We start from the raw sequence: 135,436 nt of genomic DNA on the forward strand, positions 1-135,436 counted from the left end.
TTTGTAATCTGAATATAAATAAATTAAATAATATAAATAAATTATATACATATATATATATATAAAAAAATATAAAAAGCAGTCATACCGTGGTAAGAAACCTGAAATTAATGATAATTATTTAGTGAATAACCATGACAGTCTTAAAATCTATATTAAAATATTTAGGTGCACCATCGTCCATCGTCGACCTCGTCTTCATTTTCCATCAGGTGAGATAGAGTTCAAGCGTGCACTATAAATGTGAAAGCGTAACGCTACCACCTTGGGTATATCTGTAAAAGTTCAAACTACGGTAAATCCTAGGATTTTCCAGTGAAACCTAAAAGTTATCAACTGTCAATGTAATGGATGGCATGGACGGGGTGAAAACGGCTGCGCACATCCTACTTCAGTGCTCCGACGTGGCCAACTACAGGGCAACCCAAGGTACGGGTGCCAAGGTCGCTCCCCGAAGTCTTCAGCAAACCAAGGAGGCTGCTGAGATTCCTGAAGGAGCGTGGGTGGCACGAATAGGACCCTGCACCCACCACACGCAAAATAGGCGCTTTGTCGTCGAGTTGCGGATACCAGCCCGTTGCACCAAGTACCAAGTACCAAGAAGTACCAACTGTCAATAGTAAAAGTCCGAAAATTTCTGTGATCATCGTTCATTTCGAACTTTTATAAATCCTTACATTTACCAACTCGAGTCGGAAAATTCTAAAATTTACTGGTAAAACCTAAGATTAACCAATATACGGGTTTTTATAGTAACATATCCATTACATAAAGGTGGAACCCCAGTCTACATCTAGTCCCCCGATGATTGAAAGGGGATGGTGGAATGATTTGATGAATGATCCTTATCATTCCATTATAACAGAAGTGAAAAATCGAAACAATAGAAACTGGAACAAATTTAGTAAAATGTTTTTTCATGCAATTTGTTACCTTAACAGAACTACTTAATGCTTCAATAAACGTTATATATGACCTCCATTTTGCTGTATCGGTACGGGTGCGTAACATGTGTTACGGTTAGAACAATGTTGATTCTAAATTTGAAATTTTGTTTTTAAATTTAATTCAAAAACTGTGTAAAAACTTTTGAGTTGCCATAAAAGCTTTCCATGGTACAGCTTTGTATAGTATTTATTGACAGTAAAATCCGTAATGGACACTTTTAAGTAATTATGCACGAGTAAATTGCATTCTCCTGTTGTATGGAAAAAAAACATTTCATTAAATTTGACCAACATTTATGAGCACGACTATTTTCTTCAGATACAATGAAGATGATCCTTACAAGAAACTGAGTCGATCAGCACAAAAAAATATGTACAATATTATTCATTTTTATAGACAACTCACGCTTGACCAAAGAATTTACTAATTAGTTTTCACAAAAAAAAGATCCAGTGGTTCCTAAGACAGTTTCACTATGGTTTCGGATTTTCTCATACTGTCCCTATAAAAAAAACTCGTACTGTACATCAACGACTACTTCATATTCATTGCGTATAATTTGAGAGTTGGCAACATTTTCGCTTATAACATAAGCGCCACTCAACATTTAAGCAACGACTCAAGTTCTTAAATGAGTACTAATCAATCAAGTGCAGGGTCGTGGTTACTGGAGACGGTATTATGGCACCCACTTAATACCGGACGTAAGAGCTATTTATTAATAAGGGTCGGAGACATTACAGGCCCTCTACTACGTCTCCATAGTAACCAGAATTAAGCAAATTTTGCACGACAGCATGGCGATACTTCAGCGAAGAAAGGGCGTAAATACGATTCTAACGGTAATGAATTATGGATCAAATTTTCATGTTCTTTTGATCGGTCTATGCAAAGATTTTTTGTAATACCATGTGACGGGACGAACAAGTCATGGGCCTAGTGGTAAGCGACACGCCTGTCTATAACAGTTGCAGTGCCACTCAAAGCTTAAAATCACGAAGATCTAAGGGGCACTGCCACTGCGCCCGACACCCTGAGACATAACAGGACAAGTCTCATGTGCCTGTAATTTCACCAGCACCTACCCTTCAAAACCGAAACGCAGTAGTGCTCACATTAGTGCTTGGCGGCAGACTTAAATAAGGTAGCAGTACTGCCCTGGACGAACTTTTTCACAAGGAATTTATACGTAAAGTACTTTCTGAACACCATGATTTTTCATATATTACAACATTCATTTCATTTAGTAAACACATAAAAAAATTCGTAAAATCTGCTGAATCTATCTGTAGCATTTTTATAACACCAAGTGACGGGATGAACAAGTCATGCGCCTGAAGGTAAGCGACACTGTAGATCAATGTCACTGACCACCGGGCGTGGCGATGTGCTGTATTCCAGGTATTGTTATATTCTTCTAGTAGTGAACTGTTGTAGGTCTGGTATTGATATAAACACAATTTTACTCAGATAAACTTTAATAAATCCACAATGATTGCCCACGTGGCCGAACGATTATCATACTGGACTGCTACTGCTACGCAGAGCTCCCGGGTTCGATTCCCGGGCCGGGAGAAATATTTGTACGGCCTACATTTATTTATCTCGTGAGTTTGGGTGTAATTTGTGGTTGTCTATACAAATATTTCTCCCGACCCGGGCAGTCCTGTATGATAACCGTTCGGTCACGGAGGCAGTAAGTAGTGCCCCTCAGATCCTTGCGATTTAAAGCTCTGAGTGGCGCTGTAACTGTTATAGGCGTGTAGCTTACCACTTGATGTTATAAAAAATAAACACAGGTCAGAGATGTGAAATTAAAAAAGAAAAAAAATTAGACTTGTCAACTTTTTGTCTAAGGGTGACACGAGCACTGTGGCGGCGCTTAATCAATTCTTTTTAACCGACTTCAAAAAAGGAGGAGGTTCTCAATTCGACTGTATGTACTTTTTTTTGTTTTTTTGTTTTTTTTTATGTATGTTACGCGATAACTCCGGTATTTGTGAACCGATTTTCATGATTCTTTTTTTGTTGGAAAGGGAGTATTTTCCCATTTCATTGTGAAGAAAATCATCCACCTCAAAGGGTGGCTGTTCACGCATGAAGATTCATTTTTATAAATAGCGCCTAACTTTAATTTAGGAGCAATTACTTTTAGCAATTATTTAGTTGATTTTGCTATTTCTCCTATTCAAGACGTTTTTCTCTCGATATACTTTGAGTAGTGTCGTAGTGAGAACCTATTTTTATTATCTCCAGTATCAAGTCCTGTATATGTGTGGCGAACTAGGGGATATTTCAATGAAACTTAGCAAATAGACGTAATTCCACATACTTTTGAGGTCGGTTTTTTTAGTACTCTGTACTGAGATTATCAATTTAAAACTCTGTGTGACACTGCAACTGATATAGACCGATTTGTCGCTTACCACCAGGCGGATAACTTAGTCGTCCCGTCACTTGGTAATGTAAAAAAAAGCTACAGACCGAGTCAGCAATTATTTGTTGAATAAATGAAATCTGTTAAGAAAGTTGTAAAATATGAAAATCGTAGTAATAAAACGCCATGGTATTCAGTAAATTTTTTTCATACCTTTTTAATTTGATATTTATATTTAAAAGCCATTTAATCCAATAACACATTTATTAATAATATATACTTAATAAACGTCACTTTTACAGTATTTATCAGTATAATCAATCAACAATAGACGGGTAACAGATGTATTACAACACAATTCAACTTAGCTAATATGGCTGTTCACTTTGGTTCGCCCGAGCTAACCTCTCACAAAACCGTCCTAAGACAATATCTGTCCGATCGCTTTAAAACTTCCCATCAACGAGAGTTTTCAGCGTAACTCAACCAAAAACCGTAGTTGCTAAAGTTGCCAATTTTTCGTTTAACATTCTCTATTTATTTATTTTTACAAATTAATCAACCTTACATATATATTTATTAAAAAAATGTATTTATTTATTTATTTACGTGTCAAAATTAATTAATAAACGTTGCACTTCTTCACTTGCGTTTAACTGCCTCTGTGGCCGAACGATTGCCAAGCCGGACTGCCACGCAGAGGTCCCAGGTTCGATTCCCGGGCCGGGAGAAGTATTTGTATGGCCTGCATTTATTTCTCTCGTGAGTTTGGGTGTAATTTGTGGTTGTCTATGTGTGTGTCCATGGCACCCGCGACACAGGGTTTCCCTAGTTCGGGGCTATGTTGAGTGTGTGCGTTATGTAATTATGTAATTATGTAATTACTTCATTGCTGTATGGGAACTCTTGAGTTTGAACACTGTAGGTGAGTATAGCAAAAATGTATCAGAAGTTTTCACCTTAATGTCAACTAGGAGCATTCATAATCTCTTTAAATAAAAGTAAACATCTCTAGCTGGTAGCTGTAAACTGGGTGATTAAATACTTTCACAGATTTCTTATAGATGGCGCTACGGCTAAAAACGTAGTTGAAAACCAACTACAAAGATCCAAGAACAGGCACATAGAAAAATTCGTGAGGTCCGCTGGTTCGTCCCGTTGTTTAGTTGGCAAATTGTCTAGCACGACTTGCCAGAAGACTTCGGTTCGAATCCGGCCGGATCGACGGAGTTTTTTCTAAGTATTCAATCTTAGTATTAATAATTATAAAAAATGTAAACATATTTTGACATAGGAAATGAAACTATTTTTCCGGATTTAAATCGCGTATGTCTGTTTTTTCAAACAAACCGACGTTTCGGGCCCTTTTCAAGTCCCATGGTCACTGTTGACTGATTTAAATCCGGAAAAATAGTTTCATTTCCTATGTGTAACAATCGCGAAAACCTAAGAAATCGATATTTTGACATCTTAAAAAGCACGTTGTATAAAACCCTAGTACCTGCTAGTCATGAAAATTTCATCCGTACAGGAACCGAATGCCACTATAAATTATTTACTTTCAACTCTGAAACATAATATATTAAGACCTCGTGGCGCATCTGTTAACAACCGCTTGGTATTGCGTAAGAAGTATCAGGTTTCATTACCACATAAACAAACTTTGTGACGCCATTTTGAGTGGGATGACCTATAGAATTCATGAATAAAAACCTTTTTAAACTGTTAATTCTGTTCGAGTTCCAAAATGGATCGAACATTTTCATTCAAGTAAGTCTACAGAACATGATTACACCCATAACACACAAAACATAAACACACATGTCACAAAGGCAAAATTACATCCACATCCTCGAAAAGGAAAAACCTGAGGGTCTGAAAGGAAGACCCTTTCGCCTAATAGCGTAATTACCCTTAGAAGGGCTTTTCCGTAAAAACCCCTAATTTCTACTCATGAAAAATACTCTGAAAAGGAGTACCATCCATTTGTTGGTCCTAAGTCAACATTTTTCAATCAAATCATTATATTTTTTCAGAACGTACACTTGCCCGCAAAACTTGGGAAGCACAAGAAATTTTCAAAAGAATTCATGTCCGATTAGTAACTAAAAATAACATTATAAAAGTTTGGGGAATTACATCTATGTGCCAAGGTGGGTAAAAACCAACTTTCGGTTAACAGATTTCAATGCCCTCATTTGCTACTCTTAGAGCTGGAATATTTTCTTAAAATTTTAATGGAACCACTGCTAAAGTATTCCCTTTACAAAAAAAAAATCATCGAAATTGGTTCACAACTATCAGAACAAACACAAAAAATATAGTCGAAATGAAAACTTTCTCTTGAAGACAGAGCATAATTATAACAAAATAAAAGAACAGAAACAGTTAGACGCAATAAATGCCAACGGCGTAGAAAATGACCTGAAAAAGACAAAATAAAAAGAAATTGACTTTCCCAAACTTGGTTTAGTAAAAGAGCCGTTTCGAAATATTTTCTCTTTACAGAAAACCTGAATGATGAATAATATATGTTTATTTACAGAAATTATACAGATCTTATCCGCTCACGCGATGCGCTCCTCCTACCGCAAAATGGCGGCTATTTGGTTTCGCAAAATAGAAAAGGATTCAGTTTAAATACAAGTTTTTATAAATAAAAATTATTATTCTGCATTGCTAAATAAATACCCTCCGTACTACCAACAAAAACATATCAAATAAAATGCAGTAATACACCGCAAATCCTGCACTTAAAAAGCACTAATGAAATTTTTGGTGTACTTGGATAAATATGATAATATTCCGTTTGAGTGGTTCTAACGTTTACCATGAAATTACTCCTTAAAGTATAGTTTAGAAACATTTATATTCAGGGTAAACTTAAAAAACGCTACTTACGGTATGTTTTCAATAAATAAACACCGAAATCACCAGCCCAAACAATAACACACACGATTGTCGTGACGTATTTTTGAAGTTGGTTATTTGTTTTAAATGACAGACCCAGGCATTAAAAATGTTATGGTTAATAGCAATTAATATTAGTTCTTTTACCTGTTATAACTTCGATATCCGGATAAATCGGTATAAAATCATCACCGGCACCTCTAGGTGTGGTATGCGTCTACGGGTGCATGTATCGCATGAGCGGTTAAGTAAAATCAATAATTGCATTCCACCTTCAAGCAGATAATTGCATTTCAAATTAATAATTACTTTTTGTGAGTTCTAAATATTATTACTATATAGTAAAACAATATCTCAAAAGCTTTTTTCATCATCATCATCATCATCAACAGCCTATCGTAGTCTACTGCTGGACATAGGCCTCTCCCAATGCGCGCCATTTCGCCCGGTCCTCAGCTCGTTGCATCCATCTGCTGCCAGCAGCCCTTCGCAAATCGTCACTCCATCTGGCCATAGGGCATCCTCGCAAGAACTCGCTTCCCCCATCGGTTATTGGTTCTACGACAGATATGGCCAGCCCACTGCCACTTCAGCTTACTTATTGTACCAGTTACGACCTTAGTTCTCGGTCGGATAATCTCGCTCCGTACCTTGTCCTTCAAAGAAACTCCAAGCATAGCTCGTTCCATAGTTCGTTAGATAAAAAAAAACTGTTTTGTCAATTTAAAAATTTGGACAAAACGTGGGGTACTCTAAGAGAGCCTCCTCACAATGGCGTATTATTCATGATGTCTATTACGTTTGCCGTACTTTGAGCAACAATCGTCGAGTACGTTACGCCGATTGACAAATCCTTTCATCACGATGGCAAATATGTCCCACACTTCAGCATGGCGACTACTACTAGCAACGCGGGTAAAGGCAATAACTTCTGGGTTACAATAATACGCCATCGATACGATAAGAAAACGATTTAGGAAGTACTGCCACCTCACCTGTCTCTGCCTCCAAGCAGTAATGTGAGCATTACTATGTTTCGGTTTTCATGGGTAAGGGTGCTGGTGAAATTACAGGGACTTGTCAACTTATGTCTCAGGATGACGGGCGCAGTGGCAGTACCCACAAGATCTTTGCGATTTAGAACTCTGAATGGCACTGGAACTGTTATGGATAGGTATGTCGTTTACCACCGAGCGCACTTGTTCGTCCCGCTACTTGGTATCCCAAAAAAAACTTTAACTTTTATAATACAATGGATAACTGACTGAATGTCTTCAAAATGGAGTACTAATGTATTAGCTATTAATATAAAGATCAAACATAGAGAAAAAGTCATGCGATCCGGCTGGATTTAAACCAGTGTCTTCAGCAGAGCAGGCCGACGCTCTCCCAACTAAGATACGGAACGAACCAGACCCAACGAATTTCAATGTGCTTGTTGCAGATCTTATTGCTTTTCTTTTTTTTTGACGATTTTTTTGCTAAGAATGTCGAATCCATTCGGAACGAATGAATTTTTCTTGTATTCGATTTTTGTATTAATAATGTGACACACTAGCGGAGTAATGTCACAAAAAAAATTAATATCACGAGAAAACATCGTGATAGTCTGGAAATATCATATTAAACCGGAGTTTTCAACTTGTGTCTCTGTGTGACAGGCGCAGTGGCAGTGTCCCTCAGATCTTTGCGTCTGGCACAGCAACTGCTATAGACAGGTGTGTTGCTTAACATCAGCTGCACGACTTTTCGATTCTGTCACTCGGTATCATAAAAAAAATAAAAAAGAAGAATTTAAAAGTAAGTTTTTATACGAATTTCATTTCACTTGGTAAGTTATTTATACGCAAATGGGCTGAAAGCGACAAAAAGTAATATAAAATCATCGTCAAAAAACTTAATATCACATATCTAAAGCGTTTTAACCATAATCCGAACAAGTTGACTAATTAAAATCATCAGTTTTAATACCTTCGTTTGTTCAACATGACGCTGTAATTATGTGATAACGTGGCGTGTGAAACGATGAGACTTCACAGTGTAATTCTCTATTTAACAAATTGTTTCCCATAATTCTTTCAGTAAGTGTATTCGGTACTCATTCGGAATGCCACTTGAGTGCGACGTGTAGAGCGCCGACGAGTTTGAGAGCTCTAATTGAGTTGTGTTTACCTTCTTTTCTTAGAATTTACTTTGTTCTCTCACGTTTATTTTCAAATGAAATCTAGATTTTTTTTTATGTGCTCTATAAACATTATAGTATCGGAACTTATTTATTTAACATGGCTTTTAATTAAAGAAATTATATACTAAATTAATATTGAACCATTTTAATGTACTTAGCATTTTGGTTCATGTATAGTCGGTGCTCTAAGATACCTGACCCACTGACCGACCTTTTGGTTATGAGAATCTTCTTACGCATTCATCAGAAAAGTATAAAGTAAATCCAGTTTTTTGGTTGAAATTTGTATTTATGAAATGTTATTAAAGATCAAATTGTCTAAACAATTTTCTTAAAACGTCGTTCACTAGGAAGTCATAACGAAATGAATTTTACGGCTCTCAGTTCAAAGTTTAAGTTTATTAAATACCTTTACCCACAGTGATCTTCTCAAAATCTAATAGATAGTTAGGCGATTATCACACTGCACCGCGTCTCGCGACGGAGCGCGAGACGCGGAATCACGCGCGGTCTAGCGGCCCCGCGTCACTTAAAGTACTCGCTTCGCAGTTGATCGCCGTAGTAATTGTAATTGCTTCTTTGGCAAAAATAGTTAATAATACAAAAATCATTCAGGACAGCATATTTCGTTTTTGTTTACTCAAATAAAAAGCGCCGAAGATATTGGATACATCTCTTTTTACGAACCAGATCGAAAAATGGATCGTTTCAACTTCATTACAAAGATTTAAGAAAATATGTAGATAAATTTGGTCGATTTTCAATAGCAAATATGAATTTGTGGACGTCGAGATCTGTTGTAGAAAACTAAATATGTCCTTAAGCTTAAATCTGCGCGGTAATGCAGGGTGCAGTGTGCCATACCTTGCGGTTCGCCGCGCTCCTCCGCGCGAAGAGGTAATGTCAGTGTGTTCGACGGGGCGTGTTTTCCATACAAACTGAGGTACTTCAGTACAACGTTAAAAAGCGCAGCTCCGTGCTCCGTCGTGGGGCGCGGTGCAGTGTGATAATCGCCTTAGAGGGTCAAATATCTTAAGGCATCGCCTGTACAAATGACTTAGCTGTGGAGAAAATAAAAAGAAAATTGATATATAAAATACCAAATACAAACAACAATTACAAGATCTGACAGAAACTGTGCTTTTGCAAGATGTTATATAAAATAAGGAAAATAGTTTTTTTTACACGTTAATTACAAAACACTCCCAACAACAAACCATTAACTTTAAGCAGACGTAGTCGTCAAAAAAATACATATTTTACTTTGTAATCGACTCGATATTTTATTTATAAGCACTGGTAAAGTACATCATTATTAATGCATTAGTCAAATACAACACTAATAAGTAATTTACATTTCACTTAAACTGATACATAAACGAAGTATATTAAGAATTCACCCACGCACTGGCAATTTTCTTATTATCTATTAAGGCGAAGACACTATTATCATATGTTCTTTTTATTCTGTGTCACTGACACTATTTATTTTAATCGTACACTAACACTACACTAGTTCGAATGGTTTTGTCCGCTTTAAACGTTTTATAACATCTGTGTGGTCAAGGAGCTGAATGGCCTCGGCGTTCACGTGATGGTGAAGCCTGCGTTGGTGGGCTTCGGCGTACTTCTGAGCTATCTTGTCTACGAATTCCATTTCTGAGGTCTTCTTTTCGTACGTACCAAGGTGCATATACAATGTTTCTAAGTACTTTATTCTGAAAACGTTGGATAATATTTATATTAATCTTTGCGGTGCAGACCTAGAGCTGTATGCCATAAGTCTGGTATTAGGACCTGCCTACACATAGTAGTTTATTGCTTAAGGATAGCGTAAAATGTCTGCAAACAACGAACGTCTAGTTCTTCTCGTCTTTTCTTGACATGGGATTTCCAGGGAAGCTTGACGTCAAGTGTCATGCTAAGATATTTAGCAGTATTCTCTTATGGTATTTGTTTGTTGTTGACAAATATTCTGTTGCTTCGTCATAGGTGTTTCCAACTGCCATTGTTGCTGTGTCGTCAACAAAGGTAGCTGTAGTGCTGTTTTCTAGATGTGAAATAGGCGCAGTGTATAGCAGGGAAAGGATGGGGCCTAGTACACTTCCTTGAGGTACTCCAGCTTCAATTTCCTTCAGTTCAGAGAACGCTCTCTCTTGTCGTACCCTAAAGAACCTGTTAGCAATATAGGATTCTAATATTTCCGCGAACTGTTTCGGCAATCTAAACTTAAGCTTGTGAATAAGTCCTTTATGCCAAACTTTATCAAAAGCTTGGGCAACATCCAAGAATACAGTGGTCAGTGGTGATGGTCAGATACCAGATTGTTTGCTTCGAGGATGGGCTTCAGCCTTCTTAATAAGAGCTTTTCAAATAACTTAGAGCATACCGTGCCAGACGCTCTCCCAACGAATTTTTGCGTACGTACTTGTTGCAGACCTTTGTTTTTGGTTATTAACAACTTTTTTGCCATCTGTGGGAAATCTATTTTGCTCAAACTGGTGGAGTAATTTCATGAAAAATTATTGAATATTATGGTACTAAAAATATATTCAATAAAATAAATATTCTATTTAGTTATTCTAATCGAGCGTTTTAAAAGGGTCTTAAGCTACGAGCCCTCTTGGAAATAGCCTCCTGGCTAACAACACAATTTGATAATAAAGCTTATTCCTTTCTTATTTTAAATTTTCATTGAATTGATATTCAATTTTTTTTTTGGGGAAATTACTCAACTAGTTTGTTATTATTATTAATACAAAGATTAGAAAAAAATCCTTAAAAACTCAGAAATTTTCTAAGTGTATAATATATAATTGGAAGCACCAGTATTGTCTTCACAGGAGACCTCAAAGGAGTATTTATGGGAAGTTAGATACTGACAAATTGCTCGATAGTTCGTCAAAGATTTTATTAACCGACTCCACAAAAGCAGGAAGTACTCAATTCGACTGTATCTTTTTTTGTGTACGTCACACATTTACTCCGACATTTGTGAATTCATTTTTTGTTGGAGAGGAGGTATCTTAATAGTACTCCCATTCAAATTTGATAAAAATATTCCACTTATAAGGGTGGCAAATTGGTAGATAAACCTGGAAATATTGGATTTCACCCACTTTCCGTTAACGGATTTCAATAAAACTTGGCAAATAAACGTAATTCCACAAAATTTTCAGGTCAATTATAAATTGTGATAGCAATGACATTCAAACAAAAGTCAAGATTAATTTCAAAATTGTACAAATCAATAGCAAACAATACAATTATTACCATTCTTTTTTAACTGCCTCCGTGGCCGAACGGTTACCATGCCGGACTGCCACGCAGAGGTCCCAGGTTCGATTCCCGGGCCGGGAGAAATATTTGTATGGCCTACACTTATTTCTCTCATGAGTTTGGGTGTAATTTGTGTGTGTCCATGGCACCCGCGACACAGGGTTTCCCTAGTGCGGGGCTATGTTGATTGTGAGCGTTATTATTATTATTATTATTCGTTTAAATATTTTATTTCTGCCGCCAAGCAAGTAGTGCTCCTTACGAAAGAGTTCGTCTAGTGTAGTACTGTCACCTTACCTAGTTCTGCCGCCAGTAATGTCAGCATTACTATGCGTGAACGGTACGGGTGCTGGTGAAATTACAGGCACATGGGACTTGTCAACTTATATCTCAGGGTAACGCGGGTATCTCAAGGCGCAGTGGTGGTGCCCCTCAGATCAATTGCAATTATTAATTAATAATTAATAATTGTGCCATTTAAAGCTCTGAGTGGCACTGTAACTGTTATGAACAGACGTGTAGCTTACCATCAGGCGCAGAACATATTCGTCTCGTTACATGATGTTGTAAAGAAAAATCATTGCTTATCATAAATATTTCTAAGAGCCTCTTCACACTTATTACTTAAATGTAAAGAGGCTCTATTCTAATCTATGCGACAAAGTTCTATCCTCCTTCTGTGTTGAGAACTCTGTTCCGTTACCTTGTGAACTTCGTAAAGTCTTCACAAAGTTGCTATCGATCTACAAAGCTCTTTGAAGATTAAAAATAATAATAATTGACGTCTATAGTTCCTCGCTTCGGTACGTATAGTTCGCCTGTTCCTGAACCTGAATCCCTCACGCTAGCTGACATTATCTTTTAGATATTTTTTTTACGCGCATACTCTATCGCCAAAAACCAAAGGTAAATATTAAATACAATACAATACAAACATTAGACAACGTCACATACGTTGGTCTAATCCCAAAGTACGTAACTAAAGTACTCGTGTTATGGACATCGGAAACAACAACCGAGGTTCCACAAACATAAATATATATAGGCCTTACAAATATTTATCCCGGCCCGGGAGTTGATCCCATCGATTAGTATGTACATTAAAATGGCGAGAGGTTACTTTTTGAATTTTTACTTTTTTTTTCAATAAATCTGTGTATATAATGATTTATATTAAGAAAAATAAAAGAATGTTTCTTTTAAGTAAAATTAGCTATAGGAAATAAAAGTATTTTTCCGGATTTAAATCGCGCATATTTGTTTTTTCAAACAAAACCAATGCTTCGGGTCCTTTATGGATCCCATAGTCGCGTTTGATTGTATGTTGACGTGTGTGTTACCAGTAGACCCGGAAAATTAGTTTAATTTCCTTTATGTAACAATCGCGAAAACCTAAGAACTCGATAAAATAAAAAAAAAACATTTAAAAAAATAAATAACGAACACACTCATATGGGCCATGGACACAAACATAAACAACCACAAATAACACCCAAACTCACGAGAGAAACAAATGTAGGCCTTATAAATATTTTTCCCGGCCCGAGTATCGAACCCGGAACCTCTGCGTGGCAAACCAGCATGGTAAACCTATCGCCCAAATTTCGGAGGCAATTAAGTGTAAGATACAGGTGTCACACGCTTGGGATATTTTGATTCATGGAGACATTATTTTTAACCGACTTTAAAAACGGAGGAAGTTCTTAATTCGACTGTATTTTTGTGTGTATGTTACGCGATTACTCCATTTGTGAACCGATTTTGATGACTCCTTTTTGTTGGAAAGAGGGCGCCTCGGTTATGGTTCAATTTAAATTTGAAGAAAATATTCCACCTATAAAGGTAACAAATGAATTTGGTAATACGTACTTTCCTGTAACCGATTGTTAACTTTTTAGTTTCAGTCTGCGTATAAGCAAAGTTTAAAGTCAGTTCCTTTTTTATATTTTTAAAAGTAACTAGAGCAGCATTCAAAGATATTTAAAAACCCTTAAGAAACATTTTATATAAGTATATAAGTATATTAAATAAAAATAATAATACAATAATATATTATTATTTTTATTTAGTAATCATTAAAAGATATAATCCTTACAATTGATCCTTTCGATCGACATAAAAATACATGATGGTCTTTTTCACATTCGCGTGTCAGATCAGCACGGAACCGTTCGACCACGGAGGCCATCATGAGAGACGAGAATGAAATAGATACCCAAAATAAAAATAATAATAAAACAACGGCACGAATTACCCTATCTCAAACTGCGAAATTCCCTGTACGATGAATAGCAGAAAAACCAAATTAACTTCGGGGTACAAAGCAGATCGGGACCAATTTAGAAAAGATTTCCCCAAATTGGCCTTACTAGCTATTCATTAAGCGTCTAAAGTACTAACCACCGAGCTACTAAGGTCAGATTTATTTATAAATCCAGTCATTAGTAGATTTTAGATGCTATTAACATCCGGCGCTGTTATTGTTTGGTTATAATAAAATTGGTTTGAAATTATTTATTTATTGTACAGAAAAAACAAAAACACATTTGGTAACAAGGAAAACATAAACAAAAGGTACTGCTTATTTCCCACAGAAATTTCTTCGTGCAGATCTAAATACAGGAGTCAACAATTACAATTAATTATTTTGAAATGATTTTGAAAGGAATTTGAAATGATTTTAAACCAGTGGGGAACAAACTTGGATAATGTAGTGCTTTAATAGCAACTGATTGTTGACCAGTCAGACAACATCCAGACCCCACAAAAGGATTCAACCTGTGCTAGCAGATAGTACTGTTGTCGCCAGGACAGACCAGCATCAATCGTATTTGAGACAATATGGCTTACAAGTATACAGAAAGGTACCCTGACGTCCCAAAACCAGTACAGTACAACTGTTCATTTGGACCCAGAAAAGAAAGGGTAGAGTTCGAAAAACAATTAGTGCCTTTAAAAGGTACTTATCACTATGTTAGTTTAGTAATGTAAATTGAGAAGCATTGTGTGATAATGAAATTGGGTAGTGGATTGTGTATATGAGAGTGGTTCGAATAAATGAGGTTCGATATGAGGTTATCCGACAGTGAACCAACGTTGTCGATATAACTGGTCGAATTAGCAAGATGCAATGGTGACTGGTCATATATGTCGTAGAACCGATGGAGGAAACGAGCTCTTGAGTGGAGACCATGGCTCGGCAAAAGTGTACACCCTCTGATCAGATGGAATGATAATCTACAAGAGGCGGCTGATGGATAGGACAAACTGAGGATCGGGCGAAATAGCGCACATTGGGAGAGGCCTATGTCTAGCAATAGACTGCTGGTGATGATGACAAGTGACTCATTTACTACTTAGTATTTAGTGAACATCTCCATCAACTAGGAAGCCTAAGCGCCCAGTTACACGAGGAAAAAGTTTTCGCACGGCCGCCACGCGGCGACCACTCAGTTACCACGCCTTCATGTATGTCATTAATAGCGAATCTGAATTCTATTTACTAGGCAACAACATTGAAATTCCTCTGAATAATACAACCGTGCGGCCGCCGCTCGTGTCGCCGTGTAAACCGCGTGCCCGGGAGTTAAAATGATGTGATGACGTGGCGAGGCGGTGTGCGAGGAAAAAACCACCAATAGGATTACTTTATTTTTTAGCCTCGCTTAGCGCAACTCCGGTGGAAAAGGATTAGCGGAGTTAAGTATTTGTACACATACAAAATAGCGAGAGATGTGTGCGAGGAATGTTTGCGAGGGATGAGGGCGAGGAATGTGTACAAAACGGTGTAGGAAACTAGAGCTACTGAAAGTATGACACTAACTGACACTGACACATCACCACCGCTCACCCCACCACACCGTACCCCGCCCGCGCGTAGCTGAAAAGAGTCCATAAGACATCCTGGCACCGCGCCGCTGCACATCCTCTAACCGCCTAGCTACCTCGCACAGCTTTGGTGGAAAACATCACACCGTTTCACAGCGCTGCTACACATCCTCGCACCGCCTCGCCAACTCGCACATCTCTGGTGGGAAGGCAGCCTTACGTTCTTGTACATCTAGCGCACCCTAGGTAACAATCGGCGAATAATCAGCGATTATACTTTATTTTTTACTTTTACTCATTGACGTCGAATTGTATGTTGCCACCTTGACCGCGCCATTCGTGGCCTCGTAGAGATCTGCTGCTATAGGGCACAAGGGACACAAGAGCAAGTGCTGCATGGACTATGTTGGGACACCACAGTTACATCGGGTTTGACTTATTAATAGCATTCCTTGTAAAAGAGTTCGTTAAGGGCAGGCTGTCACCTTACCTTACTGTGCTCCGGTTTTGAAGGGTAAGGGTGCTGGCGAAATTACAGGCACATAGGACTTGTCAACTTATGTCTCAGGGTGACGGACGCAGTGGCAGTGCCACTCAGAACTTGACGATTTAAAACACTGAGTGGCAATGCAACTAAAAAAAATGGTTATTGCAGACGTAAAGTCATTTTTATTACTAAAAAAGTAATTAAGAGTTCTTAAAGAAAATACATATATCAGAAAACAAGACGACAACAACAAAATTATTACACACTTATTGGTTATGTTCATTCAAGTCAATTTAGTGTTGTAATTACAACGTAGTTCCGTTCCACGCAACCGTGAGCTAATTAATCACCTAGTTCATTGCTTTAATGGATGAAATGCATTATTTCTTTTATTTGTTACACATATACCGGTAACAATCGAGCTGTCCGACCAATGAGACATTTACTCATTGCTATACTCAGGTAGTAACCCTAGTAAGTAGTAAGTCTTCTGAGTTTTTTATTACATCGACCCTCCCTACCATTTCAATTCATGACGCACGCAACACGTTTGACTACTTAAAAATGAATGAAGAAAATAGTAAACTTTACAAATGTACGAAATCCCACCTAAACACGACAAAGAGAAATTAAAATATTTATTTGACCAAAACCAAAAAAACACAATTCTACTCACAACTTAAATTTTTTTAACTTACCACCACATGTTTCCTACGAAAACTGCACACGTCCGAAATATCCCGATATATTTTAAGATGTCACTCTAAAATCACATATATATACTATTTACGAATTCACTCACGAAACCTTAATTGTCAGTCCCATAAGTTCAAAATGCGTTAAATTATTTCAATTGTACGTGCTCTTGTGTATATTTAAAATACCGGTATGGTCACATTGTTTCACGCTCGCAAAAAACAAGCGTAGAGCCTGCGCAGACCCGTAGCATCGCTACGACTGCTCGTAGCCAACTGACAGCTACGCTATGAGAATAGCCCATCGAAACTAGAATAATATTCTACAAATTATACAATCATTATGATGCGTGAGATTTCATGAAAGCATTTAGTTTTGAATTATATATAATGTGATAGACTGTTAATTTAATCGAAAGAATGTAGTGATTTAGTACCTGGAACGCCATCTATTGACGTTTGTAGTAAGTAAAAGTCGTAGCAGAGTGTCATTTCCAGTTGTGCGATAAATTAAACTGATTACATACATAAACAAAATCTTGAAAAGTTTTTCTTAACAAAAATTATTATTGAAGTGATAACTTCAATATGTTATCATGAAGTGAACAGTAATTCCATTTCAATAAACAAATTTGTTATCTATCGATAACCACACCATTTACCTACACTAATCAGAACGCCTAGAGAAGAATAAAATTCGGAGTAGAAATTAAAAAGGAAAGTTTTTCCCAAAATTGGTAATTTAGGAAATGAACGCGGGTTCTCAGTATCTTCCTAATGGACATATCAATGTACGTATGTTAGTAGAATAACGACTGAAATTTATAGAACAAGCGTCAAGGAAAACGTAGGAAAAGGTCGATCTTCAAGGATATAGCACAACCAGATTGAAGATGTTCTTAAAAAGGATAGGTCAAAAACACTAAGAAAAGTCATTGATGCGAATAGGCATCGAGTATATAACCAGAAATAGAGACGAAATGTCATTTATTTGTTTGAAAACCGTTCTACCATATCATTACTATGACAACTGCGCTCCGGTTTTTTTTTTTTTTTTTTTTTAAATAACGCACACACTCAACATAGCCCCCCACTAGGGAAAACCCTGTGTCGCGGGTGCCATGGACACACACATGGACAACCACAAATTACACCCAAACTCACGAGAGAAATAAATGTAGGCCATACAAATATTTCTCCCGGCCCGGGAATCGAACCTGGGGCCTCTGCGTGGCAGTCCGGCATGGTAACCGTTCGGCCACGGATGCAGTTAAAAAGGTTTGCCAGCCCTATGTCGAAACAATTGACGGGTGTCGTTAATTGTTTTACTCCAAATCATCAGTTAAGTTGAGCTTTGCTATAATGGACGAAAATTGCAAAATTACATATTTAGTATTTAATTACCCATGAATTTGAGTCCGTTTGTTTTCTAATTAAATGTTTTGCTGTTTTTCCCCACACCACTGAATGGAACAGCATGCCATTGTTAGAGATTATTATCTTTAATACAATAAACATAGAATACTTTTGGAATATACGGAGACGTACACACAGGTCAGTTGTTGGCGCTGTCTATGTTTCAGTACAAACGAGAGTTGATATTTATAAGCGATTAACCAGGAATGTGTAGCCCTTATTTCTTTCTCTATTTTCGGTTATATACTCGATGCAAATGGATAACTATTGTTTACTCCAATCCCGTTTTAGGAGATGGCGTGATAATTTGTAATGTATGTAAACTAACCTTTAAATTAGATTTCTGAGGAACTGCTCAGAATGGATACTGATACAATATATCAGTGTTATTATATCTTCTTCGTCAACCCATTATCATCCCACTGATGGGCATCGATACCGGCATAGCCCAAACATTTTTTTTATAATATAAAGTGACAGGGCGAACAAATCGTGTGTCTGGTGGTAAGCGACATGCCTATCCATAACAGTTGCAGTGCCACTCCACCCAGAGCTATAAATCGCAAAGATCTGAGGTGCACTGCCACTGCACCCGTCACCATGAGACATAAGTTGACAAGCCCCATGTGCCTATAATTTTACCAGTATCCTTAATCTGCAGAACTGGTACGCAAGAATGCTCACATTACTGCCTGGCGGCAGAAATAGTTAAAGTGGCAGTACTACCCTGGACGAACTCTTTTACAAGAAGCGCCACTGCAACTAAGAATTGCAAGACTTAAGTGGCAGTAGACGGAGCACATTAGTAGTTAGTCGCGGAAAAGATAACCTTAAAAATACCTTAAAAAGTACCGAAAATATTGTAGACAAGATATTTTCCGTCATGAAGACATTATGTGATTTTAAACATAATAAAAAATGCTTACCTCAGCCGGGAATCGAACAGACCAAATGCAAATAATCCTCTATTTTTATAATGCCTATCTAAAGGATTTATTACTTTTGAGTATATTTACATAGTTATATAAACTGCTTTTTTCACCAGTATTTTTTTTCAAAATCTTTGTATGCAGCATTACTTACTTTTAAAAATAAAATAATAATACATTAATAAGTAAAAATAAATATTTTTAAAGCTCTACACAGTGTTTAGTAACAATAGTGGTGTGAGATAAAAAGGTCAGTAGCTCAGCACAACGGCGGAGTGTTTCACAGCGCCGCCGATATTCTGCTACAGACTACCATGTTCATAAAAATAAGAAGAACTAACACACATTATCATTCTAGTTCTAAGATTTCAAGCCTATTATTTAATACTTACCACACACATGAATCTTTATATAAATATTGTAATTACACACAGAGCACTATCCACACACAACTACACTACAATACCTCCTTCAAGGTTTCTATAAATCTAACAACGTTTCTATAAGTCAAAACATCATATCCACAATATTCAAAATCATTTCACAAACACCTGTATCTTAAATGCTTAAGATAGCTAATTTTACTTAAAAAGTAACATTCTTTTATTTTTCTTAACATAAATAACAGTAATCACAGATGTTTTACTTGAACCGGGAATAGAACCAACTAAAAATGCAAAAAAATACGACTCTCTATTTTAATGTACTAATCGATAGGATCGATTGGACCGAGGACAAGAATAATATCTCTCCAATAAACATTGAGCCTTACAGTTAAGGACGTCCATGAAATCATAAACAATCATGTATAATAAAATCATATATGTATATACTACCTGGTGCCCGCGATTTCGTCTGCGTAGAATAAGTTAGTAGAGTTGCCTACTATACACTTACTTAAGAAATTATTGGTTCTCCATACAAACTTTCATCCCCTATTTTACGCCCTTAACGTTTATTTTTATGACAAAAAATAGCCGATGTCCTATTCCTGACTCCCATTTATCTCTATACCAAATTCATCAAATCTCGTACAGCGGTTCAGGCGTGAAAACTTAGGAAACAGTTACTTTCGTATTTTTACTATTAGTTTGGATGTAAGTGACATATTTATGTACAAATGTCCGTGATAAATCTAGAAAATACCATTTACCCACAAAGCTCACCACCATTCTATTTTATTATGATTTAACACATTTCATGACGTAATCAAGTTACGTTACATTAAATTAGTTGTAAACCTATGTAATTTCACTTACCATAAAGTTTCTCGAAACTTGTAAACAAGATTCCATTCAAGCGAACCCAAAACACCCAAAAATAGATTCAAATCTTTTCGCGAGTAGGGTAAACATGGGAATACTTACCCTTTGGAGGTTTTATCAAAGTTTAAAGTTGCAGATCGCAGGGGTGATAGCCGTAATACCCTAAGTTCGGGGTAAGGTGAGCCTCGAGGGTATTACTTGATTGTTCAACTGATATCGGTGTTTTAGTTCATATAGCCTTTAATAGTCTCTGTTCGAATACGGCTATACAAAGTCCTTTGAATTTCCTTCACTAATAAACAACTCTGCAGAATGAAAGTAAGATCATTAGCCATGTCGGTGTTGGTTAGATTGTGTTGTTGTTTAAAAGTTATTATTAATGCAGACTTTAACTGCGACGTGAAAAACATGAGTACACGTAAAATGTAACGTCAATATTATTATGTACTATGATATATTGAGTAAGATAGTAGATAGCAAGATGTACATCTACAAGTAATAATAATTAATTATACAGTGCTCAACAAAGACTATGACACGAGCCACATATATTAACTAATTCAGTTTTTTTTTAAGGACTGGCCACTGAAATTTATAAATGTAAATTAAAACTATATTAAATTCTGCTTCAAAATTTAAAAAATAAAACAAAAGCAAAAGCATTCATTCGAGCATGCATGAGATTTGCTCGAAAGAAAAGCGTTCAATGATCTTCCTGAAAACTTACATACAGAAAATGTGTCTTATTCCACAGGCGACAATTGACAAGCTCATGCTTAGTATGCCACGCCGTTATAGAGCCGTCCCCAATGCCTTGGGAGGTCCTGCTGCCTTTAAAATAACTTATTTAATAACTTTTTTAAATAATTGTCACTGTTAAAATAGATTTTTTCAATTTTATAGTAAATGAATTTTTTATTTTGTCACAGTATTGTTATTTTGTAATAAATTTAGATTTATTTTTTTCCTTAAGAACCCTTTAATTATTTTAGAATATCAAATAACGCTTCTTTTGAGCAACATGTAAGGAAACATTTTCTTAAATTTGAAAAAAATATTATAATAGCCTCGTTCTAGACTTTGTTGAGCAGTGCATTATGAAAGGAGATAAAGTGCGTCACATACTACAGTATACAATGTTGGAATTGCACAATTTATTTAATATGAAAATTGGTCATTTCCTTAGTGAGTCCACGGCTTCCGAGAGCTTTATTTTTCATAAACATTGTCAAGTATTCACATTGATGTTACCTGCTGCTATACTGGGGTAGTTCTTAACATGGTGTGTTTAGTTAAGCATCTAGGACACTTAATTAAGCCTGATCTCAAAGACGATAACGAAATGGAGAAGGAGAGGAAAGTTTTGTCAATAAGGGCTAATATGTTGGTTGACAGGTATTGCTCGAGACTCGGCTGCACCCAAGTTAACCCTTTTCAAGACTTATGATTCTTCGTTTTACGCAGGTAGCCTGTGGAACCAACTTACACAAAAGTCGTACAGATGCACTCCAATATGACACAAATACACTTAGAACATAATATACTAACAATCTTCTTCTAACATTTTTGATGCTAATTTGTAATTGTTTAAGTACACGTATCTTTTTGTCTTATGCCTATCTTTCTTACGTCTGCTCTATGGGTGGAAGGGTGAGAGCCTGGTGCTGTATAACACAAGTTAATCCTAGTATGGACACCATATCTGGGACCTCTGCGTGGCAGTCCGGCATGGTAACCGTTCGGCCATGGAGGCAGTTAACCATTTCATGATGAAAAAGGACCGTAGATATAAATTTCTTTTGTGAAAGATAACAAAGACATTTTCATCCGTAACGCCATCTATGAGAAATCTTTGAAAGTATTTCGCATGCAGATTTGTAACTTAACAGCTACCAATCCTGGCTATAAATGTCGCTATTGTCTATAACTAAATTTGTATTGACATTTTCATTTTCATTTTTCATTGCTCTCTGCACCCAATACAACAATGCTTTTAAGATGCTGTTGAAGCAGCCGAGGTTATGTAGCGCGCCTGCGATTTTTGCAGAAGCGCGAATAAACTCCTCTTCTTCCATACTGTGGAACAAAAAAATCGCTTCTCTTTTAAATAGACTACGTAACAGTAGTAACAGCATCCTGATAGTGATTGCTGAGAAAATGGAAGGACCTCTCATAAGTCACCTGATACATTTTACTAGATCTAAATTCAAAATAATGTAATAACACAGTTTACAAGTCTGTAACTAATTGAATGTGGTTTCATGTTGTCCGTGTTAATAAGTCATATTTCGTTGTTTTGTAACGACGACCGTAATAACTTTCGCAATAATGAGTGGTGTTCTGGGGTGGAGGCTGCACGTCTCAAGATATTGGGTTTGTTTAGTTATGTCACCAGTCTCCCGCTTTGTATTTACTTAAATAATTATAAACTTTGAACTTGAACATTGATACTGATATAACTGCCTCCGAGGCTGAACAGTTTCCATGCTGTTTCGATTCCCGGGCAGGGAGAAATATTTATATGCCCTACATTTTTTTTTCTCTTGAATTTGTGGTTGTCTATCTATGTGTGTGTCCATAGCAACTACGATACAGGGTTTTCCTAGTGCGGGGCTATGAGTGTAATTATTATTAAATGGAGAAAACGAATACAAATTATTGTTTAGAGCATTATTGTAGCACATTTGGTTTAATTCCAAACCGTACACAACCATACATGTTCTACCCCAACTCGCATCAGCATCGCGTCCATACTAATCGTCTTTAATTGTATATAAGCTATCGCTAGCATATTTGATGCTACACCTGATAATAATACTCCTTATATAATACACGTTTAGTATGGAGGCAGTGGTGTAGTGTAGTCATGTAGTACAGGCAACTTAGGTTTTGTATTTAGAATTGTATTAATAATAGAGTGTTGATGTCAAACAGACATCTTAGAAGTTCTGGACAAAACTTTGAAATTGAATATACGTATAAAGTTATAATTATGGTATAATCGTCGTTTATATTTATAAAGTACCTCTCGCTACGCTACCCAAGCTACGTTCCCATGCTATAAGTGGTGGAGGTCGCCTTACAAGTGGTGTACGATCACAGACATATATCTAGATAGACGCCGCAAGTACAGCAATTTGTATGAAAACCGAGCGTGCCACATTTTATGTATCCACCATGATGTCACAAGAACTATTTAGTGATGGGAAACCTCCTTCCGCGCTAAATCGATTGATAAAACAGAATACACGTATTTATTCCATTCAATTAATCGATTCAAGTATTCGTTGATTACAGGTAGTCGTGAAACATTAATATAGTAGAAAAATACCAAAACAAGATAGTATAACTGTTCTTTATTACAAGTTGTTTTAAAAAAAATTGATTTAAAAAAAAATTTAAATTTCAAATATTAAAATTATTTTCCTTGAAATAAAATAAGCTTATTACATAACCGTCTTTTTGTAATAGAAGATCTTATCGATTGGCTTAAATAATGAAAACGCACGTCAATATATGAACTTGCAACTGCCTTAATTAAATTTACTAGATGGTTTTCCATCGGTGATTGATCAAATTGGTGAATGGCAAGACAAGAAAATGTTACTGCTGACAAAATATCGTAAAATCTTACTAATCAGAAAAGGTTTACTTAATGTCAGCCTCGAGTAAAGTTTTTGTGATTGGATCATGAATTCTCGGATTTCTAACTCTGCTACTTTGCATATTTGGATAGCATCTTTGGTGGAATAAACTAGCCCACCTTCGTTCTTGAAAGCAACGAACTCATACGTATGACCAACTCCAGGTTTTTGTAAAAATAGCGCACTGTTACATTCTTCGCATTTTATATTTTTTTGTATTACTCGTACTACTTATCTGGCGTTATATTTTTTTATTTGCTCACTATATTCGGACATTCGAGGCAACGTGCTGCAAAACCTATCGAAATTACAGATACTACTGATAACAGATACTATAAAACTGAAGAAAAACGAAACGGTACTAAACGTTATAGCAAAAGATTTATAGAATATTTTTATAATATTGCTACGGTCATAATAATTTTCGTCCCTTTGTTTTCAAAATCGATCCCGAACCGTACCACGAAACTGAATGCATTATACAAAAGTGCGTTCGTTCGATATTCATGGCGTATTAACAAAGGATCACAAGTATATATCGTACCAAGTATAAGCCGCAATGCATCACAAATCACGATGCATACAATGGGTTGCATATTTATTTTCTCGAAATTCATACAAAACCAAAATAATCGTTTTTAAAATATATTATGCATCTTGTGATTACAAAATCACTTGCCTGTGGAAGGAAACGTCCCTGTTTAGACGTTTACCCACAGTTATAGCAGAATTATGCATTTTTCGCGTTTTCGACTGGTGTTTATCTACGATGACGGTCGAGCGCGTTCTGAAGTGTAGCAGCGGCAAGTAAGTGAATTTCACTTACTTTGGACACGCGAAGTACGTACACTTGCGGCGTCTATCTAGATAAATGTCTGTGTGTACGATCGCCTTAAGCGAAAATTCCAATGGAAAATTGCTCACCATAAAAATTAATAATTAACCGCCGAGGAAGAGGAAAACATGTATAAGGTCGTAATTTTGATTTATATTACTTATTTTATTGTTTTATTTCTTGTGCAAGTGAAAAATGCAAGAAAGAATATGCATTGTATTGCGGCGCAAAAGTTTACGGGGTTGAATGACGTTGACGAATTTATAAATCAGTTTGAGGCGATCAGCGTATTAAATAATTGGTCAGATGGGCAAAAGAGATACGTGTTAGCATTGTATTTGGAGGGGCCGGCTCTACAATGGTACTAAACGTATTTTGCGTCATACGCAACGTATGGTATAATTACACAAAAGCTTAAGAGGGAATTTCCCTCGCAGATAGATTACGCCCGAGAGTTTTGTTATAGGCGACTTATGCCTAACGAATCGTTGACAAGTTATTTTTATATTTTAGATAAGTTAGCGACCTGTGATGTCGTCGTAACAGCGTGCACGATGAGGATTGTCATTTCTGATGATTTTGGAATTATATAAAGATACTGGTAGGATTTAGGTTAGGTAGGAAGCTTGAATAAAGAATTAAGGTTTTATAGCTAGGATACCTAAATAGCTAGGATAGCTAATAAATATATTTAGATTGTTTGATTAGGATGTGGTCATCTGTCCTTTTATATAGGTTTTTGACAGATTAAAGCCACAGCCTTCTCGGTGGTTTTGTTTGTTAGTAAGTGATAGCTTCCGAACAACGTGTGGCTAGCCTATAGTAAAGGCTGCTCACATATGTATGTTGCCTATCATAGGTAGGGTACTAACTAGGGATGTTCACCTCTTCAGTTGTGAGGAAGAGGGATGTAGTACAGGCAGCTTAGGTTTTTGTATTTAGAGTTGTAAGAATAATAGAGTGTTGATGTTAAACAGACATATTAGGAGTTCTGGACAAAGCTTTGAAATTGAATACACGTATAAAGTTATAATCATGGTATAATCGTCGTTTATATTTATAAAGTATCTCTCGCTACGCTGCCCAAGCTACGTTCCCATGCTATAGTAGCGTGCTGACAAGGTCCAACACTAATTTTCTTCGTTTAATATAAACCTAAAAATATATCATATATGCGAGAGAACGCTGTCCGCGTGCAAAACGTCCACAAAGACCCAAATGGCACGGAATATTTGTATGCTTTGTGGAAAGCGGACAGAAATAATTCGTTAGACGGAGAATAACCAATGCCGAGGTACTAATACGAGTGAAGGAAATCAGAAAGATTTTTTTGATTTGGACCTGGTCGTAAGTGACACGCCATAATAATTGCAGCGCCAGTCAGAGCTTCAAATCTCGAACACTTAAGTCCCAAGTCCCATGTGCCTAAGGCCAAGAGTACCTAAGGATACTGGTGAAATAACACCAGCGCCCTTACCTTTCAAAACCGGAACTTAGTAATGCTCACATTACTGCTTGGCGGCAGAAATAGATAAGACAATATTTCCCTGGACGAACTCTTTCACAAGGAGCGCTACTGCTGCCTAATTATTTACTTTTACCTAAAACCTTTTGTTTCTTGTTTCTTACAGTTCTTATTATTTTTATGGCGCATGTGATAAGAGGGTATTATTATTATTATTATAAAAACCTGATTAACTGAATAGTGGAAGACAAGCCTGACAAGTATGGCTGACTGTAAGTTACGTTGATAAAATTATGAAAAAAATGGAGTTAAGGTACTCAAAGAATAAGCAGAGGAATCAGAGAACAAAATGGCTTTTAATATTACCACAAGTGCTTCTTCAATCCTGAAGGTTGGCCGTCAGGTTCTTGTGTTTGTCTATATCAACAGTCAACAGGAACAGCTGTTCGACGGAGAAAATCACTCATACATAATTTGTTGCATGTAGTTCTGATTATTTTTATAAATTCAAGCGATTAAAACACTTTTGACGTATGACAAAATGTGGCTGTATTGTACCAAACCCGGTATTCCGTATGCGGGTAAAAAAATGTTATTACTTACTTGTATTACATAAACTGACACAGTTCAATCCTTGAACATATTAGGACAGCAAAAGAAACAAACTCACTAGCTTGTCATATTGTGAGTACGATCAAAAGACAACGTCCCTTTGTCTTGACTTGTTTCTAACAAAATACGCAACAGAAATGTTTGAAAAGAACATTCAGATCAATGGGTCAGAAAACAGGAATCAAGGTTTGTGTTCCTTAAAAGGGATCGAGAATTAGAACCGACATTTTCGGAGTAACACATATTGTATTACATGGGGTGTTGCGAATTGCGGATTACTTTCAATCGATTAACGCAATCGAGTAAGTGTCAGTTATAAAAATTATTATGGCGTTCAAAGATTTTATAAAGAAAAGCGTTGCACTTTAAAGTTGTCGTGAGAGAATCAGAGATAATCTATCAAAATTCAAAAGATGTCGTGTGTTGAGATTTTGTAGAAACTACTTGCACTCATTGAGTACTTATTAATGACTATACTCGGCCCAACCATTTATTTATCTTTTGAAATATGCGTGCCTCCGAAGTTCCGAAATTATTGACACAACAATAGACAAAAAAATGCAATACTTCCTGGAGACTTTTATTTTTTAATGTAAGTGAAGCGACGTGCTCTTTAGCTCCGATATTTAACGAGCCAACAGATTACGTATCGAAGATTATTCAAGGTAATAAATTTTGGTACCAGTCTAATAAATTATAATGAAATGAAATAAATTATAAATAATTACAAGAAATTTTTATTGTTTATTGTAATGAATCGTCGAATTCTTGTCCATACGAACAGGAATCATCACCTGAATCCTAATTAACATTAATTTTATGAATTCTTAAGTACACAAATTGTTAAACGAAACATCACGATCCCAATCAGACAAAATTTCTTTTTTGAACCCACTCACATTCATGATTTAAACTTACTACTACTACTAAGTTACCCGTCTGTCGGTTTTTTACAGAATATGCATAGAACAACACGTGACGTTTGCACAAAACTTAATATTCTATAATTGTAACTTTTTCATAGGAAAAAAAACTCACCACAAAAGTTTGCTTGTCGGCTTTTTTCGATTTCCATGGGATCCTTTAGATTCTGAGTTCATGGTGACAATCGGACTGTTACGACTCTTTTGTACGTTTAATACTTTTCTGGTTGTCATGGTGACGGTGATTGATTGATTACATGTATTGTGTCAAGTGAAAACTCGCCATTTATTTGCGGAAAATATATTTTATTAATTTGTGATATCCGAAAACCCGGGACAGCATCGTCGGCAACAGTGACTACCTCGCAAGTACACCCTTTCAAATAAAAATAAAATAAAAATCGGTCCATAATTGACTGAGAAATTGGTGAGTACACGACATGCCTATGAAATTTGAACATTTTCCTCGATTTCCATGGGATTCCTTCATCAAATTCTGACTTGGTGACAATGGAACCACCACGACAGTACACCCTTTCAAGCAAAACAAGGATTTTCAATATCGGTCAGGATAAATCGGAAAACATACTTGAAACATGCATAGACACGAACGTATAACAGATTCAGATTCAGATTCATTTATTTCTCAAATATAACATTACAGTATAAATTGCACTACATGTCAAAGTATAAGAAATTATATTGAGATCGTCAGACAAAAAGGAAAATTATAAGAAAAGCACACAATAATTAGAAAATTAATAATTCATTACATAATATTGTTGCCATTAAATTATATATCAAATATCATTCTCCATCATAACCTCCTCCTTTTTTTAATTCGGTTAAAATAATTAACTGAATTACTTCAATCATTCCATTCAAAGAACAGGTATTGGCTCTTCATTATAAATTGAGTTTAAATATACGTATAGGTAAAAACTTTAAAACTACTTCAATAATAATCTTTGTTAAATATTTTATTCTCTCGCAATAAAAAAATACCAAATTTTTTCAGATATTTCAGTGGACTTTTAGTGAACATAATACGTATAACGAACTGGAGTAGAAAGTGTCATTATTCATGTGGCAATGTTTAATCGTAAGCGATTTTAAATTCAGTCAGTTTGACAGTCGCCATTGTTTTCTTGTTGTCATGTAAGGTAAATGTGCCAGTGGTTGACACTGTCCCAATGTATGACACTTTTGCACTTTTTTCTCAAAAAATAAGAAAACAAATATTGATATTACTCCAAAACCGTTTTAAATGTACTAGTAACGACATCTATGAATTTAATTTAAAGCTTTCATCGATTCATTCAATAATTTTAGAATATGGCGGAAGCCTTTGCGAGCAGGTGATCGGAGTGTAACGTGAGTCGCTCTTGTTATAGAAATCGTTAAAACTTTGAGTAGTTTAAATGAATTTATCAGGCGGAATATTATTAATTACCGGTAAGTGTTTATTGAAACCATTAGATAACTGTAACGACAATTAATTTTGTGTGTATTTATTGATGGATGTCGTTTATATTATATTTTAGAGGCAAGTCAAACACTGGTGCAAAATTTTAATGTTTACTAGTAGTTGACACCCATGTCAAGCACTGTCAGGTGTCAAACACTATAAAATTTTACTAACTTAAAATTTCAACATAAAAATCAACATTTTAGTGACTCATTTTTATTTCAACATTTTGCAGAATGAGACTCTAGAGAAGTACGCATTATTTTGGCTCCATTATTATAACTACACCTTCCTGTGACATCCGTATATTTTCTATTTCTACTTTCTATTTTGTATGTTGTTTGCACGCACTTACTTACCTTGACTGCAAAGGTAAGTAAATATTTATTAATTTTAATAAAAGCATCTCGATTGATTATGGATTTTCTTATTTTTTACATTTATTGTTATCAAGTGATTAATGCGTTTAAATAACTATGAAATTTAATCTTAACATAACGTCCTGTCAAATACTGGTACTCCGATCTCACTGTGCCATAGTCAACTATTGGAACATTAGAAATTTTGCCTGTCATACACTGGTACAATTTTAGAGGTAACGGAAAAATTGAATATATTAATAATGCCTATGATTACTTTAAATTTTATAGTTCCTAGAAGATAAATGATAAACCGTTTAATATGTTAACATACCTAGGTAGTCAGTATGACTGATAATTAATTACTTTTTTGGGACCGGTGGGATCACAGGCTTGAGCAAGAACAAGACTGAGTCTTTTCGTTTTTCTTATAATATCAAGTGACGGGACGAACAAGACGTGCGCCGGATGGTGGCTACACGCCTATCCATGACAGTTGCAGTGCCACACAGAGCTTTAAATCCCAAAGATCAGAGGGGCACTGTCACTGCGCTCGACATTCTGAGACAAATTCACAAGTCCCATGTGCCTGTAATTTCACCAACACCATTCAAAGCCGATATACAGTAATGCTAACATACTATTTGGCGGTGGAAATTAATAAGGTGGCAGTACTTCCCTGGACGAACTCTTTCACAAGGAGCTCTACTGCTACTAAAGTCTGTTTGCAAGATTCTTACGGTCTCGCATTTACCTTGAATTCTTTTACGCATTTTATGCCTAAAATTATAACCTACCAAGATTGCCATATTACTACTAATTCAAACACAGCCTTATTTAAAACAATTGTATTCGAGTATAGTAAAGAGTGTTCGCCACATTTTATGAATTTTAATACTGTGTTGCAGTCAATATGCTCGGTCTCTTTTTTTTGCGATCGAATGCTTATGTAATATTTTTAGACTTAACACAGCGACTGCCACATTTCAGAACAATTTGAAAAACCCAACCAGAACTGTTTCAAATATTAATAGCATTTAAAACCTATTAACGGCAGGATTTATATATAAATTCAACGACTTTTGTGTCCAACGGTTAGTATTTTGGTCGCTAGATGACCAGTAGGACAAAATTGAGAAAATCTTTTCTAAATTTGTCCCGGTCTGGGTAGTGCCCCGGAATCAATTTCAATGCACTGAAAATAAACAGGTAATGGGTTGTCTGGCACATAAAAAATAAGTATCGGCGTTTGATAAATAGATGTTCATCTGACATACCTAGCTAAGAAACATATCCATTAAATTAGACTTCAAATAAAAAACCACTATGACATTGGTCAATCCATTTAGGAACTACGATGACTAAGGGGGACGAAGACTTCAAAATCCCTTCTTTTTGCGTCGGGGTTCAATGGATAGTATTTTTTGTCCTCTCTGTTGTTTGTGTACACATAGTATCGAACATATAACCAGAAATAGATACGAAATAAGGGCCATCCATCTCTGGCAACTCAATAGTCAAATGTTACTGATATCGCTTTTAAATATCAACGCACCTTTGCACTGAAATCACAAATTAGAAAGCTGAAATAATACAGCGCCAACGACTCACCTGTGTGTACGTCTCCGTATATTTCAAAAGTATTCTGTATGTAATGTAATAAAGATAATATCTCTAATGGGTGGTTGTTCCATTCAGTGGTGTGGGAAAAACAGCAAAACAAACGGAATCACATATCATCGGTAATTAAATATTAAATATGTAATTTTTCAATTTTCGTACATTATAACAAAGCTCAAGTTAAACTGGTCGATTTGAAGTGAAATAATTGAAGACACGCGTCAATTGTTTCGAATTTGAGCTGGCCAATCGGAGCGCAGTTATCACCGTAATGATTTGGCAGAATAGTTTTCAAACAAATTAAATTATATTTCGTCTCCATTTCTGGTTATATGCTCGATGGTACCAACATATTAATAATTAAGTGTTACTAACACTAAAAAGGATCCGTGTTAACTTTCTTTTTAAATTAACCTGCAATAGTGTCCCACTACTGGGCACAGGCCCAACAATCTATGCACAACAATCTTTGGCCATTCACTCAAGAACGCTTGCTTTACGTCTGACAGCCATCTTGTGGTACCCATTGAATGAACCCACCTTTCTGATTGCGTACAGCAGATATTTGTAATATAAATAAATTTAATTTTATTATTATTATAGTCGTGGAAAGCAAGATACCTTAAAACCTTCTTTTAGGCGGTTGTAAACTAATAGGCCAACGTTCAATATTCGCCAGGCGCTCAGAAACTTGCGGTACGCCTATTGTGCACATCCGCTACACTATATCAAATTCACAAATTGAAATTGTAACCAAACCCCATGAAAGTGCAGACTTTAAAGGAAACATGCATAAATAATCGACCGCAAACGGTTTGGAAGCGCAAACACTAAATTCTGACCCTCTAAAACGGCAACAGTCGCAATGGCCTTTTTATAAATCTCACTAGCGGGAAACTGGGAACTGTCTATCCGAAATGGATACTAGTTTTTTTATTTAGACTAAAGCGTGGCAGACACTACTACAAAGGAATTACTTTGAAACCCGAAATAGTCACTGAAAGTTAAATTGGGATGACGAATATTTTGAACGAATTTAAAATAAATAGACTTTTAGTAACGTAAATGTTCAGTAGCAGTTGAGATCCTTGTAATTGAATTCGTGCAGATAAGTACTGCCACCTTACCTACCATCAAGTAATATTTGCTTTACTGCGTTTTGAGGGGTAAGATTTTGATTGTGAAAATACAGGCACAAGGAACTTTTCAAATTATGTCTCAGAGTGACGAGGGCAGTGGCAGTAACCCTCAGATCTTTACAATTTAAAACTCTGAGAGGCGTGTCGCTTACCACCATCCCATCACTTGATATCCTAAAACGTTATAAATGTTTATTGATACAAAATACACACACCGCTTGTCCCAGTGGTATAGCCAGCACAAAATTTAAAAACTGTTCTTTGTATGTGTTTTTCACCGCAGATATTAGACACTCTTCTAGATATATTTTTCAATTTCCAGTAATTTGTCACCTCGGAACTGACATGTGCCGCTGACGATTTTTCCACGCCGCCGCCGCCGATCAACCTGACCGGCATAAAATCGGCGCGACGTGGCGAAAACTTCTTTTATTTTACGAAGCATCAGCTTCTTTCTTAATTATTTACTATTTAACTACAATATTTCTGTACAGTCAAAATGTGCCACGTTTTTGATTATGTAGGTCCCAATTAGAGCATGTAAACCGGTTACTCGGTCAACCGAAAAAAAAAACGAGTAAACGTCCATTTTGGAACCTGGTTTTCAACTAAGGAAAACCCGGGTTTTTCGAGATTTTCCTTTTTTGTCTTAAAATTATTAAAATCTAAACTCGTATCTCATAATGTTATCGTACCGTATTGATAAATAAATGCTAACTAAATGCTAGGAACTCGGGAACTTGACTACAGTGCAGCGACAGAGTCCGTGAGATGGATGAAAGTATCCTTTGGGTAGCGATTGGCGAGTGAGGTGCGCCTGAGCGAGCGGTATAGCAACAACAACTTTTAAAAAAATTTTATGAATGGAATATTTCCTTCCTAGGCAATGATGCCCTTTAAGCGACTTAGTCGCTAGTTTCAGTTAATTTTTCGAATGTTTAGCGAGATATAAATTTAGAGACAAATTGACCCGCAAACTCAGACAGAAATAAAAACGTGACCTGTTAATGACATCAAGCAATAGTAACATTCGTATATCCGATACATAGAATCAGATGGAAAAAGATGTTTAATTGCTTTTCTCTAAATACGCACATTTATTTTGTGTTCCTGACTTGATGATATACAGTAAGGTTAATCCTTTATTCAAAAGCGGTAGGAAAGTTGATTCTAGTAAGTATAGGCCCATTTCAATTCTATCAGCTTTAAGTAAAATATTCGAAAAGGTTATGTTGACTCAACTACTGTCGTATTGCGGTAGGAATCATATTTTTCATAGTGAACAATATGGGTTTACTAGCGGTAGATCGACTAGCGATGCGGGGTAGCACTACTAAAACATATCTTTGATGCTTGGGAAAGGTCCCAGAATGCTATTGGGGTTTTCTGAGACCTCTCAAAGGCATTAGAGTGCGTGGACCATACTACTCTTATTAGGAAGCTTGAATATTACGGAGTAAGTGGCAAGGCATTGGAACTTGTCCCGTCATATCTTAACGGTAGAATTCAGAAAGTAGATATAAATGGAGTGACTTCTTTGGGTTCTCCGGTAAAAATGGGTATTCCGCAGGGCTCAATACTTGGACCTTTCTTATTTCTCATTTCTATTAATGATGTACCATTCTTTGTTAAGGACCTTTGCGAAATAGTATTGTTTGTTTTTAAAACAGACAGACATGACGTTAACTATGACAAAATTAATGATACCCTTTCAAAGGTAGTTTATTGGCTTAATATTAACAATTTATTGCTCAATGCCAAGAAGACAAAGTGTGTTAAATTTGAATTACCTAATGTAAAATCGACTAGCCCAATTATAGAAATAAATTGAGAAAAGTTAGACCTTGTTCATAAAGCTGTCTTTTTGGGAGTGATCTTAGACAGTAAACTCCAATGGTTTCCACATATATCTCCCTTGGCCAGAAGATTAAGCTCTGCTGCAAAAGCAGTCCGTAGAATACGTGAACTTACTGATGTAGTATAATGTCCTACGGGATTCTCATGTGGGGTAAAGCGGCAGATATACAAACCATATTTGTGTTGTATTTGTGTTCTGTGTACCGTTCAGGTGCTCGGATTTCTCTCAGAGAAAAGTTTAGGGAGACTGGTATTATGACTGTGGCGTCACAGTACATTTACTCAAATATTTTGTATGCCCGTAAAAATATGCATAACTGCGTTAAGAAAGAAGATATCCATAATATTAACCTTAGAACTAAGTTCAAACTCATGGTACCACGTTTTCGTTTAACTAAGGTAAACGATTCTTTTACGGGGAACTGTATACGTTTTTACAATAAGATTCCAGAGCATTTCCTAAGTTTAAAACTTACATTAAGAGTATTTTAATTGAAAAGTCATATTACAAAATTGTAGATTACGTGTTAGATAAAGATGTATGGAAAGACAACGTGAGTCTAGATTCCACACAAATATGATTCAAAATGTATTCTATAGCATTTAAGTTTATTTAAACAGCAATCCCTAGAGTTTCTTGCTTGTTCTTCTCAGGGAGGTCACCGTAGTGAACGAGCAGTAGCTTAAAAAATGACGTTTCAAGTGTAAAAATTTTACCTGTGGAATAAATGATTCTTTGACTTTGACTGTGAATTCCATAAATAATAAAAATAATGTAGAAAACAATGCTTTGATTTATTTTTTAATTTTCTGACACTTAAATAATTTTTATGTATCCGAAAGAAACTCGTAACCGAATAACTAGTAACCTTTCAAAATTACTCGGTTTTTGCATGCCCGAAGCTTAACCATACAAGATTTGAATAATTACTTTCTCTTTACAAACTCTCTTTAACTTTGTTTATTTTTAGTAAACAGTACCTATATATCTTGTAAAGTACAAGTTAAAGGGTAAAAAAACTTTAAAAAGGAAAAATAGAAAGTTTGATTGAAACAATGTTTCAGTGTTTTTTAACACCTTAAAAATATATGCTACGCCGATCACGAAACCACCCGATGCCATCACTGGTGATGTCATGATCGACGCACATCTACACTCAAAACTATGATCTCGTATCTGGGAGTCTACTCCCGTTCTAGATTCGAAACAATTACTGTCAACTTATAATTAATTAATAATACTTATTAATACTCGAACAAATCAAAATACAATGACAAGTACTAAAATACATTAGCATCTTGCGTCTTTTATTATGGACAGTCGTTTCTCGGATTCGGAACAAAAACAAATCGGATGCAGTACGCAAAGGTCATCATTTAATAAAGAAGGTACAAAAAAAATTCACAAATGTAGGCTTTTATAACCTGCTGCTAAATTTACATATTACTTTAGGTCCTTTACCTCTCGTAAAGGAACTTAAATTCATATTTTGGAATTTAGGTGTTTTACAAACATTGCTTTAGAATGTAAAAATTACGCAATGTTAAAAGACGTTAAGTTGTTTGTCGTTTGTTTTTTTACTTAACATAATTTATTTGACTGTAATTAAGAGACTTATTCTCTTTAAAACGCTTTGTGGTAAAAAATACTTTTTGGCACTTAAAGTTTTTTACCCTCTCACTTACAAATTTTGCTCCGCAGTTCCCAAGCATTAATTGTCTATCAAAGCATTGTGTTCAAATCCAGGAAAAAATTTCGAGACAATTGCTTGCTTGCTTACTTAATGTTTGAATTAACACTTTCATCTTACTTATTAGAGTTATAAGCAATTTTATTCTACAATTGAAAATACTGTTACCTCCAGCATGTTTTTCGCTCTATTTTCCCGGTAACGAGAGCGAACGGTCAGCAAAGCCTAAAATAATGGTCGTATCCAGACTTTAGCTCGCAGGTGTAACAAAGAGGTTCGTTAGGGGACGCTGACGTTGGCGCCATTTTGAAAGCTGGAATGAAGTCGGTATTTTTGAGTATTTTGATTTTTTTACAGGTATTGAATACCGGATTTGAAATTTTAAATTAATTTGCGGACTGACGCTTAATTATCGAATGATCCAATGCAAGTACATTATTGATTTCATACTTTGTTCTTGCACAACCCATACAATGGGACAATGTTAGCACAATATAGAGATGTCATCATCATGAACCCATTTAAACGTCCCACTGGTGGGCACGGGTCTCCTCACAGGCAAGGGTCAAGGGTTTATGACATAGTCGCAGGTTATGGACTTCACACATTCTCCAAGGGTTGTGAACCGTCTACGACGTGCAAGTTTCATTACGATGTTTTTCTTCACCGAAAAGCTCATGGTAAATTTTAAATTAAATTTCTCAAGTAAATACCGAGATACTCAGAGATGCGAGTCCGGATTCGATCCCACTGCTTCAGCTTGAGAGGTGGTAGATCAAACTACTGGGCTACCACGGCTTTCAAAATAGACGTGACAAAGTATAATGTTACGAATGCCACGTTTCGCTAGAATGTGAATTATTACTTTATACAAATTTATTATTATTTTGACTTCTAGTTAAATTGAATAATTATTATCATCAAATTTAACCCGCATTGGTGATGACTGGTTTTAACCACGCTAGCGGTCGGAAACCAAGCAAATGCGGCGTTTCTCTATGTGGAGGGTGTGTAATAAGAGCCCACCTCGTCCACTTCCATCTGCATTAATTGTCGGACAATTCGGCATGTTTTTAAAATTACAGATTTTTGCAATGTAATAATAATAATAATAACGCGCACACTCACAGCCCCAGAGTAGGAAAACCCTAGGTCGCGGGTGCCATGGACACACACACAGACAACCAAAAATTACAACCGAACTCACGAGAGAAATAATTCATTAAAAACCCTAATTTCCAGTAATTAGACACATTTGATGGTGTATTTAGGCGGGCTATAATCTTTTGTAGTTGCAGTAAAAATCATTAAGGGTCGTATTCCAGAACTCTACTCAATACATACTCAAGTCAGGACTTGAGTATTGCAGCAACCATTGAAAATCATACTCAAGTCCTTGCAATTAGGATCGTATTGCCAGTGCTTGAAATCATACTCAAGTCTGCTCAAATTCTGACTTGAGCATTGAGTACAGTTCTGGAATACGACTCTTAGTCAGGCATGGTTGGCAGGTAAAAGGCTTTCTTTAAAACCTAGTAATGGCTATGGAAAAGATGATTGGGGATAACGCCTGTTGTGTAACGCGTTATTATTATTATTATTATTAAAAATCCGATGGAGTGAAAACTTTAAGACAAGCCTGACAAGTACAACTGAGAGAAAGTTACGTTGATAAAATTATGAAAAAACTGGGATTATGTCGTGTAAGGTCAAAGAAAAGCGTTCAGATGACAAAATTACTATTACTGCAACTACAAAAGATTATAGCCTACCTAAATATACACTTCAAAAGTGTCTAGGGATCAAGCAAGTTTTTGCTAGTTATTGAAAATTAGGTTTTTTAATTAGTTTTTTAACACCAATGGATATTTTTTGGTTTTCAAATTCAAATTATAAAACTGACCCTTAAATTAATATAATTAATTGTTAAAAAAAAATTATAATAAATTCGATAATTGGCAAAACCGTGCTTCATCCCTAGACACTTATGTGTGAATATTGGAATGGACATTTACTAACTTCTACTTACTACAAATAAACATATGTATATAGAGTGTTTTTATTTTAATTAGGCTGACAGGCGCAGTGTCCCTCAGTTGCGATATAAAACTCTGTGCGGCACTGCAACTGTTATGAGCAAGCGTGTTGCTTACTACTAGGCGCACGACTTATTCGTCCCTTCACTTGGTATTAAAAGAAAATACTAAATAGGTGAATAATTTTCCAAACAACGAATAATTTTACAGACACAAATTTGCTCTCTTTGTTTAACTGACACATTTGCATTTCGGTAACTTTCGAGATATTGGCACGTAACGTTTTTTTTTGTCTAACAAAAAAGTGGGACTTTTTTGTGGTTTACTATATACAGTGATTTTGCTTAACAATAAAACTGAAACTAAATAACATATAAAAAAATCAATTAGAGGGGGTTGTAGATCCAGTTACGGTGATCCCAGATATTTTAATAACTGAATTTCGATAAAATAAAGATTACGTCAGTTATGATAAGGAGGGGACAAAAGCTTGCCACAGAAATACTCGTAAGTGTGGGTTAATCCAGTGGCAACGAGTGGTAACACCTAATCGATGGCTTAAAGTTTTAAATGCGTCACGTATACCCCGAGGGAGAATCGCGACCGACGAACGACTCTAAACTTCTTGACGTTACCCTTACTATTTGTAAAACGAGAAATATAGCAATCCTTCGGAATTGAAACTCTAGATACCTCAGTGAGGTCCCAGTAGCTTTTCTGTGTAAAATGATATCTTAAAAAAATATGGATTGACTTGATATCCCTTGGGCTGGCAGCTACTTTACCGTAAGCATTAGCATTGCCTTACAAAGGGTAATGCTACCAGCATTTTTTGTATTCCATTATACCTTCCACGTACACCCCTTTGTGGTCTTATTTTCTTATTTATATGTGTAGGTAATTATTGTGTATATCGAAACCGATAATTATATCACACATTTATACATGAAACCAGATATGCTGCAGACGTATGTCAAGAGCTTTTTTCTAATATCAAGTGACGGGACCAACGTTTCGTTCCCCTGATGGTAAGCTACGCGCCTGCCCATAACAGTTGCAGCATTACTCAGAGCTTTACATCGCAAAGATCTCAGGGGCACTGCCACTGCGCCCGTGACTCTGACACATAAGTTCACAAGTCCCGTGTGCCTGTAATTTCACCAGCACCCTTACCCTTCAAAACAGGAACGCAGTAATGCTCCCATTACTGCTTAAATAAATGAGGAATTTTTCTGCTACTAGAACAGTCTCATTAGTGTATATACAATATATTTTCAATAAATTTCGATAATGACGTAGATACACTTGGTATGGTAATAATAATGCGACATGCGATCATACGTCAAAAATGCTTTTAACACATGAAAATTACAAGAATAAAAATACAAACTATACAAATTACGTATATTTGACATTTTATAACTCACCAATCGAAGTATAAAAAATTACCAACTAATTTCGTTCGATAACATTTTGCAGATGTGGCCTTATTACATCAGGCATGCGATAAGAAACGAAAAGGCTCTAATCATTGTATACATACAATGTGTATACATAAATTTAAATATATATATATAGTACATATATAAATTTTAACTGCCTCCGTGGCCGAACGGTTACCATGCCGGACTGCCACGCAGAGGTCCCAGGTTCGATTCCCGGGCCGGGAGAAATAGTTGTATGGCCTACAATTATTTCTCTCGTGAGTTTGGGTGTAATTTGTGGTTGTCTATGTGTGTGTCCATGGCACCCGCGACACAGGGTTTCCCTAGTGCGGGGCTATATTGAGTGTGTGCATTATTTATTATTATTTATTATATAAATAAACAAAGAAAGAAAAAATCACATTTCAAGTTGTTAGACTTTCGCTATTGCTAAATTGGTACATTGGATATGTCAGTCAGCGGCGACTATGGGACCTTGAAGAGCCCAAAGCGTTCGTGGGCATTTTCAAGTTATTCTTCTCTGCCTAATTTCGGTGGCAATTTTTATTATTTAAATATTCTACAATATTATCATGAAATACGACTTAATATTTCGACTCATCCAAAGAACAGATTCCGATGTGATTATATAGCGAAAAGAGAATAAGTACGTAATGAGAATAATTTCATTATTCAAACTAAGGCCTATGTAAAGGTGTTTTGAGAATTTATATATCTTGTTTCGTTTCGGAAATTATGAAATCGAACAACAGTCGATCTAACATCCATAGCGAAGAAGAACGAACGAAATGTAATATGTCCTGAGAACAAGTAGTCTTGCACATAGATCTTTGTTCTACGGATGAGTCGATTTGAGTGTAGTATGCTGAAATATTATTTAATACTTCACGATAATATAGTTGACTATATAAATAAGTAATAAAAATTACTACCAAAATTAGGTACAGAAAACTAACCTTAAAATGACCCTAGTATATTTAAAAAATTAAAACAATTTCATTTCCATCAAACCACATTATTTTTTTTTAAATCTATGAACTTTATTAAACAATACGTTAAAATATGTAGGTAAGTAAAAATAAAAGCTTAAATACTAGAAACTAAAACCAGGATTGATAATATGAATTGAATTGGGTCCCCATAGCAAGGTGCCCAAGTTGCTGGCAGCGTTCCACCTGTGAATAGCTATGCTAATGCGTTGTGCAAGGCAGCTGCTAACCCTTGGCTTTCCCAGACAGTCTATTAATTTTTTGGATAAAATTTCTACAGGTGAAGGACACTGGTACCCCACGGGCCAAGGGTTTCGAATCCAGAGGGTGCAAATTGGTAATCGGAGCCGACAAAAAACGAGGACACTTTAAAAACATTCTCATGTACATGGACTAATAAACTAATAGTAAATAAAATTAGTCATAACCCAAAATCATGGACAAATATTTGTAAGCAAGTTACACACATTAAATAATTTTCAAAAAATAATGGATTGATTTGCTCGATAATGATAAAAATTAAATACCTTTCCTAAGATTACAAGACACGTGGTAAGGGCGACAGAAACTCCTTCCAAAACTAACTTTTCCGAATAAATGTACCAGAAACCTTTGAAGGTTTAATCGAAACTTGCCTCAAGCTCTGCGAGATAAGCACAAATTTTAAACAACGAACCGAATGTAATTATTTTCGGGACAAAAAAGTACGAAACGTGTTTACAAGTTCAATTTAAAAAATTGGTCGTACACAAAGGCCTTTTTGAGTCTAATTTGGGAACGATTGAAAGAGGGTATTAAATTGATTAAATTCGTAAAGCGATTTTTTGACTAAAAAGAAGTTAATCTTTTAAATGGTAAGGGTCCGGGGTAAAATCCCAGCGAGCAAACCAACGTCACATTGGCACATTTGGTATTATCGTTGGTGATTACTATAATGCTTCAATAAAGAATCACAACAGCCCGTCTACTTGATTTGTTTTGAATTCTCATTATCTACCATTGCGCAGCGGTGGACAGCTCTCTGTGTTTTTTGCCTCAAACTTAAACTGAAATATTCTTTATGCCATAGGTAAAGGAATGGCACTTAACCTATTCATATTGATTAACTTTTCTTTCACTAGTTATCCGGAGTTGGGCGTTAATAACGGTGACCCAGTCTATTATGTATTGACTATATGATTATCGACCTTATTCTATCATGTAATCTTGTTATCGTTCCAAATAAACATTTTTATTTTATTCATAATTTATTATTAAGCTCTACTTATGGGGCTACTCTTGAGGTTGTGCATAATTACGTCTACCTTGGCCAAAATATCCAGCTTGTTAAGCACAACTTCGACGTCTTCGGGTCGTCAATACCACGAAGCCTAAAAACTAAGGCATTTAACCTGTGCGTTCTACCAGTTATGTCCTACGCAGCCGAGACGTGGACATTAACAATAGGCCTCGTCCACAAATTCAAGGTCACTCAGTGTGAGATGAAGCGAGTTATGCTTGGAGTTCCTCTGATAGACGGAATACCTAACGAGGTCATACGTCAGAGAATTAAAGTGACCGACGTAGCTCGCAAATCAGTAAGCTTAAATGGCAGTGGGCCGGGCATGTCTGCTGGAGGGTTGATCGCCGATGGAGCAGACTTGTTCTGGAATGGCGACCACGTCAAGGAAAACGTAGTGTGGGACGCCCTGCGGCAAGATGGACGGACGACCTGAGCAAGGTGGCCGGTAGTGGCTGGATGCGGGCGGAGTAGGATCGGGAAAGTTGGCGTGTTCTAGAGGAGGCTTATGTCCAACAGAGGATGCGTGTAAGGTGATGATGAAACTCTACTTGCCATTCGTAAGGCAGATTGTACTGAAAATTTTGAGTAAGAAACTCTGGGGGTCGCTGGTCAAATAGACATTTGTATCATTTACAATATTTATTTCCAATATCACTGACCGCGACAACCTGCAACAGTTAAACGGGTCACCAGCATGAATATTTGTCGATCAAGTACGCAGAAGCTATATAATAACTCAACCTCATAAAGTAAAACACGTATAATATATCTAGTGGTATTGATGAATTTAAACTGATGCGAGGAAGGAAAAGTAAAAAAGAATAATTTTTAAAGGTCATCGGGTCACTAATGTAAGAAATATATATCTATTGGGATAGGTACGTCAGTCATTGAATCCAAGGTAAATTATACAGTACTTCTATTACTATTGTATACGTGTTAACTAAGTGCCGGCTGTGTATAGACTAACTTAGGTTACTTAATTATGAAATGCACCATGCACTTACAACATAAATAGATGTACGTAATTCGATATAGCATGCCGCTACAAAGGGTAAATTTTGAGTATATTAATCGGAATCTTCATAGAAGTGTACACATTGCCTCTTAAATGAGTTTGTGACTTTGTGAAGACGAAAGTTACGAAGAGCCAGTTTATTTTTATTCCTCGTATAAATATATCACTGTCTTTTCATAAAAAATACTTTTCATTTTAATACAAATTAAATTTTCATATATACTGTGACGCTAGTGTGAAGAATGTTAATTTCTTTAAACTGTGTGAAGATGGCCAAATAATTAAAGACTTTTTAGTAGCAGTAGAGCTCCTTGTGAAAGAGTTCGCCCAAGGAAGTACTGCCACCTTACCTAGATAGGTAATCATTACTGTTTGGCGGGAGAGATCTCCCGCCAAGCAGTAATGAGCATTACTGTATTTCGGCTTTGCAACATAAGGGTGCTGGTGAAGTTACAGGCACATGGGACTTGTGAACTTGTCTCAGAGTGTCGGGCGCAGTGGCAGCGCCCCTTAGATATTTGGGATTTAAAGCTCTGTGTGGCTTTACACTGAAAAAAAATGTAATAACTAGTATTTTGCACAAAAATTTTGCAAAGCTTACACACGCCAATCGTTCTAATGGTCCTGGCCACAAAGTTCCTTTACCCACAACCATGAACCAATAGCCCAAGAGAACTGCTAATTGCGATACAAGACAACGTAGTCGGGTATTTAGTACCTATTGGTACATCAGATGACGCCACAAAGTCGTCGCCAAATAGCTATTTTTGTAACTAATTTGTTTTACATTGACAAGCTGCATTTCATCAAAGCTTCTCTAATTTCTAGTGGTAATAAACAAATCAACTAGATGGCGCATATTGCACATTTTTTATGGATAGTACCGGCTATTCTTTTATTTTGTTTAGGATTAGCGCCATCTGCCCGTATTAAGCGTTTATTTATAAATAGTTTGTAAAACACAATGCCAACTATTGACACGCATATTTAGTCAAAGTTCAGAAAATAATATTACCTCAAGATCAATGTTTAAATAATATTACAAAGAAAAACCTGATTTCTTATGTTTTATATTAAAGAGGAATTATTGATATCCACGGCCATTTACATATAAATTACTTCCAGGCTGTTTATCAGCGCCATCTAGATATAAGACGGAATTTTGACCTTTTCAGAGTTACGGTCTGTAGTATGGGAGTATCGAGTAGGTATATAACCAGAAATAGATACAAAATGTCATTTAATTTGTTTGAAAACTATTCTGACAAATCATTACGGTGACAACTGCGCTCCGATTGGCCAGCCCTAATTCGAAACAATTAACGGGTGTCGTGTCGTTTCATTTCAAAATGACCAGTTTAACGTTAAAAAAAATTACGTATTTAATATTTAATTACCGAATAAATGTGATTTTGTTTGTTTTGCAATTAGATGCTTTGCTGTTTTTCGCACATTACCGAATGGAACAGCCCCCAATTGTTAGATATATTTACTTTATGACAATAAATACAGAATATTTTTGGAATATACGGAGACGTACGCACAGATCAGTTGTTGGCGCTGTACTATTCCGGCTTTCTAATTTCTGATTTCAGCGCAAACGAGAGTTGATATTTAAAAGTGACATAAGGTCCATTTGCCTAATGAGGTGCAAGGGGTGGATGGCCCTTATTTCATCTTTATTTATGGTTATATATTCGATGAATCAGGTATATTAGAGTATCGACTGTACCTATACAAGCAGTTATTTTTACTTGTACTACGTTATTTAATTATCCAACCTCTTTACTAAACGAAAGGCTTTTCTTTCATTCTCAGCAACCTTCCCGGGTCTTCATACATCTTCGGAACTGCTAGCTTAATTTCACGCACAATTTACTTTATTGGTTCATCCGAATTCTTCTACATTGATTTACGGATATCTATTACATAAATAACTTTTGTGCGACCGGTTAATAACAAAAGTTCAAGACTTACAGCCCAATGGGAGTTGGGACATTTGGCGAAGTTTAAAAGGAACTTAAGCACTGTTGTTTTGTTTATTTTTTAAATGGCGCCGGCGAGATATTTGTCGGTTATAAAGTGTTTTAGCCATGTTTGTCCCAAAGCGGGTTTTAATAAAAAGTGTTTTTAACAGACTTCATAAAAGTACTTCACTTCAGACGTAAAATTCAAGCTGTTGTTCAATACGCACTTCTCCTGAGGGGTAAAGTAGACAACCCTGGAACACTGAACAACGTCGGCCTATTTGTGCCAGACAAGTATTTGCGCACGGGCCGGCGACGTCATCATCTGTTTGCACTGCCCGTACACCGCACTTGCCGCGCCGATAATGCACCCACGCGACGAGCTCTCTCATTGATCAATTGTTTGCTCTCCGAGGTCCAAGATGCTGACATTTTTTGTGACAGCATTAGTCAACTTACAAATAAATTAAGCAAAATATGTAATTAGTATAGTTCATTGCAAATGTTACCTATAAAATATTAACTTTGTATAAGAATTTAGCATGTAAGCGTTTTGGTTTTTTTACTGTAAGTTTACATTGTAAGTTATAATTAAATAAATAAATAAATAAATAAATAAAAAGCAGGAATTCGACTGTATATTTTTGTATGTGTATATTTCGCGATTACTTCGACATTTGTCTTCGATGATATTTTTGTTATTGGAAAGGGGCTACCTCAGTAGTGGTCGTGGTAGTGGATTCTTATAAAATTTGGCAAATACCACAAACTTCCATTATTTGTATTATAATTATTTCATGTACATGTCATACAACACAATAAACTTTTTACATATCTAAGAAACCAATGTAAGCCGTCGTTTTTAAACAATATCATTATAATCATTCTCATTATCAGTATTCACTATTCTTCTAATAATCATGCTTTTGAGCAATGATTTTTATTATACTTACGCTCACTGAGAGTCGATGCTACCTCAGTTCGAATTCAATTTTATCCCTTACAAATAAGGTTCATTTTGTTTGGGTCTACTTGGGTATACTATAAGTGTTCTATTTAGTGCAGTTGATATATAAAAAAAAAACAATCATTAATTCCATGTAAAGTACCTATTTAATACAGTGGGTTTCTTGTGAAATTCGTAGGTAAGTCTTTGTTTATTTTCTATCGTGAAATTTTTTTTAATCAGTTTTTATCAGTTAGATCCTCAATTTTATATATTTTTTCCAAAGTGATTGGTTCGACAATTACACTTTTATGCGGAAACAAAGCCATTCAAGGTTGTATCGAGTCTTAACCAATAATATCTAAATACAATAGCATGCATATCGAGAGCTTAGTGCACGTCCGTACGTCAGATATCAAAGCAACAATAGGTATTAAATTCAATTATCAGCCCAGCTCAGACTGAACTATTGACTATACTTGGAGCGTAAATTCGCTCGACAATGGTTTATAATTATTTATTGTCTCACCCTAAATAGACGGTAGGTACTCATTTTAAGGTGGCACATGAGAATCGATTGAGAAAAAAGGCATTACCTTCACAAGATACAATTGCTCGAAGATCCCAATGAAGAAGAGATTCGCATCTTCACTGACGGGTCCAAAACAAATTCATTAAGCTCAAAAGGAAAACGCTGCGGATTCTAAAAGCAGCTCTAACGGGTCATACATAGTCCATATAATAAACACCTTTTCTATGTAGGTAACACGGATAGCCGTCTATACAGAGCGTGCATGTAGGAGAAGGAAACGGCCGCGCACATCCTTCTACAATGCTCCAGGGTAGCCAACTACAGGGCGAAGTACCTTGGAGTGCCAAGGTCGTTCCCCGAAGTCTTCAACAAACCCAAAATGACGCATTTTTTGAAAAGCTTGGGTTGCACAAATAGGACCACACGCAAAATAGGCGCCAGGACGTCGAGTTGCAAACAACAGCCCGTTACACCATACCATATCACGTGCGATACACGCCCGCTCACGCCACTGTATCGTGTCGTCATGGCGGAAACGGCGGGCCGCAATGTGACTTATATTGTCTATAGTACATTATGTCCATACGCTATAGGGACCAACAAGTCATGCAGCTTGTGGTTAACAAGACGCCTAAATCAAAAAGATCTAAGAAGCAATGCCATTGCACTGTCACTCTGAGAAATAAAGTTGAAAGTTTCACCAACACCCTTACCCTTCAAAACCAGAACACAATAATGTCGACATTACTGCTTGGCGGCAGAAATAGATAAGGTGGCAGCACTTCCCTGAAAGACCTCTTTCACAAGGAACTGTACTGCTAGTAAATACATAGTTGAATAAAGTTTGATATTTATTTTTTTAAATGTTTTCCATTTTATACTTTGATACTGCACGAATTTTTTGGCCAACCCAATACTTCGATGGTCGTCGCATGTTTGAATATCAGTTACACACTACAGTTAAACACTGCAGTTATGCGCCTAATCGATATATCATATCAAAGTTTACATAGTCAGACCTTGCTGATAATTAGAAACCCTTTGACGCAGATACGCCTGTATTGTACACAATGTATGTGTTCCAATGAGTGTTAATTAATTATATAGAGATAAGAATAAGAAGCAATACTGAGTATAGAATTCAGAGGATATACTATTCCTGCTTTAAAAATTGATAGCTTTTTAGTAGCAATAGAGCTCCTTGTGAAAGATTTCGTCCAGGGAAGTACTGCCACCTTACCTATTTCTGCCACCAAGCAGTAATGTAAGGATTACTGCGTTCTGCTTTTGAAAAGTGAGGGTGCTGGTGAAATTACAGGCCCATGGCACAACTTATGTCTCAGGGTAGCGGGCGCAGTGGCAGTGCCCCTCATACCTATGCGATTTAAAGCCACAGAGTGGCACTGCAGCTGTTATGGACAGGCGTATAGCTTACCATCACGCGCACGACTTGTTCCTTAATTTGTTTAATGTACTTTGTATTATTTTTATGACTTTCATATAATAAGAGTGGTTTAACGTTGGATCATACGTGACCACATTTTTTTTATGATACCAAATTATGAAACGAACAAATCATGCACCTGGTGGCAAGCGACACGCCTGTCCATAACAGTTGCAGTGCCATTCAGAGCTTTAAATCACAAAGATCCGATGGGCAATGCCACTGCGCCCGTCTCCCTGAGACATAAGTTGACAAGTCCCATATGCCTGTAATTTCACTACCTTACCCTTCACCGGAACGCAGCTATGCTCACTTTACCGCTTGGCGGCAGAAATAGGTAAGGTGGCAGTACTTCCCAGGACGAACTCTTTCACATGGAGCTCTACTGCTACTAAAAATTAATAAAAATATGAGAAATTGATTCTTTTGCTCATGTCCGAAAGGAAGACATGTGAATCCAGATAATTTTAGTTTTATTCGTACGTCCGTCCCACTACTAAGCCAAATTATTTGCGAATTCGATTAACATTTCTTACATTATATTGATTTATCTAGGTGTACATATAAAACCAATGCAATATCTAGATACGTGACGTACAATAATACCCAATGCGTATAATCAAAGAGACGAGGGTGTTAGCTCCAGATAACAGGGTCTGTAATTTACGGCTTCGTGACGTCATTATACACTATTCATAACATACGTGAGCATTGATTAGCTATTAAATGTAATTGCTTATTGAATTTTAAACACTTTACTGTAGCACTGTATTTCTTGTCATTTATGTATAATTGTAAGTCAATGCATTTATGTCATAAAAATGACTCGAATTATATGAATAAAAAATAGCGCATTAGGAGAAAGGTGAACCCGTGATAGCCTAGTAGTTTGACCAACCTTGAACCCACGGCCTCTGTTTGAGAGGAACTGAATCGGAACCGGACTCGGAGTTTTTCGGAATTTATTGTGCGAAATTTAATTTTAAATTTACTTTGAGCTTTAAACTGAAGGAAAACGTTGTGATGAATCCTGCACGTCGAAGAAGGTTCACAACCCTCGGAAAACGTGTGTGTCTCGCCTGAGAGGAGACCCGTGCCTAGCAGTGGGACGAATAAATGGGTTGACGATGAATTTTAATTCAGTCACTGGTCACAGTGACAGTCTCCGATCTAGAATATTGTAACAAAGCGAAGTAGTCTTTCATAAAACGTATAAAAAAAGAAAAACAAAAAATATATTTATTACAAAAAAAGTATTCAATATTTAGTATTAAATAGTAGTAAGTCATTTCAGTAAATACTCCTCTCACACACTCGCATTTAATTCACCAACACTATACATACTGTCAAATACAAAATGTAGGCCAATAGCATCGCGTCTTTGATACATTACAAATATTGAATATATAATAAAAAATTAAAAAGATAACTACAGTTTGTAACCTGAGGGGCACTGCCATTAACCCCGTCACCCTGAGACATAAGTTGACATGTCCCATGTGCCTGTAATTTCACCAACACCCGTACTCTTCAAAAGCGAAACGCAGTAATGTGATCATTATTGCTTGGCGGCAGAAATAATGCCAGTAAGGTGGCAATGCTTCCCTAGATGTTCCCTTTCACAAGATCTCTACTATTACAAACTATACAACTCCTCAATTACTTACACCAGAACTGTCGTTTTTGGGCTCATTAAATTGATCTCGACGAGACGAGCGTACACATATTTATTGACTTTTTGGAGTTACACTATTTAGTAAGGAAATGGACCAATAACTCAATTGGATTGAAAATCTCTATACTACAGATCGTAACTCCGAAAAAGGTTCAAATTCCGTCTTATGTCCAAATGGCGCTGATCAATAAATAGCCTGGAAGTAGTTTATATTATGTAAATGGTCGTGGATTTCAATGAATTCCTCTTTAATATAAAATATAAGAAATCAGTTTTTTTTTTTTATATTATTCAAACATTGATCATGAGGTAATATTATTTTCTGAACTTTGACAAATATGCATGTCAATAGATGGCATTGTGACACGCTTCATATTATGAGTAGATGGCGCTATTCTTAAACAACATCAAAGAATAGCCGGCACTATCCATAAAAAAATCTGTACAGTTAGCGCCATCTAGTTGATTTGTTTGGTATCACTAGAAATTAGAGAAGCTTTGATACTTGGTACTCGTCGCGACATCTGGTATACCAGTGGGTACTAAAATCCTAACTAATTAGCAATCCTCTTTGGTTGTTGGTCCAAGGTCACATTGACCAATTCGTGGCCCTGGTATAACATGTACAGCCACACGTGATCGTACATCAAAAGTGCTTTTATCACATATATGTTATAAAAATAATACGAACTACTTTAAACGAACTGTGTATATTTTATAACACTCCTTTATTATTTATTTGTCCTATGATTTAGCTAAAAGATACAGGCGTTGTTATTATTTTAAAACAATTGGGAACATTTTGAAAATATTTTTTTTTATCATTGTGTTATCCGCCCTTGTATCGCCCTTTGGTGCAACCGATAAATTAACGAGACGTCCGTTTTATTATTGGTTTTTAAGGAAATAAATTGTGATTCAGTCTTATTCAAAAGTTTAAACAATAAAAAATTTAAACGTTTTTTTTAATCGACAGTATCATCAAGTCGCTCGTTTCAGACGTTTTTCGTTTCGAGTTTTTTTTTTTACATAAAATAAGTTTTACAAACTGCAGGTGGTAACGGGTCCGAAATTCCAACGCACATTTATAATCCATGCGTCGGAGCGCCACGTTCTAAATGAATGAAAATAATGCCACCTAGAAGGGACATCGAAATGAGTTAATATATGAGTATAGTGTTTTCTTTTGATGCAATAACATCAAAACGGGTTTTGGGTGCCGAACGCCCTTGTTGTTCCCAATGCTTCAATTGAGAGCAGATTTTATAAGTTGCAATATTTTACGATTAACAGTTCTCTTGTATTATTGGTCCATGGTAGAGTAGAGTAAATTATAATTTAGGTGTTATTTATTATGTAACTAGTATATAAATACAAGACTACAGAAAAACAAAATGTTATTATATTAAAACTGCAGAAATATGCCTTTATTATGTCGCTAACAAGACGAGCGGCTGTAACAAGCTGCAAGAGCGATATTCAATACTCGACCGCTCGCTGATTACTCGTGAAATAATACCAATTTATTTGTCTACAGCCCCGTGCAGTGCGGTGTGTGTAGGGTTTGAAGAGGGTTCGTTATTTTTTATGATGCTTATCACATTGTTGGCTATGACTTGTTTATATTTGTTTTAAAATATTAAATCAGTTGCCACCATCGTCAACAATATTTGAGACATTATAGAAAATTATTAATACAAAGATCGAATACTCAGAAAAATTCCTTCGATCCGGCCGGATTCGAACCGACGTCTTCTAGCCGAAATACTTAAGATTTCTCATAGATGGCGCTACGGCTAAAAAGTCGTTGAAACTAAATACAAAGATACGACAACAAACACATAGAAAAATTCGTGAGGTCCGCTGGTTAGTTCCGTGGCTTAGTTGGTATAGCGTCTGGTACGGTAAGCTAGATCGATCAAGATCGATCTTTGTATTAATAATTATAACAAACTAGTGAAGTAATTTCAAATAAAAATAATTGAATATCAATTCAATACAAATTTAAATACAACATAGAAAAGTTAGTTTTTCAACATTAACTCGGCCGGGGGTCAAACCCGGGACATCAGAGATCGGAGAAAATTGATGTGCACACCACTCAATCACGGAGGTTCAATAATGTTTAATATGAAATATAGTCAGTTTGATTTCCTTGGAATATTATTCAAATTTTGACTCTAAAATAAAATTATTTTCAAAATTTGTTAAATATGCATATATGCGGTATTGCTTGTTACAAACTAATTTGCTAATGAACCCTTGCTGATATGGATAGATGGCGCTAATCCTAAACAAAATAAAAGAATAGCCAGCATTATTCATAAAAATTTGAGCATTAAGCGCCATCTATTTGATTTGCTTGTTATCAGTAGAAATTAGAGTAGCTTTGTTAAACTGCAGCTCGTCAATGTAAAATAAATTAGCTACAAAAATGGCCATTTGATACCAATAGGTACTAAACACCCGACTACGCTGTCTTGTATCGCAATTGGCAGTCCTCTTGTGTTTGAGTCCATGGCAAAATAAATAAACATCAAGTAAAAAGATAAACAAATACAAAAAAGTTCTATATAAAAAATACCTATCAATAGTATCAATCAATATAATAATAATAAAGTAATATCAATCTTACATTCGAAGGAAAACATCGCGATGTAGAATTTAGATAAAGTTGGTCAATGCCATCTATATGAATTTTAGGGAATTAGATATTTTAAATAAAATCGATTTATCACACAAATGTATTTAAATTGTCAATTGTATTAACATTTGCCGACAGACATGCCTTAGCATCTTGCACCTTGACCTCTTGACTTAAATGACGCGACACCGGCCTTTTCCCTTATTTGGTTTATGTAGCTATGCCTAGGTCCAACTTTTTCCGTCTTCCCTTCGATTTTTCACTGTAAAATGGTTTTAAAGAAATTGTCGTGTCGTATCAAATATCCAATCGTTTTCCCGCATCTTTTCTCTACAGTATTCAGGATCGTTATTTTCTTGTTTACCATCCTCAATATTTCCTCATTGGTTTTCTTTTCCATCCGATTTATGCCCTTCATAATTGTCTAACAAATGAAAATATACTATTCTGCTCCATAATTTACAAAAGTTGTGGATCTCCATCTAATACAATAATACAACTTACTAAGTCGACAACTTCAAAGTTAATTTTGGGACAATCTTACAGAGAAGTTAAACGAATCAGAGGCTTTGCAGGTACGATCAGATATCTATTGTTGCTATTATCTCTCACTGGCAGCCTTTGTCGGCAGATTCTACGTGCGCCAACTTAGTTTGCTACTGTTCACTCGAGTCAAGATATTTAAGATTCACTTGTGTACCTACTTAAGTACTTCTCTCAAAGATTATAATGTTTGTACTTATATATTTTATTACCTTTTTTTATTATGTTTATAAAGAACCTTTTCTCTTTATGCTTATGATTTTTTATCGTAATCTAATATTATGAAAGTAAAAGTCTTTCACTTATGGTAAACGCCTGATGAAATTAAAATAGCAATAATTTACTATGAAAAGTTTTTGAACAACACGATTAGGCGCTTACTTATTTCGTTCAGACTTCAGCAATGTAGAACATATTTCGAAATTTATTTCAGCATAATCCACAGTGTTACTTCATCCACTGCTGGTTGCTGGTATTATATTAATTACCATGATTTATAGCAAGACAAAAAAATGGTTATTTCTTTTCTTACGTTTTATAAACAGTACTCACGAAGATTGAAGCCTCATATTCATAAAGAAATACCTATAGGAGATGACTTCGCGACTACATTGAAACATTTTTTATTTTTTTTATAAGTATACACATGTCTGTCGCATCCATTTGAATAAATTACAAAACCTGATGTTCACAGTAACCTACTTAGTTTAATGGTAACTGCATTTAACGGATGTGTTATCCTGTTGTTCTTGTTAGTAAATTGAATGATTTCTTCCTCTTGTAGGCATAACTTTTATGTAAATTGTTTACTCACTTGTATACACGTGTTTTAAAAGCGCACTTCTCATACAAGGTTGCAGTAATTGGGTTGTCATTATTGATTTTATTGACATTCTATTATAAGAACAAGTTTTAATACTCAATCTAAGGCCCCAAATATACATTAAAATACACATTATATGTGAAGCTAATTGAGTGAATCAGACCTATATAAGATTGTACCTATGATCACATAAACGTCCAGTGTACATTAAAATGAATATGTCACATTAAAATTTAGCGCTTGACATGACAGTCTGTACCTATTGGGAATGAGCTAGGCAGGCAATATTGAGTGTTTACCAATGATATTTATCTATAGTTGGGGAATTAACATAAAGCCCTTGGCAAAGTCGCTGTTAATTGCAAAATTATATTTCTTTCTTTAGCTTTCTGCTTACTATTTATAATTATTATATTACTAAAAAGAAAAATAAATTAAGTAAAAGAAAAAAAATACAATTCAATAAAATTTAAATACAATGAATAGAGACATCTCTAGCCAGGGCTGTTAGCTGTAAAGGTATCTAACTGGACGACGAAATACTTAAGATTTCTCATAGATGGCGCTACGGCTAAAAAGTCGTTGAAAACACAACAAAGACATAGAAAAATTCATGAGGTCCCCTGGTTCGTTCCGTGGCTTAGTTGGTATAGCGTCTGTCACGATATGCTAGAAGACGTCAGTTCGAATCCGGCCGGATCGAAGGAATATTTTCTGAGTGTTCGATCTTCGTATTAATAATATTGTAACAAACTAGTGGAGTAATTTCACGTAGAAACAATTAAATATCAATTCAATAAAATTTAAAAATAAATACAATCGAATTATAGAAATTATTGATATTATTTTATATACGTTTCCTTGCGGAAAGGTAACTTTAGACCGTGTGGCCATGATGGCCGTTTTGACGTTTGGCGATATGAAGCGGCACGGTATCATAAAATCATTGATCTAGTCTAAGGGTCGTATTCCAGAACTCTACTCAATGCTCAAGTCAGGATTTGAGTATGGTTTAAAGCACTCGAAATCATACTCAAGTCTCTGCCATTAGGGTCGTATTTCCAGTGCTTGTGTTTCCAGTGCAATCCTGACTTGAGCATAGAGTAGAGTTCTAGAATACGACTCTTAGTCTTGTAAGAACTCTCTGATAATAAACATCAGTTTTTATATCGCGATAACTCCGGTATTTGTGAACCAATTTTCATAATTCTTTTTTTGTTGGAAAGGGGGTACTTCCATAGTGGTCCCATTTCATTTTGAAGAAAATCATCCACCACTAAGAATGGCTGTTCACGCACGAAGATTCATTTTTATAAATAACGCCTAACTTTAATTTAGGAGCAATTATTTTAATGGTTGAGTTTGCTATTTCTCCAATTCAAGGCGTTTTTCTCTCAATTTGAGGTCGGTTTTTTTAGTACTCTGTACTAAGATTATTTTCGATAATGAATTGAGATTTGACCTCACTAATGTAATCTGTCAAAACGGCCATCATATCGTGCCGATACTGTAATCTCTTTTTATATTTTTTAAATTTACATGTGGTATCCATAGCAACTATTTTATTCATATTATCTTTACACTGTTGTTGTGTGGTTACTGTTGGTTATTAATCCATGATATGGAAGTGTTGTGTCACACCACACATCAGTGAAACACAGCGTGTGTATGGAACGCCGCATCTAGTACCCTAGTACATACATATAATTGGAATTTGTAAATAGTATCTTTAGTATCATAAATTCACAAAGGTTTCACTACGGCAAAAGAGCCGTTTAAAACTAATACCAAGATCCATTACAAGCACGTAGAGAAATTAGTAAAATCTGCTGGTATAATATAGATTTGCACAGCTGAGTGGTAGCCATGTAGAGGCGATAGACGCTGATTCGAGTTCAGTGGGATCGATCTATCTTTGTTCCAATAATAACAAACTAGTGGAGTATTTTCACAATATCATGGTACGCAAAAAATAAAAAAAATAAATGTTCGGTGAATATCATTACCTTTTAAACCACCATGATTCAATAATGATAATCTTAATTTTTTTACGAAAAGAAAACCGACCTCAGAAGTATAATTACGTCTATTTGCCAAGTTTTATTGAAATCGGTTAGCGGAAAGTGGGTGGAATTGAATAAACCTGATCCATCCCTTCATTTGCCGCCCATAAAGGTGGAATATTTTCTTCTAAAATTTGAGTGGGACCAGGAACAAAAAAGAATCATCGAAATCTATTACAAATATTGGAGTAATCACGTAACATATACAAAAAATACAGTCAAATTGAGAAGCCCTCCTTTTTTGAAGTCGATTAAAAACAATATCATAAGCAGCATTTTTTTTTTTTCATTTAATAAATGTAATTAATTACAGTCAAAAGAAGTAATTAATCCAAGTGTGCTCTCTCTAACGTTGCAGTGCCCCAAAAGGGTATTACTTACATGTATAAAGCTCAAAATTATGTATCTAGATTTAAGACAACCTTGTGGCAATTCAATAAATATATATACATATTTCTAGACTCTTAATTGGCATGTAATGAAAATTGTAAATAAATAAATTCCGATTTAACATAATGACACAGTTACAATTGATGCAAACTCTACATAGACTGTCCAACGGCTACTGCCTTCCTTTTGTAGTTAATAGGTTAATTCGTGCAACTGTTGCAAAGTGAATAGTAGAGATGCCACATATATTCAACTGCTATTCGGTATTCAGTTTTTAGGCAACCTTTTTGATATTTGAAATTTGGCTGAATAATACAAAATGTGATGAAAAAAACCATGCAAATCTATTTTATTATAACATGTTTTTTTTTGTAAAATATAAGTGCGCATGTGACCTCCATCTCACCTAATGGAAAGTGGCAATCAGGTCAACGATGTAGCATGCACACCTAAATAATGTCTATTCACTCTCGCCTTGAAAAGGCACAAGTTATATTCCCAAAAAGTAGATTTTTTATCAAATGGTGCCGTTTCCTGAAGCTTTGCTTTAACTTTGTTTTAACTGCCTCTGTGGCCGAACGGTTACCATGCCGGACAGGACTGCAAAGGTTCCAGGTTCGATTCCCGGGCCGGGAGAAATATTTGTATGGCCTGCATTTATTTCTCTCGCCTGGTATAAGCGACACGCCTATCCATAGCAGTTGCAATGCTATTCAGAGCTTCAAATCGCAAAGATCTGTGATGCACCTTGAAATATAAGTTGACAATCCCAACGTTAGAGAGACGGTTACAAACATTGTAGTTAGAAACGAAAAATTGACCTTGTGGATACAGTTGTACTTCTAGGTATAACGTTAGATGCTAAATTGCAATGCGGTCCACATATAAGTAAGTTATTAAAACGACTCAGCTGTGCAGTGTACGCGATTAAAAAAATACGGAAACTTTCAGACGTCGAAACCGCTAGATTTGTGTACTTCAGCTACTTTCGCAGTCTAATGACATACGGCATTTGCTTCGGGGCAATACGGCCGATATCAACAAAATCTTTGTCATGCAGAAACATGCAGTTAGGCCAATTTACATCCTGGGCCCCAGAGTATCTTTGAGATATAAGTTGAAGGAAATTAACATTTTTACACTAGCGTCACAGTTAAGAAGAATAGTAATTTCTTTATGAAAAATAGTGACAAACATAACGTTAATACGAGGAATAAAAATAAACCAGCTGTTCTTTATAGTCGTCTTCACAAAGTCACAATTTCATTTAACGAGTAACGTATACGCTTCTATAACAAGACTCCGGTTGATATACAAAATTTACCATTCACGAGGATTAAAACTATACTGAAAAAAAAACTTTATACAAAGGTAACCCGTTTAGGTCATGAAGGTAGTGATGTTTGAAAACAAAATACTCTCAGACACATAATTCGAACCACCTTGCATTGTCAATATTAAATGCTTAGCTTAAACAATGCTTGTTTGCTCAAAAATGCTATTTTGCAACTTTGAAACTGGTATACTAAACTGCATTTCCTGAAGTCCTTATTGAAAATTTGAATTTAAAAACTGGAGAAAACTTTTTCTTCGATGATAACTAAACTCGGGAGTATACATATATACATATATTGTAAACGTTGAATATGTACTTACAAATGTTATTTACCAAGAGCAACCCCCAGAGATTCTTGCTCATTCTTTCCAGAGCAATCTGCCTTACGAATGAGCGGTAGAGTTTAACCAATATGATGATTTCAAGTATCATTATTATACATGAAATATCATTATTATACTTACCTATGAAATAAAGATTATTTTGATTTCATATGCTTGTAATTACACCAGCACCCTTACATTTCTAAACCGGATCGCAATAATGTTCACATTGCAGCTTGGCGGCTGATATGGGTAAGGTGCCAATACTTCCCTGGCCGAACTTTTTCACAAGGAGTTATTTCTGTAACAATAATTCATTTATTTTTTAGGTTGGACCCAAAGTGTTAGTTGCAATTTGACTTAATAATATACACTATAGGTCGATAATTACAGGGGTTGGCACCACTGCCTTTTTACACGACATTTGGACACGCATTGCGCTTGCACATTTGCAATGCACTGTTTTCATCTTGCATGCTGTGGCATACCATCAGGCCCACAAGCTTTGCCCACATCTAGATTCCGCAGAGCTCTACAAACCTCTTTTGTGTGGATTATTACCTCCGTCATTGAAGGGTCACATTGGGCTAAAATTGTTTCAAGCCTGCATCCAGATGTGTGTGTTGCTCGCAAACATTGAAGCAAACACATTTTTACTGCGGAGTGAGCCAGTGTTCCAAGAACGATCGTCAAGAACCGAACAGATCTATAGACACGTATTGGTCGTCAATCTATATGGAGCAACAATAACGGACGACAAAATTCAAACACATTTGTAGACACCTTTGACGACCGATCGATCGACGAGGCCCCTGCGACCATCTCCACATACGTGACCCCTTTTTGACGCATTTAATAACGCCCTATCTCTTTGCTAAAATCCGCCAGGGGCCAATTAAAGCAGCCCTCCAGGGAAAACAAGGGCAAGAATATGTAAAGATCATACTACTCCATCTACTCACTAACTGCCGTACCTGATGTTTTTGTCGTACTGAGTAAAACGCGCGGTCTTACTTAAGCAAACATTTTCCTTTAATAGTCGTATATATGTATACCTTTTATACTGCTCGTAAGATGTGAAAATTCGAATAAAAATATGAAAGCAAAAAATATAAAAATATATAAATGTATATTGCCATGAAAACACTTCCTTAGATATAGTTAAGATAATAGATATCTATTAGAGACGCTTTTACACACACTATACATGTTTTTCACAGTTTAACATTCATGAAATCAAAGTTTAATGTATAAAAAAAAACCTTCGCAAGTATTTCGCACCACTCGAAACAGTATTACTAGGACATTAAAACAAATGAACGAAAAAAATGAGAGCCGACAAACGTTTTGTTTTCACTAATTTGAAAATAAAAAATTTAACGTAAACTAAAATAACCGGCCAGTCTTTTGAAAGAAACACTGCATTATTTTGAGTATATGCCTGGTGCTCGCGATTAATTTCGATTAATCGCTGTATATTTGTTTAGACCTACCAGTAGTCCGAAGTGACATAATCCAGAAATAACGTTTGCTCGAATTTTCATAACCTCGAAAGTAATTTTAAGAGGAAAATGTTTTTTTTAAACCTAACTTAACCTAACCTAACTTAACCTAATCGTGTCTTTGCGATAAACATCCAACATATCCTGAAAGAACAACAGTTTCATTATAATTCGGTTTTCGGTGTAATGAAAATTCGAACATACGTTATTTCAGAATAAAAATTCGAGTTTGTATATATCATAGGTTACCCAAATGGTTTGTAATAGGTTACCCAAACCAACGTTTCTCTTTACACTGCCTATGAAAAAACAAATATAGGCGATTTATGATCAGAAAAAATAGTTTCATTTCCTATATAACAATCGCAAAAACTTAAGAACTGGATAAATTTTGTATTTTTTTAAAGTCACATCATTAGTTTGATCCTGCAATATACCTAAATATGAGTTCCGAATAGTAACAGTTTTTTGACGGAGTAGAACAAAATAAGTAATATTTCTTCTTTAACGGTTGCCAAGCGCTATATTCAAACTAAACAAAACAGTTTACGACCCCTTGAACTTGAACTCTACGTGGATTACGAACTCATATTACGTTGTCGCTGTTGTACGAGAATACAAATACGTTAAAATGAACAACAATCCAATGGAATATCAGTTTTTTTTAAACCAAATTATGAAACATAATTATGACCCCTTTTAACTAGTAGAGCGTTCTCAACAACATATGAAATTTATTTTAGACTAATATTTTATATCAATGTAACTAATAAAATATTTTTTGAAAGTCAAACTGACAGAAATGTATTCGACCCTTTTACACTCAAGGGATTGTATCTGACTCTGTCGCGCATTGGTGCAGCGATAATGATATCTGTGTGTTTATTTTTAAAAGGTTGCGGCGAACATATGTTCGCGCGCTTTCGTTGCAATCGCACGTTTCTGCAACTTTCAAAAATAGATCGTTATGAAATTGAATTTCGGATAATTTAAGCGCGAAACGAAAACTCTGTGAAATCTTTTCAATACGCATGCGCTGTTTCTTTAAGAAATGTCAAAGTCAACATTCGCTTTGGAGATAGTGAATTTTGAATAAAATAATTATATTTTTGTAATAAAGTAGTGTTTTTAACGACATTTTTTAATAGAATATTTGTAAATATGTCGAAGGACTCTCCTATAGGCTTGGACACAATTTTGAAGCAGCTTGGATCCTTTGGGCGATATAATATTGTGAACTATGCGTTGTTGTTGTTTCCCATTTATTTGGCGGGCATGTACGGATCAGTTTTTGTCTTCGAAGCCTCGGATATAAATTACAGGTAAGTACAACACATATTCAATAAACATATTGACGAGAAATACAAAATTTCATTCAAGAATTCTTAATAAAACATCACGATATTTACGGGTGTACAAAAATGTATTTATCTTCGTCTGTAGATATTATAAGTTAAAACTATATTCACTTACATAAGTAACAATATAAAAAATGTACTTTAAAACTATATTGACATATTTTAAATTAAAATAAAGGTTATATTCAGATTCCGCCACGTTAGTACGTTCGTAATGCGCATGCGTGAATTAGAAGCCAAGGGTTCGCAAATGCAGGGGAGTTCAACAGACAAAAGACCCTTTAAAGGGATTAACCTAAATATTGAAGAGGGTGAGTTTTACCTAAATATTAAAATGAAATTGAATGAAAAACCAAACTAGCGTTTATTATAAAAAAAAAAATAAAGACAGGCCTGTCGCTTAACACAAGACGAACGATTTGTTCGTCCCGTAACTTGGTAACATAAAGTAGGCAATCTGCCTTACGAATCTTGATCGCTTTTCTTGTCAATTTCATTCAAACTAACTGGAACTGTGTAGTAGAGTCGAATCGAATGCAATAAAATGTAATTTTTCCGTCACTTTCTATCAACTTTGAAATATATATACTACTAATGGTATTTTACGCACCCGCCACGATCCCGACCCGACGCACACCCGACCCGCACCCGACCTGCACCCGCTCTCTGTTTCACGCTTTAATGATCATTCATAAGCATCAGAAACAACAGGGACACTCATAATGACTTTAACAAATTGTTTTATGTAACTGTTAAACGTACAAAATTATTGTCTAGATTAGAAAAGTGAATAAGAATTTTAAGAAAAAAGTGACTCTATCATGTCATAGACGGTCGGCCGTGATCATGGGATCAGTGGATCTACTCTTCGTCTTTTGGTCCGAAACAATGACTGTGAAATAAGTAACAGAGATGAAACGGTTGTCCGGTAACAATCCGGTATCTGGCCCATTTTTACTAAACCGGATAGTAGACCAATATCCGGCCGGATACCGGATATTTAAAACTGAGAAAATTCTTAATCATTACGCCAAATAAATTGATTTATTGATTAAAGATGACTGTAATAGAACCTACAGCAACTACAGGATCATTGACGATCTGTTTATTACTTATAACTGAAAGAACTACGAAGTTAAAGATAACGATATCTGTAAATGTTGTATACTCAAATTTCAATAAAGGCAAATGAAGACAGTTTTTCTGCATTAAGTGGTAAAAATTGGTCATATTTATTTTCAAAAATAGGTCCAACTTTGGCATTGTTTTTACTGTTAATATTTTCCTGTTATACATTTGTTTGTATTATCAAATAAATTAATCTTTTTTATAAAAACTAAGTGACCACAACAAATTAAATCATCAATTTTGAAAGTGCAATCATTCACTAATCAACCAATCACGGTGATGCGCGATGTAAACCGGTCGCGACATGCTTACGGCAGTGGGTCAGATATCCATCGACCGGATATCCGGCTATCCAGCCTAGGTGCTTGCCGGATATCCGGTATCCGGCCAAATCACTATTCGTTTCATCTCTAATACTCTACCAAATCAAAACAAAATGTCAAGTATGAAGATTCATTTGCATCATGCGTCTTTCAATTTGGTCGAGTATTACTTATTTGACAATAATTGCTTCGGACGGATGTCGGACGGAGAATGTGAGTAGACCTCCTGTAATGAGCCCGAGACGTAGGTTTGTTTGAAAAAATTAACACACGCGATTTAGATGAACAAAAAATTATTTCATTAGCGAAAACTTACGAATTCGAATAGTAATTTACTATTTTCCACCGCTAATTGCAATTTTTCCAACACATTGCATTTTATTACATTCCACCCCTATGTTGTGGTTATTCCCAGGAATCGCACAAAGCGTTTCGCTTCCACATTTATATGGCGAGCGGCTAGAGAGTGGAATTCCCTGCCTGCGGACGTATTCCCCGAACGTTAAAACTTGGACCTTTTCAAGGCGAGAGTGAATAGGCATTATTTAGGTGTGCATGCTACATCGTCACTTTCCATCAGGCGAGATGGAGGTCAAGGATGCGCACTTATTTTTAATAAAAAAAAATGAAGAAGAATCAATGTGACATTTTCAAGGTGTAATGTGCTGTTTTGACTTACGAATTTGATGAGGTACTATCAAGAGTGAAGGCCAACGGAAACGTCTTGAAAATAATTGAAACCAAAACGATGGGCTGTCTTAAGCGATGACGACTTCATTAAAAACCTGATTGAAGAAAAGTGAAAGGCAACCGTGGAAAAAGACGACCGATAGTACATAGGTTATGTTGATCGAACCAAAAGAAAAAGTGAAGCTACGTCATATTCAACGAATTAATAATATGAAGCGCAAATTTAAAAATGTAATCACTATTTATTAAAACAAAGATCAAACACTTTAAGAAATTGTCCCGGCTGGATTCGAACGGCGCCTTTGGGAGCTTTGGAACGAAACAACAGACTCGAATTTTTCGATGTGCTTGTTGCTGATCTTTGTTTTTGGTTTTTAGACTTTTTTCCTTTTGTATGAGAAATCCATAAAAGTTTTTCTTCACTCTGCCAAGATACGTTTACAGCTACCAGCGCCTGACTAGAGTAGAGATGTCGATAACTTAATATTACTATGCATACTCGTATATCAGTAAATGTAGAGTATCAAACATTTTATTGGTTTGAATTGTACAAGATATACTTTTTTTTATAAATAATTATTATTCTTTATTTTATTTTTTTATTGAATTGATATTCAATTATTTTTTGTGAAATTACTCCACTTTTTTGTTACAATTATTAATACAAAGATCGAACACTCAGAAAAAAATCCTTATTATTAATGAAACTATTTTTCCGGATTTAAATCGCGTATATTTGTTTCATGGTCAGTCAACCGTGACCATGGGACCTGTAAAGGGCCCGAAACGTCGGTTTGTTTGAAAAAACAAATATACGCGATTACAATCCGGAAAAATAGTTTCATTTCCTATGTGTAGCAATCGCGAAAACCTAAGAATTCCTTATTATTCTGTAGTTATTTATTATTAAAAGACATCACCACTTCTAATTTTTTATTGTAGTTATTAGTGGTTAACGGTGTTGGTGACACAATCATTATATATCTACTGTAAAAAAAATAGTTGTAACACTGTGTCTACTTTTTCTTGATCCAAATAAATGAAAAAAAAACTCAATACTTTAATTTTTTTTAACCACGATACAGTTATTCCCGTGATAAAATCAAGTTCCAACAATCCTTCTCGGGCACGAGCTGCAGTGGTCAATATGAGAGTCCCTGAACTGCCTCAGAATACACGTTGACCGATGTAGAGACAACATGGTGGAATAGGGATAGATCCACCTGACTCAAAACCATTGTACGTGCGGGTCCCCCACACAAAATATGTTTCACGTACTCTAGTGCCCACTGTGTCCGACCAGATAAAGACAGAGGTGGCTGCATACTGGACTAAGAAAATTTAACACCAGTTTGATGTTTTATTGGTTTATTTGAAAAACAAATGTTTTAGAAGCAAAAAACTTGTTTCATTCCATTCCAATTCCAGTTGTTTGAATATACGCCTGAATGACGTATTTTATGATATCTTGCAACTTACTGCATACTTTTTTTTTTTTTCAGAAAATCGCAAAACCTTGCTTTTATTATTTCATGTGTAGAATACGTCTGCAAAATTTTAAAAAGTCAAAATCATTCATTACATTTTTTTGCCAAAAATTTCTCGGATTCAAATATTCGCACACCGAGTCTTATAGAATTAATAGATTAATAGAATATTAGATAAAAGATAATAGAATTAATACAAAAATATTATTTTATTCTTATTGCTACTATTTTTATTTCGCAGATCTTTTTCGAAATGGCTGAGACATTTTGAAAAAGACATTAATTAAATTTTATCTTAGAATGTAATACCCAAAAAAGGTCTTGCTTAGTATGAACTCTCTTTGAACGCTTCACTATTATCACAACAGTATAGTATGAATACAAAGAGCCTTTATTATTAAAACTATACACGAACACATGTGCAAATATGCAAAGAAATGACGTTTGTCAATTGTTTAAATATTAATTAAAATACCTACTAAGAAATATAATATACCTACAAAACACACACCTGTAGTTACTTTGTGAGTGAACGGTGGCTTCTCAATTGAAGAAAGACGATTCGAATCACTATGGTGGCATGTAACTATGACATAATTGTCCATAAAAGTTGCAGTGCTACTCAGAGCCTTAAATTGCAAAGATCTGTGGGGCACTGCCACTGCGCCCGGCACCTTGAGATATAAATTGACAAGTCCCATGTGCCTGTCATTTCACCAGCACCCTTACCCTTCAAAACTGGAACACGGTAATGCTAACATTACTGCATGGCGGCAGAAATAGGTAAGGTGGCAGTACTTCACTACTAATTTAAAAATTATTCTATTAACATTACATTTTATTGTTATTGTTCCCATCTAATCAAAAAGTTTTACCTTCCACTACCAATATCTGCCTAGTGGGTCGCAACAACTTTGTCCTGATGACAACGAATATTCAGGCTGTTGTAGTTGGAAAGCATCCTGGATACCGTGGAATAGCTTATTAAATTTGTGCTGGAAAGGGGCACGTGCAAATGTTTGTAAATTGCCTCCTTTAGTTAGGACGTGAAACAGTATGTGTTATTCTCAATAATACAATCCAAGCAACTCGTAGAGGAAATCCTGTAGCGTTAGCACGACAGGGCGCCACTTGCGCGAGTGCGTCATAAAGCACGAGATAGTGCTATTCTCGCATAGAGATCTCGCACTTCATGTAGCTCTCGCGCTAGTCGCGCCCTGTCATGCTAGCCCTACTGGTCATTGATGCCTGTCCTATTTGACAGTGACAGTCAATTATAAGCTCGAAATATTTCAATCGTCGTTGGCATTGAAGGTCAATGGTCGTTGGTATTAATTTTTGTTAACTAAATGTAATCAATGTGCACCTGATAAGTTAATAATAATAGGACTTAAGAACGTAAATCCCCAACGCCTGGGGTCGATCGAAAAATCGTACTTTTTTATATCACAAAGCATATAGATACCGACATAAAATTATCGTTATTTCTATAGACGTTGCTCATTCATCTTCTAGATTGCTATGTAATACAATTAATAACAGATAACATTTTCCGTTTCATGTAACACTTACGTACAACACATACCTTCACACATACTGCACCACTACTACTGTCATACTGCGCACACACTATAATATGAAATTTCCTGCTCCATGACATTCCCATCCTTTTTAACCGCTTCTTTTCTACTCCACCAAAACAACTTGGCAAATTAAGGCCCAACTCACACTGGTGCGTGAAGCGTGGTGGTGTGCCGAAGCGTCGCGGCGGCGACGCGTCAAGTTTTTCGCTTATGAATGAATATGCTATTCATTTCTATTTTCACATTATTAAGGTACTAATTTGTGTTATGCAAATATGGAATTACGCATCGACGCTTGGTTAAAGTCGAGCGATTTCGCGCGTCGTCGTGGGTTCCTTGCGCGCAGTGAGGCGTCAGACTCCGACCACACTGTGTTCCTGCCACGCTAATGCGAGCGTCATTTGAAAAACTGGACGCGTCGCGACGCTTCGACTCTGCGCCAGTGTGGCCTGAGCATAAATAATGAATCCGGTTTCGCGCATTTTCCGGTAACCGATTTCAATGAAACTTGTCAAATGGAGGTAATTCCACGAAATTTCAAGGTAAGGATAGGCGTGTCACTTACCACTAAGCACACGATTTGTTCGTCCTGTCACTTGGTGTGTACACAAATAATAAATAAAACCAAATCGTCTAAAAATATTTAAAAAATATATTGTTCAATATTCTGGCTAATTATACCTAGTAAAGTTCTTCAAAATTATCTGGAAGTCATATGCACCACGCAAGGGCAGTGACCCCGCCACCCACTTCACCGAGCGACACGTAATCTTTCTCGATCGCTTATTCACCTATTTTTTAAATTATAATTATGTACTAGTATTGTTATAATTTACTATTCATTTACATTAATTAGAAAAGTTGACAGAAAAAAGGTTTTTGTAACATTAGATTTGGTACATACCAACATTAGGTTACATGAAAGTATTGCTAGAAGTACCTAGCTCCACAGCTGCAGAGATTCACACGTGAGTTTCCTTTCAACATTAGACTCCACAGCTTTGAAAGCAGAAATTTCGACACACGTATCCTTCACGTAAACTAAACGTTTCACATCGTGCCATAAGAATAGACACGCACTTGTACTACTAACTCTTTTTTTGCACTACTAACTCTTGTCTACTTACTAAACCACATGGCATTTCGTGACAGACTAGGATAGAATGTACCTATGCGGGATGTCAGCGTGACGTAGACGCAGTCAGTACGGGAAGCAAGGTCAACTGATCTACCAATCACGCGCTCGATACGACACTACCCTGCCCGTCGCTACCCGCCCCCACCGCGAAATAAATCTAAAATGCGTTTCTTTCTATGCATTTAAGGTCATTGTTCAACATTTTTGCAAGTGCCAATGCCGTGCAAGTCGATGACCTTTGGATCAAATTTGTTTACCGCAATTAATTTTAAAATACGTCGATTTATTTTTTTAGTGATTTGGGATCAGTTTCGGATATAGAATGACTATAATAAAATTTATATTGACTTAAATAGAATAAATATAGCGAGAATGCAAATCAATACATTGTATAGACGACACAAAGAAGAGTTGACCCATATCCAACCATCTGTTAGTGATACATATGACGCTAAAACAATGCCGCAAATTTTCTCCGCTCATTTTGTGGCTGTCTTTAAAATTGTTGTCGTTTCATCATTTCGTTGGAGTAAACGTCCATTGTATATATTCCAGTGAAGATACAGTCGACTAAACTATTTTAAACATATATAGACTACCAATTCAAATCTTTGCCACGTGGCCACGGTGAGGCAGCAGACGCTGGCTCGAGTACAGTCAGATTGAAGGAATTTTCCTCCATTTGTTCGATCTATGTATCGATAACAAACTGGTGGAGTATTTTCACAAAAAATATATTAATATCATGGTAGTTAAAACGTCATGTGGCATGTGAAGTCTGAGTGGCACTGTAACTGTTGTGGGTGGATCTATTGCTTATCACCAACCGCAATATTTGTTCATCTCATCACTTGATAAAATAAAAAAGTCTATAAAGAAAGGACATAAAGAATCTATAAAGAAAGAATCTATAAAGAAAGGAAATAACAGAAGATATTCAGACAGCCTATTAGTTACGCTACGTGGCGTCAGAGGATAGACTGGCATTACTATTCTAGCTGACGTATTCCGCCTTTCAAGAGACAAGAAATTTTGTGTGGCTATCTGATTACCTTCACTAGATGGAGAAGTACTCTATCAATCTTTATCCATCTATTCGTTTATCTAGAAGCATATTTTACATTTAATATAATTCCCAACGAACCATAGCGCGACACTAATCGACGCAACTAATAAAATAGTCATGGCCAAATAAGGAACAGGACAACGTATCTTGCTAACAACTAATTTGTATTCTCTCTGAGAGATGGCTAGGGCATTATTGGAATAGGGCTCTTTACCCTTTTTTGGAATTACCCTAGTAAATTATTACCCAATTTATTTTCACAGCTTTAGTTTCTAATTTACACATTGGAACAAAAAATTGAACTAGGCAGACGAATTTTTTTGATAAGCTAACGTTTATCTACAATGGCGATTACAGGTGAAGATGTGGACAATGATGATAATACACATAGGTAAATAAGGCTATTCAACGCTAACTACGAGCTAAAGTTATATGATGTCTATCTTCTTCTTCTCTTGTAGTGCCTGCAACTAGTGAAGCTTGGCCACCAATTCTAAATAGTGCCCGTGATCTCGCACGAGGTGTACTAAGTTGCCTGAGCTCGCAACTTCTGATCATTCTTTAACATTATCAAGCCATGCCTTTTTTCTGCGATCTACTTTCATCCTTCCAGCAACCTTTCCCATCAAAAGTAAATGTAGCAAGCTGTATCTGTGACCTCTAATGACATGACCTAGATAAGCAGTTTTTCTTCATCTGATGGTCAGTAGGAGTTCTCTGATTTTAGTTGTGCGTAGCAAGACTTCCTCATTCGTGACCCTGTCAATCCGGCTCGTCCTCAACACACGTCTGTATGGATGTCAATACAATTCTGAAACCCGTCCTTCAGAATGAGTTTCTAATATGTTAAGAATTTCTAATTTCTATTTGGCTTTCGTTGTCATTCTGCTGACGTTGCTGATGAGTTTTTAACTTAGTTTTTGGCCCAGTATTGTGCACTAAGCTTAGAAGAGACTGAATATAATATTGGACTTCCACATACCCGGAAGATCCTAACAAGTATCTTGGTTACACGAGCTAAATCTTTTAAGAAACTAGCTATATTTACTTTAGTCTCTTTCCTGCGCACACTATCTTCACTTCCTACAATTTCTTTCATCTAGAGTATTATAAATTAACTTAAACATTAGTTACCTAACTTACAAGATCTGGTCCGCTAATAGTTAATTTGTATTCTCTTTGAACATACGCCGCAGGATGCACGGTAACCACCGTTTTCCTCATATAGTCCAACCATCCAGTTTCGGCCGACATTCGTATGTAATTTACGACACTGTCACAGTGATCCTGTAATCTCATTATAAGCAAAACAAAAATACCATTGTCTTCAAGCTATTTGTTTTTTATTATTAATTTTCTTTCTTCAATTGATAATCGTTACGAAAATTGATGACAACAGCAGCGATAGACCAAGACCTGCTCACTCGGCCAACGGAATTAAACACCGGTTTGTTGTTTTATTGGTTTTTGTCATTGACTCGACAAGAAGAAGTGAGAGGTGAAAGGTCAATTAAAAGTAGTCCCATGGGAAAAAAGATTTCTTATTCTTTCAACTACATATAAACCCTTGAACAGATACTACAATTTATAACGGCGTTGAAAAAAAAACACTTCCGATCGCGTAATAACGATTTTTACCGAACATCGAATTTAATCAAACCTATCAATATACTGAATGGAATCAAGCACAAGGCGATTAAATTATTACTTGAAGTTGCTACTAATGAACCAATTTTGAAAACATTTATGCCACTGCTCCGTGACAATCTCTGAAACATAGTATTCATACTCTTCGACAGCCTCGTCAGGTGATGAAAATCGTTGACCGCGTAACTGGTTCTTAATTTTTGGAAATAAATATTAAAAAAAAGTTATATATAAAAGTTGCCAGTTGTTACAAGGTGCCAAGTCGGGACTGTACGCGAGATGGCTCATAAGGTCAACGTTGTTCACCTTCAAAAATTCATTTGTCTGTCTGGCCGTGTAAGAACTGGCATTATCCTGGTGCAAGATAATACGGCGTTTACGGTATGGCAGTACTACCCTGGACGAACTCTACTACTACTTAATTTTCACACTTAGCTATTATCCAGATGTTTTGAACTGTTAGCCTGTAACCACGGCCAGTGAAACCTGGCTGAAAATACCTATAAAATTGTTTATTCGCGTTTTATTCCCGTGTTCTAATGTCAGTTCTAGGTATTGTTACAGAGTTGACTTCATCGTTCTGGTACTTTTAGTATATGAAAAAGTCATTAGTCGATTCACTATTTCATACTGAAAAACGTTAAATTTAGTCAAGTTAGCCGATTAAGACACTTAATGGAATTAATCACAACATGATTAAGTTCATTAATGAAATTGTGCTCGTTATGCTCAGAACATGTTACAAGGAAAGAAGTGATATGATCACTTCAAACAACAATCTTGTTTATTTTAGTCACATTGTTTTTTAATGCTGAGGCTCATAAAGTTTTACGTGCATTAATAACTTACAAGAAAATTATAACTCTACTGTCCATAAAATATAATTATTTCCACAAAAGCCGCATTCAACATCGTCCTTTGTGTTTTTATCTTATCTGTTTACAATCTAGGCAATAATTTATCTTTGAAAACAAATTATGTAAAATGAAGTGTCATATTCATAGATAATCAATCACACGAGCTATCCTTTGTTTAAACTTATCTTTTTCTCAGCGTCCATAACGTTTTCTTATACTTATTCATAAATTTGTGTAAATTTATATGAATAAAATAAGAATAGACGGAGAAAATATGATACAGATTCAATGTCGACAAGCGCCCGATGGTGACTTAGGAGACAGCGGCCTGCGCGGCATCCGGTCAAACCGCTAGGCAGTTTGAACATTTTGGGATAAACGTGACTTTAATAACTAATAGGGCTTCAGTTGAAAACCAAAAATTAGCAGGTTCTAAATGTTCTCATGTAGTGCTTATAGACAAATATCTATGTGAAAATTATGCACAAAGTTAGATAATTTATTCTTAAACAATTCGTTTCAAACTTTTATTTTAGTCAGGTTTCAGGATTTTCGGATAAAGTACATCCTATCGTGTAACACGTTAGCACATTCTTTAAACCATATCCTTAGGTGTATCGTATATTTTTTGTAAGACAGTTAGTTAATTATTAGTAAATACCTAAACCGTTTGATCAAACAAAACAGTTTTTCGTGCTTTCATCCGGTGACTCATCTTAAGCTACTTTCCTTTGTGTCGTAATGCTTATATTAATTCAATATAATAATGACGCTTTACCACTGACGACTGATCCCGTTAACATGTCCTGTATAAAATAATTATAACTTGTGATATAAAAAAAGCCAACCCCAAAAGTTCGTGAAATTACATCTAATTGCCAAGTTTTATTGAAAGTGCGCGAAACCAGAGTCATAGGTGTATACCAGAGTCATACCAGAGGTGGAATATTTTTTTCAAATGTAAATTGATGTTTAAAATATTCTCAGCAGATATTCTTGATCTTACCCTACATACATACATTCGAATTCCACGGCAACAAAATTGAGTTCCATTGTCTTTATCAATCAAGGAATTCTCGCCTGGATTCCTAGCGCTATTTCGAGAATTCGAAGCTCCTAATGCGGCGAGCTCGTAGATTGAAAGGCGCGTGTCAGACATCGCATTTGCCGCTTACACCCGGCGCGGCGCAATGCACACCGCACAGAATGCATCCATTTACATACGATTTGCATGCGAATAGTCGAGTAGCTTGCCTTGATTGTGCATTTGTAAGACGAGATAATGCAAAACCATTTACTTTCAAACCAAAATTTTGATTTATTTACAAAACTACAGTGATTCATTGAAAGACGACATCAAACATAAACTCAAGTAATCTTTATTTTCATAGATAAGCAAATCATACTGTTATTGGTTCAGAATATACTCATAAAAAACTTTTGCTCTTGTATCACAAAAGTCGTTAAATTCAAATTTAAATGAAGGTTCAAATCAAGTTGACGAGGAAAGCGAAAAATCCATCAAACAAATATATTAATAAAACTCAGGGGGAAAGTGCTGAAAAACACACAGTAGTACTTGGAATCCATTTTATTCCTTTTACACCAAACCGCTCGACAAGACATTTTTTAATTCCCCGGCCAAAATCTTACAACTTTTCTAACCGTGACCTCTAGCGGCCTAATTGGTAATCACAAAATTAAAATATCAATAATAATAAAAACTTAATAACGCACACACTCAACATAGCCCCGCACTAGGGAAACCCTGTGTCGCGGATGCCATGGACGCACACATAGTCAACCACAAATTACACCCAAACTCACGAGAGAAATAAATGTAGGCCATACAAATATTTCTCCGGGCCCGGGAATCGAACCTGGGGCCTCTGCGTGGCAGTCTGGCATTAATATAATTACTTTCAAAATAAATACTCCTAATTGCATCCTACGACTTCAGTATTTATATAATTTGAGTGTTTAATTAAATTATTTTTCCGGATTTAAATCGCGTATATTTGTTTTTTCAAACAAACCAACGTTTCGGGCCGTTTACAGGTCCCATGGTCACGAGACGAACAAGTAACGCGCCTCGTGTTAAACGATTCAGTGCCACCAGGAGCTTTAAATCGCAAAGACCTGAGGGATATTACCACTACGCCTGTCACTTGGAGATATAAGTTAACAAGTCTCATGTGCTTGTAATTTCACCAGCACGGAAATACTGCCACTTTACCTATTTCTTGTTATTTGTGATTAAAAGTTCTGAGTAGCACTACTGCTGTTATAGACAGACGTGTCGCTTACCATCAGGCGTACGCACTTGTTCGTCGCATCGATGGGTATCACAAAAAAGAAATCTTTACCGTAAGAGAGAGATATTGCTACGTTAACAAATGTACATAACTTAGGCTGGTTTCAAAGCAGTGCGAATTTATTTGCGAACCGTCCGCGCGGAGCAACGGTGCGGAGTAACACGTGTGGCGTTAGAACATTGGTTTTACAGTGACGCGGATTGCTCCGTACGGATTGCTCCGCGTGAACTCCGCACAGCTCCCGTGCTTTTATTGTAGACGACTACCTTCCGTGAATATGCGCACTAAATTAAGTACTCGATTTAGAGCACTGCGGATTCTACGCATGAGGAAAGTCCGCAGGCGGACAGTCCGTACGGACCGTACGCATAGCTGTGAAACTACCCTTAGAAATTAAACCCAAGCCGTCTTTACAGTTTTTGCCACTAGCTTTCTTCAAAAAGGAAAGAACACTTTTCTTTTAAAATTTAATATTGAACTGACTATATAATTATATAGATTTTAAGACTTTCGTGGTTATTCACTAAATGATTATCACTAGTATTAGGTTTCTTACCACGGTATGACTTCTTATTATTTTCCCGATATTTCGGAACGGTTGCACGCTCCATGGTCACGGGTTGACTGGACGCCGGCAGATGACAGCTTTATGATCAGACATATCTGTCTACCCTCTTGCGCTGTCGACGACTACCTTCATCGCGATTTGTTGTGGCGTTACCATTGTCACTCACTTTTTTCACACAAACCACACTCACTGTATCCACATGCGAAACTGAACTCGAGGTGTTTTTGTTTTTATTACTGCACGCACTAAGGACCGGATTCCATGCACTGGACAGTTTAAAACCATCATCACGGTTAAATGTTTTGTACTTCGTGATCTCGATGGCTTCTCGTACCAACCGTGGTATGTAGTGACGTTCTGTCGAGAGTACCTGGGGGCTATGCAACTCGATCCAGTGGTTAGTGTCAGTCTGTGTGAGATGTTGTGCTATAGCCGACTTCTGTGCATCATTGTTTTTTACTGCTCGGATGTGTTCCTTCATACGATCGACAATTGTTCGTTTAGTCTGACCGATATACGAGCTCCCACAACTGCACTTCACTTTATAGACACCCGGTGTTTGTAAAGGAAGGTGGTCTTTTGGTGAACGTAACATTTTTCCTATTTTGGTTAAGGGGGTGAAAATAGTTTTTATGGAAAACTTCCTTAGCGACCTGGCTATTTTATCTGTCACCCCTTGTACATAGGGCAGAAAAACTGGTAGTCTCTGTACGTCAATTTGCTTCTTCCTTTTGTGTATTGGTTTAAATGTTTTTATTTTGTATCCATTCTGTCGCAAAACCGTCTTAACGTGCTCCTGTTCCTGTGGTAGGTGGTGTGAATCACAAAGATCATAAGCTCTATTGGTTAATGACCTGACGACCGAATGTAGGTGTTTTGGGTGATGATGTGAAGTGGCATGTAAATATTTGTCCGTGTGAGTTGGTTTTCTGTACACAGAATGACCGAGTGAACCGTCTTGTCGGACTTTGACCAATACATCCAAAAATGCAAGTGCGCGATTTTTCTCAATTTCACAAGTGAACTTCATTTTGTTATGGGTGTTATTAAGACGTGCTAAATAATTTTGTATATGTTGCTCCTTTCCTTCCATTATGCAAAATACATCATCAACATACCTCTTCCATAATTTTATTGTTGATGGTGCTGACAGAATGGTGGTGTGTTCATAGTGTTCCATCCAAATGTTGGCAACAACGGGAGCAACGGGACTGCCCATCGCTACACCATCAATCTGAAGGTAGTATTGGCCATTATACAGGAAGTAGCTCGTGTTTAAGCAATGTTCAAGTAATTGAGCAATCTTCATTGGGATGTTATTTTCTTGAAGTTTCACTTTGATAACGTCGATGCACTCCTTTATTGGTACGTTTGTGAAAAGAGACTCAACGTCATAACTAACCATTGTCTCATTCTCGTTAACTGTGGTACTGTTTAGGATCTCAATGAAATGCCTGGAGTCCTTCACAAAAGAGTTCGTTTTGCCTACTAGAGGTGTTAGTGTACGAGACACATATTTTGCCAATTCAAACGTGGGTGAGTCTATCTGACTCACTATTGGTCGTAATGGTACGTCAGTTTTGTGGATCTTTGGCAAACCATAAAACCTCGGCGGTTGGACGATACGTGGACGTAATAGTTGTTTTTCAATATCAACTGAGATAGCGCTCCTACATTCAGTAATAATGGCATCAGTCTGTCGTTTCACTCCGGCAGTCGAGTTGTATGTTACATGTTTGTATGTCATGCCATCCTCCAGTAAAGCTTTTATTTTACGGTCGTATTCTTCAACGTCCATAATCACAGTGGCGTTTCCTTTGTCTGCCTTCAGTACTATAATTGTTGTATCAGCCCTAAGTTCTTTTACAGCCATCAGTTCCTGAGTACTCATGTTTTTTGGTGGTAGACGAGCGTGTCGCAAGGCTACAGCCACGTCTTGACGTAAGGTTTCAGCATCACTAGCTGGCACCCTATTACACACAATGGCTTCTTCAACACCACATATGACTTTTTCAGTTGGAATGCGCGTTGGGGTAGGCGCAAAATTTAATCCTTTTTCCAGGGCATTAATTGCTGGTTCAGTCAGTACCTTGTTAGACAGGTTTATTACCGTTCGAGTTCCTTTCGAGTTATCATGGTACTTACTTACCGGTTGTTGTTTACGAATCAAAGTTGAAAACTTATTTTCGTTACATTAATAAATAATAAATATATATATTTTATTATATTTTATTATACATATATATATATATATATATTATATTTATTATATATATATATAAATATATAATAATAAATAATATATAATTTATTAATATGATAATTCGCCACGTTCGTGAATTTCGTTTTTCTTAAAGGTTGAATGGTAGAAAATGCTTTTAGCATTAAGTCCGCCTTTTGTCCCATCATGTCTTGTGGTCAATAAAGTTTTAATAATAAAGTTTTTAATAATAATATCTTAACCGAATCTTTCGATTGGATATCGTTCTCGAATCGAAGGGCGCTCTCCGAGCTGTTCAGAATATTCCGCGTTAAACGTTCGATCCGGATTCGGATACGATATCGTTATCCAATTACGTTTACGGAGTTAGTCCGCAAATATAGATTCTAAGAAAAATGAAATTCTTTTGTATACATTTTTAAGATTATAAAGGCCTAATATTTGAGAATGCATTAGCCTCGCATTAAAAGAAATTGATAAAATTGAACAAAATCCAGATTTTATTTAAAACAATAAAAGATTTCCATCTTACATTCTTACTTTGTAAATAATAGGACGTTCGGTAATTTTCATTCGATAACTGCGTTCTGAATAAGGTTTGTAGCCTTTGCCGGTCGAGAAGTTCGAGTAATCGAACGGCAGTGACGTCATTTCGATCCGGTTACGGATACGACAGTTTGACGCTCGATTCGGGTGTTGTGAATAAAAATGAAAAGAAATCGTACGATATCAAATCGAATCTGTCGACAACAGAGTTATCGTAAGGTTCTGAATCGACCTGCTGGTTCGGATGCAATTAAGTTCGAATTCTTAAATTTTGACGCGACTCAAACAGCATACACAGACGTCATAATCGTAACGGCAGGTAGTCGTGTAGTTTAGTGTCATACTTGAATATTTAAATGAAGTTGTTCACATATAGTACAACACGATTAACTGTCGTTCACGTTACGACGACAGATTGTCGAGACAATGGGAAGAGTTAGAATGACAGTCGTTCAACGAAAAGAATGTGACGTCAGATAATCGCAGCTATTATTATTGTTACTGTTTATTTATCATTGTCTCATATCTGCAAACGACAAGGCGGCTGCCGTAAAACGTTAATTTGTCGTCACAATCAAGTGGGAAAGGCTAGACGCGACAGTAAACCAACGATAAATATAACGTTACGACGTAATGGAAACGCGCCCTTATTGTAACTAGTTATAAATAATAGACTCAGTGCTAGAAACATGCACCGATCGTAAAATCGTTGGCGATGACGTCTGATGGCTTTTCGACCGGCAGCCGCGCCGACGTGATCGGCATATTGGTAAAAAACAATCACAAAATAATGTAATAATGTTACAGACCACCACACCAATTGACTGTACTGTGAGTACCAAAGCCATATCCAATTCACTCTGCGGCACTTTTTACATCCAAACCAGAATGAATTTAGAAAATTTAATTTCTCTATTGGTCATACTCGAGACCTTCTCGTCCAGCGCCCACTATGGACCAAACAATGATCGGCAAAATATAAATACTCTTAATTTTAATCTAGTATGAACATAATGTACGTAAACAGGAACATAATTCATTTTAATTCTATTACGATGATATTTTATTGCATTATAGTAAACAATTACTAAAAAAAAACAACTTTTGCAACATTAGTTTTGATTATAGTGACCATCTCTATCGACCCTTATGGTATATGAGAAGGGCACTATAACCTATAGCCTGTACGCGCACCTGGCAACCTGAACTTGTAAGGTTCCTGTGATCAGCTAGTGTAAAAGGTTGTCACAGACCTTTGTCAGTTGACTTCCTCCGGTTCTCGAGAGACTAGCGCCTCGGGTGTGTCGGCTCGGGTGCACGTACAATACCCTCCCTATTCCAGATATGTACTGGAGCTGTAGGCACGCTCACTTCCCGTTGCGCATTGCACAACTAGCGGTTGCCACTGCTAATCCATCGACTCTAAAGTCCACCACCAAATCTCCTCATTGGTGAAGGAGTTGTAAGACACGCTTACTTCCCGACGCCGAAAAACGACGTCTCTCCAGTTCCCAATTACCTAAACGGCTGAAGGGACCGAAGGATATCTAACTTATCCTATACTAGCTCTCCGGGTTAGTACCGGCGATGCCAGTTGCAGTGTCCTACGACAATGTCCGGACATAGCTTCCAAATGTTCCAAGTTTACACACGGTATAATATTATAAGTATGGTAACTCCACGCAAACATACCAGTGCGGTTTGCATGTGTGCACGCCCGCCACGCGGCGTATACGGACGCACGCACACATTCTCATAATCTCGCGGAGCACTCGCGTTGCATAGCGCGGGTGATCGCACGCCCCATTCATTGTAGAATTGAAACAGTCCCTCGCTGTTTAAAAAGTGTTTAAAAAAATTCCAAAATCTACTCAAAATCACAGTTGAAATTATTTTATCTATATGATATATTAAACAAAATTAGCACTACCATCTTAATTGAAATAACATTTGCTTTCTACGGGAGTTTTTTCGAATCATAGCATATTACTTTACAAAATTGTCACTTACTTTAAGGCCAATGTAACATCGTGATAAAACCTGCATGGTGTAGATTTACGTAATTCTTTGAAAGAGTGTGAAGTGCACCATAAGTAATAAGTCCTCTTATTACATGAGACCCATGCCATAGATTACTTAATAGTTACTACGTAACAGATACATCACTGATTTGATTTGATGATGTAAATATTCAAAAGTCGACATTTGCAGCCACCCAAGCAGAAGATACAGAGTATCTCGACAAGCTCGTTGATTCACAGATTTAAAATAACTGTAATAATATTGGCAATAGGTTTACATGAATAGTGTCGGTGATCGTTAAAAGCAATAGTTTCCTTTTAAAGAACAAATGGACGTAGTTAAACAAAAAGGATTCAATGCACATCCAGCCACTTTCGAAATATGGCAGTTTGTCTTATAATGTCATGTAACTCCAAAGATATTTATTTATGTTTATATGTTGGATTTTTTTTTTACTGATCTAAGAGGTTAGACTTTAGAAACCGTTTGGTACATATAACTCATTTTTTGATAATTTTGTGGATTGGATTCTTTTTTGCTTAACTACGTCGAAACGAAAAGTAAACGGTCTCTTTGACCTTAAGTTTGTACAAAAAATTCATTAAGTACCTACTTAGGTAGGGACAACATTTGTGGTAGTTGATTAATGCAAAGTAGTATACCCGTCGGCGTACATTGTGTGCCCTTGTCGATCGTTTTATTACTGCGTCGAGCAATAGTTAAATTATATAGTAGCACTAGAATTCCTTGTGAATGACTTCGTCCTGCTAATCATTGAACTTGTTTCCTAGTAACATGTTCTGAACCTATCGAGCACAAATTAATGAATGTAATCATGTCATGATTTATTCCATTAAGCAAGTCTTGATCGGCTAATTTGATTAAACTCAATGTTTGTCAGTGTGAATAGGGAATCGATTAGTGACTTTTCCATATACGAAAACTACCAGAATGATGCAATTAACTCCGGGACAATACCTAGAAGTAACATTTGAAAACGGGAATAAACGCGATTAAATAGTTTAATAGGTATTATTAGCCAGGTTGGCTGACTGTCCAAAAGTCGGGATAATAGGTACGTGTGAAAAGTAGAAGCTAGAGCTCCTTGTGAATGAGTTCGTTCAATGAAGTACTGCCATCTTACCCATTTTTGCCTCCAAGCAGTATTTGCCATTGCTTTAATAGGAACCGTGCAGGTGGAATTACAGGCATATGAGACTTGTCAACTTATGTCTCAAAGTGTCCGACGCAATTTCAGTGCCACTCAGATCTTTGTGTATCATAAAAAGCAATTTCTTTTATTTTGACTGTTACTTATATCACTAAATATTACTTAATTCTTAAATCTTATCGCTTTATTATATTTTTTGTTCTACACGTATTATGCCAATGCAATACGAAAGTATCTTCAGATTCACTTCCATCCATTCATTCAATTTCGGAACCGTGGAATTTCCAACCAATCAGTAAGGACTTTATGTCTGATTAAACAGGAAATTTTCAAATGGGTGACGTACAACACTAAAGTCCTGTACCGTTTACGAGAAAACAAAACGTATACCGTTTAACTGTTTCCCATTAAACGTAAACATTTAAATCTCTAATTAAAGCCCCATAAGATGCTCTTTTAAATCAATTAAACACTGAGCTATGAATTAAACAGTTTTATTACTCCCGTCATTTACAATCGTAATACCAAGTCACGTGTCTTATTATCGAATTATTTCAAGTTCCATACACATTAAAAACGCGGCGTGACAATCTGGTTACAATTTTCTTATGGTCAGTCTACATGGTTGAGCATCACAGCTATTAAACTGGCCGGAAACCGGTGCAACCGCACCTTATAAAATGTTAATTTTATAAGGAAGCCGCTTAGCAATCAGCACGTGAAGTACATTACAATGAGAATTGCTAGTGGACGCCGTATCTCTAGAGGAAATCCGTACCTAACACCTATTTTTCTGGACACGTGGATCGACCTTGAAGAGTCAGTGATATAATATATTAAAAATAATAATGGGCTTAACAATATTTATGCCTTTGGGCACTCCATAAGTAACACTTATGATATTTGAGTAATACGTAGTTTCGGTCTTGGTGTTAAAACGGAATCTTGTTATTGTAGTTGATTGAGTTCTTCCGCTTAACAATGACGGTAAAAGATTATGAACATCACCCCCAGTACCGTAAGCGTTCAGTATATCTAAAACTATTTTGCGGATAACATGATCGAATGCTCTAGTCAGATCAATATGCAAATTTTCTCCATTAGTTTGTAATTTTGGTGCGAAAAGTTACACACACATGTTTATCGATTTTTTTAAATGTTACTGTTTTCAAAGTAATTATTTAAAGGATAATATAAATTAAATAGTGCTATAATTATGTAGGAAAAGAGATAAGCTTTGTCCCCTTTTTGAAAAAGTTTTTTTTATGAATAGTTTAAACTTGTTAGGAAATATACCTTCTTCTATATGTTTATTAGTAATATGACTCAGCACTATCGATATTATAATATCAGTTACAAACTTTAGTTATATTAACCTTTGTATCGATGTCGGCATACCTAGTACTATTTGTATTATTGAAATCACTTATTACTTTCATTACATCATCAGGGTCTACAATTTTTTAATAGTTTGATCTACTTTCTTATTTCTAGTTTTTATATCGACAATTTCACTATTGATTTGATTCCCCTTGTAAAATTATATCAGCACACAATCATATCAATAATATTTAAAAAAATCAAAACAGGGTCAAAAAGTTCAATAAAATTACCAATTTATAAAGTCCAAATACTATTCTACACTAGTCGTTGAGGAGTTGGGTAACGTGAAAAAAGACAGTTCTTATTACGGCATCAAGTCATGGTTACCATATTGTTGTAATGTCATCGAATTTTCATTTACTATTCAAGTTGATTAGTATAAAAATATATATTTTATGACTGGGACCCCTACAGCATGTGAGAAAAGAACGTAATAATCTTTAAACAACTGAATAGAGAATAGCAAAAAGTCGGTTAAATCCAAAACGAAAAAGGTTCATTCCGTGGCTTAGTTTGCAAGTGTTTAGTAGTCCATACGTTTACGAGTTATGATGTCACTGAGAGACATACAGACAAAAGCTTCAAACTCTTAACTCCCCTCTTTTTGCGTCGGGGTTTGTAACCTCAACAAGGTAATGTAAATTTATAAATGTAAATTTTCCGTAAGAGATTGTTATGATCTTATGCAAAAATATTTTTCAAAGTCACCTTTTCTATCTCTTGGTTTCTAGCTGAGTATTATAATTGCTAATCGTCTCTTCATTGTAGTAGATACCATGACAAGCTCCAGTCTAAAGCATTGTTAGAGTCTTAGTCTGGATCTACACTGAAATCCCCTAGTTCATGCAAATTAAGCCTCCTGTGTATAGATTACGTGTTTAGTAAGTATCGGATATTAAATGTTTCATATTACTACCATTAAAAAGAGATAAATGATGTGCAAATATGATAACAGAATTACAATTCCTTAAAATAATAACTGACTCAATATTCTCAAATACGGTATTTAACAAGTATGTATTAAATAGGTTTCAACGTAATTAATAATTATAACTTTTTTTTAAAAACCGACCTTGTGGGATTACGGTTAACGGAAAATGGGTGAAATGTAATAAACCGCATCATCATTAGTGCACCCTTGTTTCTTCTTCTGAATATTTTCTTCAAATTTGAATGGAACAAAAAGAATCATCGAAATCGGTTCACAAAATACCGGAGTAATCGAGTAACATACACACGAAAAAAATCCTCCTTCTTCTTCTTCAATCCTTTTTAAATAGACATACATATTGATTGGTCACATGCAAAACAGAATGACCTTATTAAGGACAATATACAGTTAGATATATTTAGTTCTAAGTGTCACGTGTCTAAAAAGTGCGTCTCAAATGTCCTCAAGTAATACAGTTAAACTATAAAAATTAAAAATTTCATTTTAACACTTTTTCTTTCTTTTTTATATTTTCTTTTATATATTTGTACCAACATAAATTTTCAAAATTTATAATTAATTGACTGTAACTTACCTAAACATGCCGTACGTACACGCTCCTGGTTGGTATTCAGGTTCAAATCTAGTTTTAAACAAATATTAATTTGTTAATCTATTTTGGATGTCGACTGTTGTGTTCGTCTAATAAATTAAAAACAAAAAAGACTGACAATTGGAATGAGTATTTTTAATATATAAACTAACTAAGAATCTGAGTCCTCCACAAATTTCGGTTACAATTATTCGATACACAACATTCTTATTCACTAAAGTGATATAATCTGTCTGGAATCTAAATTAGATCAAAAGATCTGTCTGTTAGGCTTCCAAGCTCCTCAACTCGAACTTATTGCTATTAAATGTGCACCAAATGAGATGACAATGTTAATGTAAATATTTGAAACTGTATTGTACAGGAGTAGCAAAGAACGAAGAACGGATATGAAGTGGAATTCCCTGCCTGCAGACTTGTTCCCTGAACGTCATGACTTGGTCCTTTTCAAGGCGAGAGTAAATAGGCATTATTTAGGTGCGCATGTTCCATCGTCGACTTTATCGTCACTTTTCATCAGGTGTGATAGAAGTCAAATGCGCTCTTATTTTTTAATAAAAAAAGCACAATATTATTATACAAGTATATTAACGACTATGTTACTCAGGCGATTATTCCGTAAATATAGGAGATGTCAAAAACCTTTAAACTGATATCGATAGTACATTACCTTATGAGTAGAATGACATTAATCACCTTTTAAAAATGAAAATAGAAATATCCAAAGTTTTAACGTTAAACATACATATCGAGGTCTTAGGTTTTCGCGATTGTTACACATAGGAAATGAAACTATTTTTCCGGATTTAAATCGCGTATATTTGTTTTTTCAAACAAACCGACGTTTCGGGCCCTTTACAGGTCCCATGGTCACGGTTGACTGAGGTGGTGCAGTCTTCAACCAGTTATATCTAATATTGATGCAAACCACCCTATTTATTTTCACTATAGTTACAATAGTTATTAATTAAATACCTTATTTTTAATTTTACAAAGAAAATATTCCAATTTACGCTACATTAAGTTTTACAAATTATTGGCTCCCCGATGCGATGGGCTCCCCGGTATCTCCCGTTGTTGCCGATATTTTCATGGAAGACTTCGAGGAGCGAGTTTTACCCATGGCCCCAGCAATACAAGCTTGTAAACTCCTGCATCCTGTAATAGGATGTTACATTTCACGGGTCTCAGGAACTGAGAAATCTTCCTCAGGGGCTTGATATAGGTATAGATGCACGCGTGAGGACTTCCGATCTTGTCTGTAACACCTCTCACGTAAGGCAAGATGGCAGGTCTTCGCTCAACTGTTGGTAGTTTCACACGTGGCCTGCGGCATTGGCGTGGAATCTTCAACTTATTCGCATGTAGGACTTGCTTTATATGCTGAAGTTCCCCTGGCAGATGATTACTGTCGCAGACACCATGTGCTCTCTGAAACAAAGATTTGACCACGGTAGCTAACTGGCTAGGATGGTGATGGGAATTACCATTGGGATACCTATCTGTATGGGTTTTCTTTCGAAATACAGTATGGCCTAAGGTGTTATTAGGATTTCTTTTAATTAAAACATCTAAGAAAGCTAAAGTACCACAATTCTCTTGTTCCATAGTAAATTGGATCTTAGTACTAAAAGAATTAAGATGGTCCAAGAAAGAAGGTATGGTATCTGTAGGTAATATTGTGAAAGTATTATCAACGTACCGTTTGAAAATCTTCGGCCTTGCTGGGGCCATGGATAAAACTCGCTCCTCGAAGTCTTCCATGAAAATATCGGCAACAACGGGAGATACCGGGGAGGTCATCGCATGGGGGGCCAATAATTTGTAAAACTTAATGTAGCGTAAATTGGAATATTTACTTTGTAAAATTAAAAATAAGGTATTTAATTAATAACTATTGTAACTATAGTGAAAAAAAATAGGGTGGTTTGTATCAATATTAGACATAACTGGTTGAAGACTGTACCACCTCAGTCAACCGTGACCATGGGACCTGTAAAGGGCCCGAAACGTCGGTTTGTTTGAAAAAACAAATATACGCGATTTAAATCCGGAAAAATAGTTTCATTTCCTAAGTTAAACATACATTTAATATTACATTGGTATTACGTATTGTGTATGTGTGTGTGTGAGAGAGAGAGAGAGACGTCACAATATTGGTTTACTAAAAGGAGGCGATGAAATACACGAAATCATCATCATCAACCCATTTATATTTATTTTTTATGCCATCAAATGACGGGACAAACAAGTCGTGCACCTTTTTTTATAACATCAAGTGACGGGACGGACAAGTCGTGCGCCTGATGGTAAGCAACACGCCTGTCCATAACAGTTGCGGGGCCACTCAGAGCTTTCACCGCCTCTGTGGTCGAGTGGCTTGCACACCGACTTTCGTGATGGCTATCCATCTCAGAGTTCCTGGATTCAATCCCCGGCCAAGTATCGACTTTTACATCGGTAAAACACAAAATTTTCTATATTGTCTCTTTTTTTACTTACTAAGTTATTACTTTCTTACTATGGGATCAGAGTAAAGTATGTAATGTTGTTTAATTCCTTTTTTTTTACGTTGTAAGGATCTGAGAGACACTGCGCCTGTGCCCGTCTCCCTGAGACATAAATTGACAAGTTCCATGTGCCTGTAATTTCACCATCACCCCTTGCCCTTCAAAACTGGAACGCAGTAATGTGAGCATTTCTGCTCGACGGCAGAAATACATAAGGTAGCAGTACTTTCCTAGACGAATTCTTTCATAACTAACTCGATCTCTATCGACTTGGCCTGTCATACTAGTGGCTCAGTTCTATTACTTCACATTCTAAGTCTGTTACTGTATGAAATGTCTCATATCTGGTACAAGCTGTCTCGTAGATTACTGTGTAATTTTGAATGTATAGTTTAGCAGTAAACTAACTCACCAGGATGCTAGATATAAGGTTCTAGATCATATCTACTAAATGTTTATTGAGTTTAAATAGTTAATATTACGTTGTTGTAGAGGTGACGAGTTAATATTGAAATTTTTAATGCTGAAATTTAATAATATATAAGGAAAATAATAGAGGTAAACAATAATTGAATAGAATAAACGGGAAAATATATTTACAAGCGATTTGTTTCACCATGTCCAATGATAAGCGTGATTGCACGGTAGGAAGTTAGGTTCGACAAATTGATTTTGAACAGTGACTGTTCAAACGTATTACTTTGTAATTACGTAATTATACTATTATTTTAATAATCTTATATAATGTAATAGTAAATAAAATGTTATTGTAACATTAGAAAAAAACGCCTATTAATTAATTAGAGTCCTACTTGCAGTATGTCTTTTTGTAAAAAGAGAAAGAAAGAGAGAAAGAAAGATTTCTATAATCTATAAATGCATTGAAAGGGGGGTTTACATATTTCGGGGTGAATTACACAAGAAAAAAGCGCCCGTGTTCTACAGCGTCTCATTTACGCTAATTTTTATCCATGGAAGTACTGCCATCTTACCTATTTCTGCCGCCAAGCAGTAAGTAGTGTGAGCACTTCTGCGTTCCGGCTTTGAAGGGTGAGGCTTAGTGTCGAAACACAAAACTGCGAATTCGCACGGCAGAAAAATACGACGCGAATTGCTGCGATGCGATTTCGAATTGTCGACGATCGTCAACCGTACTGTATTTTTTAAACTAGGTAGCGACATGGATTATAAAAAGAGCTCGTAGATTTTTGCGATGTTGTGTGTCGACCCTTCATTTATATTTGCGGCGGAACGGAATGGAAGCGAATTTTTGTAACGATTGTACATGGCATGGTGCATTGTATAACGTACAAACTAGATACGAGCATTGAATCGAAAATGAATTGAAAATCTTCACGCAAAGTGCGCGAGCATGTTCAACAATAAAAATTGGGTACTAGTGAAATTACAGGGTTACCGACTTCTCAACTTATGCCTCAGAGTGACGGGCACAGTGGTAGTGTCTGTCAGGTCTTTGCGACTTAAAACTCTGAGTGGCACTGCATAGGCGTATTGATTATTACCAGGCGCACGACTTGTTCCTTCCATTGCTTAATATCATAAAAAATACCGATTGAGAGAGTTAGAGTAATTAGAAATAGACAAGTGCAGTCTTCAGTCGCAGTCTTGGTGGTAAAGATACAGCAATTATGGCGTCAAATATTGGGTTGAAAATTATAACGGCGGGAGAATTGTTTTTATTAACTATAGTCTTCACGGGAAATGAATATTTTAAAAAATGTTTACGATTGGCGTTTTCGTTGATTATTTTCGTAGTGTAATTCATATAGACTGTTGCACAACTTTCTGTTGAAACTTCGCCGACTTGGGTTCGTATGTACTCTTCGGCACTGATGGATGGAACCGCCACCGACTCCAGGCAAATGTCGGTATTCAATGTGTTAATTTGTTTACCTAACAAAAGAATTTTAATACAAAGTAAATATTTACAAAGTGTTACAAACAAGCAATCTTTCGCATTACAATGATGACATAATATAAATCCGTCCTATACGAGTAGGGTCGTAATTGACATCCAGCGATGCTTTTAGGGCAACTTATCATTTTACAACTAGAGCTGTGCCTCGTGTCAAACTATATTACAGAGACTACCACATGAGCTAAACGGGTTACCACGGATTTTTGTTATTCAAGTACGCAGAAGTTGTATAATAACCTTTAGTATAAAGTGATTGGCAAATTTTGTATATCAACCGGAATCTTGTTATAGAAGCGTAAACATTACCCCTTAAATGAATTTGTGACTTTATGAAGACGACTATCAAGAACAGCTAGTTTATTTTTATTCCTCGTATTAATGTCTGTCACTATTTTTCATAAACAAAATTACTATTCCTCTTAAAATAAATTACATTTCCATAAATGTAATGTGACGCTAGTGTAAGAATGTTAATTTCCTTCTCTCATTTCTCAAAGATACTCTGGGGCCCAGATTGTAAATTGCCCTAACCGCACGTTTCTGCAGGACAAAGTTCATCAGTTCAAAAATTCTATTGAAATCGGCGGCATTACCCCAAAGCAAAAGGCCGTATGTCAGTATTGGTCACAATTAAATTTGAAGAAAATATTCCACTTCTAAGGGTGGCAAACTAGGGGATGAAAAAAGGAACTGTTTCGCGAATTACCGGCAACCGATTTTAATAAAACTAGGCAAATAGATGTAATTCCATAAACTTTTGAGGTCGGTTTTCTTCTTATAAAAATATTACATTAACCGATTTCAAAAAAGGATGAGGTTCTCAATGTCTGTATTTTTTGTATGTTACGCGATTACTCCGACGTTAAAATTTGTCAACGAATTTCGATTATTCTTTTTTAATTGTAAATGGGGTAACTTAGTACAGGTCCCATTCAAATTGAAGAAAATATTCCACCTCTAAGGGTGGCAAACTAGTGAATGAATCCGGTTCATTGAATTTCACCAGTTGATCGATTTCAATGAATCTTGGCATATTAATGTAATTACAATGAAAATGAAATATTATGGTGACCTGAAGCTGTCTTTCTTGAAGATGGAATAAAATGACATTTGCATGGTTACCCCAGTTTTTGTAAAATTTTAAATAGTCATGTAGTTGTTGTCGACAATTTTATCGATAGATTATCAAAGTAGGTTAAATTTAGCCAAAAATATTTGACTTGTGAATAGCGTTTTAATGACTATTAATTGCTTTATTGTATTCTTGTTTTGACAGTTGGTCTTATAGTAAGAAAGAAGAAAGAAATAAAGAAATATTTATTCCATAAAGAAACGACACAGCACAAATACATTTAACAATTTCGAAACATAATTATAACATGTAAGAAATAAATTGAAATAAAAAAGAAAAAAAAGCAATAATTATATAATACACACAACATAACACACTAACAGGAAGCAAATGACTACAACAATAAATATTCAAATAATACGCCATAACGTGTGCATGCTGTGCTGTTACGGAATCCATCATCCACTCAGCTTGGTGTCGTCTCACTGCATGTGTGGCGACGCTGATTTTCAGTAGATTCGGCAACAGGGAACACATGGAAATTTGATATAATTATGGATAATAGTATAATTGTAAAATAAAAATGTAACTGTAAACAATAGTGCAATTGTAATAGCTCAATTGTTACATTGTAATAATTAGCATTCAGATATTAGTTCATATTAGTTCTTGTTAGTATTAGTTTATATTAGTTCTAGCCAAAGTTAACAATAAAACGCCCACATCTCCGATACATCGGCAGCTATGCTGAATATTAAACAAATACGCCTTAAGTAATTTTTTAAAAGTAAAACGTTATGAAGCATTTCTGATTGTAGGTTATTCCAGCATTTCAAGGCAGCATAGCGAAAGCTACCTCGAAAACTCGCTGTTCATCTTTAATAGATTCGCATTATTCAGAAAAGGGGTGACGTGCGCCCGACGGGGAATTGGGAAGCAATACCTAGCGCATGCATTATTAGTATTGAGTTAAATTTTTAGTCATAAACATTTTAATAAATACAGTCGGAATTTATTATGTATATTAAATTCAAATGAACTTTTTTTATTATTTGTATTTTTATAAACATATTGCTAATTTTGTTATATTTATGTATGTACGAATTTTCGAAAGTTATAATTCAAATAAACCTGTGCCCATTAGTGAGGAGTAATGGGTCGATGATGATTTAGATGAAACAAGTTCGGCTATTTGTTCATCAGCGTATCCAACATTCACTCTGTAATCGATATTATATTTATCGATGCAATCACTAGCTGCCCGCAAGCGGGCAACCCTTTTAGCAATGAACTGTAATTTTACTACATCATCAAAAAAGACAGACGATAGAGAGAAGTCCTAATCAGTGTATTGCAGCAATTTGTATTTGGGCTCATATTCGTTTTGACGAGGACTTTCATATGCGTTTAGGTTATCGTTCGAACTCGGCGAAAACTATACGATTTTAAGTCGGTTTTTTTGTTAAAATGTTATTCACATATTTTATAAATTATTGTACCACCAGTCACGTACGTACCTTCGTATAGCGGAAATAAAAATTTCATTTATTTATGAATTGTGATTTTATTCAAACATCGTCATCCACTTAATTAAGACCCAGAGTCTTGTCGGCGTAGCCTCCTCCACTCCACACGGTTCATAGCCAGTTAGTTCCCTGACCTCTTTATAGCTGTTCACTTTGATATACTTATACGCTATTATTGGTCTTCCTCTCTTTCTTTTCCCTTCTATCCTTAATTCGTCATTACGCAATGAAAAAAAAATGTTTGGACATTTCATTTTCCCCCTTCTCCTCTCTATTGCATTCAAAAGACTTCTCTTCTCCCCAACTCTTTCCAAAACCGTTGTAGTCCGTGTCTCGCATCCATACAGTACGATATTCCAGACGTAAGTTTTGGTGAATATGTTTTTTTCAATTGTATAGGTATTTTAGAGATGAAAATGTGTTTTTTTTTTATTATGGAAAGCCTGTTTTGCTATTACTGGGTGTACTTTTGGAAGAGTATTTTGCAGTTACTATTAATGAGTAGGGCTTCCAACTGGTCTCTTTCCAGTTGGTCTTTTCTCAAACAACCATCGTATAATTGTCACTTAGGTGCTTTGTCGTACGTCTGTGATGACTTTATTTATTCGAAAATGTAGAGCAAAAGTGTATTTAACGTGAAACAGGGAAACTCAATTAGCTATAGAATTCTACGTAGTTGCATTACCACTCTGTAGGATTGCAACGAGGTTTTAGATGCACTATTGTTTCTTCTACTTAATTTACATTCATGATAATTTATATTTATGATAATGTTATTAGTACAGTACACTATTTGTAAGCCGTACGGCTTAACTATCTTGTTTTCATAGTCAGAATGAAATATATTTAATTATACATGACATTTGTACAACCAATCTTATATATCCCTACGCACATACAATGTTTTTTATTGTATGAACTATACAGGATGTAATGAAAAAGTTTTTTTATGGACTAAGATGACGGGACAAACTAGCCGTGCGCCTGGTGGCAAGCGACTAGCCTGTCCTTAGCAGTTGCAGTGCCACTCAGAGTTTTAAATCGCAACGATCTGAGGGGCACTGCCACTGCACTCGTCACCCTGAGACATAAGTTGACAAGTCTCCTAGCCTAGCTAGTTGAAACTACATCAACAATATTTTAGATGGTTGATCTATATCTATATGATGATGGCTCTCATGATAAAAACAACCTGAACAAATAGTTTAGATAATGTGCGGAGTAACAATATTGTTATTTCGTGAATTTAAAATGTATTTTTATTTTATTTATTTTTTATTTTTAAGTTACAAAAGACCCATAAACACATACCTTATAACTACTAACGTACTACATAATAATATAATAAAAAGTATTTATTTATTGCCGTTCTCGGAAACGCGGCAACATAACACCTTTTAAACAGGATTTTTACCCAAATCGTCGGGTTTTAACCCATTTTTGCCCAACATCGTGGGCAGAAACGGCGAACATGGAATAAGGTAATTCCGTTCCATACTTATGTGGATTCTCTAAGTATGCACATACGATACGACTTTTACGAAAATCTATTCAAGTGCATACAACCTGACGATTTTTTGTATCGATTTAAATTTATTTAATTTATTTTTTCAATGCAACTTTCAAGCGATCCGATTCAATAGAAAAGCAAATGTTGCTCTTCTAGATCAGAAAGCAATAAACATTTTGTTACAGTATCATTAAGTTTGAACAAAACTCGATTTCCAACAAATAATTAGTTTAAATAGTTTTTGCCCACGATTTTGACAATGAATGGGTTAAAACTTGACCATCTCACTGGTTGTAAGTTCAAATGTGCAAGCGCCCTCCCCGACGACTCCCACATCCGCTCCTGTTTTGCATCGTACCGCAGACTTATAGCCGTGTAGAGCGATCTATTTAAATATTTATTTATTATATCAGACGCTGTACAAATATAATATTTGTACTATGTATAATAATGTTATTCATTATTTTAATAATATTGTAACAACGATAAGTCCTTATGTATAAACTTTCTCTACTAATAACCACGACACAAATGTAGCCTAGTGTGGTTATCTATGTATGAACAATGTTTTTGTTTTGAACAGACAAATAAATGTTTTTATGTTTCTTTTTGTGTATATATAGTATAATCTGAATCATGGAACAAAAGTTGTTGTTCACGATGGTTGTAGATCTCGTATTGCCGATTCCAGATATGTTAATAACTCAATTTCGCTTGAAATATCGATTGCGTTAGTCATGATAATGCCCCAGAATGGCACAATGCCCCAGCAGACGTAACTTGAAGCAATCATAATCAATAATTGTGCCCTAAGATTTGTGGCTATCTTGCAATACACTTGCTATGCACAATGGAACATAATCGTATCACACGACTACATGTAACGTCATGCACGTGACACGTCCTCGCAAGCCGACGGCAATGACGCGCCTAGCGCTTTATTACGGAAGTGCATTGCATCGGAAATCTGCATTTAGAGATGAGACACAATGCGTTCTGTCAGCGTTGCGACGACGTTACGTTGTGACGCTGCGTTGTACTTTGTATAAACCAGAAAGACATGCCACACTGTGCGTTGAAACAGTGTGCCACCGCAAACAACTTAGGCTGCTAACAGATTGACTGCATGTTTGCAGTTAGTGCGTGAAGTCGTAATCAACTTCATGCAGTTTTTTTTTTTTTTTTTTTTTATACATGACAGGCAAATGACTGAATGAGACCTCGACTGCATGAAATTGATAAGGACTTCACGCATTAACTTCGTGCAGTCGAGGTCTCGGATAACGACTACATGCATTAAGTTGTGGTCTCAGCAGTCAATCTGTTAGCAGCCTTAGTACGCTGAAGTCATAGCGTTACGACGACACAAAGCCCATGTGGCATCGCTCTTAGAGCCGAGCCATACCAGTGCCACTGCAGTGTTTTTTTTTAATACATAATATCAAGCGTCAGGACGAACAAGTCGTGCGCCTGATGGTATGCTATATGCCATAACAGTTGCAGTATCACTCAGAGCTTTAAATCGCAAAGATCTAAAAGGGCACTGCCACTACGCCCGTCGCCCTGAGACATAAGTTGACAAGTCCCATGTACCTGTAATTTCAACAGCACCCTTACCCTTCAAAATCGGAACACAGTAATACTGACGTTACTGCTTGGTGGCAGAAATAGGTAAAGTTAGTACGGGCAGTACTTCCCTGGACAAACTCTTTCACAAGAAGCTCTACTGCCACTAAATATAATTATAACCACGGTGCCACACGGTAGAATCCGGCGCTGCGCCTTATTTGCAACTAGCGAGACAAAGCTGAAAAGGGTGTAAGCGTTGCGATGCCAAAGTGGCAACGCTCTGACTCTCCATCGCTATTGTAAAATACAATAAATTAACTGGTCTAGTATTGTCGTGCGTAACTACATCGCTTTTGACGATAGCGTAGTAATAAGAACAACAACACACGTGTCTTCCGATCCATTTTTGTTAACAGACTGTACTACTCAAGTACTACTGTTCGTCCAACACTCGTTTGTCGGCACCGTAGCAACGTTGCGGCTCACAACGCATCGTGTGGACAGTCTCTTAAATACTCTGTTGTGTCAATCGTACCTACCAATTCATCTAATACTCAGCTGTTCAAATTTCACTAAAAAAATAGTAGCCAATATATCTGTCTAGTAAAGAAAAATACATCGGGTAGGGCTTGAGTCGGGGCGCATGGCCGTTGATTTATGGTGATCGATCTTTTTCGTTACGTTACTGTCGAAATTTGTATCACGGCATATCTGATTATAACGACTATTCACCTTAACAAAAAAGAAACAAGAAAAATATATATATGCAATAATATAGGTAAAGTAATTCAGACCTAGACAAATTATTTCTTCGATCACATAAACGCCCAGTGTAATGAAAATTTAGCGCTATATATACAGGGTTATTTTTAAGATACTAACAACCTCCTAGGACTATATTTTTAACATCATAAATAACAACTATAGTTTCAATAACAACTATAACAGTGGGAACCTCTACTCTCGAAGTTGTTGACGAGTATGTCTACCTCGGACAATCCGTCCAATTAGGCAGGGCCAGCTTCGAGGAAGTGGTCAATCGTCGAATCCAACTCGGTTGGGCAGCTTTCGGGTAGCTCCGAGACGTCTTCTCGTCTGCAATATCGCAGTCCTTGAAGACAAAAGTTTTCGAGCAGTGCGTGTTGCCAGCGATGACCTACGGCTCTGTGACGTGGTCAGTTACTATGGGCCTCATAAAAAAGCTCAGAGCCACTTAACGAGCTGTGGAGCGAGCAATCCTCGGCATTTCTTTACGTGATCAAATCAGAAATGAGGAGATCCATAGAAGAATGAACGTCACCGACATAGCTCGAAGGATTAGCAAATTGAAGTGCCAATGGGCAGGGCACATAACTCGTAAAACTGACGGCCGTTGGAGCAGAAAGGTTCTCGAATGGAGACCACGAACAGGAAGGCGTTCAGTGAGACGGCCCCCTACTAGGTAGACGGATGCCCTGGTAAGGGCGGCGGGTAACCGATGATAGTCCCATGAAACGTAATGTATTTACCAAAACTAAACTTTTTAAATTTTTTATTGTACTATCTCCACTATCTCTGATACATTTTACAACTATATTTGGTAGTAAAGTAGTATGTTCATATGTGCACGTCTACCCCAACTCCAGCTACTGCTTTTTCCATTGGACTGGATGATTTCTTTATTACCACAGAGTTAATAGAAGAGAATGATGATGAAGATGTGTTACTAACAGTCGTAAAACAAAAGTTGTAGTTTATGATGTAAGTAATAATAGTCCTGTGATTATTAATATTTTAAAAATTACCCTGTATATTCTATGTAAAAATATATACTTTAAAAAATCCCGGTCGTGTTTTACATACAAATCTGAGGGCATACTTACTTGGGCCTAAAACACGTCATTGTAATTAAATAAACTACATTTTAATGTACAGTCAAGAGCACATCGAGCTACACGCTTATATTCGAATATCGCTTCCAATGCAACGGAAAAAGAACCGTCAATGTTCAGCTTGAGTTTAGACGGCAGTAACGTCTGTACTATGCGTCACCGTAAAGCGAAAAGTCTCTAAGTCGCAAATTACTAATTTATGTTGGCCTCTGACAACTTATTCTGGATTGCCGATGGACTAAGTTGCTATTGGCCAATTTATATTGGCTAATTTGGGACTTAGTGACCTTTCGCATTACGCCGACGGCGTTTAGCGCTTTTCAATTTTCTAGTTTGCAGGGTCGTAGGCGGCTTGAAGCGATCATGCAATTTAAAAATACTTCCCTTACGTATTCAATTTAAATATTAATGATGTGAATGTCTACCGCTTCTTTCCCGTGGACCACCTGACTGGTTCACCTGGGTGGACCGTCCTACCCTGATGTGAAATGGGCTTGAAATATATACGTATGTAACAAGTGAAGATTTAGACAAGAATGACAATATAGATAAGTAAAGCTATTCAACGTTAACCACGAGCTGAAGGCATAGGATGTATAATACAATTCCGAAACCTGTTCTTAGGAATAAGTTTCCAAAATGTTAAAGATTTCAAATTCTTTTTTCTTTCATGCTTTCAATATCATTCTGCTGATATTGATGATGACTTTTTAACTTAGTTTCTAACTCAGCATTGTGTAGAAAGCTTAGAGGAACCCCAATAGAATATTGAACCTCCACACACCTATAATATCCCATCAACCATTTTGGTTATACAGGCTGAATAGTTTGAGATACTTGCCGCACTTGCTCAAGTCTCTTTCCTACGCACACTTTCTTGACTTCCTAAAATTTCTTTCGTCTAATAAAAATACAGTAGTCTAAATTAATTACTTGTCATATCTAACGCATTTGCATTTATTTATTTATTTAAAAATATACATTGTGAGTTTACAGTGTCACCCAAAGCACTCACAATACTTGTCATAAGTACAAGTCAATACATAAACAATAAGACAGAAAGAAAATAAAACAATGAAATAATAATAACCAATAATGTTAGGTACACTCTACGATCATGTCAAGTAGTAATTTAAAAAATTGTCAAAATTATATATTAGTTTCGGTAACTTGTCGGTGATCACAGCGGCATCACGGACCTCGTCCAGGAGAGTATTGAGCAAGGCAAGAGCTCGAGGCGTGGGGGAGTTACGGTCGTGTTTCGTGCGAAGATCGTCTGAGGACTCGAACAGTTGAAGTCGGCGTCGAATACCTAATCGCGTAAAATTTTGAGGCACAATCAAACTAATAGATAGAAGTACTCTGGACTATCTATATCCCTTCTAAGAATCTTATTGTAATGAATTAATAGATTTCGTTTTCGCCTAAACTCTAATGTCTCACACCCTACGATATCTAAAACGTATTTGGATTAGTGTTGTAAAACACTCGAGTCCGGAAGTTTACATTTTAAGACTCGACTCCAATTCACAAGACTCGACTCATCTGAGACTCCACTGCTCAACGTATTACGAACCTATCGAGTTACCGAATACACGCGAGTTCGACATTAAGTAGTGCTCGAGTCTATTTATGTAACGAGTCGAGCTTGAGTCTGGTAAGTATATACTAAGCGGTGTAGAGGCGTGGTTTGTTAAAATGTAGTATTATTAAGTTTTAATATAATTTTTTTAAATCACCATATTGGGTTTTTGTTTTTTATTTAATTCGTGGGCAATAGTAGTTGTTTAGTAAAACTGAATCCTACTTGTCGTACTCGAGACTTTGTAGAGTAGAAGTGGCTACAAGTCGAGTCTTGGAAGTCGAATCGTTTGTTAAAAACTCGAATTAGGTTTACAACTAGAGTTCTTTTTAGACTCGAGTCCGTGCTCCGTTGACTCGCGCTCGACTTGATTCGGACTCGTGAGCGTTTTAGGCCACCGAGCCGTGCAAGAGCGAGTCGAGTTTATAAATGCAAACTTCCGGACTTGACATATTACACACTAATTTGTAATTAAATAATTATAAAAAACTGATTAGAGTCGTTGATTACGTTTTGCTGATTCCAAATATGTTAAAAACTTAGTTTTGCTAAAATGGTCGATCATAAAAATGGACAGCTTAAACAAATAACACCCAGTCATAGCCCGGCACTAGGAAGACCCTGTATCGCAGGTGCCATAGAATACACTACATAGGTAACAAAAACTTACACCCAAACTCACGAGGTAAATAAATGTAGGGCATACAAATATTTATCCCGGTAATCCAACCCGGGACCTTTGCATGACAACCCAGCATGGTAACCGTTTGGCCATGGAGACAGTCCATTACATAATTACGATAAAAAAAAGAATAATGTACCAAGACTTGGCTGTATGGTGTAAAACCTTTGCCTTTTCCTTTATGGAAAGAAGAAAAAAAATTAAGTCTTTTAATATTCATAATTTTAGAGTAATAACAGTTTTATCGAACAGTGTTGTCGTCAATGAATATTAATATAATAATAATTCAGATAATAAAATATAAAAGCTAATGTCAACTTCTTATCTTAATCTTATATCTATCTATCCTTAGAATAATAACGCATAGAAACCTAGTCCGCACGCGCTAAGTGAGGCAAATTGAAGCGCGCCAAAAGGGCCTACACGAGCGGGCGGGCCGTCAGCGCTCAAGGTCAACTTGCACCGCGAACAGCTCCAGAATTTTAGCTGAAAATGACGAAATGTGCGGTAAATGAGAGTAAAAATACGTCAGACAAGCATAAAATAGATACTAACATCACATTCCACAAGGAAGTAACGCGTTTCAACTTTAATTTTTGTATAAATAAAACCGAAAATTAACCTACTACTAAAACTAGCCTACATGAATTTGATTTATGCCTCACTTGTGACAGTTCGTTTGATGTGAAACCATCATTCTATGCGTTATTATTCTAAGTATCTATCTATTTATCAAAATTCAATTTATTTATTTGCATTTTAAACTCTAAATTGTAAATTAGTGCATAGGAACATACTAACGCGTACATTACACACCCGTCGAAGATTGTGATGAAATTTAAAAATATTTGAAGGTTTCGGTATATTATTTATGTATATCATCGAAGAATTCGGCAATACTGTAATAACATTTTGCTATAAGGAATTGCTTCAAATGATTTACAAATTTAGTGTAATTTGGTATAACTTTAAGATGATTAGGTGTTTTGTTATATATTTTGCTAACTATAGAATGTGGAGCAGCTGTGCATATCTTTAGTTTAGAGAAAGGTACTTTAATTTTATTTTGGGTTCTATTGCTTCGTTTTACTGTTTTTATCGGGGAATACAAATGTGAGTGCTTTCTAACAAACTTACACGATTCCAATATATATTGAGGTCAGAGTAAGAATGCCGTTTTCTATGAATACAGGCTTGCATGAGTTTGTTTGCAGAAGGTTGAATAGAATGCACCTACACCTTTTTTGTAGTACAAAGATTTTGTCTATATCAGTACTATTTTCCCACAATATGATGCCATAGCTCAGTCTAGCAGTACAGTACGCGTGATAAGCTGCTAGGGCTGTTTTGAATTATGTGGCCCTCTTTAAATGACCCAGCGCGTAAGTCACTGAAGAAAGTTTAGCTTGTAATGTTTCAACATGCGGTTTCCAGCTCAAAGTCATGTCAATTTCCATTCCCAACAGCATTGCCGAGGTTCCTGTTTCTAGAGATTGGTGGTATTGGTTTACGTAAGATGTTTTCCTTTACAGTTAACGAGCGTGATACACATGCACGCCAGTACATGCCTACACATGTACAATAAAATGATTTTTCGTCACACTTGCTCGTAAACAGTGTCTTGACATGCAGGCAAAGTCGACCGCAATGTCCTATGGATTTTTTACGTCAAGATTAAGCAATTTATGCTCGAAAAGTCTTAACGTATATTTCGCATAGCCATACGCACAAAAAAAGTGAATTATTAAAAAAAAGTTAATATTTGCAATTTAACTATATATTTTACTAAATTTATTTTGTGAATTCAAATTCTGCAGTATTTTATAAACATTTTAAATTATTTCTTTTATATGTAATATAGGCTAGGCGTTTAAAATATTTTAGTTCGAGTTTATTATCAATGGAAGAATAGCTGGCAATCTGTTTAAAAAAAAAACAAAAGACCCGCCATTTACAAAATCCGTAAATATTGTGTTGTGAAGCGATGTTTATTCATACAAGAAATAAATTATCGTTGTATCTATTTCCTGGCAAATGTGATGAAAAACTTTGTATGTAGCACGGGCGCTAGAAATTATAAACCTCGAGTCTTTAAGGCCTTCGGCTTCAGACTTTTAACAAACTCTCATTAGTAATTTCTTATTAACCGCCTTTAATACACAATGTAACATTAAACTACAAATGAAATATATAATGGAGCGTTTCTTTGTTACAGATGCCAAATTCCGGAATGCGAAAGCTACAACTCAAGCCTGTGGCTTACGAATGCCATACCAAAAGAAAAAGACACTCTGTCGAAATGTACAAGATATCACTTTAGGGAAAACAACGTTACCGGTGCTTGCGATGCTGACAGTTTTGACAGGGATGTTATCGAAAAGTGTCAATCTTTTGTTTATGAAGATGAAGATTCAGCTGTCAGAGACGTGAGTGTGAAATTTGTTTTGGTTATTTCTCTTTTCAGTCGGTAGTTTAACGATTTGATTGATCCTTACTTCTTTGTCATACTCATTTTAACTGTAACTGCAACATGTGATGCGTATTGCTTGATTAACAATTAAGTTGACGTTTTATTTTAATTTCAATTATTTTGTCACGGGATAATAGTATTATATATATAGTATTTGATCCTCAATTATATAATTGATCTATTATGAATGTGCACTTTTTTAAATTATAAGCACGCAGAACGCATCTAGGCAATGCCGCCATTTTCGCCTCACCGGCCATATTGTGGCACCTTTCTGGTTGCATACAACGGTCCAGTTATTTAACTTACAGTCTTATTAATTAGAAGAATAAGAAATTCTAAATTTTTTTATACGAAATACAAAATACAAAATTCTTTTTATACACATTTTAAATAATAACGAGACCGGTTAATCAACTGCCTCCGTGGCCGAACGGTTACCATGCCGGACTGCCACGCAGAGGTCCCAGGTTCGATTCCCGGGCCGGGAGAAATGTTTGTGTGGCTTACATTTATTTCTCTCGTGAGTTTGGGTGTAATTTGTGGTTGTCTATGTGTGTGTCCATGGCACCCGCAACACAGGGTTTCCCTAGTGCGGGGCTATGTTGAGTGTGTGCGTTATTTATTTATTTATTTATTTATAATGTGTTATTATTACGCAAGGACCATCATAGCTATCCAACTAAAACTATCTCTAATATTTTCATAACTTTACGTTATCTCGACCGCATCTCAAAGTACATTACTAGGTATATCACTTAATAGTATTACTGTACTATTAAGTGATATGTGCCCATAGTAACAAAATATAAAATGATAAACATGTCCAAAGCCCTCATGTCGTAATGTTTATTTCGATATCAGATGTTGTTGACATTTGAGGCTAATTATATTAGCATTGTCTAACGAGTGTGGGTTGCGCAAATAATGCTTTATAACTTTATGATTCAATTATAGGATAACTCTGTGTAAAGTTTAAATTTTGAAACATAACCATGTAACATGATTTTTGTTTCTGGGTGATAAATACCATTTTCCTATTGGTTCTATCATAAAAATATGACAAAACTTTATTTTCTCTGCAAAAACTTTACTTTTGAAAAGTTGAAATTTGCGTACTATTACGGAAACTTAAAAATTTTCGTGTTTCTCTTTATTTAAAGACAATAATCTCAGTACAGACTACTAAAAAACCGACCTCATCAGTCATTCGTCCACTAGTTTACCACCCTTAGAGGTGGAATGTTTTCTTGAAATATAAATGGGACCACTACCAAGGTACCCTCTTTCCAACAAAAAAATAATTATCAAAATCGGTTCACAAAAAGTTATCGCGTGATTACATAAAAAAAAACATAAGTCGAATTGAGAACCCCTCCTTTTTTTAAGTCAGTTATAAAGGAACATTATATTTCAAATCAATAGTATATTTCATCGAAAATTCTACAAATTTGTGACAAAGAACCCAGAAATTTGTAGTTTTCCGAGATTATGTAAATACCACTATGTAGCTTTGCAAATAGACATCTGTGACTACCACAATAGTAAAGTTTCTGGGTTTCAAAACCACTCTTTTCTACATACTACATTTATAGCAGTCCTTGTGAAAGAATTCGTCCAGGGAAGTACTGCCACCTTACCTACTTCTGCCGGAAGGGTGCTGGCGCACGACTTGTTCCGTCCCAAGATATTATAAAAAAGGACATACTTGCTGCTTACGTATACTATATTTTAATTAATTTATAACTGCCTCCGTGGTCGAACAGTTACCATACCGGACTACCACGCAGAGGTCCCAGGTTCGATTCCCGGGCCGGGAGAAATATTTGTACGGCCTGCATTTATTTCTCTCGTTATGTTGAGGGTGTGTGTACTTTATTTATAATTTAACTTAATATAAATTCATATGTGTTAAAATAAAATAATTTGTAAATCGTATACGTGGTGTAAATTCGAATGTTCTTTGTAAAATTAAAAATACGGTATTAATTAATAACTTTTCTTTCTATAGGGTGCTTTGCTTTAATAATAGACTTAAGTGATTGACTTAACCACTGTTGGTGTGTGTGAAATAACAAATATACGCGATTTAATCCGTCAAAAATAGTTTCATTTCCTATGTGTAACAATCGCGAAAACCTAAAAACTGTAGTATTGTAAATTTTTATATCTTTTAAACATATTTAAAAGATATAAACATTTACAATACTAATCTAAATCTTCCAAACTGTATTTTTATCTTTTAATCATTATTAAAAGATAAAAATACAGTTTGGAAGATTTATTTATAATATAAATAAAAAATCAATTATTCTGTAATGCATATTGTTTAAGTGACATTTTCTAGTATAACTAGTATGTCCCCTATTACCTTTAATATTCTTAAAGTGATTATTTTTATAACTTTTATGTGATATTTAATAGCACTTTATTATGCCAAAAGGGTGCGAATTTTTTTATTTAGTTTGTATGTATATCGTTCTTTAATCGTACAACATTCCCCTCACTATTCTTTCTAACATGTCACGAGAAGCAATTGCTAGGGTTAACCGAGGAACATCTGACACAATAACAAACACAGAAACCATTCCATTTATATTATTATAGATTACACGGATCCATATCAACAACCACTATCGGAAAAATATGTAATTAACTCGGCGATCTAAAATCAGAAAGCCAATCACTCCAAATGTACCGTGCTGTAAATGTAACAAGGATAATCGATATTTGTGCGTTAGCAACTCCACAAGGGCACCACCGCTAGAACCTTGCACCTGCTTTACCACACAACACGCCGCAATCGATTTACGATCTCAGTGGGTCAAAGATTAAACACCCAAGAATCCAACGGGTCCAAGTTGGATATTTAGCTAATAATCTCAGTCTAGAAGTACTAGAAAACCTGGCCTCAAAAGTCATTAACACCCTAGTTTGCCACGTTTAGAGATGTAATATTTTCTTCGAAATTAAATAGGCCCACTTACGAGGTACCCTTTTTCCAACAAAAAAAGAATCATCAAAATCGGTTCACCGGAGTTATCGCATAACATACATAAAAAAAGATACAGTCGAATTGAGAACCTCCTTCATTTTTTGAAGTCGGTTAAAAATAAATAAATAGAATTTAGTTCATCAAATACACATATTATAAAGAAAATCACATAATACATGTAACTCAGATTTCTAATAGTAACTTTATGAAAAGGACGAAGCCTCTGGCATAGTGCTGTTTTTCAATCGTCTCTTGTATTTTTTTTTTATAATTAATACCAAGTGACAGGACCAACACAAGTCCCATGTGCCTGTAATTTCACCAGCAACCTTACCCTTCAAAACCGTAACGCATTACTGTTTTAGCGGCAGAAATAGGTAAAGTGGCAGTACTTCCCTGGACGAACTCTTGCGCAAGGAACTCTACTGCTACTAAAATTATATTCTCTGTCGGAACATATATTTATTATAATGGTCAGCCCTGACCATGAGACCTGTAAAGGGCCCGAAACTTAGATTTGTTTGAAACTTTATTATAATTATTACAATTCTGTAACCAAACGTAAGCAGTACATTAATCGTTATATAATTATTACAATTCTAAACAAAATGTCCTGCAACAAAACAATCATCGTTAATCTAACTTAAATCTAACTATTTACTTGGGTACTGTTTACGAGTGATATTTTTTCAATTTTTCATTTTAAAATTTTAAGACTATAAAATTTTATTCTATAATCGATACTTCTAAGAAGAAAAGGCGTAAAGTCCAATTTTATTAAAAATTATCTGTTGATGTACAGTCTACAGCACCTCAAGCTTATTACACTTTTGTTCGAATATCGCCTCCAGTGCAACGGAACAAGATTAGTCAATCTATAGCACGATGAGCTGCCGTCTGTACTTGGGTTACATTTTCAAGCTCTTTGCACCTGGTTGGCATAAGAAATATATTACGCGAAAAAATTACATTTTTACGCAAAATCAGGTATACAAGTAAAAAATTTAAGAACAATAACAAGTCAAAGTCATAGAATCATTTATTCCATAGGTAAAATTTTTACACTTGAAAACGTAATTTTTTAAACTACTGCTCGTTCACTGTGCCGGCTTCCCAGACAAGAACGAGCAACAAACCCTAGGGGTTGCTCTTTTTAAATAAACTTAAATGCTATAGAATACATTTTGAATAATTTTTGTGTGGAATCTATCCTCATGTTTTCTTTCCATACATCTTTATCTAACACGTAGTCTACAATTTTGTAATATGACTTTTCAATTAAAATACTTTTAATGTAAGTTTGAAACTTACAAATTGGTAATCTTAATATATGCTTCGGAATCTTATTGTAAAAACGTATACAGTTCCCCATAAACGAATCGTTTACCTTATTAAACGAAATCGTAGTACCACGAGTTTGGACTTAGTGGTAAGGTTAATATTATGGATAACTTCATTCTTAATGAAATTATGTATATTTTTACGGGCATACAAAATATTTGAGTAACTGTACTGTGATACCACAGTCATGGTGCCAGTCTCCTTAAACTTTTCTCTGAGAGAAACCCGAGAACCTGAACGGTGCACAGAACGCATTGCTAGTATAACCTTTCGTTGCGTATAACCTTTATAAACATTTTTTTCGCTGTAAACTTTATAGTTTGGCCTTTACGTCTTTCTTCCCTGAAATATCGAATTATTATCTTTCGTTTACAGCTAACGCGCAAATACCGCTTGTGTGCTATAGCTTTAAACAAGAAACGGAACTAAACGGAAGATAACCACAACAGTCAGATAAGGAACATCACGCCACCGACATGACTAGCCAGACATGGCACCAAACACACATGTGACACGTGCGCGTAAATTTATCAACTTTGTTGAGGTCTCCAACGCTACTACGTTTACAACTTAAGGCGGGATATTTGAAAGTGAGCCTAGATTTTAGGTGGTGAAGTGTGGGCACGCTCCTCACGTCCCGCAATCCGCGCGTTTAAAATTACTATGAATATAATGCCAGTACAGAGTAGGTACTAAACAAAACCGGCCTCAAAAGTCATTAATCCCATAGTTTGCGACCCTTAGAGTTTCGTTTCGAGAGTGTCGTCTCTGCTAAAGAGAGTGCGTGACAGTGACAATGGCATCCTGAAGATGATTACCCGTCGTTGTGACTGTACAATTAGTGAAATTAGATAACAATTTGTGCATTTTCATAATAGGAAATGAAACAATTTTTCCGGATTTAAATCGCGTATATTTGTTTTTTCAAACAAACCGAGCGACGTTTCGGGCCCTTTACAGGTCCCATGGTCCCGGTTGACTGAGGTCGTACAGTCTTCAACCAGTTATGTCTAATATTAATGCAAACCACCCTATTTTTGCACTATAATTACAATAGTTATTAATTAAATACCTTATTTTTAATTTTACAAAGAAAACCAATTTACGCTATATTAAGTTTTACAAATTATTTTATTGAATGAATTTCTATTAAGTTCAATTTATTATTAATTATTAATAAAAATTAGAATAAACTAAAACATATTAATTAGTACTGCAGTCTTATGTCTGTTTGGGATTTTTCATTAGATTTTCATAATTTTAATATTCTCATTTTTATAGCTCAATTTTTTAAATTTTTTAATACAATTTTCAAAAATCATTGTAATCATATTAACATAATTCTAAGGTTTTCTTTTGTAACTAACACCATTATCTTATGGGCAATGGCCTGAAATAAATTGTTTATTGTTTATTATTATGAAATGGGACCACACCTGAGGTACCTTCTTTCGAACAAAAAAAAATCATCAAAGGTTACCACGTAATATACATACAAAAAAAGAACATACAGTCGATTTGAGAGGAGATTCTCACCTCCTCCTTTTTTTGAAGTCGGTTAAAAGTAAGAACTGGGGAAGAAAATTTGTCACAGATCCGATGTTGACAAGCGCTCGATGGCGACTGGCGGAGCAACGGGCGGCGCGGCGCGTCTTTAAACCGTTGCTGGGCAACTTTCAAGATTTCGGATAAATGTAAATTTTATAACTATAGGGCTTCAGTTAAAAACCAAAATTTAGCAGGTTCTCTGTAGTACTTAAAAAGAAATATCTTCATATAAAAATTATGTGCAAGGTTCATTGACTTACAAATATATGGACGTCGGGTGCGCTAAAGAGTATCCGAACTTATAGGGCGTTAAAATCGTATACAGAGTGTCATTCACGCTTTAGCCTTCGTTTGTCCGACTGACAGCGAAGCAAGCAAAATTAGACAGTACTGCGACGACATTAATTAATTTAAATTCAACGTTTTAGCTTTTTCATATTCCTTTACATGTCACTACGTTTAAATATTTAAATATATTTTTGTATTAGACCCGTCGTCCATTTATTTGTAAGTCAATGGCAAGGTTAGATATTTTATTCTTAAATCACAATTCACTTTTGTTGTAGCCTGTTTTCGGAATATTATACGATCGGGTAAAATACATCTCATCGTGTAACGAATTAGCACATTCTTTAGACAATATCCATTGGTGTATCGCATATTTTTTGTAAGATCGTTATTTAATAGTAAATACCAAAACGCTTTGATCTAGCATAATAGTTTTTGCCGCTGCTCCATCGATGACTCGCCTTAAAATTTAAATTCAACGCTATGATACTTGCGATAAGAAGGTGCAAAGTCTAAAGCTCAGCTGTTGACTATCTTTACTTGTTCGTTTTTAGTGAGATAAAGCAATCGTAGATCAATATTTCGATTACTATCAAGACAATGAGGTTCATTAAATGAATTGATATTGAACAATTATCAAGTTATTTGTACAAATAATCTGTAATAAAAAATAAACTGGAATTTAAATCGCATTAATTTATTTTTTTTAAAACGATATTTCGGGCTCTTTACCAAAGATTTGACGACCATGAGATTCCTAAAAAGTAGGTGTAGAAATCGTAAAACCCTAAATTTTTTTTAGTGCACAACAACCATTTATAAAAAAGGTATATTTTTACGACTTATAGATCAGGGAAAAAACATTAAAGTTGGACACTTAATACCTACTGTTATACCGACCCCACCAAGCCTGGGACAAAGATAGTAAGAAGAAGATATTGTTGTTGATGTAAACGAAGATTTCAAAATATTTCCACCAAGCATCTCTATCGACAACACAGATGTTAGTGATATATTCTATAGACATTTAGTAATCGAAATAATTTAGTAATCGAGAAATTGTCGTAACATACGATAATTGGTTCCTCGGCCTACTGACTTCTAACGTGTTGTCACCCGATACGAGCAAATGACCGATAAGACAATCTGACCTTAAAACTAAAAACACAATCATAATCGCACCATCTTTTATCCTAAATATTAATTTTAAGCTCGATAATTAGTTTTATCCAACATTACATTATTATAAATAATCAACTATATCTATAATTATAATCTTTGGCGGCTGTTTGTTTTAGTAATGAAACTATTTTTTCAGATCTAAATTGCGTATATTTGTTTTTTTAAACAAACCAACGTTTCTGGGGGTTTACTTTTTTTTGTACTTCGTCCGACATCTGTTCGAGACCTGCTGAAAGAAGTATCCATATCTTTAGTACAGTCTATCTTAGTGTATTGCATACCTGGGGTGGTACGGCGAAAACGAGGTTCCTTGATGTAGACATGCTCAACGCAGCTTGATTAAGGTCATATATTTTAAGAAGATGAGGTTTTGTAGTGAACAATTGTTCAACTTGTGTGTAAATTGTATATCACTAGCATAGTGTAAAAAAACATAAAACTTTAGCATACGACCATAGTATCAGACAGAAAAGAAGGCAAGATCTTGTAATACCAATTCCAAATACCAACACTGTATTTGCAGGTAGGCAATACGACAAACGTGCGCCCAACATACACAACACAACATATACAACACTTTGAATAAGGAATTAAAAATCTACACCAAATTGTATCATGAGTGTAAATAGATTGTATCGAAATGGGTTGCGGGGAAAACATATGAAGAAGTTGAGGCTCTGCTTGATAACCACGCTTAAATACACGTCCACACACACACGCATCCACGTACGCAAGCACGCACGCAAGCACGCACGCAAGCACGCACGCACGCACACACGATAATTTCAATATTTTTGTGACCTTGAACGATGTAATGAGAAATGTGTGATAGAATGATTTGAACATGATTTGAACGATTACTTGGTTTATATTATGTAATTTACTCTAATTTACGTGTAGCGAATGAACAGCGGTGCCTTCTAACACAGGCTATGCATAAAACGAGGCTCCAGCCACTATTGTTTAAGAGACCATGTTTTTAAGAAATAAAGATTTTTTTAAATACAGTTGCTCAAGACGTGGTATTTTTCGTACTACAAATCGCGCCGAAAGTTGGATTTTTCGCACTAGTGCTTTTTACTTTCACATTTCTTTTTTAAATTTACTGTTGTTTCAAGTCTTAAACCTATGTTTAACTAAAGAGGTTGTATATTTATTTAATTACATTTGTTTGTCTCGAGTCCCTTGTTAGTCTCGAGGCTGTGAATAATGACTAACTTTCCGCACTTGTATCAAAAATAACTATTATTTTTATTTCTTATTATTATCTTTAATATTATATTATATGCAATTTTACATAGCATTTAAACAATGACAAATGATAAGCAACAACAAACTCTATCAGTCAACTGCTGTCACTGCGACGTTTATTTACCACGCATACTGTGCATAGGGCTTACTCCTCGACATGGACATAAGTTAAGAGGATTGCATAATCGCTGCTAAAAGTTACACGGATGCAATGGAAACAATATTGTTTTCGAATTTATTGTCAAAATATTGATTTGTAACGATTAAAAGTTAAGTTGAACTTATTTAATGACATAAATCTCTTCAATATTTTGTTTATTTTTTTATTTAATAGTCCATAGGAAATAATTTCTCGTTAAATAAAAGAATGCGACGTTTATTTCGTAAAATTATTGCAGCCACATCTATGCTCCTTGGCGACACTAACAGTTGACAAGACTATAATTCCAAATTCACAACGTGACAATCAAAACTCAGCTTGTGTTATTTTTTTTATGATAATGCGGAAACATTTTCATGAAAAAAAAAACACATAATAATTGAAAACAACGTAATTGTAATAGATTTCATAATGACATAATTTTCTTTTTTTGACAGTTAAAATTCTCTGACAGTCAACAATAGTAAGTACTTTTTTCTGAGTGTTCGATCTTTGTATTAATAATTATAACAAACTAGTGTAGTAATTTCACATAAAAAATAATTGAATATCAATTCAATAAAAAATTAAATACAGTGAATAGCGACATCGCTAGCCGGGGCTGATAGCTGTAAAGGTATCTAACTGGGTGACGGGTTACCTATCAGTAGCTCGAAATGACATTTTCCAGAAATAACGTTTGGTCGAAATTTCATAACTTCCAAAGTAATTTGAGAGGAAAATGTTTTTTCTTTTAAACCTAACCTAACCTAACCGAACCTAATCGTGTCTTTGCGATAAACATTCAACATATCCTGAAAGAACAACGGTTTCATTATAATTCGGTTTTTGATGTAATGAAAATCAAACAAACGTTATTTCGGACAAAACAATTTTCGACTTTGTGATAGGTTACCTGGGTGAGAAAATACTTTCATACATTTCTCATATATGGCGCTACGGCTAAAAAGTCGTTGAAAAATAAAATACAAAGATACGATAACAAGCACATAGAAAATTTGTAACTCTACTTCAGAATAGCATACCATCTCATTCAGCCGTGATCATGGGACCTGTAAAGGGCCCGAAACGTTGGTTTGTTTGAAAAAAAACAAATATTTATGCGATTTAGACCCGGAAAAATAGTTTCCTATGTGTAACAATCGCGAAAACCTAAGTACTCGATGTTACATATCGATGCCTTGCTTTCACAAACATGTATCTTATAAAGAGATTATTCAAGAGACGGCAAAACTTTCTATTTATTTTAAATTTATTAATAAAAAATGTTAAGGGTATTCATTTGGACGCATTACTTTAAGAATAGGTAAAAGCCAGTGTGTGAATATGAGAGTAATATGATTTGAAGTCAGCCTGGAAAATTTGTATATACACGGCATTTTTTACATTTCAGGAACTTTGTGCTTTAAGATGAGAAAGTAAGGCGACGATGTATATGTACTCACGTATTGTTAATGTTATATGTATCATTTTGACAATCTTGTTTGTTGCAGTTCAACCTCGGCTGTCAAAACTGGAAGCGTACTCTTGTTGGCTCAATACACAACGCAGGTCTCTTCATATCCCTACCAGCTACTGGAATCATTTCTGATAAATACGGAAGACGAGTGGCGTTGTCCATAGCGTCATTAATGAATGGCATTTTCGGGCTTGCAAGATCTTTCTCCCCCAATTACTTCACGATGGTCACTTTGGAGTTCTTGGAAGCCGCTTTAGGAGCTGGTGCTTATAGTACCGCTTTTGTTCTGGGTAAGGAACTAAAGTTTATCTTTTAATATGACTATTGCCAGGGCACTTACGCTCACGCGATACGCTATCCCTACCTCCTCGGCCCGTAAAGGACACTACGCGCACTTTAAACCAACCGCAAAATGACGGCTATCTGGTTTGGCAATTTCGAAAAGCACTCAGTTTAAATGCAAGATTTTATAAATAAAAACTGATTATTCTGCATTGCTGCATAAATACCTTCCGTACTACCAACTAAAAAATAATTCAATTAAAATGCTATAATACACCGCAAATCCTATACTTAAAAAGCACAAATGAAATTTTTCATCTACATGGATAAACATGATCATATATTCTGTTTGATTCGGTCTAACGTTTACCACGAAATTATACTTTAAAGTATAGCTTATATACATCAACACAAACATTTTTAGTAGCACTAGAGCTCCTTGTGAAAGAGTTCGTCCAGGGAAGTACTGCCACCTTACCTATTTCTGCCGCCAAGCAGTAATGTCATTACTGTGTTCCGGTTTTGAAGGGTAAGGGTGTTGGTGAAATTACAGGCACATGGGACTTGTCTACTTATGTCTCAGGGTGACAGGCGCAGTGGCAGTGCCCTTCAGATCTTTGCGATTTAAAGCTCTGAGTGGCACTGTAACTGTTATGGACAGGCTTGTAACTTACCATCAGGCGCACGACTTGTTCGCTTGATATTATAAAAAAAAATTATATTCAGGGTAAACTTATGACTATTCCTCGAAATATAACACAAAAATACGATAGAAAAATAATGCATCATTTTGACATTTCACAAAGACGTGACAATTCCCTTGTATTTTGATAATTAATATCTCGTGATTTAGTACCTTTGTATTGGAAATATTAACTAGTAAGTAGTAAAAACAAGTAGTAAAAAGCTATCTAATCTACCTATCAGACACTAACACAATATGAATATGAATATGATACCATTTTGAGTAGTGTATCAAAGACGTCACATTTTTATTTCACATCACACACACATACACCATATCCCTTAGATTTTTACGTTAATCGAAAGTTAAAGAATTATTATTATTATTATTAAAAACCGGCGCGCCTCAGCTGTTTAGACAAACTCGGCCAGCTAAAGCTGCACGAGCTGTTAAGATTGTTTAAGCGCGCCGCAAACGAATTTTAAGTATTGCTAAGGGGCGCCCTTAGGGGATATTTCTGCTTGTGTATGTGTAATAAAATGTGTATATTTATTTATTTAGTAAGGCTTACCAACTAAATACATACAGATACGTTAAATGTGTATAAAAACGAAACATTCAAAACTAGTACTATGCATGCACTTAAATTAAAGGTATGCACTGCATTACATAAAGGTAATATTTTGGAAACACGAGAGTATTACCTCGTCTATACAGAGTCTGTCTATACAAACAAATAGAATAAACAATCAAATATATATATAGAACAAATCAAATTTACATTCAACAATTTGTATACCTACAAATAGCAAAAACAGGTAAAAGTAAGCAAAAATTAGGCAAAAATTAAAAATTAAGCAAAACAATATTGTATATTATGTTTTATTTTTTTTTTAGTTATTTTTATTATATTTGTTATAATTTTTATATTCGTTGTAAAGAAGAACGTAACAACAATACGTAATCATAATAGGTAGGTACTAAAGCAACACAATTTTAACGTGCTTACTGGCAACATGCCAAATACAATTTTGTACTAACTGCTAATAAATAACTATGGTTTGCTCGAGTAGTTATCGAAATAGTAATTAATATTAGCTGTTTTACCTGTTATACCTTCGATATCCGACAAAACGGCGTAACATCATCGCCGGCACCTCTAGGTGCGCTATGTAACCAGATGTGCACACATCGCGCATCGCTACGTGGCAGCGTACGTCCACGGCTGCACGTGTCGCGTGAGCGGGTAGCTCGTAGATCTAACGGCCGTTGTGACAGACAGTTTCTGAATGGAGGTCACAAACCGGAAGGCGTTCAGTCAGCCAGGCCTATGTTCTGCAGTGGACGTCTTCCGACTGATACGACGATGATGATGACTATCGTAAATAATATATAATATATAAACCAAATTATGACTCGTACCACCATGCTAATATATAGTCGATGCCCTAAGATACCCGACCCCTAGGTCGACCTATTGGTTATGAGAGTTTTCTTACGCATTCAAGAGAAAAGAATAATGGAATTCCATAGTTTTGTTGTTTGCATGTATATAAATTGTATTTATGTAATATAATTAAATATCAAATTGGCAGAAAAAGTTCTTAAAAACGTCATTCACTAATAATGCAATAAGGAAGTCGTAACTAAATGGAATTTGACGGCTCACAGGTTACATATAATTTCCATGCAATATGCTGGTTGTAAAATTAAAATGCATTACAAATTCTCTACGTTGATTGTTGATAATAAGTAGTAACTATTATGTTATTGTCCCTCTTAAATAATCACGTGTTTTATTTTCAGCTATGGAATTAGTCGGACCAAAAGGTAGAGTGTTCGGAAATACATTGATTAACGCAGTTTATGTTCTTGGATTGATGACGTTGTCAAGTCTATCGTGGTGGTTTCAAAGCTGGAGGGTATTATTACGAGTAATATATGCCCCAGCTTGTTTAGTATTCTCTTATTTATGGATATTAAACGAGAGCGTCAGATGGTTGATCAGCAAAGGCAGAAATTACGAAGCAGCTTCCATTCTAAGGAAAGCAGCGAAAATGAACAAAGTTGAAATATCAGAAGAATTACTATCTCCCCTTTATGAGTTAGATAAGAAAATTGACACTGATGATGGAATTAAAACTGCTGAAGAAAACAACGTTGCTAATAAAAAGTCAAATTTATTACAAGTTATCAAATCGCCTATAATAAGGCAACGGGTTTTTGTGTGTTCTTTTCTATGGACAACATGTACATTTGTTTACTATGGACTGTCAATAAATTCAGTTTCGCTAGCAGGAAATAAATACGTAAACTTTATGTTAGTAGGCTTAGTGGAAATTCCTGCAAATTTCATATGTTTGTTGGTGCTCGACAGATTCGGAAGGAAAAAGACTTTAATTATAACTTACTTGTTGAGTGCGTGTTTGTGCATCAGTTTATCATTCCTGCCAAAAGGTGAGTTGTATTAATAACTTACATTGCACCATTAACTGTAGATAAATCCAGTAAATAGGCATACGTTTGACTCCAAGGAAATGACCTCCTAGTATTCTTGTGTTATGTGCAATATGCGGCTAATGACACCAATAAATGTATATATAGTGCTATTAGTACCTGGTACGTAAATGCTATACATTCTGAACATGATCAGTATAATAAAATATTATTTTAAAATACATATACATAATGCCCCAATACGAAGCCGAGTACTCCAAAAATTCAATAAGGTCACCATTCTTAAGCTAACCACTCCTCGGAAACAGTTTAATGAGCCCAAATGCAGTAGTTCTGCTGTATGAGGTTGAAGAGTTGGGTAGGCTGCAAATTATACTGGTAGCAGGTACAGTCGAAGGTTGCTATTTTATTGTAACATGTAGGTATATAGTTTACCCAATTCAAGTCGATCGACCAAGTGATAGTAAAGTAAACATTCATTTTATGGCTGAGATCCCTACACAAACGGAAAACAGAGTTGATGATCTTTAACAGCTGCAGGTATTCATCATACATTGTTAAGAACCATCCTGATTAAATTGGCTTTCAGTGCATCCGTTTGGAAGCCAGTCAAGGGCTTTACACAGACACTGTTTCGGGCATGATACAGCAATCATGCGCGATTGAGCGCGCGTGCAAAGATGTTGGAAGGAAAAGGGAAAGACCGCGCGATTGCACTCATCAGTTGCGCGCGCAATCGTGCGTTCCAAAGTAGCCTTTTACACAGACGCTCTTCCGTTGTAGTAAAAACGAACACGAGCATACGCGCGCGAAAGAACGTTAGTTTAAAAAATTCAAAGAGGTAATCGCGCGATTACGCGTGCAGACTTTTCACGCGCAGTCCTGTACGCTCCTGATAGTGCGCGAAAAAGTAAGTGTATAAAGGGAGCTATTGGTACCATCACAGACATATACTCAGACAAAGGGTTCAAACTTGATAACTCCCTTCCTATTGCGTCAGGGGTTAAACACAAACTTAAACTAGGAAATTAGATAATGAGACAGCATTTCACTTAAGTCTTGATGTGTTTCAAGTGTCAACAAATAAGAATTCTAGTTTAAAATAAAAAAAAAAACAAATTTCCCTTCTAAATCTCGACGACAACAAACCCATTCCAAGTTTTGAAGGTCTTCAAACCCTCTGTTTATTTAGTGATCACTGTTTGCGCAAGAGCGTGAATTAATGGAATATTCAAGTTAAACTGATTTCACAGTATGTCGTTTGTTTAAGTATATGTGGTTTGAGACAGTTGATATCTTGTTTCGTCTAATTTATACTTTAACGCTTATAACTATAATTGTAAGTCAATGCTTATAACACATTAAATTCTATCAATATTCTTCATACAACAAACTACATTATTATAATCTAATTCTAAATATCTTAATTTTAAAACATTTTGATCAGATTCATTAAACATTTATTCATGAGTCAATTTCCCTGGAATTTACTTCATAAATATATCTTTGTTGACATTTATCATTTACAATAATTGTTTTGAAATAACATTGGTACAAACAATCTGAAATATTTGGATCTCTGGCGTGGATTTTTGTCGTCCAGATGCATTAAAATGTATCTTCATCTACTTTGTATTTAGTTTTTGTTTCACTATATTTAACTTCGTAATTATCAAATTTTATATGTATATCGGTAGATATCCTGTAGGATAGATTGGGCATTGAGATCTGTGGCAACTATTACAATTATTATGACACATACGATTAACTACTCTTAAAATAAATTACATATACAACAGCACCTATACATTTATAGTTACAATCCAATGGTACAATCCGTCCACTGTGTTAGACCTATGTTAATTAATGTTAAACTAACTGACACAAATTTCTAGCCTCACGTACATCAACTGCCCTTTTCATACAACTTTTTTTATTCTTGTCACATCGGATCCCAGCCTTTTTGAAGACATCACTGACCTGGTCAATGTAAGTCCTTCTGAGACGTCCTCTTAAAACCCTTCCATCCACATTCGCATTATAAGTCTGTTTGGTAATTCTTCTTACATACATCCTCTTTCAAGCCACATCTTTCACGTATTATTGTATTCTTCACTATATCACTCAACTTTATTCCGCAAACATTTTCTCAAAGATCTCATCTCCACTGCATTAATTCTACTTTCAATAAAAAAATATACTAGTAATATATTTATAAATTTTTGATATTTTTTTTTAATTTATGACATCGAAATCTGGCATTTGGCGTATTTTAGGATGTGGCTTCCTTGTACAAAGTACGTTCTTTACATATTAGTGTAAAATCGCGTATTTTCAAAACTTATTATCCCCTAAATTTACTTAATGTATTATCATTTTCGGATTAATGGCGCCGATTGCACAAATCCGGGTAGAGACGGCGTGTCTTGTTCAATAAACATTGAATGAATAAATGCATGAAGTTGCAATACAAAATCTAAAGGGACGACCGCCAAAGTACGTTTCCAAAAGTTTTACTTGCTTTTGGTGGTAACATTACCGAAATATACTGATGCTCAACGAATTCAAATCAAATTCATTTTTTGTTCAGACAACGATTTTGCGTATTTCGGTAACGTAAATTTATTTTCAACTCTTTAACGATCGAAATTGTTTCAGGATCCTAGCTCTATTATTATTAGAGTTATTTTTGAAGCTACCGTATTTTTTTTTGTTTCGTTCATGTTTAGGATAAACTTCAGTTCTGTTGTTTTCTTGCATCGTAGGTTTATACAAAAATAACACGGGTTGTTTTTACCTTTTCACGGGCTCAAAATTTATATATCTCTAAGGGAATCATTCCGTTTATTAGAATCATATTAAGATGACCAGAAAAAGCTTGACGTCCATTTAATAAGGGCTAAAAAGACGTTGTACGTTTCGTATCGACTTATACGATGCTGTTCACCACAAAAAGGTTTTGAAAGGCAATGAATCTGCTTCCTGCGAATTTCCAATGGCGTCCTTTTCTCGAAGTCTTTTTCGCTCTTATTGATATAAAGCTTGTTCTAACCGTTTCAAGGCGATTCTGCGTAAATAAATATGGTCACTCCCTAGATCGTCTATTTGTATGGAATTCTATAGCGTTTTGGAGAACAGTAAATTCTTGATGTAAAAGCGAACAAGGTCATTTTTATTATCACTAATTACAGCTTTCATATCACAATATGACTTTTTATTGATCACTGGATATAGCAACACAAATAATGTTAACGGAACATCATGCACTACGTTTAATACGACAAACCATCGCGAAGATAGACGGGTTAAACTATTCAGCGCGTAGTTTCTCGTGCAACAAACAAAATGGTTCGCCTTCAATTGAGTAGTCCATTTGCAAATAGCGCTATGTGACATTTTTAATGTTGTTTTGTTAATTTATATAATTTCAAATACTTCAACAATACAGTGCCAAAACTTGTTATATTCTGAACAAAGCAGTGTCAATTGTTTACTACGTTTGCAAAAATCGTTATCTTTCTTAATTCTAGACTTTCAAAAGTTGCTATTTTGTCATCAACCTGCAAACGCTTCTCTATTGAGTGTAAACTCGTGCAAAATCCGTTATTTTTTATTTTTTATTTTGTTATCCGAGAGGTCTCCCGTGTTCATTTATTAAAACTTGATCGTCAAACATTTCGGAGAAGATTGATTTACATACGAAATTCTTGAATATGAGTATATTATCATATCATAGTATATTGTCGGGCAAGTACAATCAATATGACTGAAGAAGAAGAAATTACAGGTAATGAAGATACATTGATGGTTGACGACGTGGATATAAGAGTCTAAAGGAAAATTAAAATTAGATTCAAGTTGTATTTTTTACTATTATTATACCATGTTATCATTGCGTTGTTGCAAAACTAGCTACGTTAATTCTGAACAATTACAAAACTAGTTATTTTAAGATTACTGTTGCAAAACTCTCTATGTTCAATTTTTAAATGGAAATAAAGTAAAAAGTTTAATACTGTGATTTTGTTTCTTCATATTGTTTATCTCTTTTTTATCACAATGTTCAGAAAAAGTACCATTTACAAATCCGTTTTCGGAACAAATTTTTTTTTTTTTTTAGTTTATAGCTTTTTTATCCACACACATAACGCAGTTTGCTAGTGAACTACTCAATTTACGTATAATGAGTGTGATTTGTCGGACAAAAGGTAATAATAAATAAAAAGTAATAATGGTAACGCTGCAAGAAATAAAAATGATGATAGCCGTCGTCAGCCAAAGGGGTTAGACGTAGACAGGCAGGGATGTTTGTTCTTAAAGCTGTCGACTGCCGCAGAGCAACTACCCTGTGATGTGACCATGGAGCATGTGTCAACCACGAAAGCTTAAAAACTATGAGACCATTTGGGCCCTGAAATCTTTGCACTAATATTGACTTGGTTCACTTTTTTTATATGTTAAAATTAATCTTTGATTTTGTATTATAGCGTGCTTTGGTGATGTTTGCAGTTGAAAAGTTTAAGTTTAGTTTCAAAGCGTGGACACACGCTCTGAACAAAGATTGCCCACACCGTTCAAACGGCTTGTGGGAAGATAAGTTTGCCACAATACATTGCTACCCCTTTGTACTATCTTCAGATATATTCCCAAGGTCATAAGTTGCGGCTTTAAGCCTCTGAACAGTTGAATTGAATATATATGTAGGGAGACCTGTAAATTTCTAGAATTAGAATAGGAACCTTTATTAAAAATATTTATAATTATCTGTTTAAAACATGTATGTGGGTTGGCTATTTACCTGTAAATAAATAAACACAATCTAAGATCAAAATACATGAATTGCGAGTGCTGTTATTCTGCAAAGCATGATATAACACCCTGTCTCGGGAGACCTGATACCTGAACTCGGAGTGAGGTTATGATCGATCCGATAATTGCAAAGCTTAATTCGCAAAGCAGAACACGATAGATGCCTTTGGCCTAATATCGATATTCGAAGATCTTTTAACTCAGATCTACATCACGTTACGTTAAATAAATTAAATCGTTATTTTTCAGATCACAAATGGTGGGCTCTAATCTTGTACCTGAGTGGCAAGTTTTCCATCACAGTGGCGTACAGTTCTGTCTACATTTATGTGTCTGAAGTATTCCCAACGAATGCACGACAGTCACTGTTGGCTGTTTGCTCTTCATTGGGGAGAATTGGATCTACTTTAGCACCTTTAACGCCTTTGTTGGTATGTAATTTTGCGTTCGTCGCGATGTTGTAAGCTTTTGGTGAACTAAATTTAATTATCCTATTTACTTCCATTACTCAGACTGTTATTTATATCCAACAGAAAATACGTATAAACTTATATGATAATTTTGGTCCAATAAGCACTTTTAAGGAAAAAATAACATTTCCTTTTGTTGGTGTTTCAGTTTCAATTCTTTCAACATCAATTAGTTCAAGAAAGTATATAAGACCATTGGTTCAAGACAATTTGCCATCTGGGGACTTTTCTGATTACACGTGTCTTAATAAAATTTTTATTATTTCTAATATATCATTTAAGAATCGTTTCTGTAGTAAATGAGAACTAACTATGTAAAAGGTACCTATAAATACATCTAATAATTCTTCATCTCCAGGCACTCTACTACCAGAACCTTCCATCAATATTCTTCGGAACTATGGCGCTGGTAGCGAGTTTCATGGTGTTCAGCCTTCCAGAAACCATCAACGTTCCACTTCCTGATACCATTGAAGAAGCTGAAAGAATATCTAAAACACCTAAGGAATATGCGTAGATTTTTTTGAAACGGCTACCAACTACAAAACTGCGTAGAATACTTCCTTATTTTTAAAACAAGACGCCTTTTTAAGACTGCCAAGTTTTTGATCCATTTTAGTTCTTCAGTTATTTTTCCTTCGAAGTTCTTAATACAGTCGGTAAACTAAATAAGGCAGTCATTACACTAATCGACGTAGAATCGGCTTGACGCGATCATATTTTACCAAACTTGTCGTATGAAGGCGATTCTCACCTTCGGAGTAGTTCGGCCATCTATACAGCCATTCGGACTTCAACGCTGTCTGCGCATGACAGCGTTTAAGTCAAGTCCTTTGGTGCCCAAATAAAATCAGTGTGACAATTGTTACAATGGAAGCCCTCAGTTTTCGACAAGAAATTGTAAAAAGCTATTTTATAAGCATAATAGATTATAAGATTTTTCCCAATTAAACAACATTCCATTGCTCAATCGAATGTACAACCAAAGAATAATAAACAATTATCGGTTTCAAACCATATTATCTACAAATGCATAATATATCTCAAAATCTATTTTTTTTTACTATCTCAAACTAGTAATTTATATAAATGCACATGGTTTTATACAGTACATACAATGTTCGTAATAGTTTTTAATAAAAATATAACATATTAAATTAAAATTTAAAAAACCTCCGACACAAAACAGTGTACACCAAAACATGTGATCGTTAGCGTGGCGTTAACTCGTCGAAACCAATTAGCCCAAACACAATTGTTCTACTAAGTACATGTTTTTTTATGAGACCAAGTGACGGAACAAGCAAGTCGCTCACCCGATGGTAAGTGACACGCCTGTCTATACCAGTTGCGGTACCACTCAGTGATTTAAATCATAAAGATCTGAAGGGCACTGCCACTGCGGCCGTCACCTTGAGACATAATTTGACAAGTCCCACGTGCCTGTAACTTCACCAGCATCCTTACCCCTCATAACCGGAACGCACAAGCTCACATTATTGCCTGGTGGCAGAAATAGGTAAGGCGAGTAGCCTACAACAGACATGTAAGTTTGAAACCAATGTTTTTCCTTATAAACTACGCGTCTTTCTGAAAGACTCCAAAAGTTAATTCGTTTCCCCTCCCACTTCGTCCAACACCACCCCGCCCTCGCCAGCTGAGTGCCGTTACCACAGCAGTTACAACACTGTAAATGTCAATCATTGACTTACAATTATATGGACGTCGGGTCCGCACTAAAAAGTGTCCGAACTTATAGGGCGTTAAAATCGTATACAGAGCGTCATTCACGCTTTAGTCTTCGTTTGTTCGACTGACAGCGAAGCAAGCAAAATTAGACATTACTGCGATGACATTTTTTTTTTTTTTTTAAATAAATAAATAAATAAATATAAATAACGCACACACTCAACATAGCCCCGCACTAGGGAAACCCTGTGTCGCGGGTGCCATGGACACACACATAGACAACCACAAATTACACCCAAACTCACGAGAGAAATAAATGTAGGCCATACAAATATTTCTCCCGGCCCGGGAATCGAACCCGGGGACCTCTGCGTGGCAGTCCGGTATGGTAACCGTTCGGCCACGGAGGCAGTTACAATTTACATTCAACGTTTTAGGTTTTTCATATTCCTTTACATGTCACTACGTTTAAACAGGTTGACTTGGGACATTTTTTTCGTGGTTTTTGTATTAGACCCGTCATCGATTTATTTGTAAGTCAATGATGTCAATCGAGAAATTTTAGATTTCATTTATTTTAAATGTTATCTATTGTATTTTCATGTTCACTGTGACAATCCTTGAACATATGACAGTTCCACATAAGTTTCGGTTGTACATAAGTTTCGTGTCGTCAATAGAAAAAGCAGTTATTTGACATTTCGTGTGATTGCGACAGAGAAGATATCTGCCGCTTTTGTACCGTACTTCATTAGAATTTTGGCAGTTTTGTATGGGTACAAAAGCGTGGGATACGACCCTCCGCGTACTGAATAATTTATCATGTTAAGATCTTGAACGTAAAACACACACGCCACTCGACTTGTCATTGTCATAAAGTAAATAATTTAAATTGATATAAAATATCTCAACAAATGACAAAAATCAACTTTATAGCCCTTATTTAAAATATATTTATGATTGAAATTTAAATTCGCCTAAAAACAACTGAATATAAAAACTATGATATTGAATATTTCGAATGTTGTGTTTTAGCAAATTTAGAGTCCATGTAAATGACGTAAGGTACAATTTGCAACAAATAATTCTTATACCTTGAACAACTTCTTCAGCGTGTCCTACAGTACAAATAAGTAAACCACTGACCTTCTGTTAAATACATTCTGCTTTATATTTAAACAATACATACTCTGTGAATACATTATGTCAGTGTGTACAATGGTTGTTAGTTAGAAGTTATTACAAAAAAAAAACAAAGTATTAATAGTATTCACTCGCAACCACGGGACGTGTAAAGGTCCCAAAACGTTGGTTTCTTTGAAAAAAAAATATAGGTACACGATTTACATCCGAAAAAAATTGTTTCATTTCCAATATGTAACAATCGCTAAAATCTAAAAACTCGTAAGTATTAATACTTTGTGTAGTTTTTGTATGTTAAAATTAATTATAAGAATTTATTAGGTTGTGTTACATATTATATTATATGTAGAATTTATTCAAAACTTACTTAAGACGACATATAGTTTGAATTTATTTTGGATACAAAATCGACACTACAACAACATTATTTACTAATAAAGTCATAAAATATATATGTATACTTATATAGAATTTATCACTTCAAACTTTCGAAAACCACTGAGTAATTATTATTATTATTGATACAAAAATCGAACAATCACAAAGAAAAATTTCTTCGTTCCGATTGGACATTAACTAGCGTCTGTCGCCTCAACGTCATTACTGATCGCCAAATCCGAGACTATACACATCTAGAGAACTCGGACCCACTTCGGATATCACTTGTGCACTAAGTCCAATTCGAATCAGAGGAAATACGAATATCGCTTGTACACCTAGAAATAAAATGATCCCTTTGACATTTCGGACCGTCATTCGGATTCGGATCAGCAGGTCGATTCAGAACCTTACGATTACTCAGTTGTCGACCAATTCGGTTTGATATCGTACGATTTATTTTCATTTTTATTCACAATAACCGAATCGAACGTCAAACTGTCGTATTCGAAACCGAACCGAGATGACGTCACACCCGTACGATTACTCGTACTTCTCGACCGGCAAAGGCCACAAACGTTATTCAGAACACAGTTATCGAATGAAAGTTACCGAACGCCCTATTGTTTACAAACCAAGAGTATAATATGGAAATCTTCTATTATTTTAAATAAAATCTGGATTTTGTTCAATTTTATTAATTTATTTTAATGCGAGACTAATGCATTCCTATATTTTCGTCCTTAAAAGCCTTAACAACGTATATAAAAGGATTTCATTTTTCTTAGAATCTATATTCGCTGACTAACTCCGTAAACGTACTTGGATAACGATATCGTATCCGAATCCGAAACGAACGTTTTGAATAGCTCGGAAACCGCCCTTCGATTCGAAAACGATATCCAATTGAACGATTTGGTTAAGATATCGAAGAGTTCTGAATCGGAGTCCTGGGGGTCTACTCTCATTCTCCGTCAGACATCCGTCCGAAACAAGTGCTGTAAAATAAGTTTTCTCAGACATGCTCGGAAATAATAGGGGTTAAAGTATGAAATTGCCGATTTGTACTAAAATAGTTGCCATTATTATCTATACATTGCTGCCATCTAATGGGAAGGTTATTAATGCCTTTGCGATAGAACTCCGACGATCTAGACTGCACAAACTGTGTGAAAGCATTTTGTACTGCCTCCTGGGAAGAAAACTTCTTGTCACGTAGATAATTGTCCAAATCACGAAAAAAATGGTAGTCCGTTGGAGCAAGGTCTGGTGAATACGGAGGATGACGAATGGTTTCTAACTGCAGTTCCTGAAGGGTCAAAATGGTTTCTCGTGCTGTGTGAGGTCTCGCGTTGTCGTGGAACAATAATGGTGAAGATCGATTCATGAGTCGGGGCTGTTTTACTGCTAGTTTTGTCAACATGGTTCGGAGTTCGGCACAATAGACATCTGCCGTTTTGCTTGACCAGATCGGAGAAAACTATAGTGAATAACACCATGCTGAGACCACCAAACAGTTACCATTACCTTTTTATTGGTAAGTTTTGCTTTAGGACACTGTTGTGGCATTTGACTTGGGGTCAGCCATTGCATTTTTCTTTTCCGGTTATCATAAAGAATCCACTTTTCATCACATGTTACAATTCGATTCAATACCTATTCCTTCATTTCTGTACCGGTTCAACAAGGCAACACAAATTTCAACACGCGTTTCTTTCTGCAGATCAGTCAAATCATGAGGCACCCATTTTTCGTATTTTTTTATTTTATTGATTTGACGCAAGTGAGTCAATATTGTGGGTAAGGTAACGTTAAACCATGCCGCTAATTCCTGGGTAGTTTGACTAGGATCGGCTTCCACTATCTCTCTTAATTCATCGTTATTCACCTGTGTGGGCGGTCTTCCTCGTGGCTCGTTCTTTAAGTCGAAATTTCCATCACGAAAGCGTTTAAACCAAAATCGCACGGTGCGTTCATTAGTAGACCCCTCTCCAAACGCAGCATTGATATTGCGGGCTGTTTCTGCCGCGTTAGTTCCGCGTCGGAACTCGTATTCAAAAATCACTCGAATTTTCGCAGTATCCATCTTTCTTGTCTAAATTGAATAACAAAAACAATTGAAAGTCGATATTCAAATGTTTCAAATCAAAAAAAAAAAAAAATCACAGAAACCATTTGAAAAAAGTTTCATTCGAAAACCTCAAACCATGAAGATTCTATGAAAATTCAAAGAACCTATTGCAATAAAACGGCAATTTCATACTTTAACCCCTAATATTTGTATTGCTTTCAAAAAACGAACACGGAAAGTTTGTCATTTATGGACCATGCGACTTCTTCCCGGCCAAGGCCTGTAAAGTACGTATGAAAATCCATTACTGTCCTCTTCTCTAAACTTTTAAATCTACCTACTAACAATGAACTATGGAAACAGGGAAAAGAAAAACTCATACAGCCAACTGCCCAGTGTTCATAATTGCGAGAATTAAAAATAAAAAATTTTTTACCGCCACGTCCTTGGCGGTAACACTTAGTGTTTTGGTATTCTTTTGTTTTTTCGTCTTTTTTGTATTTTGGTCGCGAAAATGAGTGCTAGTGAGAAGAGCGATAACGAAAATACAGTAATAAGATATACATTCAAACACAGAAGTTCAGCTGACAACTAATGTAATGTGCATGGAAAAACAATAACATTTTCTTTTAGCAATTGTATTTTATAAATTTTAATGTTAATTAATATTTTTTGTACGTTTTCAATTATACATCCACTCTTTGGTATTTTATTATTTCCTCGCATTGTTTGAGAAAAAATCTATACATGCCTCGGCGGAAACGGGGATTGCTTTACTTGTATTTAATACAAGACCTCGCAGGCGCTCGTCCTTGTAACTCATATTCGTCCAGCAATCCCTTACTTCCCGGCCTCTATATGGTGCTAATGAAGCATCATACTTGACATTATCTTGTAATTTGGTAGACCCCACAGATACGAATCGGACGTAGTGCGTAGACGGTCCATCTGAAGTACCGCCCAAAAGGTGTCTATGAAAACGACAAGAAAATTCGATCACCCGATCGGTACAATAAGTAATTATTTGTTGTCGCAATGTGATTGCAACTTTACATACATTTAAGTTAGGGGATTCCTGCTGAGTTCACAAAGATTCCCTGGGGGATTGGGCTGGGGGATCCTGGTAGACTCAACGCCACTGCAAGTGTATGCAGAACATTTACCCGGTAGCACTCGTTCGTCCCATCACTAAATTTACTAAATATATTATTTACTAAATTTGTAAAAAATAAATATAAACATGTTATTTCACTCTTCGTTAGTAAGAAATGTACATTATTATTGCGATAATTTATCTTACTTTTGTTATAATATTCACGTTAATTATTTAAGGGTTAATAAATTCCTTAAATAGGAAACATTCGCTTCATAAGTCATGTTACTTTTAATTATACTAAAGTTTAAAATTGTGTTAAATACAATATATATGTATTAGACAAAGCAATAAAATTATGTATGTACAAAAAAAGCCGTGCCATAAAATCATAGTCCCGTAAACTATTGTAGTTAAAAGGTAGTTTTATTATAACTTTAATAAACATATATTTCTACAATTAAATATTTAATAACTAAAAAATTATTTGATTTAATCTTCCCAGTATCCGTCTATAGAACGCCTGAGGGAATATTTGCTGCAAATGGATTTCAGCGTGTTGCAATAATCATATTGATCCGAAAAAAGAAACAGAGCCAAACGCTAATATTGTTACAATATAAATTGCGAATATAATTTCCATGAAATATACATATGTGTATATGCGATTAAAAAAGTTGATTAGTTTAAAATTATTGCAACGGAACTTTCAACGTTTTTAATACACGGCGTATTTTTCATGCTTCAGAAATATTTGATGCTAATTTTCGTTCAGGCGTTTGTTTGTAATTTGAAATCTATGAACTGAAAAACATGAAAGTCTTCTAACATGGCCTTTGACATATCACGATGTTGCTGCCTCCGTCGATCGGTGCACTATTTAACATATGTGAAAAATATATTACTTCCCATGGGCTATATAATGGGAAATATAATTATGGTGTCGGAGGGATCCCGATATGAGTATGTCACTTCCTGTTAAATATAAATAGACTATTTGTCTTGCAAAAACGTTCTGTTAGGACAATTTACAACCTTTCTTGAAAGAGAAGTGTGTCTTTCGAGAAGGGTGTCTTTGAAAGAGAAGTTTAAACAAATTAACATTATTACACTAACGTCACAGTACATTTATGAAAATTTAATTAGAAGAATAGTTATAAACAGAACTTAAATACGAGGAATAAATAGTAGTACATCTCACGAGTATTTTAATGCCTAATTATGTGCAGTTACATACACAGTTATTACACGCACACACACAGACACACAAGCACTCACACACTCGGGCACACACTCACTCACGCACTCAGACACACTTACTCACTCGCGCGTTCACGCGCGCACGCATAGTTTGTTATACTTATTTTTTACTTCCTCCTCAGTACTTTGTATTTCGACATTACTATTAGTAGTTACATGTTAGCATGACTATCCTAGGGGTTGGGTGCCTGGAGACCCATATTACAAGCTCTGCTTAGTTTGGGCTCCAGTCTCCCACAATACATTACTCTAAGCTTACGTAATAATGTATATTTACTGTAATTGTAACGTTTCTTTGTATTGTGTTGTGGAGATAAATAAAGATATTTATTATTATTATTATTATTATTATTATTATTATTATTATTACACTGCTTTATCTACACACATATTATATGCTCTCTGTGATGTGTTCAGGAACCGCATGTCGTCAAAATAAATGGCGTTAATAAATGGCGTCAAACCGCATGTGGTCAAAATACATTGACGTAAATAAATGGCGTCAAATAAAACATTTTCTCACGGTTGTGTAACCGTAGTTTTATTTTTAATTCATAGACAAACTAGAATCGGCCCCAACTATCATATCGTTTGATATCAAGCTAAAGGTGGAAAAAAATAAAGAATTTTTTTGTGAAAAGATTTAGCACATTATTTGTGACAGTTTGCAAAAGTGATGCAATTCGATAACCATATTTGTTCGAGTATGATACTATATATAATGTAGTATGCAAAATACGACCTGATCATAAGCAATAATGACCAGCAGCTTGATTTTAATTGCCTCTGCCGATCGGAAACTGCGTCTTTTCAGAGTCGAGGCGCATAATTGCGAGTCATATTCGTTCTCGGAACAATAGTTAATTTAACTCACAAATTAGAATCTTCTCACTCAGAAACCTATCTGACGCAGGTTGTATTTTGCACACTAAAAATGACAAGAAAAAACATTATATATTTGTAGTGTAATTTCTATAGATAACTCAGGTTTTTTTTTCAAATACGGTAGCATCTCTTGGACAGCATCAGCATCAACATCCCGCCCGTACTCTTCAGCCATAGATAACCTCCCTGTGTCTTCAGCGCCCACTGTGAGGCGGTAGGGACCACTTTGAGCAACTTCAGTTTCAATTGTTTATTGCATATCACATTACAAATTTAAGATGGAACATTAATTGATAGTATACATGTGACGCCCTGTAAGGGTACAGCAACATGAGGGCTAAATTCATAAATCACACTATTTAATTATATTAAATTATTACATTCCAATATAATATCATAACATTAAATTATTATATTACATTATTACATTGCATTATTCTTAATTAGTAATGGAAAACATACTTTATACAATACACTAATTTCAATAATTATTATTGAGAGATGTCGAAGTATTTTTATTTGTATTATTATTGTTATATGCATTGAATGGTTATATGTCATCATAAGTATCGTCAAAAAATTCATGTAAGTCATAGTAACGTTTATTAACAAGAAATGCCTTTAGTTCTTTAGGAAATTGTGTAAGTCTTTTCAGGTTTTTAATATAATTTGGTATGTGGTTATAAATTCCAATTAACATGGTGTGCGGGCCAGACGTAACTATTTTCATTTTTAACCGACTTCAAAAAAGGAGGAGTTTTTTTTTATGTATGTTACGCGATAACTCCGCCGTTTGTAAACCAATTTTGATGATTGTTTTTTTGTTGGAAAGAAGGTACCTCAGATGTGGTCCCATTTAAATTTCAAGAAAATATTCCACCTCTAAGAGTGGCAAACTAGGGGATGAATGACTTTTGAGGTCGGTTTTTTTAACGGTTTCGGACGGATGTCGGACGGAAAATGAGAGTAGACCCCCAGTTCCGAATCCGAGAAATTACGGTCCAAAATGTCACTGAGATCATTTCATCTCGTACAACCGATATTCGCATTATCTCCGATTCGAATAGGACACAAGCGACAACCGAAGTATCCGAGTTTTCTAGATTTGTATAGCCTCGGATTCGGAAGTTTCTCGCTTTCTTGTTTTTCGCTTGTAGAAGCGCTACAGTGGCGCGACAGTCGCGCGTAACGCTTTTCAGTAATTTTTAGTTCGCTAATTGTGACTATAAACGGACATAGTTATGCAAACAAGAACCAACCCACACCTCGAGTGAAATTGAGTTATGTATTTAGGTAGAACACCAGACGTGTCCTTTACCCGCTCACAAAAGATCCTGGCAATAGACCAAGCCAAAACAGAGAAAATAAACGTCTGTCAGGGTACCAACCCTAAATAAGTAACTTTTTAATAGGTAAAAAGAACCATGCTGCTTACCTTCATATAATGTATTTTTTTAAATATGCTAAATGGAACCATGTCACATGTCATGAAGTACTGTAGATCTTTAGCGTTTTCGTTACGAAAACTAGAACATGATTCTCGTTAACTAAATAAAAATATACATAATGTTTTCTATTTATTGCTATATAATATAATAAGTTTCCCTATATCATTCTCAACGCTACACATAACTCACGTTGTTTGTCTCAAATAAGTTACCTATATTTTTTCTTTGGTACTAGTTTGCATAACTATGTCCAAGCGCCCAATTTGTTTCTCTCGTAAGTTTGTGTGTAATTTGTGGTTGTCTATGTGTGTGTCCGTGGCACTCGCGACACAGGGTTTCCTTTGCACTGAGGAATGAAATGCTTTAATGCTATTCTTTAATTGAAAGCTTTAACGCCGTTATATTACGGAAACAGAAGGCACTTTTGACCAGAACATGTCAGTATTTTTTTATGTATTTGTTAGTGTTTTTTTATGATGCTAAGTGACGGAACGAACATATCGTGCACTTGATGGTAAACGACACGCCTGTCCATAACAGTTGCAGTGCCACTCAGAGCTTTAAATCGCTAAGATCTGAGGTGCATTGCCTCCGCGCCCATCACCCTGAGACATAAGTTCAAAAGTCCCATGTGCCTGTAATCTCGTGATGACGATAGCCGTAATTTACGATCTATTTATAAATAGACAGAAAGCTGCAAAATTATTATTTATGAAGTGTGATTTGCCCATAACAAACTATAAGTATTAATAAATATGCCTCCGTGGCGGAACAGTTACCATCTGCCACGCAGAGGTCCCAGATTCGATTCCCGGGCAGGGAGAAATATTTGTATGGCCTGCATTTATTTCTCTCGTGAGTTTGGGTGTAATTTGTGGTTGTCTATGTGTGTGTCCATGGCATCTGCGACACAGGGTTTCCCTAGTGCGGGGCTATGTTGAGTGTGTGCGTTATTATTAAAAACAATATATAATATTCCGTCCTTACATTTTCTAATAGAATGAATTTTCTAATAGAAGTATATTTTTCTAAATTAATGATACTCGTAATTCAATGATCATCGGCAAATGTGAATCAAGTTTTTTTTCATACCTAATACATATTCTGGAAAAAAAACTATTTTTAACACATCCACATTTGCAGATTTGAATGTGAAAACAATCGCTTCCGTCGCGTCCGCATCAGCCACTTACAACAATGTAACTGCTAACGTCAAACATGGATATTGGACACATAAGGAGGTAATCCACTTAGATCCATGTTTGCCTGTTCGCTATGGTCAGTGAAATAAGAGAAACAAGAATTCTTCTCCGTATTTGCTAATACATCACACTCAGAGCAGTATCAACATCATCTCGCCAGCTTGTTTGCAAACACGTTTGTTTATATAAGTTTTTACCAGTATTTTTAATTTCTCTCTCAATCCCTTTGATTATCGGTACGTTGTATGCTCGTCAAGTTAATGTATTAGCTTATTCTACTTTTTGTTGTAGGTTCCTACGTTCAATGGCTATGATTTCCATTATCCTTAATTTCTGTAGTTAAAATTAATGCAGAATACTCCGAGAGTATGAATGGAAAAGGGGCATCACAGATGAATAACGCTTAGGTCACACGATGCTCTTAATTCGGTATTGATAAATATAGAACAAAGATAAAGATAGTTGCCATCACGGATCTCGTGCACAGTTCAAGCACGATTGAACCCCGCATGTTACAGCAATAAGATATAACTGGTCAAAATTTAAAATGTACTCGCACCTTCGGTGTAATAAGGTCACATTTGCAAAATGACTACGTTTCAGGGGGTCTACGAGAGTTCTCCTTCCGACATACGTCCGGAACATTTACTGTCATATAAGTAATACTCGACTAAATTAAAAAAAACAATGTCAATGTTAATTTGATCGAGTATTACTTCATTCTTCATCATCCACAGCCTGATTTCACCCACTGCTAGGTATAGGCCTCCCGAAGTTTGTGCCATCCACGACGGTTCTGTGCTAGCCGCATCCAGTGATTCCCCGCGACGCGTACTATGTCGTCGACCCACCTTGCTACAGGGCGCCCGACGCTATTTTCTCCAGACTCGGCCACCAATCAGTCAATGTCTTGCTCCACCCATCATCACGTTGCCTTGTTATGTGTCCTGCCCAACCCATTTGATTTCCATGATCCGAGTTCTAACATCCTGAAGTTTCGTCTGTCGTCGGATCTCAATATTCGGAACTCGGTCTACAAGGCTGATGTCGAGTATAGCGCGCTCCATGGCCTTCTGTGCAACTCTCAACGTGTATACAGTCTCCTACGTGAACGTCCATGTCTCGGCACCATACGTCATGGTGGGCGGAACACATTGATTAAACAAGCGAGTCTTCAGACACTGTTGACACTGACACAAATATTATCTGATTTAAGGATGTCATCTAACTTGTCCAACGCAGCCCATCCCAGCTGGATTCTTTTTGAGATCTCCTTAAGCTGCATCAGCCTTTGCCTTTACGGATTCCTTGTACATTTTATACTTTTTTCTGGTTGTCATGGTGACGGTGACTGGTTGATTACATGTATTGTGTCAAGTGATAATCTCAGTACAGAGTACTAAAAAAACTGACCTCAAAAGTACGTCTATTTGCTAAGTTTTATTGAAATATCCCCTAGTTCGCCACTATACAGGACTTGACACTGGAGATAATAAATATAGGTTCTCACTACGACACTACTCAAAGTATATTGAGAGAAAAACGCCTTGAATTGGAGAAATAGCAAAATCAACCATTAAAGTAATTGCTCCTAAATTAAAGTTAGGCGCTATTTATAAAAATGAATCTTCATGCGTGAACAACCACCCTTCGAGGTGGATGATTTTCTTCAAAATGAAATGGGACCACTATGGAAGTACCCCCTTTCGAACGAAAAAATAATCATGAAAATCGGTTCACAAATACCCGAGTTATCGCGTAACATACCTACATACAAAAAAAAAGAACATGCAGTCGAATTGAGAACCTCCTCCTTTTTTGAAGTCGGTTAAAAAGTCGACTTTTATTTGTGGAAAATAATTATCCAATTTTCCTTAACATAAGAGCTTTAGATACTTTGATTATAGCAACGTATGTGATATTGTCTAATACTTATATTATGATGTTTGACATTGACCTCTTAGAAGTCATTCTGTTGCGATGATGTCGAATTACAACTTGTTGTGTCTGTATAACAGGTTTTCGCGGCGAGTGTTATTGTCGAACTACTGGGTCACATAATGAGATTATTTGTCTCAGACGTCCCTAGAATAACTCTCAGACGACATGAGCAATTGGCAGTGTCATCGCGTAGGAACTCGCCGCTGTTATATGCCTTCACAATACTCAATGAGCTCTTGGCATCAGCATCGGAGTGTGACTTGCTTGCGAGTCTACAGACGACTGTGTATAGTGAACGCATGCGAATTTGAGATGATGAACGCTAGGGAATCGCGTGTTTTATTACAATGTAAACCTTGAAATATATAAACCTTGAAAACCTTGCGCCGCTTTGATTTAGTTTGTAACACTGTAATACAGTGTAAATATAGCGATGGCTTTCTACAATAGCGGTCTACGACAAAATTGAGTTCCATTCGTCACAATTTAGTTCCGCCTTCCTTTTTCCATCATCGGGGGATTAGATGTAGGCCGGGACTCCACACCATGTTGTGAATATTAGGGCATTATTTAGGTATGCGTGTGTCGTCTCTTTCCATCAGTGGATTTATTTATTTATTTATTTATTTATTGAAGGTCATCCAACAGCATACAATTCAAACATAAAAATGAAGTTGAACATTAGAATCTACTAATTCATCAGGAAGATGGCTTAGAAACAACTGTAGCATATCTAACTTGCAAAATCGACGAATCATACAAAGTGTAATATGTTATGTAATAAAAAGCTCGGTACCATTTTTCTCAATAAAATTTTGCACATTCTGAATGCAGCTATGTTATAAGACTAATATGAACCATTTTATTTTGAGCCATTATTTACAATAAATAAAAATATTGGTGTTGTAAGGGTAGATTGTTCCTCCTTCCGAGTCCTCCTAATTCTCGTATCTGAACTGCCTTAACACATAATTATGTAACTTCATATCTTAAGTGTCAATCTCGATTTATTTACAAAGAGTGGTTTTAAAAAAAAGAATAGTGATTAGTGTAAGGTTTTAAAACTTGAGTAAGATCTTCTTACGCTCTGTTCTCACCGCAAATCTACGTTGGCCCGTGTGGAAGTTCTTCAACCGACTTCGCACTCATGTAGGCCGCTGCAGAGAAAAGATGTGTAAATGGAGGTTCAGGGATGCTAGTCCAACCCATTGTGACAGCGGTGTTCCAACTCAGTTCATGAAGCACTTGCTGTTGTTGCCCCTGTACGAAGAAGGATCTTTACGCGACCACGGATAACTCAGTCAAAATGGCAACATACTATTCAATAATAGTCCTAAAATAAAAACTAGCATTCGACACGATAAGAAGACCGCAAATCTCACTGGTATGCTCACTCACAGTACTTTGCATCCTGTTTTTTTGCGGGATAGAGAGCGCAGACACAAAACAGACGTTTCCAAACTCATTAAGCAAAAACCGTAAGCGGGATGCTCTTGTAAATACTTTGATTTAAATACACACATCAAAAGTGTTTAGGGATCAAGCACGTTTTTGTAAATTACTGAAAAACTGGATTTTTTAATGAATTTTTTTAACACCAAAAGATTTCAAATGTTTTATTGAATGTCAAGATGATTCACCACCATGATATTTAATTATTTTTTGTGTAATTACTCCACTAGTTTGTTATAATTATTAATACATAGATCGAACACATAGAAAAAATTTCTTCGACCCGGCCGGATTCGAACCGAACGCCGACGTCTTCTAGCAAACCGTGGCTTTCTAAGTGTTCGCTCTTTGTATTAATAATTATACCAATACATTTTTTTTGGTCAATTTCATTTTTAAATTCAAATTATAAAATTGACCAAAAAATCCATGGGTGTAAAAATACTAATTAAAAAACCTGATTTTCAGTTATAGACAAAAACGTGCTTCTCCCCGGATACTTCATATGTGTGTCATGAAACTGGATCCTGTTTTTTTTTTGATAGTGGGTTCCACCTTGCAGTGAGAAAGTTGAACTGCAATGATTGACCAAAATCGGTTTTTTGCAAGATCCTAAACACTTGGTGCTCGTGAGAATGATAACAAGGAAACACCTTCGCCAATAAACAGGATTCTGAAAAAAACGGCACAGGTCACGGGACTTAGTTACGAAAAAATTGTCTAATTGTCTTACGTGATAATGAGATATTTTATTTATTTATTTTTTTAATGATAACGCACACACTCAACATAGCCCTGCATTAGGTAAACCCCGTGTCGCGGGTGCTATACACATAAGCAACCACAAATTACACCCCAAACGCGTGGCAAACCAGCCTAGTAACCGTTCGATCACGGAGGCAGTTCAAAATACTCCACTAGTTTATTATTGTTAACCTACCGAGTGGACGAAAAATATTATATTTAAAAAAATAATCATACCTCAAGAGCAACTACCACCAGGTTACGATCTGCATTGGTCGCTGCAGAGATGCGATGTGTAAATGGGGTTTCAGGGATACTGGAGAATAGTGGCGAGGCATGAATATTTTCCTTGGTAAAGCCGAAGCCTTAACTTTTTAAAGAAACATAAACACTTACTCTAACAAACATTTATTTTTACCCTTAAAAAGGCGGCAGGGCGACACTTTAACACTACACTTATTGGCACACAAGATTATTACTACACTTATTCTGTACATAAAACAACTATAGTTTTTAAATTTACTACCTGCCCGTCGCGATACGAAAGTAAACTAAATGTTGCCATTTTAATTACCTACGAATTGCCATGACCTTCTACATACATTCTTTACGTAGCCAAATAGATTTAGATGCATATTATATAACACTATTTATCGTTAAGATTTACAAAATACAAATTAACCATATTCTGTATTAATTTGCTATTATAATAATTTTGTTACATTTTAAAACAACGATTCTGACATTAAAGCAAATTAAACAGTAATTTGTTGGAATACGGTTTAAATTTACGTGAACACTACTCGCCTAGAAGCCGATTAATTTCGGCTCCTCAGCCGCCATTTCTTTAGATGTTATAAAGCGGATTTTTGCTAATATGTGCGTGTGTTTTGATCGGAGCGCGTAAATTTCATGAATGGAATAGAACCCGCCGATCCACCGGCTTACCTCGCCTGATTGGTATACACCGAGGCAAGTAAAGTTATTACGCGTTGAATATTTTGAATATGTTTTTTTAAGTGGTGGGGTATGCGCGCTATTTAGTGTAATATTTTGGTAATACGCGGAAAATTTTAGACAAGCCGATGGAAATCGTGTTATAGGGACGCCTCGCCACTGCTAGACAAACCCAATGTGACTTCGGTGCCCCAACACAGTCCATGTAGCACTTACTGTTGCACCCCTTGTGTCCTAATATCTGTACGAGGTAAGTAACCCGGCCACGGACAGCGCAGTCATTATAGTCGTAAAATAAAAGCACTATCAACACGAAAATAAGAAGACGAAAAAAATCTGTGTGTTCGAACTCTGTATTCATAATCATAACCACCTACCAGCTAACAGCTACCACTATGTAGCCACATTGAGGCAACAATCGCTGGTTCGAATCCAGACAGGCCACAGATAACCCCTAATGATAAGGGGGTTATCTGTGAGTCAGGCTGAGGGAATTTTTCTGTGTGTTTCTTCCATTTTTGCATCAATAATATAAATTTTATTCATGTTAAAACATACAAAACGGAACTAAAAAATGTCTAAACTTAATTCGTTTTACTAAGTCCAAATTCAAAGTTTAGTCACTACATAACCGTATCGTGAATGACTAAGAGTGTATAACTGTGATAACCGTAGATAATAAAATTTTCGACTCATCGTAACAGTTAGCTTATTTATATAAGGTTGATATCATACACGGCGAATAGTGGTTTTAGGTAATTATAGTTATAACTAGAATTTGGCGACAATAAAATGCATGTTGTCCCTATAGTTCTATGCAAAACAGATGTTATCCCAAAATCACAATTGACATCAGTTGATGACGACCTTATGGCTCAACGGTTTGCACGGTGGGCACTGGATGAGGAGGTCACGGGTTCGATTCCCGGTAGGACCAATTAGGACATGAACTTTTCTAAACTTGGTTCTGATTTGGGTGTTCCCCATTATTGGAGAATTCCCTAGTTTGAGACTAGGCAACCAGTGTGATTGTCTGGCACATTATTGTTATATTGTCATCTAAACCTCTAGCTGACGATGGAGAAGAACATCGTGAAGAAACGTATCTTTTTATTTTTTTTTATAATATCAAGTGATGGGACGACCAGACGGACAGGTCGTGTGCCTGACAGTAAGCTACACGCCTGGCCATAAACTGTTATAGCCAGGCGTGTAGCTTACCATCAGGCAACTGTGCAGTGCCACTCAGAGCTTTAAGTCACAAAGATCTGAGGGGCACTGCCACTGCGCCCGTCTCCCTGAGACATAAGTTGACAAGTCTCATGTGCCTGTAATTTCACCACGTGTGTGTAAATAAATAAAATGTTAAATAAAAAATATTGTAGATAAGAATTTTTTATTCAAGTTTCCCGGTGTGTTAAAATATAACCTGCGACAACTTTAATAATAGGGGTTAAAGTATGAAATTGCCGATTTGTACTGAAAATCTAAATTGTTTATTTTTTAAATTTTTAACAAATTTATTTAATCAAAATAGTTGCCATTATTATCTATACATTGCTGCCATCTAATGGGAAG

The 135,436-nt window shown here is 35.8% G+C and overlaps 1 protein-coding gene across 1 annotated transcript; it reads left to right on the plus strand.

Moving 5' to 3' along the window:
• The first annotated feature begins 60,051 nt into the window (after window positions 1-60,051).
• On the plus strand, window positions 60,052-119,406 carry LOC113240320 (organic cation transporter protein-like). Its single transcript, XM_026477594.1, has 6 exons — window positions 60,052-60,212; window positions 98,414-98,624; window positions 108,927-109,182; window positions 111,666-112,316; window positions 117,375-117,556; window positions 117,954-119,406. Exons 1-6 carry the CDS (start codon window positions 60,052-60,054, stop codon window positions 118,110-118,112), a joined length of 1,620 nt encoding a protein of 539 aa, XP_026333379.1. The 3' UTR covers window positions 118,113-119,406.
• Window positions 119,407-135,436: the final 16,030 nt, after the last annotated feature.

Source organism: Hyposmocoma kahamanoa, unplaced genomic scaffold (assembly GCF_003589595.1).
Source record: "Hyposmocoma kahamanoa isolate Upper Pololo Valley unplaced genomic scaffold, ASM358959v1 130, whole genome shotgun sequence".
Classification (NCBI taxonomy): Eukaryota; Metazoa; Arthropoda; class Insecta; order Lepidoptera; family Cosmopterigidae; genus Hyposmocoma; species Hyposmocoma kahamanoa.

Excerpts from the sequence above, each read along its gene's own strand:
- LOC113240320 (XM_026477594.1), top strand. The coding sequence starts at position 60,052 with ATGTCGAAGGACTCTCCTATAGGCTTGGACACAATTTTGAAGCAGCTT. Across the intron at positions 60,213-98,413 it reads GCCTCGGATATAAATTACAG|ATGCCAAATTCCGGAATGCG; the intron begins GTAAGTACAACA and ends TCTTTGTTACAG. Across the intron at positions 112,317-117,374 it reads TTTATCATTCCTGCCAAAAG|ATCACAAATGGTGGGCTCTA; the intron begins GTGAGTTGTATT and ends GTTATTTTTCAG.